This window comes from Platalea leucorodia (assembly GCF_965183815.1).
Source record: "Platalea leucorodia genome assembly, chromosome: 1".
Lineage (NCBI taxonomy): Eukaryota > Metazoa > Chordata > Aves > Pelecaniformes > Threskiornithidae > Platalea > Platalea leucorodia.
The window spans coordinates 121,452,806-121,575,067 of record NC_138823.1 but is presented as its reverse complement, the minus strand read 5'-3'; the positions used below and the strand labels follow the sequence as shown (position 1 = coordinate 121,575,067).

The window sequence follows — 122,262 nt, the reverse complement described above, 5'->3', positions numbered from 1 at the left end:
TACTTAAGGAAGGCACCCTAGCTATCTGTTTGGGGCTAGAGCTGTTCTGTTTATTTTGTGAAGCGATAAATTGAACCTGGGTTTGCTTTTTACTACAATATGTGCAGTGCTTTTAATTCTGAAGTGTTTAATATCTAGATTTCCAAAATGCTGTTCTCTGTCTAGTAGCTGTTTCTTCACAGATGCTGCCAGTTGGCAGTAGTTTCTCTCCTCTTCCAAAATCAACACCTCCCTCCCCTTACGGCAGGTGTACATGAGAAGTGAGTTTGCCTTTTTTGGAGAACTAGGTTGTTTTTTACATGAGACTCACAGAAATTTTGTCTCTAAGGCAGGACAGCTTGGCAGTTTGATCTCCTGTTTTCTTTAGAACTGTAATGTTCTCATTCTGCTCAGATAAGTAAATAATTCTTTTGCTTGGAAGGGAGAAGTTAAAAATCAAACATCTCTGTTCTTGTAGCAGAAGCAATTTTTGATATCTCGGGTTCTCTTTGGCCTGAGAGACAGAGAGTCCCCTGATGTATCTCAGCTGCCTGCAATCCATCTCTTCCTTTCAGTTGGCTCTTGTTATCTGGGGCTAGTCTTGCTGCTGGCTCAAAATTCTTGTTTTTCAGTGAGGGAACAGTCCCACTGCGTGGGATCCTCTCTCTTTGATAAGGAGAAATTTATATGTCGGTGTGGACTGACCAGCTCGTGCTTTCTACACACACATCTTCGATCTCATTACCTCAGACAGGCTTGTTGATGATCCTCTTTCTGGAGCGATGCAGGATAAGACCAAACAGTGCCCCCCCGCCTTGAAGAATGACTCTCAAAGACTCCTAATCTGTTTTTCCTTCTTCTTTCATCCCTGGCATAAATCCCCTGGGCTGTTTTCCAAAGGGAGGAATATGCTGTCTACCACAGGAATCTTAGGGGTCTATTGTCTAACCCCTCTCTCATCCTTCTGTTTGTGTCAAATGGTCCAGCAAGCAGCAGGCATTTTTTTTTATTTTTTTCCTTTTCAGACATATGGAATACTATAGGAATTCAAATCAGTTACACAAGATAACATATGAAAAGAATTATTTTGTGGGCAACTGACCCAACTTCTCTTACCGCTGCAGATGGTAAAATGTTTTCGTGAAATACTAAGTTCTAATGCCAGTGAAGTATTCTGGTGTTGCTGCTTCTAGGCACGTAACAGTCTTTTGAGGGAAATCTAGGTGCTGAATTTCATACGTTGTCTGAGTTGATACTGTATTTTTGGTGCTGTGGGTGCTTAAACTTCAGAACATTGGTCTAGGTAATGGAGTATCTAGCACCTACTTTTTTTGAATCCTTGGCGTTCTTTTGAATGGCTGTGGTGTAAACGAATGGTGGAAGTGGAAAAGGATCTCTAACATATGGTGTGGCACGTAGTGATCCCCTCAGGTCAGGGCATGCCCTTCCTCCCGTCCTGTCCCCCAGGTGCCTTTGTGCAGCTGTGCTTACGTAGCCTGTGCTACCATATGTCTTCTCCTGCAGCTGGCTCCAGTTTGAAAGCAGTTTAAACACTGTAGCTCAAGGCCTTTGTGCCAATGCTAATAAATCCTGCTTTTTAAAGACAAATCAGTTAATATAGGAATAGCTTTCCATTAACAGAGTAGAAACTGGGGTATGACTATTTGTACTGGTATATGACTGTCTGCCATGAGATAACGTCTCTCCTCTAACGAAAGCAGTCTTCTGAAGATGTACCCGCTGCTTAGTTGAGTAGATTAAGAGCAACCTCTCCCTGCTCAATCCCAAATTCCTCCCAAACTATAAAAGAAACATGAACATCTCAGAAGTAACAAGGAAGTGGCTTCTTCGTGGATGTTGTCAGAGGCTGTGTTTAGAGAGTCAAGCCACACACTTATAAATCTGTTTAGGAAGCAATTTAGTTTTGCCACAATAAACCTGTGTGTGATGTTTATGCTGGTAAGGGCCTTAGCTAAGATAATCTGTAGTTTAAAAAGTGCAAGAAGGTAGATCTACTAAACCTAATACTACTACTGTCATATGTCAACCCAAATGCACATATTCTCTCAAGTTTTGTAATCCAGAGTAGCTGAATTGTGAGGCCCAATCCTCTGAAAAGGAAGGTGATCAACAGAGAACAGATGTCCCTGGGACCAAAACACTGCCTATGAGTTCTGCTGAATGAAAGTGAGTAAATTTAATGCCCTTGCTTATTTGGTTATTTTTTGTTATAAGTGTTCTTATGATATGAAAATGCTCATCATCTAGTATTAATTTGTAAAAGGTTTCAGATTGCATCTTATATTAATTAGACCTAGTGATACATATCTTAATTTAATGTGGCCAGATTGTCTGTGAGAGAGAAAAAATCTGAAGCACATTTGAGGGAAAACATCCAGCTTTCTGGCTTTGTGTTATTTTTGTCGCTCCTATTGCAGAATTTGGCTGCATATCTGACAGGTGAATTGACTAGCTTTTCTAATAAGAAAGGAGCCCAGCTCATCCTAAAACATGTAAGGGGTAAATTTTCCCTTTTTTAACAAGGCTGGTACATGTCCTGGCCATAATTTGAACCCGGTGTGAATGGAATGTAAGTCTTATGTTCTTCCTTGAGACATGAGGTGAATGCCATCACGTCTTGGCAAGGTGCAATGCGTGTGCAGAATTTGAATAGGATTGGCAGTTATCAATGCGTAAGAAGTCAGTGTTGCTCTTTTCACTGACCCATAGAGCCTTGGTGCTTGGAGGGCTGCTAGTAGTGGCCTGGTGCTGTTTCCCAGCATGTGACAGGCCTTCAAGAATCCCAAGTCCTGGAGACCAGGGGGATAATCTGGAGCAAGGAGGAGCTACCTTTGGTGGAAGAGAATCAGGTCAGGGAATGCTTAAGCAAACCTGACATACCTAAGTCCATGGGCCCTGATGGGATGCACCCATGAGGCAGTTGAAAGATTTAATTGCGAGACCACTCTTGATAATCTTTGATCAATCATGGCGATTGGGAGAAGTACCCAAAGGCTGGAGGAAGGTAGCTGTCACTCCTGTCTTCAGGAAGGGCAAGAAGGAGGACCCAGGGAACTGCAGGCCAGTCAGCCTCACCTTGATCCCTGGGAAGGTGACGTAGCAGCTAATCCTGGAAACCACTCCAGGCACATGAAAGACAAGAAGGAGTAATCAGCATGGGTTGATGAAGGGGGAAGTCATGCTTGACCAACTCGACAAACTTCTAAGATGAAATGACTGGCCTGGTAGATGAGGAGAGAGCACTGGATATCGTCTACCTGACTTCAGTAAGGCCTTTGATGCTGTCTCCCATAAGATCCTCATAGACAAGCTATTGATGTGTGGGCTGGGTGAGCAGTGACGTGGATTGAAAACTGGCTGAATGGCTGGGCCCAGAGGATGGTAATCAGTGGTGCAAAGTCTAGTTGGAGGCCAGTAACTAGCAGTGTACCACAGGGGTCAATACTGGGTCCAGACCAGTTTAACATCTTCATTAATGATCTGCATGATGGGGCAGAGTGTACCCTCAGCAAGTCTGCAGATGACACAAAACTGGAAGAAGTGGCTGATATGCCAAGAGGTTGTGCTGCCACCCAGAGAGACCTGGACAGGTTGGAGAAATGGGCTAACAGGAACCTCATGAAATTCAACAAGAAGTGCAACTTGAGGAACTCCTTTCTCATTTTTCATCCAATGTTAGATCAATAAAGGGAAATGCAAAGTCCTGCACCTGGGGAGTAATAACTCCGCTGCACCAATATATGCTGGTGGCCACCCAGCCAGAAAGCAGCTTTGCAGAAAAAGACCTGGGGGTCCTGGTGGACACAGAGTTCAACCTGAGCCAGCAGTGTGTCTCTGTGGCAAAGGCTAATTGTATCCTGGGCTGCATTTGTTAAAGTATTGCCAGCAGATGGAGAGGGGTGATCTTTCCCTTCTACTCAGCACTGGTGAGGCCACACCTGGAGTACTGTGTCCTGTTCTGGGCTCCTCAGTACAAGAGCAACATGGACATACTGGAGAGAGACCAGCAACGGGCCACAAGGATCATGAGGGGACTGGAGCATCTCACATATGAGGAAAGGCTGAGAGAGCTGGCACTGTTCAGCCTGGAGAAGAGAAGGCTCAGGGGTGGATCTTATCAATATATATAAATATCTGAAGGGAGGGTGCAAAGAAGACAGAGCCAAGCTCTTTTCAGAGGTGCCCAGTGACAGGACAAGAGGCAGTGGGCACCAACTGAAACACAGGAGGTTGCCTCTGAACATCAGGAAACACTTTTTTCACTATGAGGGTGCCTGATCACTGGCACAGGCTGCCCAGAGAGGTGGTGGAATCTCCCTCCCTGGAGATATTCAGAAGTCATTTGAACACAGTCCTGGGCAGCTGGCTCCAGGTGGCCCTACTTGAGCAGGTGGGTTGGACCAGATGACTCTGGAGGTCCCTTTCAGCCTCAGCCCATGCTGTGATGCTGTGGTTCTGTGGCCCTGTAGCTACTGCTTCTGTGGGAGCTCTGCTAACTGCCAAAATATGCAGCAGCTTCTCTCTTGTTGAGACAGGGTGAAACCATTTTCCACGAGAGCAAACCGGCTATTGTGATTAGAAATGTTTGCACAGAAAATTGCACAAAACCATTAGCAGGGTTTTGTGCAGTTAATTGGACACAGAGCCTTTACCAGTTCATGGCAGTCAGGAAGCCCTTTTCTCTTTACCACAAGGGGTCTTAATATTTTCTCCTGCTTATGTCTTGTTTCTCTGTTCCCTTACCCCACTAGCCATTCCTGTTGCTACCTCTTTCACTGAGGCTTAAGCTAATATGTTTTATTTAATGACTAACTCCACATGTCCACAATGGAGCAAAATACCCTCATATGTCATTTGGGAACATTCAGGTAAAATTCTTCCGTAACATGTGCAAGTACATGGAATCATGGCTGAACAAGTTAGTGTCAGCCGAAGGCTGCTTGGAATGAACTGCTTAGACCTCTAAAGCAAACTGAGGGCTTGGAGGGAGCTGTGTTTGCTTTCAAAATTATTGTTACTTTGTTGTGCGAAGTAGGATGTGCAACACAACCATCCACCCTTGCTTTTTAACAGGTCATATACATACATATTATACTTGTACAAATGTATGTAAGCTCTGAATATTGACTTTCCTAGCGAACCCTGCTCTTGGTTGCTCCACAATAACTCTGCTGCCTGCAGTTGGGTTGCTTGAGTGAATCCAGCTGGAAAACATGCTTCCAGCAGCAATCATGTGTTCTGGTACCCAGACACTGCCATAAAAGATACACAGAAGTTTCTTATTGAATAAAAACTCTCAATTACAACCAGCAAAACACTTACATTACTTCCTTCCTCTTCACTCAAGAAGTAAGTGCTCTGCATATCTTGCCAAAAGCAACCAGTTTTAACAGGTTTTTCTGTAACTGAATAGGGCACAGCTGGACACATCATGCTTTATTGATGCATGACAAGCCAAACTCAGAGAGTCCAGTGGAGGGATATGACTGATTCCATACTGAGAACTCCTGCAAAGAAGGCAGATTTCCCCATGATTCATCTCTGTGCTTTGTAGCTTTGTCTTGCAGTGGAAGGGCTGTGGTGCCCTCAGCCAGCCCCACTGCCTGCTTCCACCTTTGCAATGGCAAGAGTAAAGCTTCCTTTACTATGAATAAATCGTTGCATAGTGCCTGGGGTCCCTTAACCTTTGTATTGCTCAGGGCCTGCCATTTGCACACCTGTGGGTAGCAGTACTAACTGGGAGGTCACTACATCTCCTTTGCTGTCTTTTCACCCTCTCAGATGTGCTGGTGTTAAGGCTCTCTAACCCACTTCTGACAAAATAATCCTGGGGAAAAACAAAAGTTTTGCAAGTCTCAGGGCTAAGCCTAAATGTTTTACCTGATAGGATCTGGGAGCTTTCCTGTAAGAAGTTTAGCTGGCAGATCTGTGGGGTGAGACGCTTCTCTGGAGTCGAAGGGAGACCCAGAGGCTGGTCTCTTCCTATAGTTTGTTGGTGGCCAAAAGAAAGTCTTTGTGACTTTAGCAGTGCAGTCTTTGCAGTCTGTATTTTTTGAGGGAATGCCACTAGCACCATGGTAAACCTTAGCTTTCCCTTAAGGCAGCAAGAATCCCTTGGGAATGTAGTGGGTTATTAGCTGTGCGGTGGCAGTGGCAGAAGTGATGAGTATTTAACTTGCACTGAGGCTGATTCCATTTTCATAACCACGTGCTGATAAACCTGATAACCTGGCACAGTAGAGCAGTGTTATACCAAGTGGTATGCCACTGAGGAAAAAAGGAGAAGAAATAAGAACAAACTAATAATAGGCATCTCCAAAAAGTAATTTAAGAACAGATTTGGTCTAAATTTGTTTTATTTTCAGGAATGAAAGCACTCTTCTTGGGAAAACTTGCTTTTGAAGTATAATGCCAAAAGGATTAGCAGTAGGCGTAACCTCATAGATTTACTAGAAATTACAAGAATAGATCTAGCAGCAGCTTTCTTTATGCTTCCTTGGGGAAAAAAAAAGATTAAACTGGAAGAAGAACTGTAAAAATTATACACAAAATGTTTCTTACTGAAGAAATAAAGTGAAATAATGACATATTCTATACACGAAGATGGCTGCCATTGAATACAGAACAATATGTGTCATGTCCCCTTAAAATAAAATTTAAAATTTCCCTTTAAAAATACAGGCTTTGCTCTATTCAAAGGAGCATCCGCACAATAGCAAGCCCTTCCTAGCAAGTTTTAATTCAAAAATTTTGTAACTAAGAAATTAGATTTTCTTTGCTGTTTCTAGACCAGAGATTCTCTGTGCCCTTTTTATAGCCTCCCATAAAACTGCACTTCTGGAGACGGAGTATGTTATAGTGGTCATCAGCCATTCTTTCCTGTCTCTCCTCTGCCCCTCAGCTAGGCAAAATCAAATCTCAGAGCAAAGCCTGTGTTACTGTGGAAAGCTGGTAGCAGGCTGTAATAGAGTTTTGTAAAGGCTCATAATTTCATGCTTAGATATTGTCATAGGCCACATCTTTTTCAGGTCTGTCAGGTGAAGGCACTGTCCCAGCCCCTGGAGATGGTGCTAATGTTGTATCAGGCTGTCTATCAATGACAAATCCAGGAGTTTTCATGAACTGAGAAGCTGATTTGACAGAGTAACACCGTGATGGAGTCTTTAGTCAAAGAAGGTTTCTCTGCAGATGCAAATTCACCCAGGTGCCACCTTCTGCTCATTGGTATCACTTCTGTTTGTGCAAGGTCAATGTCAGCTAACTGTCTGTTTTGTCTTCCCAGACTGATCTTTGTGCCCTTTCCTATGTGGTATGCGCTCTGCTCTTGGAACTTGCTCTTTCTCATGAAATGAAAGAAGAGAGAAGGAAGTGTCCAGACAGTCTCCGAACCTCTGTAGCAAGTTTCTTGGCAGCCCCATAACAGTGCTTCTCTCCAACAACTCTGCAGGTCAGTCTCTTAGCAGGTATACATCACTGTCTCTCTCACTTGAAGCCAAAGGAAAGATCCCAATGACTTTAGAGGCAGCTAGCATAAGTCCAACTCACATCAAACCTGAATGCACCTGCTGGACAATAGATGCCTTTGCAATGTACATCCCCTGTTTTCTGGAGTCAATTAGTATTGTGAAGCATCTTCTCTGACCCATTTCTTCCCAGACTGCTTGCTTTCTGGGCGAGTGCATGTTTCATGTTCCAGGGATGTCTGTCAGCAGTTTTCAAGACCTTAGGAAAAATGGAGGATTACTTACTTCCAAATCCCATCCCCCCTTTTTGGGGAAAAAAAAATAAAGATCTTATTGTCTAATGGGAGACCTTATCGCTCTCTACAACTACCTGAAAGGAGGTTGTAGCGAGGTGGGGGTCGGTCTCTTCTCCCTAGTAACAAGCGATAGGATGAGAGGAAACGGCCTCAAGCTGCGCCGGGGGAAGTTTAGGTTGGATATTAGGAAAAACTTCTTCACCAAAAGGGCAGTCAGGCACTGGAACAGGCTGCCCAGGGAAGTGGTTGAGTCTCCATCCCTGGAGGTATTTAAAAGATGGGTAGACGTGGTGCTTGAGGACACGGTTTAGTGGTGGACTTGGCGGTGATAGGTTAATGGTTGGACTCAATGATCTTAAGGGTCTTTTCCAATCTTAACGATTCTATGATTCTATGGAAGATCATCTCCATTTCATTTGAAAAATACGGTGTTTGATTGTGAAAACCAGGGACTGTTTGATGTCTTTATCAAATTAAAATATCAGTTAGGTAGAAGCTGTGTATTACATCTGCCCAGCTTATACTGAAGTGAGGCATAGAAGAGTGCAAATTGCTCATTCTCATAAAGAGGTTTTACAAAGATATTTGACAAATAGTGCTAAATTGTATTAGCACTATTTTACAGATGGAGAAGCTGCAACACAGAGAGTAGAAGTGGCTTCTCCAGCATCACCAAGCAGGACAACAACAGGGCCAGGAGTAGAAATGAGCTTGGGTTTTGTCCAAATTCTGACAGGCTCCGCATTCCCCTGCACTCTGCACCAGTGGGATGCGACTCTGCTGCAGTCTGTGCCCCCCTTGCTGGGTGTGCCTGCAGAGGCAGAACCGACACTACCGACCTCCGAGCCAGCTTGCACCAGTCTGCATTGGGTTGCATAGAAGTATCCTGTATTTCCAGCACACAATATTCCCTTTTAAAGCTCCTCTTGGGCACAGCGTGGGCCTACGCTAGCTCAGGTACTGCCGTGCGGCTCGGATACTGATTTGATGCTATTATTACTACGTCATTCTCAGGAGGACTGTTAAGATTTGATAATGCACGGTGATACTGCTGGAGGAAAACAGCATTTCATCTTTTAATTGCTCCAGCCACGATATTACATCTAAAAGCAGAAATTGTGTTGAAGAAAATAATCTGCTGCAGCATGAAGAAGAACGTAATTTAAAAACCACAGGCTATAGCAGGTAGCATAACTACAGTAATAAGAAGGTCATTTACCTAGCACTCACGAAGGGAGAAGATTACCAACTCACTGTTCCAGCCAAATTCAGCATAGGACAAAAATTCCATTATCGTTTCCTATACAGAACTGGTATCAGAAACATTTGGGCATGGAACACACCACGTACTGAGGGACGTTGAGCCATAGTGGGAAGAGGATAGGGAGGAAGAAAAAAACCAAAGCAAACCAAAGGAGAGCAGTATTGAAATCGGAACAAAAAAAGAGGAGAAAGTTTTAAATCAATAGGTGTGATGAAATTATTTGGCAGCTCAGTGCAAAGCAGTGGAGGAACTGGTGGGAGTGAAGTTAGGAAGAGAAAAGAAGGTCAGAGAAGGGACAAGGAAGAAAATTAATCTGCAGTGCTGAAGCTGCAAGATAATTAGAATTATGAAGGGTCAGAGAAGGATAACACTAGTGCGCGCTCTCTCAGCTCGGTTCTAGGACTTCAGAGACTTTAACTCTCTGCTCTCCACAGGCTTCCTAGGCTTAGCATTTCTATGCCATGCTGCTCCACCTGCAGAACGGGAGGAGAACTTAGGTAGATGGCAAGGGCACGTATGCATCGTAGGAGAAATGTCGGTGTTACGGGGTGCATACCTTAGAGCGTATAGAAACTAGGAAGCCCTAGTTTGCTTAGACTCAGTACGGCCGATCAGAGAGATGTGATATTTGAAACTGAGCTCGTGATGGCCAAATAATATCTGGTGGTTTTAATTAAGAACATCTGCCAGAGCTATGAATGGTGACATGTTTAGTCGCAGAGTCATTAGTGGAGAGAAACAAACTGCAGAAGCAGCAGCTGGTCAGCAATCAGTTGCACTTTAGATAGCTAAATTAAAAGGGGACCTAGCCCATCCCGCCCATGCAATAACAAACTAAAGCTCCAGTTCAGTAAACAGCTGACTCTCGAGGTAGGATTTAACCCCTGTGAAGGGAACACGCAGCCCGGAATGTTTGGTTGAGTGGAGCCTCATAGTACAAAGGCAAAGCAGTTCACAGCTTATGAGATGTCTGCTAGGTCAGCTGGACAAATGACCACCACCATTCTGCCTGTCTAGTAACAGTAGCATAGGAGTAGGCAGTACTCACCATCCCAGCAAGCTAAAGAAAGAGAAAAAGAAAGTTCAATTGAAAAATTTTGCATCGGAAGAGTTTTAAAAATAAAAGCTGAAATCACTGGTGGAACATACCCTGAATTTAGTTTCCATAGTTCTACAGGTTTTAAGACTTTCAGTGACTTATGATGCATGCATTATTGTCTTCCACTGCTCTGCCTGGTTGCACAACTCTCTTTGGTTTTACTGGAGAATGGAGTAAAAGGACAAGCAGGACCTGGCCCTGCTCTAGACCAAATACTTTCCTTGAGGGGTTTCCACCAGACTTTAGAGAGAGAAGTATACCATTAGTTGTAGAAACTCCCACTATTTGGCAGGGTCACTTTCTAAGGAATTAGGATAGATAGCAGAGGAAAAAATAATGCAAACTTACTGCATGGTAACTGGACCCACTGGATACCAAGACATGTAACATTTCTAAGAAATTACATTACAGTAACTTTGGCAACAGAAATTATTCTAAGCAACCAAAAAAAAGTTTTGCATTCTGAGCCCTAACTTCATTTTTCAAGCACCTGCCTGCTAAGACCATAAATTCACAGCACGCTGAACACAGAACTGATGTGGTATTAACAAGACAGGGAAGAAAGCAAGTGGCAATACTCGGGCTTACAATATCAAAACAAGATTGAATGCTTACGGCTGTAAGCCCCTAAAAAAAAAAAAAAAATTACAGTAATGTTTTCTTCATCTCAGCTAGTCACTTGGATATTTTGCTAATCAGAGGGGGGAAAAAAAGGCAACCAAAGACAAGGGCTGATTGCATTACACATTTTTATATATTTTATTTAATGTCTACCAGGATTTGGGAATCCTGAAGGTCTACACTAGAACTGAAAGTTTCTACTACCTGTTAGCTGCGTACATTTTTATTTCAGTAAGGGTGAGGAAAGATCAGTATTTTTGTTTGCAAGGACAGACCTTTAGTACTTTGAGGAATTTTTGTACATGGCTGCTGCAACTAATTCCAGCTATGGTCCTCTTTTGAAGCTTGAAGAAATTCACAGTATATCATTTCATATCTGACAAAGATGTACAGAGAAACTATCAGCTTAGCACGAGCTGCAGAGTTCTTCACAGCGGTAACAATTAATGAGAGAAAAACGAAGCCAATCTCTCTTTTATACCGTATTGAATTTGCAAAGCCTAAAGTCGAAGAGGAAATACATATTTCTAAAGTGAGCCTCTTTCATTTGAGACTTAAGATACACACCACTGAACTCCCACAATGGTACTTCTGTAGGGAATCAGAAATGCGTAGCACCTGATCGCCAAGTCCCAGAGACTCTAGTATTTGTCAGGCTCACTCATTCAGCAGAGGTGGAACAGAGACAACTTTCTTTGCATCTCATGAGACTGGTATAGCTATCCCTCACCAAAAAAAAAAAAAAAAAGGCCCAAAATACTCCTGTGATTTTGAAGGGAGCTGGAGTAGGCCCAGTGAAGGTGAAACAGAGCTATGGGAGAACATACATCTCCTCCATAAGTATCTTGGAGAATATTTCCATGCTTTTCCCTTTGTGAGGTGAGGTCTGTGGGTGAACGTGATGCGGCCTGTTTACTTGTACCCTGGCTGCCCCTGGATCAGGAAGGCATTTCAGGATTTTGGTAAATCAAGGCTTTAATCTACTATTAAGTTCTTATCATGATGAAATTTCCTTTGAAATCAGTGGAGATAAGTAATGCTGTCAGGCTCATCACTCTGGGATTATCTTAAAAAAGATTTCCTATGTCCTACCATATCATCCACCAACAACCTGAAGTGGAAATAAATGTGAGAACAACAAATTGCATTAAAAAAAAATTCCAGTTGCCTACGAGTACTCTACAACTCTACAAATATTTTCAGATAGCCTCAAAGGCTCCAGATAGATTTATAAGGCTTTATATAGATTTTCTTCTTACAGCACCTAATTTTAGGCTTAAAATCAACAGGTTTCTGTATGTTACATAGACACAGCGCAACTGCAGCTTTTGGCTAACTGTTCATCATCTACACATGAAATCTCTTTTTTAAATTCTAAGAAGTCACTGTGATATTACAGATATATTGAATTTTGACAAGTGAACCAATGGAAGTGCAGTCCAAGAGTGCAGGATAGCAAGGCCAGAAATACCATGGTGTTAATGAGACATTCAGAGCCAGTGAATCTCTGTAGCAGCTCATTTATTTTCCCTGATAAATTCCAATGAGACTGTGCCAATGCCCCATCCCCAACCAGTTTGGTCAAGACTTGAAAAACGGTGACTGGGAGTGTCAAGATGTTAGTCCCAACTAGGGAAGAGAGCACCAGCAACCTTGAAGACCCTGAAGGAGCTGCTGGCTCACTGCTATGGATGTAGAGGGCTGAGAGATGCCGTGGGTGACTGCACTGCCAAAATCCCAGAAGAGGGATGTCGTGGAGGAGCCAGATGTGAATTCCAGAACTGCTGCTCCTGATGTCTGAAGCAGCTCAGCCCTGGAGGTCAGCTTGGCCCTTGGTCCTGAGAAAAAGGAGTGGGAAGTGAAGAAGGGAACAGGGAAAGAATAGGAGGGGAAGACAACAAATATGTATTTTTTAGAGGCTTCCAAACCACCAGAATGTATCTAATACCATTGTGGGAGGATTTTCCATGGCCAATCAATTGAAACTCTATAAAAGGGTATCAGTCTCCATAAGCCATTTAGGGATCCTGATAGTCTGAAATGTTCCATTCAGACACCTTTCCCTTTAAGGTAAGTGTAATAAACTGTCTCTTCTGCTCATTAGAAAAGGTTTTCTTTAAAAAAACAGCAACAACAAAAAATTTCTCCTTGTGAGAAATTTGTCTCTTTGTATTCATTTGCTAATATGTGACTCTGCAAAAGCTTTGATTTGAGTTTCTGAAATGCTACTGATTTTCCCTAAAAGCTATTGGATTTATTGGTTTGGTTTTGTTTTTTTTTTTCTCTCTTTCTCCCTCTGCACTATGCATATATATTCATGTTTAATTGTGAACACATACACATGCAGGCTAACACTGTGCACTCAGGATTTTGCAAGGGTGGTGACTTAAGGAAAGTAAATTAAGTTTTTCAGATTATATCTATTATACACACTAATGTAGTTATGTGTGAAGATAAAATCTTACAGAGCTCCAACACTTAATAAAAGCAGTGTTATTATAGGAGATGAATGATATCCACTGGTATTAATCATGTTTTCTGTAACGGCCTAGCCATGAGGACAATGCTGGGTGATCCTTTTCTTGAAAATTTAAATATTTAAAATGTAACTGACAGCTAATTCAATGGGATTTGATAAATAGAAAATATATAATTCTGTGAGTGGATGTCCTGGTTTCAGCTGGGATAGAGTTAATTTTCTTCCTAGTAGCTGGTACAGTATGTTTTAGGTTTAGTATGAGAATAATGTTGATAACCCACTGATGTTATAGTTGTTGCTGAGTGGTGCTGACACTAGTCAAGGACTTTTCAGCTTCCCCTGCCGTGCCAGGTGCATGAGAAGCTGGGAGGGGGCACAGCCAGGGCAGCTGACCCAGACTGGCCAAAGGGCTATGCCATACCGTATGACGTTATGCCCAGTATATAAACTGGGGGGAGTTGGCTGGGAGGGGGGCAACGCTGCTCGGGGACAGGCTGGGCATCGGTCAGCGGGTGGTGAGCAGTTGCATCACTTGGTTTTCCTGGGTTTTGTTCCTCTCTTTGTTGTTGTTACTTTCCTTTTCACATTATTATTATTATTATTATTATTATTATTATTATTATTATTATTAAATTTTATTTTAATTCTTAAACTGTTATCTCAACCCACAAGTTTTCTCACTTTTACTCTTCTGATTTTCTCCCCCATCCCACTGTGGGGGGAGTGAGCGAGCGGCTGTGTGGTGCTTAGTTGCCGGCTGGGGTTAAATCACGACAATGGGAGAAACAAGGAATAGTCTATGTAATGACAATGCATGGAAATCAGTAGTGAGTATCACTTACCAGGACACCTGACTGAAAAAATAGAAAAGAACAAATATAAATGCAGCAATGAACTCACAAGTCTTACTCTATTATATAGGGAGAATCCGGAAAAAAAGTGCACGTCCAAGTGCACTTCCAAGTCTGAACCTCACAATTTCTAAATCTTGGGAGCACGTGTGTGCCTTCACCCTTCTGTTTCTTTGGGCTTACTCTTCTTAAGAGTAACCCTTAAGAAACAAACCTCCCTTTCTTCATGCAGATTTGCTTTATACCTAAAATCATTGCTCAGTAATACGAAATTTCTTCTTCAAGAAGCTTTTAAAAGAGCAGTAGAATTAACACTATTTCTGTGTCTATTCAGAGAGACAGTCATCCCTAAATTAATTACACTTTTTAGCCATTTATGCAAAATTATTTTGAAGTTTTACAGTGGCATCATTTATTGAGTACTTTGATCATTACCTTAGTTCACAGAGGATAAAAAATTGAAGGTATTTCTAATAATCCTGCATTTGCTCTGCTATGCTTGAGAGCAGAATTTCAATTCAGATATTTAATAAGTAAGCTTATTATTTTTTATGAAATAGATGGAGCATTTATAACTTGTCAGATAAAATGAAAACAAATGAAAACAAGCACAGTTTATGCTCATTATTTCAGCTATTACTTCAGTTTCATTGATTCTAAAACATTCTTAGAGCAAGCATGTGCCAAACAATATTCTCAGTTATACTGTAAATCAAGAGCAGATCTATGGAGGATGATGGAGAATCACTAGAATTTTGCCACATATATGAAATAGCAATAAAAGGCAAGAATAACAAGTTATACAAACACAATATCCCATTTCAGCTCTCTGAAGTGACAGCAAAGATTTCCTGCAGAGCCACTTGCCAAAACTTTCAGCACCTTGCACCCGAAGATGCCCATTTTCCTTTGGTACTGGGCAAGGATTTCTCCCACTGATGTTAGAGATTTATCCATATCAGGTTTTTCAGTGGTCCTTCTTAGAAGACAGGAATTGAGAGCTAGCTCTCCTATACTGTCCTGCAAGAGACTGTGCTTTATCAATGCTGTCAGAAAAAGGAGGAAATGTGGCTTTCCAGGAATGTTTAGGGGAAAGTATCAAATTACTTAGAGCAGCACCACAAGTCCCTGGTGATGAGGCTAGTCCAAGGCTGAGCTGGGCAGTCGTGTCCTGGGCTGGGGTCCGGGTAAGGAAGGAGCCGGGCTGTTGCATGCCTGCAGCGTAGTACAGGGATGGACTGAGGGTGAGGGACCAACCTGCAGTGCAATGCCCAGAGACAAAGGGCAGAGGATCCAGGTGGGGCTTCTCCAGGACCTTTCTTACTCAGCTCTTCCTCGCAGGTGAGTGGTTTTCCCAGGAGCCTGACCCAGCCTACAGAGCTGCTGGCACCAGCTCTGGCTCCGAGTGCAGGCAGCTGTGGGTGCAGTATTTCCATAGGGCAGGGTGTTTACAGGTATGGACAAATCATAGCCTGAGGTTGGGGGTATACTTACAGGATAACTTACCTGTGAAAGACTGGAAATTATTTCTGTGAATTATTTTTGCTTTTAAAAGCCTGCCAGCTGGCAACCGAACTGGCATGCAGAGGGCTTCACCTTATAGGGAGGGTCAGGAGTGTCTGATCACTCACAGATATGTTTAGAGTGCCGTTTTTCATGCAGGGCTGGAAACACAACACAGCCCAAACCGAAATATCCTTTATCGGGCACAGGTTTATTCCTGCAGCTCTTCAAATTTAGTGCAGTGCGAATAGAAAAGCTCAGTGTTAAATGGGACTTTTCCTGCTCCTTTCATGCTGGCTATCAAGAGCAGGAGCAACAGTCAGGAGACCAATGGCTCCTTTGGTTGTTAGTACTATTTCCATAAACTTTCAGCATCTGAATGCTGTCACCCGATGGATGCTGAATATCAGCTAAAATAAGCTCACACAAATCGAGCTTCAGAGTGCAGTCTTGCCCCCACTAAAATCAGCAGAAGTTGGATCATCTGTCAATATTGTGTAAAAAGCTTCTCACTCACGTCTTTCTTACTTTAAAAAAAAGAAAATGAAAACCTTTCATGGAAAATAATAGTATTTCAATATAATATACCCAGCCTTCCTGAAGTCACAGACATGGCCATTCATTCATAGCTGTTCAAAAGACACTTTTTTTGTAGTAATTTTTGTAATAATAATTACCATTTGATTAACAGGTGGCTAGTTAAGTGCGTTCCACTTTCCCCCGAATTTAAAAAAATTACAAAGCAGGATGCATCTGGACCTCAATAGAGCTGGCTTTTCCTGATCCACATGCATGGTTAAAAGACCAGTTTCTTCAACTTTCTGACTGTGGCCATTCTTTTCACCTCTCTCAGACAGGATGCTCAGAGGACTCTGCCTCGAGATGAAGATGCTGCTGGCTTTTTTCTTCATCCTTTTCATCCACACGTCTGTTCCCCAGAACACTGGTATTTATTATCTCTTTTTTTAAAGCAATTCTTAATGGAAAAAAAATCTTTGCTTGCTATTTTTGCACTAAATGCTGACCAGAAGCTTGAGAGGTTAAAGAAACTTCTATGCACAGTAGCTGAAGCTGACTTTGGATGGCAACAGGTGAAGTTTGAGGTGTAAGAGATGATGTGTGAGGTAACAAGAGAGGTGTGAGGTGAGGTTTGAGGTGAGATGAAGTTTGAGGTGAGGAGTGAGGTGTAAGGCAAGATTTGAGGGGTGAGGTGAGGTTTGAAGGGTGAGTTGCAGTGTGAAGTGAGGTGTGAGCTGAGATTTTGGGGGCAAAGTGAAATTCGAGATATGAGCTGAAGTGTGAGGTGTGAAGTGAAGGCTGAGGCGTGAGCTGAAGCGTGAGGTGAGGTATGATGTGAGATGCTCAGGGGAGGGGAAGGGTAAGGGGTGAGCTGAGATGAGGGGAGACTGGCCATTTTTCAGAGCGCAGCCTTGGCTGGGAATGGGCTGCAGGACGTTGGTCCCTGCCATGACCCCACCTTGCAACTCCTGCCCACAGACATGCCAGGGCACAGTGTAGCTGCCAGTCGCCCCCATACAGGGCTCCTGGGCCTGTGTAAATATGGTTTGCTTGTGACCCTTTTTACTGAATTTCGCATGCTGGCAATCTACCTCCTAGCCTGTTCCTCCATGTTTTTCGTGAAACAGTGAACTCTCCCATTCTTGGAAAATTTTACCTGCATAACGATCTTGTGTGCAAGAGAAACCACCTAAGACTGCCTTAGGTGTAAGCAGGCAAAGCATCTTAGTCCTGCTCTCCTTCATTTGTATGTTGTTGTCTTGCTAAGTGAAACTACACTTGATGGAATATCTGTCTAATTTTGTCATAGTGGAGTTGACTAGAGATTTCCCTGTCTGCAGGCATGCATTTTTCTACGTGGTCACTAGCACACTTAACTGAGGTGTAGAATTTCTTTCAAAGCCTCATTTCTTGATAATTGCAATGTCTTCACTATGTTATAGCTCTAGAAGAGAAAGGCAAAGTAGCAAACTAAGTTTTCTGTGTTTCAGTCCCTACAGATATTTTCCTCTTAGTTGACAGCTCCGACACTATGAATCATAGAATAGAATCATAGAATTGTTTAGGTTGGAAAAGACCTTTAAGATCATCAAGCCCCATCAGGCCCCATAGACCCGTGTGTATCTAAGTAGTGTAGCAGGTCGCTAACCATTTCCCCTTGGATTATGGGGGCTTCATTCTGCTCCCCATCCCTGTCTTCCAGCTCAGGGGGCTGGGTACCCTGAGAACAACTGGTCTGACTGTTAAAGACTGAGGCAAAGAAGGCATTAAGTACCTCAGCCTTTTCCTCGTCCTCTGTCACTATGTTTCCCCCTGCATCCAATAAAGGACGGAGATTGTCCTTAGCCCTCCTTTTGTTGCTAATGTATTTGTAGAAACATTTTTTATTGTCTTTTACAGCAGCAGCCAGTTTAAATTCCATCTGGGCTTTGGTCCTTCTAATCCTCTCCCTGCACAGCCTCACGACATCCTTGTAGTCCTCCTGAGTTGCCTGCCCCTTCTTCCAAAGGTCATAAACTGTCCTTTTTTTCCTGAGTTCCAGCCAAAGCTCTCTGTTGCGCCAGGCCAGTCTTCCCCTGCCGGCTTGTCTTTCGGCACATGGGGATGGCCTGCTCCTGCACCTTTAAGATTTCCTTCTTGAAGAATGTCCAGCCTTCCTGGACTCCTTTGCCCTTCAGGACTGCCTCCCAAGGGACTCTGTCAACCAGGCTCCTGAACAGGTCAAAGTCTGCTCTATGAAAGTCCAAGGTAGCAGTTCTGCTGACCCCCCTCCTTACTTCTCCCAGAATCAAAAACTCATTTCACAATGGCTATGCCCTAGACGGCCTCCAACCACCACATCACCCATGAGGCCTTCTCTGTTCACAAACAGCAGGTCCAGCGGGGCACCTCCCCTGGTTGGCTCCCTCACCAGCTGTGTCAGGAAGTTATCTTCCACACACTCCAGGAGCCTCCTGGACTGTTTCCTCTCTGCTGTGTTGTATTTCCAGCAGACATTTGGTAAGTTTATGTCCCCCACAAGAACAAGGGCTAGCGATTGCGAAACTTCTCCCAGCTGCTATAGAATATTTTGTCCAGCTCTTCACCCTGTTTGGGGGGGTCTATAACAGACTCCCACCATGATACCTGCCTTGTTGGCCTTTCCCCTGATTCTTACCCATAAACACTCAACCCTATCATCACCATCATTAAGCTCTAGACAATCAAAACATTCCCTAACGTACAAGGCTACCCCACTGCCTCTCCTTCCTTGCCTATCCCTTCTGAAGAGTTTATAGCCATCCATTGCAGCACTCCAGTTGTGAGAGTCATCCCACCATGTTTCCTGTGGAACCTTCATCTCTCCCCTATGTGAAAAATATTTTGATCCGTATGATTGACAGCCTACCAATAGGACCTAAGCAGTTTCAGCTGGCACTTGCTCAGTACAGGGATGATTTGTCCACTGCATTTATGCTGGATACTTACAGAAGAAAGGGTCCTATGGTGAATCATATCAGGAATGACTTCACGCTTAATTGTGGGAGCTCAGTGCAAATTGGAAATGCCCTCAATGTGGCTTATGAAACCTGTTTCCAAAAGTCAGCAAATTAAAAAGAAAAACAACAAATCATTGTGATTTTGACATCAGCACCCTCCGAAGATTATGTTGGAGAAGCTGCCAGAAGTTTGCAGAGTCTTGGAATAAAGATAATACCTGTAGGGACAAAAGAAGCTCCATATGACAAACTTTTTGAGATGGCCACCCCACCATTTCATTACAAAAATCTGGTGACAGAGGAGCTGCCTAAATTCTCAGAATATATGCCACAGATCATTGATGATATTTTCCAAGTAAACATCACCAACTTAATAGGTATACCTGATTACAGTGACATAGATGTGCAAGAAGGTAAGCTGTGCTACTTCATGTCAGTCCCATAAAGCGTAATGATAATTTTCAGTATTCTAATGATAGTTATTTTTATATCATTAATATAAAACATTATCATTAATAATTATCATTATTCAGTATTCTAATGAAAAAATTAGAAAAATATTGTCATTGGAATTCTCTCCCCAGGGAAGTGGTTGACTCCGCTATGCTGAACATGTTTAAGACTCAGCTGGACATGGTGCTGGGCCATCTTGTCTAGATTGTGCTAGAAGGGTTGGACCAGATGATCCTTGAGGTCCCTTCCAACCTGGTATTCTATGATTCTATGATTACTCTGAGATTAGGGCATCTTTTATTACTTTCAAAATATTTGTCAGATAGGTTTTCCTAAACCATGCATTACTTGCATGGAGTAAGTATTATTTTCCTGGAGTTTTTCTGTCATCCAGAGGCACGTTAGGAAGGGAAAGAGGAGAAGAGTTATGATTTGTTACAGGAGAGAGAGAGCGATCACGCCAAGTGATCTCATGTCCCATTTCAGGCAACCTCTGTGCGGTTGTGCTGCTTGGGGGCAGTGCGACTTTTATTGCTTTGAGCATTTCTGGCTGGCAGTTGTTTCATCCAGCTGCCTAAACACTCCTTGGTAAGAGCTGCAAAGTAAAAAAAAAACATTAATTTTTAGCTGCATGCAAATTTCCTAAATCTGGATAAAACTTGTGGGATAAAGCTGTCTTCCCACCTTGTCTGAAAGGGCTACAGTAGACAAAGGATGTGTAGGGTTTCCTTTAAAAAAAACCACTAAACTTTTTCAGCAGGTCTCAAATAACTCTAAACATAGTTAGTGAAACTATGAATTCTCCTGTATTACACAAACATACACACAGAGAGAAAGTTAATGTTACCAAAACAATCACTGCAAAGGTAGGAAAGCATAAACTGAATGTTTCCTGAGCAATGTTAAATAGTACTTCCTCTTGCATGTTAACTACAGGCATGTCTTTAATGACTTTCTAATTTTTCCCATGGGAACTCTCTGTCATGCAGAAACAGGGTGTACAGATGGCAAAATTGGTGCTGGTAAGCAGTTCTGAACCCGCCAACTTCCAAATGATGGATTTTGCAGCTTTATTTTGTGTTTTATTTCATTCTTTGAAAAATATGTCTCCATTTCCATAACAACTGGTATTAAAGGGCCTGTGAAGAATTAGTTAGTTGGAGCAGAACTCCTGTGCTGGGTTTCAACATATGAAATATTTCAAAATGTGAAATATTTTGAAATATGAACTGAATCCAGGCCTTTGATATTTGTAACAGAAAGAAGGTACAGGAAAGAAATTGCTTTCAAGAATTCAAATTCTGAAAGAAACTGAGTACTTGAAAGCATTTTCTTTACTAGGAGTAATGTAAAGAATTAATTTCCTTAATAAGAAATGTAAGATCTCAGCATTGTCTCAAAATGAAGTTACAGTCTGATCTTGAGGAATCACAGATGTGGCAGCCTCTGTTAAAGTTAGCAAGAATTTCAGATGTTGGGCAAGTCAGCATTTGTCTAGAACTCTGTTAGTTAAATGTTATAACAGTGAAAAGGCTTTTAAAAAAGTAAAAACTATGTAGACCAGCTTCTAGGTATAGAAACTGTTTAAGCTTTTCTATTTCTGTTCCTGGACTGTTGCTGAGTGAGCACTATATCACTTCATTGCCTCAACATTGTGTTCTCTGTGCCTGGAGTCTTAGTTAAAAACTGTTAATGCTATGTTTTTGTGTGGCCTCTGCAGTTAGTACAGATATTGTCCTGTTGCTTTCTGGCCAACAGGACACGGGAAATTACACATTTCCTTACATGAAAGACTTTACTAGCAAATTGATATACAATCTGCCACTGGAATCTAACCAATACCGTCTTGCACTTGCCCAGTACAATGATGATGTTCATGAAGAGTATGAACTGGACACATGTAAAACAAAGCAGATGTTGATGCAGGTGCAAGACATGCAAGCATTGCAAGGTGGGCCGCTAAATACTGGCAATGCACTCTGTTATATTTCTGAAAGGTATTTCGAAGAACTGGTTAATGGAGCAGATAGAAATCAGGTTATAGTGGTCCTGTCTTCTTTGCCTTCTGAAGATGATGTGGAAGTGTCAGCGAAAATGTTACAAGACAATGGAATAAAAGTGATAGCCTTTGGGATACATGAAGCTGTGGTGCAACAACTGAGCTTGATGGCTACGCAGTCATTCTTTATTTTCCTAAGAAAAGGGACCTCCCTATGTTTTCTTAAAATGTCTCCAATATTATTGCAGAGTTCCAAATGGATAGCATTAAAGAATGCTATATGTAGGATCACTACACTAGAAAATATAGGCAGGAGTTGAAGTTACAAGAAAATGCCTCATATAAAAACCATAAACACTTCTGCTATTGTATCTCCTAGCTTTTCTGATCTTTTGGTCGTTTATTTTAACTTACAATGAGGTTTTATCAGTTTGTCTTTCAGTAGCTTGTCATCTTTGGCTAAAAACCATTTTTACAAACTTGTTTTACTTTAAAATAAAGCAGAAAACCTTGTCTTAGGAAAAAAAACCCCAACAGTCCATAGTTAATTAGTGATAGAAATAGCATGGAAGATGGCCACTAACACTGCTTTATTCTCATCTTTTTTCCTCTGCAGTATGTGATGGAGACTCAGTTGCTGACATTGTGTTTATAGTTGATCGTGGTACTTCAAAGTCAAACTTCGAAGAATTAAAAAAATTCCTGCAAAGCCTAACATCCTCATTTGATGTGAAGGAGAAATGCATAAGAATTGGCCTGGTGATGTACACTGATGGACAAGAAGTGATGTCTCATCTGAACACAGACACAAACAAAGCTGAAATTCTGCAGGTAATACAGAACCTTTCTGCTGGGTCAGGAAAAGCCAACACTGGTGCAGCTATTAATGTCACAAGGCTAAAGCTCTTTAGTGAAAGTGCTGGGAGCAGAAAGAAGCAAGGGGTAGAGCAAATAGCTGTTCTGGTTACCCACAGACTTTCTCAAGACAATGTGAGTGATGTTGCTACTCTTCTGCGGAGAAGTGGCGTGACAGTGTTTGCCATAGGCGTTGAAGATGCTTCTGATCAACAGCTGGTCCAGATAGCCTCTTATCCTCAAGAGCAGTATGTTACCAGACTCAAGGTGTTTTCTGATCTGCAAAGGGAAAATACGATTTTTCGAAAGAAGCTCTTGAATCAAGTACAAAACGAGCTCTATGTCCGCTCTGAAAGAAAAGAGATTCTCAAAACAGGTAAAGCTTTTCAAATAACTTTGGTTCTTTCCAGGTTAAGGGGTTTTAACTGAAGACTGTCCTGAACCGTGATAGAGGTTTTGAGAACTTTCTCACGTTCTGAAACTGAACTTTTCATTTTGAACCTTTGAGGAGAGGAATTTATATTTAAAATTGAACATGGATTCATATTTTACTCATTAGCGTACTGCTAAAGTTCAGTAGTATTAAAAGCCTGTTTATTTGTACCATTATTTAATAGGAAGATCTAATACTGGCAGAAACATCAACTGCTCCTGTTAGAGAGTAAGTTAAAAACCTACTAAGGCACCATTAGAACTTGATCTGTTGGAAGATGCTGCATCTGAATGAGATTTCCCTAGGAATGTTAACCTTCCAGTCAGTCTACCCTTTATTTTGATCAAACCTAGAAAATAGACGAGAATGTTTATGTCATGTTTTTTTTGGCAGATCTTAAGCTATCAGGGTGTATGTCCTGGCAAAATGAAGTGGCTGAGGTTTTCAGACTGGTCTAGAAGTAGTAATAACAATAGAGTAGCCTTAAATATTTTATTAAAAATTACCAGTGGATTTATGCCTAAGACCACTAAAAGTTAGTGGTTTCCTGCTGTAGACTATCAGAACGTTAAGTGGACTGCTGCTGGTCCATGGAACCTTATTCAACAGTAAAACCAGTCATACTGGTTAAGTGTTTAACATGGCTATGTAATGATGCATGATGAATCCTGATGGTTGATATAAGTTGTACTCAGAAGTCTGGGAATTTCTCGAGGTAGTTGCTTAAAAGCATTTCAAATGTGTTTGAAAACTCCAGTCTATCAATCAGTTTTGTTTTCTGTGGGGAAAGCGGTCATATAACCACGGATAAATAGTGTTTTGTTTCTTGCTGCCACAACTAGCAGATTAAGTTTGCCAACTTTTTTGTTACCAGATAGAGAGTTTATCCATGTATTAGTTTATTATGTATTACAAAAGGAGTGGAGGTAGGTAATCTGTCCATGCGCACAACAGTGATGTAACGCAGACTTTATCATTCCACATAGGATGCCAGGACACAGAAGAAGCTGATATTTATTTCCTCATGGATGGTTCATCGAGTCTTGACTACTCTGATTTTGTGGATATGAAGAATTTTTTGAAGGAAATGATTAGGATGTTTTACATAGGAATGAATAGAGTTCGATTTGGACTCGTGCAGTTCTCACATTTCAATGAACTGGAGTTTGAACTTAATGACTACACTTCAGCAAGTGATTTGATAAAAGGGATTGAAAATGTTCGGCAAATAGGTGGAAATACCAGTACAGGGGGAGCTCTAGCTTACGTGAAGCCATTGTTTGAAAAGGCCAGGAGGCAGCGAGGAGTTACAGTGCCTTGCCATCTAGTTGTTCTCACAGACGGAGAGTCACAGGACAGTGTGAAGGAACCAGCCATGAAACTCAGGGAAGACCAGGTTAACATTTATGCCATTGGTGTGAGGGAAGCTAATGAAACTCAGCTTTATGAGATTGCAGGAGTGAAAAACAGAGTACACTTTGTACATGATTTTGACTTGCTGAAAGACATTAAAAATGAAGTTGTCCGAGAGATCTGTACCATAGAAGGTAAGACCATGCTTTCACTTTGTTCTGGTTTTGATTTGATAGAGAAATTATTTCATAAATAATGTAAGATACCTTTTTTCTAGCTTGAACAATTTCACTGTTGGTCAGTTGAAGTTTTCAGAGGGTGATGGTGATTTTTGTGTAGCTTAAATGTTGACCAATATCATGAAAAGGTCTTCTTTCCAAAAAACACCAAGCATCTCTTGCCTGTATATTACAGACTTTATCCCTGGTTGCCCAGAGAAGTTGCAGATGCCTGATCTTTGGAAGTGTTCAAGGTCAGGTTGCTTGGGACTTTGAGCAACCTGATGTAGTGAAAGATGTCCCTGCCCATGGCAGGGGTTTGGACTAGAGGATCTTTAGAGGTCCCTTCCAACCCAAACCATTCTATGATTCCATGATTCTATGGAATTGAGCTACCGGTGTCAAAGGCACCCAAAATCACGTATCACTGTAGAACAACTAGGTCTGTGAATGTATCTAATTTTGAACGTATCTTCCTTAAAGCTTGCTGTTGAGCCTGCTGTTTTCCTTATCTCAAAAAAGCCAGTCTCTTTTATCAGGTGTAGATAGGCACAGGATATCCCTTAAATAGGATTCCAGAATTGAGATGTGCGGCCGTCAAAGTAAGACAGTTTTACAATTTAAAGTAATGTAATGATGTAGAAATAAGTATTCCCTTAACAGTAGCTTTTTGGCCAGGATTCACCAGGAAACAAGCAAAGGTTGTGTTGCACTAAGGCCTCCATCCCTGGTTTATTTCTTACAACCCTATAAAACATTAATGAAAAAATGTGCTTAAATGTGACCCACCAGTGTGCAGGCTGTCCATTTGTACCTATCTATCATTTGATGCACCTCTTTCTGTAAAACAAGTTGCTGTTTCCTACCTCACTGAAATGAAGAGAAAATTTTCAGATTTCTCAGGCTCCAAAACTTGACGAGCAACACGCTTTAGATTTTAATTTTAGAATTTCCTTGCTGATCTTAAGACGCTGCTTCAGTTGCTTGGCTGTTATTTAATGCTGACTGATCGAATTGCAGCTGATGAAGTTAATAATGCCCTTGTTCAGATCTGAGCGGGTATTGTAGTTGCAGTCATAGCTTATCAATGAACTAATAAAATCTAGAGTTTGAAAAGGCTTATGCTGAATTTTTTTCTTTCTTTTCTGTTTCTGAGGTTATTCTGTTTAACCTGTTTATGTTTTTTCTCAAAAAAATGTAAATAACCCTAAGGTTAAAAATCTTTTTTTCCTTGACAGTCTGCAAAGAAATGAAAGCTGATATCATGTTTCTAGTGGAGAGTTCTGAAAATATTGGAGATGAGAATTTTCGGAAAATTAAGAACTTCATGATAGAGCTGGTGAACATAACAGATGTTGGTGCAGACAGAGTGCAGGTTGGTGTTGTCCAATTCAGCAACAAACCAAAGGAAGAGTTCAAGCTCAACACCTACGCCACCAAAAGAGATATCTTCAGTGCTATTGATAGGATATCTCCCCTTCAATCCACCACACTGACAGGAGAAGCACTGAAGTTCATGCTTAAATACTTTCAAGCCAGTAGTGGTTCACGTCACACAGTTAAAAAAGTTCTCATCCTGATCACAGATGCGGAATCACAAGATGAAGTTAAAGCCCCTGCCACATTACTCCGAGATAAAGGCATTATCATCTACTCTGTTGGAGTTTTTAATGCAAACAAAACTCAGCTTGAAGAGATAAGTGGGAAGAGTGAGATGGTATTCTATGTTGAAAATTTTGATGCTCTAATCAAGTTAAAAAGGGACCTCATTTTTTACATTTGCAGTAGTTCTCCTGATGATCGTAAGTATGGTAACTTTCAGTGATTTATTAATGCATGAGCAATCATGGGGTTTTTGTTCTGAACTTGCTATGATGAAGTGTCACAGTCACAGAGCTGGCTACCTCTCTGTCCTAGTGTTAGTTTGTTCCATGCAAACTCTCTGCTTCTCACTGCTCTGTCTCTGAGGGGGGCACTTCACATGTCTCTTAGGGTACCACGCTGGGTCACAGGGCTCTTGACCACTCTGTTCACACCCTGGAGGTCTAGCTGAGCATGGGTGCCTCTGATTCTTTCCCTCGGGTGTGTGAGATTAGACACCTGTGTGGAAAAGTATGGCTCTTTACACAGGGTGAATAAAGCTTACAGAGAAAAGGCTTCACTCACGTCTTCCTTTGAAGTCTAACTGCCATCTCATTATGCCTGCCTTTCAGCTGCTATTTCTGTGGACTCCACACAGAGGCAAGAAAGGGAGCTTCTGATGGTTCAGTTTTTTTCTGAGTAGCAGTGTTGGAAGCGCCCACACTGTCACTGAATGCAGTTCTCTGGGGCCAGAGGCAACTAGAGTTCAATCAGTGTCTTTGGCAAGAGTACATTTGTAATCCCACTTGAAATTTCTTATTCTTCTATGTTCCCAGATGTTGCCCTTTCTAGACAAAACCAATTAAGAATTCAAACCATTCTCTTCTTTATTTTTTTTTTCCCTTATGCAGATTAAATAAATGTAGTCAGATTAAACCACACTGGCTGGCAAGCTTGCATACAGTATTTGTAATCTTTATAGACCTGGCCAACTAAGTGCACTGGATTGTTGTTTTTCTTGGGACGATACCTTTAGCTAGGGGTGTCAATGGGGAAAGCAGTTAGGCTGCAAAAAGAAGCAGATGGGGTGTCCTGCTGCTGTGGGCTCTCATGGATGTCAGCCATGCTTGCAAACATGAGATAGATAGGATTTTAAAAAACAGTTGAGTAGCAGCTGTGCATTGTCTGACTCAGTTGCACTAAGGCGTACTCTATTGTTGTGACAGTGCAAAAGACTTTAAAGGGTGTGTACTGTTTGATCTCTCTCTGCTGTATAAACATAGAACATAGAGTAGCTTGCTAAAACTTGGATTCAAAGTTGCCGCTTCAGTCATGGAAATTGCACTTACTTAAAAGAGGTGGGGTTAACTGTTGAGTTCAGTGCTGAGCCTGCCCAGCATCCAGTTTCTGAGCTTTCAAAACTCCCTTTCTTCACCTAGGGGTGAGGCAGTGGAGGTTGAGGGGAGAGTGGGGACAAGAGCAAAGCATAAGGCATGCAAGGGTGATGTATTCAAAGTCCTAAGAGGTCCAAACAGTCGATGTTCAAGGCATGTGGCTATGTCTTTGTGCTACTGCAATACAGAACTTGTAACTAAGGAGAGTTTTTAAGTACTACTGCAATTAGCCAAGATGCTAAGCATCGTTTTTTCTTCTCAGCAGTTTTGGAAAAGGCATCGGTAGCTTATGCAGTGAGAAAGATCAGGTGTAAACAGGGAAGCTTGAAATATAATGAGTCACCAGCTATCATCTGTGCTGCTCTGTATGTCTGCAACTGGGAGAACACTGCCCTTCAGAGGGACCAGGCCGTTCTCCCACCAGGGAGTAAGCTGGAGGAAGGGTGTTAGCCCACCTCCTCAAAGCAATAATTTACAACACAGAGACTGTAGGAGGCAAACCCACTGCTATGTTTAATTCAGCTATGAAATAAACTTGGATTTTTTCTGCTAGATGTTAAGTATGAAGTGACAAAATGTGCTGTATGAAAGGGGGTGGAAAGTTTCAGTTAATATTCACATCCTGTGGAAGGAGAGCTTTAGATATTGTAAGCTAATAGAAATATTTCCACAATATCAACTGAAATATGACAATTTCTGTTTGCTCTATAAACCCTGTACTGTGGTGTCCAGAGCAAAAGGATAGCATTTTTGATAACTAAGACAACATTGTTTAGTCTAACTCTGCTCTGACTACTGGAATCATGAAGTTCACCCTGAACAGTCTCAGAAGCAACAAGATTCTGTCGTATGTGCAGCTTAATGATAGTAGCAAGACAGTTATTTGTGCAAACACCATTCAGTTAGCAAAGTTATACAGATATTTCATAGAACTCTGAGAAATGGACTTGAGTTATTATAATCAGTAAGATTCTGCATAATTTTACACATGAAATCTTCACTTTTCTCAATTTGTGTTTACAGAATGCAGAAGAGTGGAACGTTTAGACATTGTGTTTGTTATAGACAGCTCTGGAAGCATAGGCTTACAGTACCAGGCCATGAAAGACTTCATGATTGCCCTGGTGAAACAATCTGATGTCGGCCCAGATGGAGTTCAGTTTGGAGCACTAAAATATTCTGATGAACCAGTAGTGCTCTTCTACCTCAATGACTATACTACAAAACTAGAGATTACTGAGGCTATCCAGAGAGATGAACTTCTAGGACAAGCAACTTACACAGCAAAGGCACTGGGCCGTTCAGAAATGTTCTTCACTGAACGCCATGGCAGCCGCAAGAGCAAAGGAGTTCCCCAAGTGCTGATAGTGATAACTGATGGGGAATCCCATGATAAAGCCATGCTGGATGATGTGTCCCAGAGATTAAGGGACAAAGGAATTACCATCTACGCAATTGGAGTAAGAGAAGCAAATCGAAATGAGCTTCTGACAATGGCTGGGTCAGAGAACAAATGTTTCTATGTGGATACCTTTGAAGGACTTGAGAGCTTAACTGCAAATATAACAAATAATATATGTAATATTTCAGTACCAGGTAAGTGTATACTCACTATTGGCTTTTGTATTCAGCTTCCTCTTCCCCTACAACTGTGGTTGAAGGACAGTCTTGCAAAGGCATCTATAAGATCGGTACAGATAACATCATCTGTTCTGATTAACGTGATGTAAATTGCAGTCATCTCTGTTTCCTGCTTGTTTGGTTCGGCTCTTGTAGTGGCTACTCTTTCCTACCTTCTCCTTCTGCCATCTTTCTGAATGGAAGTAGCTATGGCTCCTGTGCTTTATTTGGAAGTTGGTCCTTTTGGGCTATGGTAAGCACGCTGAGAGCAATTTGGTTCTCAAACAGGGGGGACACCTCATCTATGAATCCTGAAGAGTCTCAGTTTTGTATATACACATAGGATGGGATTTATCTTGCTTAGCTTTAGCTGTCTATAGCTGTCATGTCTAGTCACTGTAGTTTCCCATTCTAAACAGCATGGAGAGAAATAGGCATTTTTAGTGTGTGAGTCACCTGACCTCTTTAGGCATTTGCATGAGGCTGAGATGAAACGTGCCCTTGCCCCATGGACATTTGATTAGGCCAATGTAACTTTGTTTGCTCAGTAGGTAAGAGGGAAATGTACCTATGGTTGCTCTGCAACATATGTGCTTACAGGAGTATGTTTTGTGTTCTGGGACTAGATGTCTGAATTTCCATGTACATTACATTTTATGTGCTTAACTTTCTTTTTGTAGTCCTATTTGTTGAGGGTTTTTTTGTCAATATGACTAGTAGGATGTGGGAGGTAGAGACAGGACTACTAATGATATACATAGAATTGTGTACTTTATTAATAATATATTTTCCTTTATCTTCTGCAGACTGTCCAAAGAAAGCAGATGTTATTTTCCTAGTGGACGGTTCCAGAAACATAGATGAAGAAAACTTCAGGATAATGATGGACTTTGTGACAAGTATAATCAATCCAGCTGTTATTGCTCAAAATACCAAAATCGGCTTTGCACTGTACAGTAGTGTCTATAAAGAAGAGTTCAACCTAGGCATTTTTCCAAACAGATCAGAACTAGAATTTCAAATTCAAAACATCAAACAAATTGAAGGACAGCAAAGTAATATTGAAAATGCACTTGAGAAAGTGAAACTCAGCTTCCAACCAGAAAAGGGTAGCAGAATACATGAAAATACTCAACAGATTTTACTGGTAATCATTGCTGGACGAACAACCACTAGAGCTGTAAGAGCAGCAGAAAGCCTGAGGAAGAAAGGTGTTGATATATATGCCATAGGCGTGGGAAATGTCGATCAGTCCCAGCTAACACAGATAACTGGATCATCAAGTAGGAAATATGCCGTTGATGACTTTTCTAAGTTGAAGACCCTAAAAAAAAGACTGATTGATGTTATTTGTGAGGATGACAATAGAAAAGGTAAACAGAACCAAACTGTTCTAAGACCTCCATGTGCTGCTTTAAGTGTGCTTCCCAGTTAGAATGGTTCTTCGAATACATTTGGTTGATCTTCTGCCATACTCTGAAAACAGAATAGAAAAATTCTTCTCACTCACGTGAAGATAATGATCTGCGTGGAATAAATTAGCTACATCCAGTCTCTCTAAAATTGCCGAAATAAATGACCCAGATGTTTTCGCTTTGCTCCCTCCATAGAAAAAAGGATATGAGCTGACAAACAAATAACCACTCATGTCAGTTTGCATTGTGTTAGCTTCTCACTTGCTGCCGATGCAAATACTCTCCTTCCCTCGTACATAAGTTAGTTCCCATTTTCTCCCCTTCAGGAAGGGTAAAAAGACACACGTGAACAGTTACAGTGAATTTAGTAAGTTTTCTGCAAGTTCACACCCTGGTGTACACCTCATTAACTTATCCATGTACTTATGTTCTCATTTCTGCAAATTTGAACTGATTGATTGAGATCACACAACCCAGGCTTGAAGATTTTAGTTTTAATTGTTTAAACATCTGTCCGAGCTTTAGAGTGTATAATTTTCATCCACTTCCTTACTCAAAGTACAGCTTTAGCACTTTCAAATAGGTTTTGCTTCTGGGTGAACAGCAACTGTCATGCCATATCATCCAAACACTAATTTGAGAAAGTTAGAAGCAGTTACAACCATTGCAGAGCAGAAATAAATTACTACTAGCAATAGGTGTAATTCTTAAAAATCTGTATTTTCTCCTCTCCTGAGTTGCAGACAGAAATAATATGAGAAAGACATTAATCTCATAGAATAGCCATGCAGTGACTCAGTCATACTACAGATCAGAGTGACCTTACATCTAATTAAACAAGGGACATGGTGGCAGTACTTCTTGTTAACGGTTGGACTTGATCTTAAAGGTCTTTTCCAGCCTAAACAATTCTATGATTCTATGATTTTGTGGCATATGCTTTCATTTCACTTCTGGTTTTCCCATCACCCTACATGCAGTGAGAAATTACGCTAAAATGCATATTGAGAGTTGGGACCACCTGCTCTGTCTGTTAACTGCAGAGCTGTGCATGCCACAATGAATGTGCAAGCACAGGTAAAAAGCATGATGAGGAGCAAAGAAGGGAACCCAAACCTTAAACATTAGGCATAGCATTACTTTTAAAGTAATGAGAATACTAGAGCAGTTATGTGTTAAATCTCCAGCACAACATGTTAAAAACAGCCCTCTGATCTTCTAAATTATACCTGCTCAATTGCCTGTAGCTGGGAAATAAGGGGAAAAAAGGGACAAAATCAACTGAACTGAAAAGTATCTCCAGTGAAATAATTTCTGAAGCTGATACAGGTGTTGCTATTAAGAAGGATGGGCTCTCAGATTTGTTATATAAGGATAATTACAGAAGACATTTTCAGTTAAAGGCATTTGACAGCTTTATCTGTCCAATATGCTTTTCATTTCCACAATTTTTCTCTAGAAATTAAAAATTCAGCTGAGTAAGTTTAAGATGAACATGTCTCTAAATGAATTAGAGACCTAAAGATTCATTTTAGGTAATCTACCTGAGGCTTGCAGATGACAGATTCCAGAGGCTCCTGCCTACATAGCTGATGTGCATTTGTCTCCCCTTGTTGTGTTTTTTTCTCTTCTGTTTTTCTTTACCTGAAATGAAAATTGTTTGATGCATTTATTTATGATTTCCCCAACAGTAGCTTGCTTTGTGGATATCACTGTGGGATTTGACATCTCATCACAGAGGGAAGGCCACCACTTATTTCATGGACAGACCAAACTGGAAAAGCGTTTCCCTGACATTTTGCAAGCCCTCCTGTCTCTAAGGGACGTGAGCTGCAATCTTGGGTCCAAGGCACAGAGCAGTGTGGCTGTTCAAGTGAAGAATACTGTTACTCCAATATCCACAAAGTTCTACATCGACAAGGATTCTGTCCTGCGTAACCTGTCAGATGCTGTGATCAAGAGACCATCCCAACTTAATGTTGAATTCTTGCAGTCACTCTGGGAAACATTTCAGAACAAGGATGAGACCCGGCAAAAGGTAACGTGATGACTTAGGCAAAAGCCTTTCATCAAAATTGTGTAAGAAAGATTGAAATACAATTGTTCTTTGCTTCTGTGTGATTTAAATTCTCTCTTTTATGTCTTTGTAGGTATTACTTGTGTTTTCAGATGGTATGGATGATGACTTAGAAGCACTCGAACAAAAATCTGAAGAACTTAAAAAGAAAGGTACCTGTTTTAGAAAAGTCAGAATGTTTCATTTCTTAGGTGGCCTAGCAATGGGGTGAGAAGAGGTATTGAATTTTTTCTGCAGAAAGAGCAGAGGGAGATTAGCAGCAAATAAAAGGAGTTATAGTCTCAGAGCCCCAGTCAATGTAAATCAGAATAGCTCTATTGAAGTGAGATTGACAATGCCGGCTAAGACTGTCTTCCTAGCTTGGCTCTTATCTTTGTCTGTGGCCAGTAGCAGATGTTTCAGAAAACACCTAGTAACAGGGCTAAGTAAACAGTAATGCTTCTTTGGGATGACTTCCCCATTTAGAGATTTTATGATCTGAATCAATCTTTCTTACAATGTTTAACTAACTTTCCTACAACCACACATCTGTTACGTTTCATCAATCAATCTGCCTTGTCTTCACTATCTGTTATCACCCAGAAACCTAGCAGAGTGGGGAGAAGTTAGACCGAGTAGTTATCTTCTCCCCTGCCCTGTAGGCTCCAGTATCTGCATCAGCACCTGATTTCAGAGCCCAGGGTCAGAGAGGTAGGGCAGGAGGCATGGAGAAGCTGCCACAGGCTAAGCCTTTCTGATGTGTGCAGGAGACTGTCATGCAAGAAACAATGAAAAACAGAACTGGAGATGAAAGGGCTAGATTTGCTAAAGGGGGATGCAAGGGGCTTCTCAATTGGTACTGGTCCCTTTGGTGTGTGCTTGTCCCTCCCTCATCCCACACAGACATCTCTTGTCTCATGTCTATTGTCTCTCTCTTTTCCCAACAACAACCTTGCAAAGAATTCCCTGTTCTGAACAGCAGGCAAGTGTCAAGAAGAGCTATAGTGGAGTACAAGGGTGACAAGCTGTCGTGGTTTAACCCCAGCCAGCAACTAAGCACCACGCAGCCGCTCGCTCACTCCCCCCCAGTGGGATGGGGGAGAGAATCAGAAGGGTAAAAGGGAGAAAACTCGTGGGTTGAGATAAGAACAGTTTAATAATTGAAGTAAAATAAATTACAACAGTTAAATAGGCAAAGCAAAAAAACCGTGCACGCAAACAAAACAGAACAAGGAATTCATTCACTACTTCCCATCGGCAGGCAGGCGTTCAGCCATCCCCAGGAAAACAGGGCTCCATCACGCGTAATGGTTACTTGGGAAGACAAACGCCATCACGCCCAATGTCCCCCCTTCCTTCTTCTTCCCCCAGCTTATATACTGAGCATGATGTCATACGGTATGGAATAGCCCTTGGGCCAGTCTGGGTCAGCACTCCCCCCGGCTGTGCCCCCTCCCAGCTTCTTGTGCACCCGGCAGAGCATGGGCAGTTGAAAAGTCCTTTACCACTGTGAGCGCCACTTAGCAACTACTTAGCAAGAACAAAACGTCAGTGTATCCTCGACATTGTTCTCATCCTAAACCCAAAACACAGCCCCATACCGGCTACCAAGAAGAAAATTAACTCTATCCCAGCTGAAACCAGGACACAAGCGCAGACAGGAAAATGAAGCATAACAGTCCTTTTAGCAAAGATGCTGTTATCTGCAGAGCAGTAATAATGGGGAGATCATGAGGCTTCTTTTGAACCTATGGCAGCCACATAGGAAAGATGAGAAGACAGACAGATATGCCTAACAGCTCGCTCAGCTGTACCAAGGACTGTTTTCCTTGGCGTGTTTTCTATTGTTGGTCAGTTGTCCTGCGTCAATAAGCAGATTGGGTGTAGAAGTGTGATTTGGGATTGAGTTTTAAAATATATTTTAAAATAAATTTTAAAATAGCTTTGGTCTTAAGTTTGGGTGGTTTTTGTTTGTTTCTGTTGTTTTTTATTTTCATTTGCTGGAGCTGTGCAGCATCATTCAGCTAGAGACTGCTCTCATCTCTGTTCAAGTGAGTCAGGAGTCTGTCTGCTAGATTCAAGGAACTTAAATCAGAGTAAATTCAGTTTGTTTGGGTTTGAAACTGCTGATATTGCCAGCTGCGTTGTACAACTGTATAAAAGGGACTCAGGACCAAGCCAGAAACCTGGAAAAGTCCTGCTTGTTGCTGTTGCTGTGAGCAGCATACTCCTCTGTGCATTTGGCTCCTTCCCTAAGTCTCACCCTGGAATCCCAATATAGCTGCATTTTCAACTGAATTGTTGCCTCACTGTGCTTTTTTCCCTTGTACAAGGAAATAGACTTTTCCCTGTTGTTTCTCTGAATGATCTGAGTTCAAGGGGAGTACTTCAGGACATTACTGCACAGGATATCTCTTTGCCTCTTGCGTTGCAACCTAAGGAAGTGTCTTGTGGCCACAGGCTTACTCTAATTTCACACGGGTGTCATTCTAGATCAGTGTAAAGACATGCATTCTTACAGCAAAACTCGGTTGGAGAAACAGAATTCAGATCTGTAATTTCTCTGATGTCTACCTCAGCTTTAGATCTGCTGTTGTAGCAGATGGAATGATGACTTGGAGCCACCAATATTTATTATTATTTTAATGTAAAAAGAAGTGCAGCCCACAGCTTCTGTTTTTCCTAAGAGCTAAATGATTAAGTGAATATTTATGTTGACACCCAAATCAACCATATGGTCTTGAATCATTAATCATTATTCAAATAGGAATATTTTTATCTTGAGCCTTTTATTGGCTCTTCATTGTCACTAGCACCTCATTTGAATCACTTACAGAATTGTGTACCATCAAAAGTGTGGCTTTTACAGATGGCATTTCTAATAGATATCATTCACCTTCTTAATAATGCATGTATATACAAGGTACAGAAACTGTTTTTCAGTGGAACCAATATTTATATTCATATTTATTATAATTAGGTTTGGCTGGTCTTATAACTGTTGCTCTGGAAGGAGCCTCCGATTTTCAAAACCTCCGATCCATTGAGTTTGGAAAAGGATTTGAATATGGAACTCACTTAGATATTGGCATGACAGATATCACTAGCAAGCTATCCAAGTTCTTGGTAAGTTATTTGATAAAGAACCAACGTACACATTAAGATCTTGGGTAAAAAACCTGCACAATCAGACCATAAGTATTAAGTCTGGTAAATATGAGTAACAAAGGAGTCATGCTATTAATAGAGAATAAAATCCAGTTGTATTCTTATGGTGAGTGCTTCCAGTAAGAGCAGGAGCAGAGCCATGAGGAAATTTTTGGAAAATACATTTTCATCTGCAGTAACTTCTTCTTTTTAAGAACAATATTGCTGAGAGGACCTGCTGCTGTTTGTCTTGCAAATGTACTGGGGAAGAAGGTGAAATGGGAGCTATGGGAAGACGAGGGATAAAGGTAAGAATACATTCTAGCTTTGTATTGCTAAGTTTGAGTTGTAAATAATGATGGGCTGCATGTGGAAAAAAATCACACCTTGGGGTCCCCACCTGCAGGTGGTACTTACTGCCTTTGCCACAGCTACTGATGAGTGTGATGCACAAAAACTATTCTGCAACTGAATGCAGTGCTGCTGGTGAGTGTAACCAGTATTCAGTGATGTCTTTTACCTCTGGGAAGGCCTCTTGTCCAGCCTGATGCTATTACCTTGCAGGTCAGCAAGAGGAGCTGTGGGTAATTAAAGCAGGTTTTTCTTTTGTGAGCTTCTCTTATGCTGCAGATAGATTTCCAACAGTCCCCTTGAGCTGGACTGAGTGATTTAGGTGAGAACTAAACTGTCTTTTTGAGGCTACTGGTCACTGAGATACAAGAAAATGATAAATGCAAAGGAAAAATCTTGTCTTAAAACCAAAACATCTAGCTCCTTTACTTGTGGTGCTAATTTTAAAATCTAAACCTGTTGATTTTTTCGCTGTTAGCTGTCTTCTATTGACTGCTTTGGAAAAAGGCAAGAGGATGAAGATGTTTATCTACCTATGTTTTATGGCATGATTTTTGTATATCTTCCAAAATCACAATATACCCTCTGTCTAACAATGCAGGAGGAGAAATCAGTCATCAGTTATGAGTAGTATGGAGGTTGGGGAACATTGCATAACTGATGAGCTCATCTAAAGATTCTAATACTGGTTTTGGTTAGCAATTTGCCTGCTTTTCCCTAGAATGCGTGTCGTTCAGAGGTCTCTATTCAGAGCCATCAGGAAGTTCCTAACGACTGCTTGTGTTCCTAATGACTGCATTTTTTAACAGTCTTGGAACAACTTATGGTAGGAATTGGTTGTTTCTGCAGAAGTTCCAGAAAGAATCAAAATCTCATGAGGACATTGCATTTCATTTCAATAGTAAAGATTTCCGTTGAAGTCAATGGAAAAATGCCAGTGAAATGCTACAAGCTAGGGAATTAAAAGTTAACCCATACAAACAAGTAAAAAATATGTTAAACAAAATTATTTGTCTTTTGATTTTTTTTTTTACTAACTAGATGTCCAGTTAAGGAATGCAACAGACCCCTCCTAAACCTCAGACATTTGTGACTTTTCTTGTATTCTTTTCCTTTGATGTAGTTAAGAAATAGTGGAAAATTCTGTACTGTAGTTCAGTAGTGTAACATTTAATTCCATTTTTACGTAACTTATTTTGACAGCTTCCATAATAATTGAGAGTTCTGTCAAATGTATGCATTAATTCTAAATAAAAACATGCTCTATCATCTGGGTATTTGAAGAATACACTTTTTCAAAACATCATGAGTGCAAATATGGTAGAAGAATGTCCCCTGTATAAATGAAACGTTACTTTCTATACAGTCCCAATTGCCCCTGTTTTGCTGATTAGATCTCTCCTAAAACAGTTCTCATCAATCATACACATTTTAAGATACTATCTCCACAACTTACTTATTTACTAGTATCCCTCTTTCCTCCTGGGTTCCTAACGAGGGGAACAGTGCACTCTCAACTCTTATGTAAAGATATGTTACATGAACTTCTTCAAAAATTATTGGACTAGAATAAAAAATAATATGAAAGAACAATGTTAAATCAGAAACATCAAGAAATTTTGTACATTTTGTGTTATAAAGAATATAGTCTGAAAAGAGATTGATTTCTAAAATTCTGATTGGACTACACAAGGAAGGACTCTACACAGAAGCTCTAAAATCTTTGCCATATCTGTTCAGAAGTATTTCTTGGCTAACATCTATTTGGGACTTATTTTTTAAAGCACGCTCCTTTCTTAGAAGGACAGGCACCAGACTATCTCAGGTCAAATCCTTAGTGTGGCTTATGTCAAAAGTAATCACTTGGAGAAGGCATGTTTTATCCTGTGGGTGGCAATTGCTTTTTGGTCATCCTCAACATACTTTCTTGCTCATCCAGACTGACAAATGTGGAGCCGTTAAAGCAATCAGTCTCATGCCAGTGTGGAGAAGCTCCAATCATACAATCATAGAATGGTTTGGCTTGGAAGGGACCTTTGAAGATCATCTAGTCCAACCCCTCTCACCAGCAAAGACAGAAGAGCAATTGATTGACTACTATTGATACAAAAGGCATTCAAGAAGAAACTATTTGAAGCAGAAGTAGCCAATGACACTGGTTTTCTATCCAAACCAATGAAACATTCTTCATAAAAATGCAAAATAAGCATTTATGTATGACAGATTATGAATCCTGTGGAAGATTTTCTTTTTTTCCCTATCAATCAGCTTTTAAAAATTCAGTAATAAAGGTGTATCTCAATGTTGTCTTGAAATGTATAATTAGTTGCTGGAGACACTTTAAAACTTTGAAAGAGCTTTTCCTGGTGCCTGCAGTGAAAGAAAATTGTTTCTCCCTGGAGCATCTAATAAAAACATTGGGCCACCTTCAAATTTAAATGTGGGACAAATAATGCATTAGTGATGAATTAAATACTGTTAGTAACATTAGGGGACACATTAGGAGAAAAATGATCAGGAAAGAAGTTGTTTGTTATTCAACAGTGTTTGAAGCCGAGAGTAAGCGGAGGGACAAAATAAGCAAAGAACAATATAATGGCCCGTTGAGTTTTTCCAGAGTTCCCCAATAGTTTCTGAAGGTCAACCAAGTATTATAACAGTATCTCTCATCTTTTAACTTCAGGGACCCAAGGGTGTTAAAGGCAACCTGGGATATCTTGGCGATGAAGGAGAACCAGTAAGTTATAACACTGTGTTTGTGAAAACCAAAACTTTTGAGCATGGAAAAAAAAAAAGAGCATCTAAACTAGCTGGATAGTGAATTTACAAAGCTCTATTATCTTTCCAAGATGAGAACTCCCTCACATCATTTGCATAAAACAGAGACAAGATCATAAAAAATTGAGTAACATTTCTTGGGATATAATGGACATACATTACAACAACCTGATTAGCTCATGTATGGGTGGGTGCCTACTTAGCAAAACTATTTGGGAATTTATTTTTATTCCTGTAGAAGACTTCTACAAAAAGTAGTTTTTTGTTTTCCTCTTTTTTTTTCATGTTCTCCTAAGTTATTATTGAAAAATCAAAAAGTTTTGTATGGGGAAACTAAAAGTAAACAAATGGAGACAAACCTAGTCATTTTCTGCAGAGGGAACTGGCCAGTTTGGGCCAGTCAAGACCCAGGCATCCATTTGGGTCAAGATCTAGGCATCCATTTTTAGATATTTTTGGTTGTATCCAAATTAGATGTGTTTTTTGAAAACCATCCAAACCATATCCTCTTGATTTGACTCAAGTGTTGTATTTTTTGATGCTGGTAGGTTGCTGAAACCAAAAACATGAAAGGGAAAGAGCCTGGGAAGTGTACTGCAAGACCACCTCTTGGTGGATATGTTTGTTTGCTCCCAAAAGAGCAGAGTTTTCATCTATATAGCTTTTGTTTCAAATTAAAACAAACAAACAAACAAAAACCAACCTAGTAAATGAGCAAAGACCCATCAGTGGAAACTAAAAACAACTACGGCTTTCCAGGACTACAGGATCAGATACCTCTAACAGATAAATTAGCTGCCAGCTTGTGTAAACATCACATAAATTTAAACAATTGGATTCTTCTTCTCTCTTTCAGGGCCCAAGAGGACCACCTGGACCAGGAGGAAGAAGAGGCAGCATGGGGTGTCCAGGCAAAAGAGGTTTAAAGGTTAAACAACAATTCTGAAAATACCATTTCATTGTGATTTAGAATAATCCTTGAATGTTTTTGTTACATGTTATTCTAACTTTTGCCATCTTTTTTCTTTTCAGGGGTTTCGAGGATTGTCTGGAAAAAAGGTACAGTATGACTCTAGACAGTCTGAGTTTGTGAATGCAATATTCTTTAGGGCTTTGTCCTGCACTAAGTGAAGATTTTGAAAGTTTTGCAGAGATGTCAGTGAGTGTTAAGTCAATGTTACTTTTTTTTAGGCTGCTTTGCAGATGCCTGCTGCAATGCTCAGTATATGGTTGTGCCTAGGGAACATACAAGAAATGAAACTTCAAGCATTAATTACTGTGTTTAGTTTTTCTTCTGTTTTTTTTTCTTCTGTTTTTTGTTTGTTTGTTTTTTTGTTTTTTCCTTAAATCTTGGTCTATGTCACCCTGTTCTTGCCGGAGTTTGTACATGTGCACATGTTGTTTATGTGAAAAATTCATGCACATTTGTATTATTTCAGGGTGACAATGGGGAAGATGGGAGTGATGGAATTAGAGGAGAAGAGGTACATTATTTTCTTTCTTTTGCTTTCTTGACCTCAGAGTAACTGAGTGATAAAAATGAATTAATATGTCATATTTTTTCTTTAAGGGATCTCCTGGGGTTCCTGGAAAGAAAGGAGAAAAGGGTGACATTGGATATCCGGTAACATTTTGTTATCTTTTATTGTTCAGGGTTTGGATTTAAGAACAATAGTATGGCTATTTCATGAAACTATCCCTGTGAGAAATATCTTTAATAAACCCTCAAGCACAAGGAGTAGACATTGTACCACAAAGTTATTTGCACATTTTTTGTTTGAACTCCTATCAGGAGAGTTATTATAGGACTTCCAGCATCTGAAGAAGAGCAAACTACTGATGAATAGCCAGCCGGTATTTTTGTAAATAGGGTGTGTACCCAGAAAATAATTGCTCTGTAGGATGTTTCTATTTGAAAGAGAATTTGAAGAATAATTAGATCTGTACCTTACAGTCTTCTAGGTGGGCATTTTCTCATATTTTTTAAGGGATCAAATAATTTCTGCACTTGACTAATTTGTAATACAGAGGCCTCCTACCTCTGTAGTACCTTGGCAGATTCACATACACGAGACGAGGTTTTTTTATTATCTGTTTGCCAACGTTAGATAGCTTGTTTTTCATGAAGCATGGAGCAGCCTTGTTGCCTTTCCAGTTACCTTGCAGTCTGAAACAAGGTGTGACTTACGACTCCAAATGGCAAAAAGAGATACTGCCTTGTGGCAGCTTCAGTAGACAGTTGGAGAATTGACCATTTGTCTTTTCGCTGATGAGACCCCATTTATAGAATGGCTAACTGAAGCAAAAAACCCAGCCTGGTAGACACTGAACATTTTGGCTTGGTCCATGTAGTAAAAATGATCCTCAGTGGGAACCAAGGTGATAATTCAGGTCATCGGTTGCAGTTTAGCCTCCACAATTCAATGCCTGCTATTAGGGATGGCAGGCTGGTGGGTGGCCACCATGCAGGTCTGTGCATGAACAATTTGAACTTGCAGGAGCAGCAACTGGATACCTGTTTCACGTGTCGAAAACAATACTTTCAAATAACTGCTTGGTACCTTACTTCCAGAAGAAACTGTCTTACCCTTTTTGCACTTATACATGTGCCCAAGGAGGCACAGGGCTGATTGCTACTCGGAAGACTCTGGTTATTCACAGATGAGCACCATTACATTCAAAACATGAAATGTACGTTAGCATATGCCTTTCAAAGTTGTAGTCTACAAATAAAGTTCTTTGATATTTGGAATAATTTCTGTTTTGTTGCAATAAGTATTTTGAATTTATTCTTTAGTTACAAAACCCCCCAAAAAACCAATGAAACAAAATGTAGAGCACAGTGCCTGTTTCTATATTGCTCCTGTCCAAGAACCCCCAGTTTTCTGTTTTTTTGGGAGTGGAATTGGGGAAGAAACTGTGGGTGAGACTATTTAAAAATGAAGGTTGAAAGGATGGAACTTGGACCTCTCTCTTGGCAATTCCTGCATGAAAGTAGTGCTTCAGGTTCTTACTGAGATATGTTCTGCTTTCAGGGAAGTCCAGGGCCAAGAGGACCCCCTGGTGATCGTGGCCAGAAGGGCTTTCGAGGAGATCCTGTATGTTTTTTCAAGTGCATCATTATTTTCTAGATGCAGACTGTCTTTGTGTATGTACTCATAAGACTTTACATAGTCTCCTGTGCACCAGGGCAAAAACAAGATGTTCTTCCAGTGTGTTCACATGACTGCAGCATGTCTAATACATAGGCTTTTTATTAACCCTTCATATAGGTAAATCTCCCTATTGTTTTGCTAAAGAAGAACGTTTACAATTTTTAAGTAGTTAGTACTACCAAATCCTTGATCTGTTCTCTCTAAACAGAACTCCTTCTAATGTTGACAGTAATCATATGCATTGACTAAGGACTGACTTGTTTATTTAACATCTCAGATTTTGTAAGAATAAGCATTCTTACTGGGAGGTGTTTCTTTTTTTCAGGGTAACCCTGGACTGAACAGTACAATAGTAGGAAAAAGAGGCTTTGCAGGAGAAGAGGGGGAAGAGGTAATTGTTTAGAAATATGTGGCATTTCTGTAAGATATCTGCTTACCAGTTACACGGTTTCCTCCTCCTATCTGCACTATTTGAAATGTATCTTTGCTAAGGATATGGGAACTCATCACTTATCAAATGTGATGCTAACAAAGGTCTGAAAGGTCTTTGAACAGAAATACCACTGAAGAGGAATGAGTACCACTGTCAGCATCAAACCCACAAGGCAATGACAAACACCTGATCTGATTCCAATGTGCAAATAATTTAAATCTTCCAATTTTAAGAAAAGATGTTATGATGGCCACTGCATCCCATGGACTCTGGGACCTGGGAACTCCTCCTTCCCAACCACTGAAGCCCAGTCAAGTGCACATTAAGACCTAGGCGGTCTTTCTGTTCCAGTCCAATGGATGCCACTGCTGCTGCTCCTGTTTGCAGGTTTGGCCAGTAGTGAGGGTTCAGCCTGTATTCCAGAGCAATATATACACACACAGAGGTCACCAGTGCCATCAGACACACAGACTACCACAGACAGAACACTGCCTTTAGCAGCATCCACAAATAACACTACCGGAACTCATGTGAAACATATGTAGAGATAGCAAAGTCCTGTTCCTCCTCTGTGGAGGAGGAACATATGTCCTAACTGTTCAGATTCACAAGCGCAACCATATTCACAGATCCCTTGGATATCAGCATAGCTTCTAAATCCATCCAAGATTAATGTCTGGACCATTGGCAACGGAACTGAGTACTCTCCTTTTCTTTTCCTGAAATCAGCTGGGGGGGAAGCTCAGCTACCTCCAGGGAAGAGCAACAGCCCCACTTGTACTTAGAGTGAAATGAAAACAGATTTTGTCATCCAGACGAGAGACCTGAGAAAATGCTCTGGTGTAAATCCCTCACTGCTTTCAGGGAGAGTTAAAAGACTGGGTGAGCCTTTTTTCCTATGATACAATGGTACCAATGCTTGCCTCTTGTGCAATACTTTCCAGCAAGAGAATGCCTTCCCAAGCGGTCTGTGTTATTATCCTCAGTGCAACAAAGGAAAGTGAGGCACAGAACGAGGAAGTAACTTGCCCAATATCAAAGAGCAGGCTAGAAGCAGAGCCGGGGTCTGCCAACTCTCTAACCCCCAGCCCTGTGCTCTTAACAAGGGCCTGCAGGAATCTTTCTGAGAAGAGCTGTAACGGTATTTGCCAGTTCTTAGATAGTGCTACAAGCCAGGCCCATTCAGAGATGTGTGACTGGTTGTTTTTGGTGGTCAGTGCTATTTACTGAAAGACTTTGACAGAGAATGTCGTTGTGGGGAAGTCCCACAAGAGAGTTTTTGACAGTCTTAAAAATTTGGCATGCAAAAATAGACAAAAGAAGAAATGAGAAATTGCAATGATGCTAAAGAAATTAAATTTTCCATGTACAGGGTGAGAGAGGACAAAAAGGCTTGCGTGGCTCATCAGGAGGCATAGGCATCCCGGTAAGTTCCTTTAACAGAGGAAGCTTGTACACAGTGAAAATGAAAAATAGCTCTTAACTTGCTTGGGCTTGATTTAATGGGAGAATGCTTTTTAGCCTCTGCCTTGCGTGCAGTTCTGATTGATAACAATATTTAATTTGGTGAGTAGCAATAACCTCATTGTTAAATAAAAATACATTTTCCTAAGCAACATTCAGAATGGCACTGGAGGCCAAAACTGGACTACTGTTTTTGTAAGTATATTATTTTTGTAAAAAAGCGTAAATTTTGCATTTGTTTATCTTTCAGCTGAAGTTTTATTGAAGTAATTGCAACAAGTTATCCACTTTTAAAAGCCTTCAGATGATATTGGCCTCACAGCCTTTTTTTTTTTTTTACCTTGTCTTAGGGAATACCAGGGCAAAGGGGACAACAGGGACCAGAGGTAAGAACTATGCTTTTCTTATATCTGCCCTTTTCCACAGAGGAGCTTAATCAAGAATTTTGAAAAAAAGAATTCAAAGTAGTTGCAATAGGTATGTTTGAGAAACATTTTTTGTAATTGATCGGGAACCTCATCTGGACTTTTATGTGTATGCTTCATGCTATTACACTAAAAGACTTGCAGGAGTATGTTCCAAATATTGCACAGATAAAACTGCAAATTTTAGGTATTTATAGCTTGCATGTAAGTATAGTTAGATGCATAAAACTTCTTTTCTCCTTTGTTTGTATCAATTTTCAACATTAGGCTCTGGAAAGCAGAAGCTGCTGCTTTTAGCGCTCAGCAAGTCTTTCCTGGTGACTACAGTATTAAATGATTTTTAGTGCCTTGCATATCGTCCACACACAAGATATTATTTCAAGAACATTATCACTGTGTGGTTTCAGGAGTGCTGTCTTTGGATTGTTTTTGCTGTGTTGATTACTAGTTCATTCTGGGTCTGCAGTGTTCAACATGTTGAAATCAGACTGGTTAGATAGGTCCTCTGGAATTTTTCTTGACATCTGTAAATGCAAGAAAATTCGTTATCCATAGCAGGAAGATGTAAAGAAAAAAAAGACCTTTTTAATACAATACATCCCAACATGTCACTGTCCATTAGATCACATGAGAAAACCTTAACAAGACAAAGATTTGTTGTCATTTTAAAACAGGGTAATCGTGGACAGCCTGGTCAGTATGGCTTGCAAGGAAAACAAGGATACAGAGGACCTCAGGTAAACATTATTGTTATTTACAAAAGGGAAAAACCCAACACTAATGTTTTTTTTTTTTTACATTATTTACATACATTATGTATGTATGTACATTATGTACATTATTTACAAAAGGAAAAAACCCAACACTAATGAACTCTTTTGTGCACTTTGGTTTTTAGGGACAAAAAGGCAGTAATGGTCAAAAAGGACAGAAAGGGAGACCAGGACCTAAGGGTCCTCCAGTAAGTAATATACTGAAAGCATGCCATGTTGTTTAATTGTAAGGTACTGGGTGTGTAACCAAATGAGGATTGCGATCTGAATGTTTTTTCATTACATCATTGATTTTTTCAGGTTTCTTTTTAGTACATGGTATTGACCAGAAAAGGAGATAGATATTGCTAGGAGACAAAAGCAATAAAAAAATTCCATAAAACTTAATTATTACTGATAAAATACTAGCTTTCTAATAATGCCACCTTCCTAGCAATAATGGAGAAAAAAGTGATAGTGTAAGGCACTTCTCTTGCATCAATATTTTTTCCAAGCTGTGATAAATTCTGCAATTATACCTAATACGTTTTTGTAGCTATCTACAACAAGCTACTAACAAAGGACTTTACAGTTTTATTATAGTGAGCTAAGACAGAAAAAGAGAAGAAAGGTCACAGATTTGGTCATGCAGAAACTATAAAGTATGAATTAATGTGCTTAATCTAACAATTATCATAATTTTAGTTCATACGAATTCTAGTTCTTTCATTAGCAAAAATCTGTCTTAGGTTTTCTGCCTTTGCTCCTTACTCTCCTTTCTGGGTGTAAATCTTGTTCCAAGTGCTGCAGCACAGTTGGGTTTTTTTGGTTTTTTTTTTTGTTTTTTTCTAAGGGCTTGCTTTCAAGAGCAGTGATGGTATGGATGTTTAGTTATGAGTGTATTAACCTTTTTGCTGTCCATGCTCTGACTTCCTACAACCTCCTGTGCATTGCCAACTAATCTGTATAATTGTAGTTGAATACTTCTTTAATCCAAAAGCCAAGTAAACAGACCGATTTTCACAATCCAGTGGAATAATTTGCCCAGACAGGCTAAAAGTTGGTGGTTAAACACATTAAGTGATATGTATGAACTAATACCTCCAAGTGTGTGTTCCCGCAAGCCCTCTTACTGGCTTCCTGGTGATAGGCTTCCCAGTAACACGCAAATCCCAGGAGGGTCCCTCGCTCACTCACTTCTTTCACCGAAACTACCATTCTCTCTTCTGTCAGCTGCCAAACATTTCCCACCTCCCACACAGCTGTGTGTTTTCATGAGCTCCCTTCCCTTGTACTTTGGACATTTTTAGGGGGATATGGAGGAAGAGAAGTATAGCTGCTGCCTTTTGTACTGAGCAGATCAATGGTCATGAAACCAGCTCGACCTCCTGCTTTCTGGTCTGATTGCCCTTGCTCTGAACTCACCGGCAGGGCTACTGGGTGGAAAGCAGTAGAGAGGTGAAGGATGTTACTCTCTCAGGCATTTTTTCACCCAGCTCATTTGTACAGTGTAGCCCCCACCCACAGAAATTTTCCCCTTTCCTGATCAGTAGCTGTCTGGTACACTAAGGAGACGATGCTGAGGTCCTACCTGTGGCAGCCTTCCCAGATCTCCCTCTGTCCCTCACTTTGCTATTTCCTGTTGTCCTTTTGAAAGTAAATACTGGCAGGATTCAAGCAAATTGTTGCTTCTCAGTAACAAAGTGAAAATACTAGTTGTTCTGTATGAGGCAGTACAAGCTAAATTGCTTATGTGGCTCCAATTTGTTGGAATGCCAGTTGATTAGTGGCTTATAGGAGATGAGTCTTGTTTTCATTGTAACATTGTTCCCTGAGACTTTGGTGTTGAAAACATAATTACATATATGAAAGGGAGGGGTTGTATTGATGAGAGCAGAGGGCTGCTCTCTCTCTAATATCTCTGTGCTTTCTACAAAATTAAGACCTGATTTTTTTAGAAGCTCACCCTGTAGAATTTGAAGCTACATTTTAGCTGGGGACAACCTTGGTGCTGCAAAGTCATGGTCTCTGCAAACCTTTTTTAGAATCAAATTTAATACACTGGGACTATCGTGACCCACCCTGCTTCTGATGTCACCACCAACTTTGCAACAGACTATTTTTGAATTGTAAGTGTCCTGTAGATCACTCACATATGTCCTTTTTGCTATTCTGGTGCCAAATTCCAAGATTGTTATGGAAAAGCAAAACTGTTTTCACTTGTTTTTTTTTCGGAGGCCACTCAATATGCAAGTCTAGATAATATTTTTTCTGTTGTGTGCTTATCCATAAAAATGCTGTCTTTTTGTCTTGAGAACAAGATTCCTAAAGCAATATTTTCTGCAGGCATGGAATGCTTGCTATTATTTTGGAAAGTCATCTTGAATGCTTCCTTGATGTGGCAGCTAATTAATTTTCTATATGCAGTCTTATTTAAAGATACATTTCCCAGCAAACAATTTCCTGTGGGAACCAACTGCTTATCTTTATCTTCCTCTGCCAATAGTGAGCTGAGGAGGCTTTGGTTTGACGTATGAAGCATGTCTCTTGCTTGAATTTCACTCATTTTTGTCAGTTCTATCCAAAAGGTGTCCAGTTTTCTCAGCGTCTTCAGTGTTTTGCCACACGTCCTAGGCATTTTGATTGAACATGCTGTGTAGATGTTAATGTTGTGTTTATTTGCAAGTGTGGTGTTGGGTGACCAAAACAGGAATTGATTTCCTGTCTTCCAGTTAGCACTCAAATTGTCATGCTGTGTGAGGTGGGTCATAGCCACCAACTAGTAACTAGGAATCATGTCTGACCATTTTTTTTTCCTTGCCCAGTATTTGAGAACCTTTTCTTAAAGAAATCTTGTATCAGAATATTTTTATACAATACATTGTGTGTTGGCATATGACACCCAGGACTGCTATTGTGTTCTTAATAATGTCCCTAGTGACTCCTCTCTTCCCCCTAGCAGAAGTGCCATTATTCTAGGAAGTGGAGTCACACCCTGTTAGAAAAAACATCAGACATCCAAATAGTTAGTTCTGGGCTGATTGGCAGTGGAGGAAGGAGAGGCAGAAGCAGAGAGCCAGGGGCAGACTTTCCCAGGAACACAGAGCAGGTCACAGAACCACTTTAAGAGCAAAGGTCAAATTGCTTAATCCATTAGACTTTGTTTTGTCCCACTTTCTTTCCTGCTGTAGTTCACCACAAGGAAACTGCCTCTTGTTCTGGTAATATCTTTTTTCCCCAGGAATGAATGCCATGTGGTTACGCAGTTCCTTATATCTACAAAGCTCTTTGTTGTAAATAATACTTTTGTTATCTGACCATATCAACTTACTTTTGTTTGGAAATAAGCTATTCAATTTCCTTATACTCTAAAATAGTCCATGCTAGGTACACTGTCATTTGAAGCATTTCAGTCAAAAATATAATCCTGTACTAGAGAAAGACATTTTATTCTTCTATTTTCATGGCATTATTATCTGGAATTATTCTAGTCTGTGGTCATTTGATCTTTTCACTCAAGTTAACTGTTCCAGTTTTCACTTCTGTATCGCATCTTATGTGATACGCTGGTCTGGGCACTGGAGAAAGCATTGCCCTTTCTGATGTCCTTTCCCCTAACAACTCAGTGATCTGCAAGGTATGGAGAATTTTTAATATTTCTACTCAGTGTTTTAGAATACAAATATTTAATTCACACCAGATAGAAATCTCCGTGTGTCTGTCCTGTATAGAGAAAAATGTGCTTGTCACTTGCATCCATTGTAAAGAGAACCCAGAAGAGTACTTTTCCTCTTCATTACCCTATAATGAGACTTGTTCATTTAAAAAGGTGCTAAAGAAATGGAGAGGGCTCTGTCTTCCTGTCTGTGCATTTTCTACACCTGTTCAAAAAAATGAAAAAATGCATGTGCTTCTTTAGGAACACATTAGTTTTGGTCTTTGAGATCTGTTACATACAAAGGCCCATGGTCACATTCAGTAACAGAAGCCATTAATCACAGCTTCCAGAAGCCAGCTGTGAAGGGCTGGGAGGGTAGATCTGCCTTTGCTTTGATGTATCATCCAAATCCCTGCATCTGTTGATTTGCTTCAGAAAAATATTTGGAATAGTGTGGCTTTCTTTAGGATAGTGTGGCAGCTGCTCTTTGGCTACAAATTTGAGGCCCATGTGCTAACCTGGCTTGCTCAAGCTAAGTTTAATTTACATTGGCTGACTAATCCCTGCCAAATGCCTGGAGGAAAGCATTTAATTGGTACTATATGAGTTGGTTATTGTCATTCTGCAGCCAGATATTTCAGAGAGAGGATACTAAAAGATGTGGCAAAGTTTGGTTAAGCCAAACTCTTGTTATATCAAAAATACATACGTTGGATTAAAGTCCTGGAGAAAATAGGATCATGTTCTCTGACCCACTTTCAAGACAAATTCTATCAATATCCTTAATTTTAACTTACAAGTAACAGAATAGCACCTACAGTTTTCTTCCATTTAGTTTCCTCCTTCTTAGGCATTCTGTCCAACTGTGGATTGCAGATGAGTCCCAGAATCAAACAGGAAGCTTGCAGTGGAGGTAGAAGCTGATCTTATTGATACGTCGTCTTGTGTGTTGTCTGGAAGATCAACCCTTTTCCTGGAACCTTGACGGCTCCTTTCTAGGGCAGGGCTTTAAGGAGGCGTAGATAGTGGTTATGTAGCCTACAAATGTTATGGCATTAGTCAATTTTTATAAAATGTAAGTCCAACCTGAGAAAGAGTCTGGGTGTTTTCTCTGTTTTCTTATTTCACATCATAGTATTTGTCTCTTTTTGTTTATTTCAGAATGAACCAGGACCTGTGGGTCTGGCAGGGTCTCCCGGAGCTCCTGGGAAAACAGGAATTAAAGTAAGGTTCCCTTAGTTAAATTGCTGTATTAATTTTGTTTGTTTAATTCCCTTCCTTAATGTTGTTTAAAAATGTTTAAAAATGGCTTGCCTATTCTGTTCTTGGAATCCATATCTGGAACTATTTCCCAGGCAATGGTCCAGGGGATGTTTGCAGGATCAGTCTCTTGATCTGAGTAGCAATTGTGTGTTGAAGTTTAAGTAACGTTTATCATGTTTCTTTTTAGATTGCAGTTTGTATGGTACTTAAATTCTTTTGGAAAAAAAACAAGCAAGCACAGCCAGCACAGTATGCATGTTAGTAATGGCTCTGGCCACAGCTGCACAGAGCTTTTCAAGAGTGTAAGCTTTTTAGATCTGGACTTTCTCTTATTTGAAAAGCCTCTTTCTGCCAAAGTGTGGACTAGAAAGTTCAGGGAAGCAGAGTTTTAAATTAATTCTGTTTCATCTATTAAACCTTTAGATGTAACTTTTACCCTCTGGATAATTTGTTAATTCTGTAAATTGATAACGTGTTTGTAAGCACTTTTAAGACTGGTATCATTTGCATGATAAACCATGTCGTGTTGTGCAGTTCTTCCATTAAGACCTAACAGTTCATGTTTATTTGATTTGCTCTTCCCAGAAGAAATTGTAAGCTCTGTGCCAGTCTAAAATAGCTATTAAAGGGGATGGGGGAAAGCTTCACATAATCAGAGGTCAGAAGAAGTGATTCCAATAAAAGTATTATAATAGAGTTTCAGTGTTCCCTTTTAACTCAAACTTTCAGAATCATGACAAGCTGAGTATCCAGAAGACAAATGCCTGACAAAATTAAGAGTAACAATCTTAATGGTGAAAGTGTAAGAAATTTGAAATGCTTTATTTATGCATTTTAGGATGTGTAGGATATCTCAAAAGTAATTAATCATAATTTTCATAGGCATAAATTCAGGTGTCTCAGGATATACACAACTTCTTTTGGGTAAGATCACTCAGTCTAGCATTTGCACATCTAAATAAAGGAGAAATGCAAAGTGGCTTTTAACATAAAAGTTGGGTTTAAGGTACTTTTTTGCCTGAAATCCTGAGGCTGCTTATCTGATTTTATAAATTGTAAGAAAGTAGCTTGAAGGTAATAGTGTTTTTGTATCTTCTTTCAGATTAGTCAAATTCCTTGGTATTTGTGGATGAGTGTGTGAGGTTTGTCAGCTGGTATAGTCAGATAGTTATTCCACAGGATGAAGGAAATTCTTCCATGCCTTTTGAAACTGGACTGGGAGACTGTAAGATGACATTCTGGAGCCAGTGATTTTACCCCTTTAATACTCATAATTTCTCATCCTTTAATAGAGGCTGTTTGACCTGACACTAGAAATGTTTTCCTCTTTGATTTGGAAATCATATATTCTTTGAAAAAGCTAGTCTGTCCATATTATGAAAATCTTCCTTTCAGTCTGTATTGAGAGAGCTGAAGAAGGACCTTCAATACAATATTTTAGATTTCCTTTGCAGAACCTCATCTTGAAATTCACAGTATCCCTTCAACCAAGCATGACTCAAATGAGTATGGAAATGGTTTACTTAATTGGTTTTTTTAATAGGGACAACCTGGTGATCTAGGACCAAAAGGAAAAAGAGGTCCATATGGTATGCGTGGAAGGCAGGTTTGTACTTTTATTTTTATCCCTATGCTGCTTTTTTTGTCTACACCAGACCTAAAGCAGGAGGCCTGTCCTGTCCTAAAAGACATATAACTCAAGATGAATTTCAGTTTGGTCAGTTAAGACCTGATATTAAGTGTAATAACAGAGAGAATATAGATTTTTTTTTATTTCAGACTAACTGAGAGAATATAAATTTTAAACTACTTTTTGCTCTGAGTCTCCTAACAGTTATATTATTCTGAATGAATACAGGTGTGAATTGCAAGTGCAGACGTGACCCCAAACCTTTGGTACATTCTATTGTAATATTACAATATTTCTATTAATAGTATTGGGAAGAAATATCATTTGAGTTAGTAAATAGAGAATGACCAGGTGCTTTAGGTTTTTAGTTTGAAACTTTCTGTCCCTGATATTTTGGAATATGGTTCTAATTGTGCAGGTTGTGAAGAGAGCATGAACAAGAGTGATTGGTTTCTAGTAGTAGTATAAAAATGCAGTTTCTTTTGGGGCTAGATTTTCTAAAGATTTGCTTTGAGGTGCAGTTAGAGACAATGCAGTATTATTTTCAGAGTAATCAATGACTGCAGGAGGATTTTTTTTTTGTGCACTTGGCTTTCTCCTCTATGTGGAATACCTTCCCTTCTGTTAGACTGGGTCAGCTTTGGAGACAGTGTTGTACATGTTCCCGCCATCCCTCCTGTCTTTGCGGGTCAAGCCAGGACCAACTTCCACCTTTGTGTTCGCTTTTAAGGTTTTACTTCCCATAGACTGCAGAGATTTTGCTTCTCTTTGAACTGGTTCAGGGGCACAGTGTGCATATTCATGAGGTGAAATGGAGTGGAAGGCATCTTGCTCCTCCCTAATGTATTGCAATTCTTTACATCAGACTTCCTGTGATTCTGTACTGCGAGGCACTTGAATTAACACCTGGTTAGTAAAATAAGGTGCAGATAGACACAAGAAGAGTACAAATGCGAATACTTAAATAAAAATGGTCTGTTTATAGGGGGAAGATGGTGCTTTTGGATATGGCCTACCTGGAGAAAAAGGAGTAAAGGTAAAACTGAACAAGGAATCATAAGGACGTTATTATTTTCTCCATTATTTTAGAAATAATTTACAGTAAGAGGGAAAGCTAGGGGAAATGCAAACAACAGGCACCATTTATAGCTATTTGAATTTCATCCCAAGGCATATGGGATAGAACTCTAACCTACACAACTACTGATTTTATTTCTAATTATCACTCACTATGATTAATTCACTAGCTGTTCTATGTGAGCACATACCTAAGACTAAACAATGAGTTGCTAAAATCAGTGTGGTTCACAGTGGATTCTGCACCCTTAACCTTGGACTGTAAGGTCCCTGTGGCCAAGAGCCATCATCTGTCATGTCGATGAAGCTAGTTCATATTGCGATTCTGGAATATATTTCTGGTAGTGGTTGTAGGATGCAGGAGGCTTCAGTAGATTTTTAGATAAATCTTGATGCTGTCAGAAGCAGGATTATATGATGTTTTGGCAGAAACACCATGCAAATCACATAGCAAGTTTCCTTATAGTTTTACATGCCTACAATGTATAAGAGCTGGTGGCTGCAAAAATGTCTTTTATCCAGAATATGTCTAAAGGAGCCATTAAGCTCCTTTATGCAAACAACTGAAACGCAAGTAATGCTATTCAGAAAGTCATTAGCAAGGTCCTGGTGAGAAGTGAGCAATGTGGCCTTGGCGGTTTCCTTGGAAAGAGCCAGAGACTGTGGCAATTGTTAGTGAAATTGTGAGCAAGGAATGTGCAGGACGGAGAAGACAAGCTGGAGATTCTCATCCCACAGACTGACAGAAGTATTATTGGCTTGGTCCTGAAATACTAGAGAGAGATTTTGGATCCAGCAATGGCTAACTGAGCCATGAGCCTGTCCCTTGAATTCAAAAAAGTAAGAGGTTTTTATCATCCTTAAATATTGCTTGTATGGCACGTTGTGTCCCTACAAGACAATGTCTCCTGGCCAACACCAAGCTATTGCTAGTATGTTTTTTGGAAATGAAAAATACAGCTTGGCATATCACCACCAACAAATACCAACCTCTGCCCTACATCTGATTTACCAGAAACATACCTCAAGAATTTTTGTGTACTAAGATTGGTCCCATTCAGCTGCCAGTGTAATGACAATTTCAGTCTTTATTCACGACTGGGACAAGTTAAAGCTATAAGTATATCCTCATTGGCAGTATTTTTTATATATGTGTGTGTGTGTGTGTGTGTATCTTTCCATATATTTTACATATGCAGTGTATATATTATACATATAATGTAAGTATTCATACATATACATAAAAACCAGCATATTACTTTCAAATACCAGTTAAAAAACAAAACTGGGATGATACTGTGAATTTCATTATCTCTGCTCTCTATGTTATAGGGAAATAGAGGAATTCCTGGAGATTTTGGACAAAAGGTACATGTTTGTTTTTTACCTCAACAGTTCTCTGGCTTTCATGTATGTTAGCTTAAATAATCTGTTCTTTACTTCATTGTGGTTATATGTGTGTAATTCAGATGTAGCTCATAGAATTACGTTGTTCCAAAAATGGCAGATACTATTGCCAATATTTCTTTTTAAAAATGAGAATAGTTTTTGTAGATAACTTTCTGTACACTGAGTGAATTTTCCTGGCATTTTGTGAAAAGAAGTAGGATTCACTTTTGTTAAAGGAGCAGGAGGGGTAACCTGTGTAAGTGGTAAAAGACCAAAAGCTTTCATCTACCATTCTCTCCTCTCCAGCCAGTGAGCACTAAATAAAAATGGAGCAGGTGTTTTGCTGGGAAGAACAATCTGATGCTGGCTGCTATAAAATGAAGTAACTTTCACGAAGACATGGAAAGGGAAGGCCCAAGTGTCCTGAATGACCCCTAACTTTGAGGGAAACAGCCTATATTGAAATGATTTTTGGAAAGCCCACCTATTGTTTGCCTTTGTCCCTCTTATAGTTTACTCAGTAAAGTTGCTCCGTGTGCAGTCTTTTCAGCAAGGTTTGAGTTTATTGCATCACTTTAATTGTTTAAGCAAAGATAGTGTTTGTAGGCAGAGGTTTCTTCTGACCTCCAAGGATCCAGAGGCTGCCACACAAGTGAGACTAGCGGTGGTTCTTCCTACTCCTGAAGCTTCAGACCAGCTTACTTATAGACAGTAAAAGTAGATGGACATGGGAGGTCTTGCTCTGCTGCATTGTTTAACCATGTCAGAGTGAATTTATTCAGGCTAGCTCTGTTGTACTAATATATGGACAAAGGAGAAAAGGAATTTTGGAGAGAAATAAATTGGAAATTTACCAGCAGAAGTCCTGACCTTCCTTTACTTTCAAGTGCCTAATTTTGCAAGTCCAACAGTCTGTTGACATCATGGTTTATATGGCAAGAGTTTAAAAAAGAAATCTAAACCACAGAAACAATAACTTTCTGAACATAAAAAAAAATAGTTGGTAATTTATAAAGTAAGATAACAAGCTAGCTTGTTGTGCATTTCTAATTCATTCTGGCAGTCTTTATTTAATAAGCTTGTGTTTGATATATGCCAACCATTAATACCCCTATGGGCTTGTTATGAATTTTAGGTTTCTTGTATTGAAATGCCAAAATACATTTAGCTGGGAAAAAAAAAATCTTTTGTCCCTCCACTGTTTTGCAAAGCAAAAGTGGTGTTTATAGGAGTTTTTGATAGGACCTCTTTTCCTAATAGAAAATCCATGATTGCTCAAAAAATTACAAGTGGAGGATTTCCTTCAGTTAATTTATTAAGTAATACAATAATGACAACTGAGTGAAACAATAGTTTTCTATCCCATGGAAAAACGCAATGCTGCTTTTTTCTTTTTTTTTTTCTTTTTTCCCCAACTCAGGATCACAAATTTAAAAATCAGACTTTCCAGAAAGATTGAAACCTTTTTTCAAGGTGAATGTGAAGTATAGAGCCTCAACCAGTTTTAAAAACAATGAAAACGCTGGCTGATCAGATTGCATGAACAAGACTGAGCTGTGAAGTTGGTGTTACACATTAGACTTCAGCTAATAAGGCTGTTCAACATCTGTACTCTCTGTGGATGCAGAACTATGGCCACAGCAAAAGCAGAGTCATTCTGCTGAACATCATGGCCTGGGGACAATGTGGGCAAGTTGTGTGCCAGATATCTGACCCAAACCTTCCTGGTAAATGGCCATTTGTGTATGGAGTAAAGAAGAGTAAGGACTGCATCATGTTCTGACAGTTTGGTGACTGATTTACATTCCCCCATAGATGTAGAAAATCTGACAGCGGCTTGTTCTTGTTGATATCACCGGACATTTTCAATGTTCTGTGCACAGAAATTGCTGGTTAATATTTTCTCCAATATTTTTACTTGCGTAGTAATTAGGGAGCGATTAGGCCTTTTGTTAAATAAATTGAACTGCCAGCTCTTCACTGTTCTCATGGGAAATCTGTGTGTGCTTTAATAAACAAGTAGATAAATCACATTTTGGAAGCAGCACACTTCTGCCATAGAAGGTATTATTTGGAGAGAATACACTGCAGTCAACAGTATGGTTTTGACAGATTAGAGGGAGAAGTGCTTTCAGTTGTGTGAAATAAGATATTGCATATCTTTTGTTATCGTAGGATACTTCATTAAAGTAACAGCTGCATCTCATTTTCTTTTTCCCTGGTAAAAAGTCATTGGCTGGTCATTGTGTAGGTTTGGTTTGGTACTTTTACATGAATCCATGACTGATTTTTTGTGTGCAATCTTTCATATCCCTGTTTTTCAGTGGGAAAATGATGTCATAATTTCTTGAGAAGTTTGCATTTTTATCAGGAGAGCCTGTTTCCACATTCTACTTACATTTTTTTCCAATTAACTAGGGTGAAGCCGGGGACAAGGGAATTGCAGGGGAACCTGGACCAAAAGGATATAGAGGCAGAATGGCAAGTACCTTATCGTTGTTGTTCTTTAATGTTTTTTTTTTAAATAGGCTTCTCCTTGATGTGCTGATTGCACACTTGTATTAATTTTTAGATGTTATGTCTGTAATTTTCAAAGGCTGCTAATGCCGGCCATGCTCTGTCCCTGTGCGCGTTACGCTAAACAGAAGCAATGAGCATTTCTGAATGTCCTACCTGCTGTTCCAGTTCACTTTCCTTTTGTGCCTTTTAGATAAAAAAATGCTGTAGAAGAAATTTGCTGGTTTAAGAGCAGTGTGATGATCCCATTTATTCCTCATTAACTTCTTTGTCCTGATTTTTCTGGATTATTGTGTGTTTCTTTCTCCCTTTTTCCCCCAAGCTTTTCCACGGCTGAATATTAACTTCAGATCTCCTCTGCTGTGACAGAGGGTAAGGAGGGCTGGCTGCTCCCAAGAGAAAGGAGAGCTGGGAGCTGCAGGTAGTAACAAACCAGGAGGAGTTCAGTCCCACTGAACTGTTTTTTACTCAGCACTGCTTTTGCAAAAAAGGCTAGGAATTAAACAAGGCTCTTTCCACCAAAAGCAAAGATGTGCATGTGCTAATTTTATTTTGAAGATTTTATTTCTAAATGGGCTTTGAACATGTTGGATGAATAATACACTTAACAAAAATGAGCTCAACTACTAGAAGAAAATTGGTGCTTTGATGCTATCCAGGTTGTTTATCTCGTAAAAGTGAAAATTATGTCAGACCTGATGCTCTTCTTTCTTACTCCTCGTTTACGCTTAAGTCAGTGGAACTTAAGCATGTAGCAAATAAAGGAAGAAGGAAGGAAATCTGTTGATTTTCAATAGAAAATGTAAGTTTTTTGTCACCTGTGTTATGTTCTTCGAATACCACATATGTACATGCTTCTGTTCATAGGGTATTCCAGGACCTGCTGGTCTGAAAGGCAGTCCAGGAGACTGGGGATCTCCAGGACACAGGGTAAGACTTAGACTCCATATATTCTGCTGGTACTGGAAAATGCATTTGTTCTTTTTAATTTTGAAGGGAAACTAAGGAATGAAACAAAACATTTTCTTCCTCTTATGGTGGTCTGCAGTGGTAATATGTGCAATGTTCTGATGGTTCTGATGACTGCCGTTGATGTGTTGTGCATATATTGTAAATTGCATGATTGTATTACACTGTGAACTTCAATATTTTATTAAATAAAAAAGATTGTGAATTCATCTGTATGTAAGCACAAATCAGGTACTTCTGAATGCAAATGGCTAATTGTATACCTATAAATGTAATTTTCATAAGTCACAATCTAAAGGCCTAGCTTGTGCATGTTTGAAAAGTGTACCTGACTTGTACTTTGAGCCTCTCCTTGTAACTAATGCAAAGGACAATGCTTGCTGTATTTTTTGGGCTGTCACTAGCACAGTAAATTTTGCAATGATGTATTTCTAACAGACCTGTTAGAAGTACCATTGTGGGAGTTCAGTGGTGTGTATCTTAAGTCTCAAATGAAAGAGGCTCACTTTAGAAACATTTATTTCCTCTTCGACTTTAAGCTTTGCAAATTCACTACGGTATAAAAGAGAGATTGGCTTCGTTTTTCTCTCATTAATTGTTACCACTGTGAAGAACTCTGCAGCTCGTGCTAAGCTGATAGTTTCTCTGTACATCTTTGTCAGATATGAAATGATATACTGTGAATTTCTTCAAGCTTCAAAAGAGGACCATAGCTGGAATTAGTTGCAGCAGCCATGTACAAAAATTCCTCAAAGTACTAAAGGTCTGTCCTTGCAAACAAAAATACTGATCTTTCCTCACCCTTACTGAAATAAAAATGTACGCAGCTAACAGGTAGTAGAAACTTTCAGTTCTAGTGTAGACTTTCAATATTCCCAAATCCTGGTAGACATTAAATAAAATATATAAAAATGTGTAATGCAATCAGCCCTTGGCTGATTAGTAAAATATCTGAGCAATTACATGAGATGAAGATGTCATTACTGTAATCTTTATTCTTCTCTCTTTTTTTTTTTTTTAGGGACGTAAAGGACTGAACGGACAAGCCTTATTTTCTGTACGTAGCTCTAGCGCACTCCATGTTACAAACACACACAGTGCACCACCTCATTGAGTAGTCATGTGCTCATGCATGTCTTTTTTGTTCTTGTCCACAGCCATGTGAACTCATTGACTACGTCCGCCAACACAGCCGTAAGCATTCAATCTTGTTTTGATATTGTAAGCCCGAGTATTGCCACTTGCTTTCTTCCCTGTCTTGTTAATACCACATCAGTTCTGTGTTCAGCGTGCTGTGAATTTATGGTCTTAGCAGGCAGGTGCTTGAAAAATGAAGTTAGGGCTCAGAATGCAAAACTTTTTTTTGGTTGCTTAGAATAATTTCTGTTGCCAAAGTTACTGTAATGTAATTTCTTAGAAATGTTACATGTCTTGGTATCCAGTGGGTCCAGTTACCATGCAGTAAGTTTGCATTATTTTTTCCTCTGCTATCTATCCTAATTCCTTAGAAAGTGACCCTGCCAAATAGTGGGAGTTTCTACAACTAATGGTATACTTCTCTCTCTAAAGTCTGGTGGAAACCCCTCAAGGAAAGTATTTGGTCTAGAGCAGGGCCAGGTCCTGCTTGTCCTTTTACTCCATTCTCCAGTAAAACCAAAGAGAGTTGTGCAACCAGGCAGAGCAGTGGAAGACAATAATGCATGCATCATAAGTCACTGAAAGTCTTAAAACCTGTAGAACTATGGAAACTAAATTCAGGGTATGTTCCACCAGTGATTTCAGCTTTTATTTTTAAAACTCTTCCGATGCAAAATTTTTCAATTGAACTTTCTTTTTCTCTTTCTTTAGCTTGCTGGGATGGTGAGTACTGCCTACTCCTATGCTACTGTTACTAGACAGGCAGAATGGTGGTGGTCATTTGTCCAGCTGACCTAGCAGACATCTCATAAGCTGTGAACTGCTTTGCCTTTGTACTATGAGGCTCCACTCAACCAAACATTCCGGGCTGCGCGTTCCCTTCACAGGGGTTAAATCCTACCTCGAGAGTCAGCTGTTTACTGAACTGGAGCTTTAGTTTGTTATTGCATGGGCGGGATGGGCTAGGTCCCCTTTTAATTTAGCTATCTAAAGTGCAACTGATTGCTGACCAGCTGCTGCTTCTGCAGTTTGTTTCTCTCCACTAATGACTCTGTGACTAAACATGTCACCATTCATAGCTCTGGCAGATGTTCTTAATTAAAACCACCAGATATTATTTGGCCATCACGAGCTCAGTTTCAAATATCACATCTCTCTGATCGGCCGTACTGAGTCTAAGCAAACTAGGGCTTCCTAGTTTCTATATGCTCTAAGGTATGCACCCCGTAACACCGACATTTCTCCTACGATGCATACGTGCCCTTGCCATCTACCTAAGTTCTCCTTCCGTTCTGCAGGTGGAGCAGCATGGCATAGAAATGCTAAGCCTAGGAAGCCTGTGGAGAGCAGAGAGTTAAAGTCTCTGAAGTCCTAGAACCGATCTGAGAGAGCGCGCACTAGTGTTATCCTTCTCTGACCCTTCATAATTCTAATTATCTTGCAGCTTCAGCACTGCAGATTAATTTTCTTCCTTGTCCCTTCTCTGACCTTCTTTTCTCTTCCTAACTTCACTCCCACCAGTTCCTCCACTGCTTTGCACTGAGCTGCCAAATAATTTCATCACACCTATTGATTTAAAACTTTCTCCTCTTTTTTTGTTCCGATTTCAATACTGCTCTCCTTTGGTTTGCTTTGGTTTTTTTCTTCCTCCCTATCCTCTTCCCACTATGGCTCAACGTCCCTCAGTACGTGGTGTGTTCCATGCCCAAATGTTTCTGATACCAGTTCTGTATAGGAAACGATAATGGAATTTTTGTCCTATGCTGAATTTGGCTGGAACAGTGAGTTGGTAATCTTCTCCCTTCGTGAGTGCTAGGTAAATGATCTTCTTATTACTGTAGTTATGCTACCTGCTATAGCCTGTGGTTTTTAAATTACGTTCTTCTTCATGCTGCAGCAGATTATTTTCTTCAACACAATTTCTGCTTTTAGATGTAATATCGTGGCTGGAGTAATTACAAGATGAAATGCTGTTTTCCTCCAGCAGTATCACCGTGCATTATCAAATCTTAACAGTCCTCCTGAGAATGACGTAGTAATAATAGCATCAAATCAGTATCCGAGCCGCACGGCAGTACCTGAGCTAGCGTAGGCCCACGCTGTGCCCAAGAGGAGCTTTAAAAGGGAATATTGTGTGCTGGAAATACAGGATACTTCTATGCAACCCAATGCAGACTGGTGCAAGCTGGCTCGGAGGTCGGTAGTGTCGGTTCTGCCTCTGCAGGCACACCCAGCAAGGGGGGCACAGACTGCAGCAGAGTCGCATCCCACTGGTGCAGAGTGCAGGGGAATGCGGAGCCTGTCAGAATTTGGACAAAACCCAAGCTCATTTCTACTCCTGGCCCTGTTGTTGTCCTGCTTGGTGATGCTGGAGAAGCCACTTCTACTCTCTGTGTTGCAGCTTCTCCATCTGTAAAATAGTGCTAATACAATTTAGCACTATTTGTCAAATATCTTTGTAAAACCTCTTTATGAGAATGAGCAATTTGCACTCTTCTATGCCTCACTTCAGTATAAGCTGGGCAGATCTTTGTCTGGCTCCCTCTTTTTCTTTATGCATGTATCAAATGCAGGATGTAGTTTAGCATTATATCATTTTATGTATGGCTTTTAAGTGCATTACTCTCCATGTCCAAGATGCAAGGGAACAAAATAATTTGGGGTGGTTTTGTTTTTTTTTTTTCCCTAGGAAAACTGAAATGCCCAGTATATCCAACAGAACTGGTGTTTGCCTTGGACATCTCTAGGACACTCACTCCTGAGACTTTTGAACTAATGAGAGAGATTATGATAGCAATAGTGAATGATGCCATAATCAGAGACAGCAACTGCCCAGTGGGAACCAGAGTTGCTGTTGTTTCCTACAACTCAGTTACCCACTACCTGATCCACTTCTCAGAGTTTCACAACAAGAACAAGCTACTTAACGCACTAAGAAATATTTCTTATCAGAGATCCTCCAGTGAACGGGACACTGGAAGTGCAATGAGATTCATTGCCAGGAACATTTTCAAGAGAACTCTACAAGGTCCTAACGTGAGAAAAATAGCTGTGGTTTTCAGCCATGGACCAGCCACAAATGCATCTTCTGTTAAACAAGCCGTCCTGGAGATGAGTGCAGTAGAAGTCATTCCAGTAGTTATTGCTTTTGAAAACACACCCCATATCTCCCAAGCTTTCCTGGTAAGAAATTTACTAAACTTTTCTTCTTTATGCTCAATAATGTTAGCTTAAAACAAGAAACCTTAAATGTATTAGGTCATGCTTATCCCACATGTAATGCTCTTGAGCATAGCGACTCACTTTTGTCAAACTTTGATCCAAGTTCTGCACACCAGTAGCCGTCAGTGAATCTTTAGTGATGCTAATGAAAGGTGTGGGAATCCTGGAGATTTTATAAAAATACCTTAGCAGACCACAACAAAGATAATGTGTGCAGACCATAAAATACATGGGTAACTTTATAGAGGAGAGATTTTGTAGTCAATAACTTCCTGATTAAAGCGTCTGTTACAACTCTCACACTTTGGAACTATTCCCGTCTACTTATAATCCTATGAAGCAGATCATGGAACAGCAGGTTCTCAGCTCCCTAGATGGTTCACTCTAAAATAGTGAAGAGAAAAACTGTAAAATGCCTCTGCTGGCCTGTTCTGGTGCAGAGCAATCTTCTCATAAGTAGATGTGTCTGTCCTACTTCTACCTATATGTGAATGCACGTTTACTTTACCAAATAAGTTCTCAGGAATGTGAGTAGCACTTTGCCACCTGACGTGCTTTCCTCTTGTGATCTTATTGCCCTTTCTCTGACACTTTTCTAAAGAAAGGCCAATAACTGGTCTTCTGCCATCTTGCCTTAGGAGCACAGTGCAGGGAAGGGACACTGGGAAAAGGCATATTGTGAGGCAGTGCATCTGACACAATTCGTGCACCATTTTCACAAAGGAGAAATTGTGAAACAGCTTAAGTGCGGGAAGTCTTTGGAGCTGGAAGACATAGTTCAGCTGAGCGGCCTGGCTATTTAGTTGGATGTTGTGACCCACATTGTGAACCTCTCCCATCCATTGTTGCAAAATCAATTATTAGAGTTACATTATTAAGGTAGAATGCCCTTATCACTGATGACTTCAAAATCCTCAATCCAACAAACTGTTTCTCTTGCAAAGTATGAGGTGAATCAATGGTGCCCATAGAGCAGCTAATGAAAATTCAAAACCCATTCTGAGGTGGTTTCTGCCTTTTTCTTATATTTTAAGTAATAAAGCTCAAAATTATTAGTAGTCACATTGCTCTTAATAGGGCATTTTGTACAAGTACTGCAGGTAGACTTTATCCTCTAAAATAAATTGCTATATACTGCAAGTTCACTAAAGTATGGATTAATTTTTATTATTCTGCTCTTTAGTTTCTGAAAGGATGTTATACTCTGGTCACTTGCTGTAAAGAAAAAAATATTAGAAACTATTTCATAACTGTAGCACTTCATTTAATACTGCCAAGTCGTCCTACAGGGAAATGTGATTTCTGTATTATAAATGTCCTAGGAAATCATGTAATTTCATTTTAGACAGAAAGGTCCAAATTCAATGACATAAACTTAGCATTAAAGACTATGTTGTGGAGTGAGGGTGTATTTCTATGGAATAATGTAAAAAAGATTGTGCAATAACTATAAGTTTTGTTTTGGGAGATTATTTTTCTGTCTGATAAGGAATGAGAGAAAGGATATATGACGAAAGAATTGTGAGCAAGACATGGAAGATTTTTACATTAAGAAAATGGAGCTATTGATTTAGATTGTGTTAATGTTCACCAAAAGTAATACATGACCTTGCAGAAATTATAATACTGCTACATAGGAAGGATTTTATGAATTTAAAGGATGCATTTCTTCCTTTCTTCTCTATTTTATAAAGTAAAACTGTTGTTCTAAAATTGATTAGGTCATGTTTCTCTAACATGCAGTTGAAACTCATGGAGCAATGTCCAAGAATATTTTAGCCTATTGGGTTTTTATTCTGACTTGCATAATTAATAATGTTATCTGGGAAAAGGACTTCCACATCATGCATAGTCTATTAAGAGACTGTATTAGGTACAGTGGGACTTGGGTGGAAAACGACGAAGGGGGACTGTGTTTCTCATTAAGACTGAATTATTTAGTCCCATTCCTGTGGTTTCTGTTGCAGATGAGTTATTTGAAATGGAAACCTCTTCCTTTTCTTCAAGTGTTATGCTCAGCTTAGAGGTTTACAGCTCATAGAATCATAGAATGGTTTGGGTTGGAAGGGACCTTTAGAGGTCATCTAGTCCAAGCCCCCTGCAATGAGCAGGGACATCTTCAACTAGGTCAGGTTGCTCAGAGCCCCATCCAACCTGACCTTGAACATTTCTGGGGATGGGACATCTACCACCTCTCTAGGCAACTTGTTGCAGTGTTTCACCACCCTCACTGTAAAAAATTTCTTTCTTATATCTAGTCTGAATGAGAGTCTAGATGAGAAACTGAAGCTTATTGAATATCTCTGTTCTTGTGCATATGCCTCAGGCCTCGTCATGAGAGCAAGCCCAGCAGAATCTCACCTGCCATTTCTTTCAAATTCACTAGATTTTACTTATTTCCTAAAGCATTAATTGTTTTCATCCAGAAAGGTGTCACTTCTTTCTAAAACCAACAAATTAGAAAATTAACTTTAAAATGTCGCTATAAAAGATTATGTAGTGTGGTTAAATATATGTACTCCGGGATTCAGCACAGATTTAAACTTTGTTCACCTTGCAAAATCACTGCAAGGTGCCAGTGATAACTGCTGCAGCTTCCTCTGTGTGAGAAGAGTCACATCCTAGGCAGATAGGAAGTTTACTGTCTTTCTTCCTGCTGTAAATGTGAGGAAGTTCATATCAAGTTGCATTTTTTAGAGTAGAGTGAGTGGTGCGAGAGGGCAGACACAGGTAGGGCACAGGCAAAACCAAAGAATTAGTTTTTCTGTTTCAGATCTTTCTGTAAGGAAAAACAACAGTTGTCCGGAGACAAAGTTCACAAGTGAGGATGAAAGTGATCCTAAAAGCTGGTACCCAATGACCTGGAAGCCTCCCAGGAGTTTTGGCCCAGATAGATGGAATTGTGTCCTTACATTCCCTATATTTATGATAGTGAACTCAAAAATCCTCCCTTTGTTTATTCTGAAGAGAGGACTTGTTGGAGAAACTCCTGGAAGGTGAACTGTAATGGCAGATACTGGGGAAGGAAGGAAGGAGATTAGTTGCTTCCCCCAAAGTAACCATAGCTCTTGAAAGTCTTATTGGTGTGGATAAAGCTAACTGTTCGTTATCACTGTCCTTCCCTTTAAGCTGTGAGAGAACCCAGGCAGACATACCCATTGAGGGGTTTGTGCCTTGGGGATCTGTCAACTGAGGATCTATCATAGACACAGATAGATACGAAGTCTTTTGCTTGTTTCACAATAGTGCTAGAAAAATGGTTTTGTCTCATTTTAGGCCTTAATTAGGAAGAAGTCTATATGAGATTATGACAACTGGGATATGTGCACTAATTGTCTGCAGTGTATCCCTCCCCTTCGCCCCTCCCCCCCTCCCCCCCAGTGGGTCTTCTGGGCCAAGTTTGTGCACTAAATTTACACTTCGTCAACAGCAAGAAATCATAGAGCACTTACTCAGCAGTACTTACCTGCTGTCTTTATTTTTTGTTTCTAGATGGATGATTCTGGATTGTTTCAGGTGCTAAATGTTCGTGGTGGACAATATAATGAAACGTTAAAAAGATTTCTGCTCTGCACTTTGTGCTATGGTAAGACCAATAGAGTATTTTGAATTGTCATTGAAAGAGAAATACAGTATTATGTAGAGTTGCCTAGTGAAGAGCAGTGAGATAAGCAAAAGGGCTGAGGCATTCCTCTGGCCTTACATAATCCTAGCAAAATTATTTGGCCGTGTTTCTTATTGATGTGTTGAATTCCTAAAGTAGAATCTGTTTCCAGTGAACATTATTTACGGCAACCTATCACCTGCATTGTCTTGACTGCTCAATCCATTTCAAAGGAAAATACTTAAATTGGAAGAACATGTTTGTCCCCCTTAAGCTTCATCAAATGTGGTGTTAAACATCTAGAGCCTTTTCCTTATTCCTGTCTTTCTGGGACCTTCTACCTAGGATAAGCACACGCTTTTCTTTCAGAGTATTTGAATCCTTGTCTGACCAGAATGCCTGGTTGAAAAGAATGCATTTACTTGAATTGCGTCCTAAAAGCAAGTGTTAATTAAATGTAACGGAGCAAGGCTACCAGTGTCCTTCAGCTTTAAAACCCTGCATGACAAAGTTTACTAACCTTTAAGAAGCTGTAGCAGTGATAATCAATGCCGCCTTCTGTGAAACCGGTATCTTCCCAGATGGGTGAAGACAGGTAATAGGGCTAGAGCCTACATCCTTTTCTCCTTCCTCCTCCTGATTCTTCAGAAGATTGTTTCTGGTCTTTCCATCACTATGTAAAGCTGGAGAGTACCCCCATGTATTCCTACTGGGACACACAGTGGTCAGAAAGACAGATGAAGTATTAACAAGGAATATCTCATTTTGTGACTCAGCTGATGGTCTGACATTCATGGCATGTGAGGTCCCCTGACTTCTTTATGATGATTCTGTGCAGTGCAGCAGCTATTAGCACACCTAACAGCTTGGGAGAAAGACTTGTTATTCTGCTGGAATCTGGACAATCTACTTGTATGTTCTGAGTCTGAGTTGGATTTATGTTTCATAGAAAGTAGTTTGAAAGATTAGCAAATGTTTTAAAAGTCTTCACTGTAGTCATTTTGCAATTTTTGGAACATTGATCAACTTTGACTCCTGATCAGAGTCCTCAACAATTTGGTGAATGTCACCAATATCACAAAGATTCTCTTCTGTGAAGAACATCATTGTGAAGATTGACCCTTGTCTGCAGTACTGGGAAAAATTGCAGTTCTGAAAATGCCATTTTCTTTTCTTGACCCAAAGTTCCTTTTCCAAAAGCATTGATTTCTCCTCTTAGTGCCATAATATTTTAGGTTTCCTCAAAAAGCTTACAGCACTTGTATTAGTTAGGAATAAAACTTCTATCTATCTAAATAGCCTCATAAATACATTCTGACATGTTGTACAAACGATAAAAAGTTGTGACAGTTGGTGTGTGTAGTGATCCCTGTCATCACAAAAAAATTAAATACCTTATCAAATACATACTGAAGTAAACAGGAGAGTTTTTAGTTTTTATTGATTTTAATGGGGTTTTTCTAAATTTTCAAAATCTTGGGTTTTTTTTTAAACCTATACAAAAATAAACAATTATAATATAATTAACTCTATTCCTATGATCTTTTTGTGTTTCCATGGGAAATAGAGCACCAATTGTCTTGCAGAACCTGGTGCATAATTATGAGTTTTGAGTCAGCCTTTATTTTCCTAACATGCATTGAGGTCTTTATAGTGGTTTTGTTCTTTTTTTTCCCCTTTTTTTCTTTTAAATTGGCCACTCTGACACTTTAGATCTGTGATCACATTCATTGTTACATATTTGCTTTTTGATTTATCTAAAAAAGTGCTAATTAATTTTACGTTCTTTTGCAGACAAATGTAAACCAGATGCTTTTTGTGAACGTCCCAGGCCCCGTTTACCGAGGGCATATGTGGATGCTGCATTCATTCTGGATAGTTCACAGAAGATGAGTGGTGCTGAATTTGAGCAAGTGAAAGACTTCATGAGCAAAGCACTCACTGCATTCAACATTTCCTCAGCTCCAAAAACATCTGTTGTAGGGGATAGAATAGCTGTGGTGAGCCATGCCCTACCAGGTTTCAAAGCTGGCACAGGGAAGAGGCCAGTAAAGAAAGAATTTGACTTTGTTACCTATGGCACTAAAGACCGAATAAGAAGATATATTAAAGAATCTCTTCAACAGCTGAATGGAGAGGCTGCCGTTGGCTATGCCATACAATGGACAATTGCTAACATTTTCTCACAGGCTCCCAATCCAAGGCCACTCAAAGTTATCATCATTATATCTGCTGGAAAAACGAGCCAATGGGACAAAGGAATATTTAAAAAAATGTCACTGCAAGCTAAGTGCCAAGGCTATGCACTGCTTGTGATTTCACTAGGAAAGTCCTATGACAGAAATGAACTGGAAGAGCTCGCAAGCACTCCTCTGGAACAGCATTTGGTTCAGCTTGGCAGAATCCACAAGTCTGAACTTGACTACGTAGTGAGGTTTCTGAAGCCATTGATACATTTCCTCAGGAGTAAGTTATCACATCACAGGTGGTGGGGTTTTTTTTTTATTTCCCTGTGAATTTTCAGTGTTCTGCAAAAGCACTGAATGGATAAGATTGGGGTGTATTCATGGATGTGCATTGCTGGGCAGGTTATATTCAGTCTTCCTTCACAGAGGTCCTCAGCCTCGTTCTTTGGGTAAAATCAGGGATTATATCCATCCTCCTTCATTCCAGGAGTCTTTATTTTGGTAGCTGACATCTATAGGGCCTGTTGTTTGCCATCAGTTTCACAAAGAGTTTAGCCAGGAACAACTGATGGAATGGATATGGCTTTGATGCTGAAAGAAGCGCTGCTAAGATTGCCATTGCTATGGAGCACAGCTGCCTTTTCTCTGCCTAGAAATATCCCTGATTTTGAGAAACAAATATTTGGTTATAAAAACGTTCCTTTCAAAAGCACAAACACCACCAACTTTCTCATGCAGAGCACCCTCACCATCAGATAGTTAAGGTTTTCCATTGCCTTTAGATTCTAACATCACTGAGACCTGTGGCTTCCAATAGGATAGAAACTCCTCAGTGCAGTTCTTTGGGCGACTTTGTCCTGATCATATATTGTATATTAAGCAAGGCAAATGCATAGCTAGAGAAGAAAATTGGCCATCATCAGGGTTGTTTAAATACAGGTCAATGGAGAATGCAAATGGGAACTGAGTTCAGAATTCATTTTATACTGTGTATATGGAAATCCTGCTACACTGCTGGGAGTTGGAAGAAAAAATTGACTGTGGGGCTAAATGCTCTATATTGGCATAAAATATTGACAAGTGTCCTGCTCCCATTAAGGATCAATGCCAGCTGACCTTCAGTGCGATCTAGGTACTTCTGCCTCATCAGTCAGCTTTGGAAGTCCAAGACCTAACTTTTCTGCTACTGTAAAAATATAAAATCTGTCTGTCAAATGAAAATGAGAACAGACTAATGATTGCCTGTATCCTCTACAGAGTGTGTTAAAATGTGAATATAGACCACATAAAAAGACAGCAGACGTTATGTTATTCATAGACTTTGTTAGTGGCTTTTAGCTAAAAAGTCAGAACAACTTACTAAGGAAATAAATAAATAAATAAAATAGTATAAATGTAATCCTCAGGTTCATCTAAAGTTTATTTAGGTCCTTCGTTTTTTCATTCAAGTTAATTGCACTTTTTCCTATTGATGGGTGCAGAATCAGGCCACCATAGCATTCATCTGTCTCTATATAGTGTTTGTGATATGTGTATAAAATTAATGAAGTCACTTGATTTGCAGCTCTTTTTGGATAAAAGGCTAAGCTTTGCCAAAATCTTCTGAATCCCACAAAACTAATGAATTTTGTTACTGTCTTCTGAACAGATGAGTACAACTACCCACCAGAAGAGCTCAAGCCAAAGTGTAGCACACTCCGCTTTCAGAGCCAAGGACCTGTGTAAGTCCATTATATAATTATTTGAATATTGGGAGGTTAATAGTGAGTAAGATTTACTTTTGGAGCACTCTCCTTACTGGGTGTTTTCAACAAGTTTTTTGTTTGATTGGCTAGAAGTCTGCTTGATTAGCAAAGATAAAGAGTGGAACTGGACTGTAATAAACACATTAGAAATTGACAGCATACCATGTTATGTTTTAAAACAAGTCTAAAATTGTTGTACAAAATTAATGTCATCCCTTGTATTATTTTTGTGTTTTAAACCTACCTTTGTAGTCACCCAAAACTATACATCACGCCCTTCTGAAAATTTCCAAGTGCCATAATATATTTTAATATTAAAATGCTACTTTTTTGTTATATGAAGGCTTAAATATAATGAGAAAAGAGAAATCAAAATGAGGAAATCAGTCACTGATGGCAGCCAGTTTTGTGATTCCTCCTGCCAAAGGCATTGGTGGGTTCTGAAACTGAATCAAAGTGCAGAGGGCTCACTTTCACTGCAGAGATTCCCTAGGGAGCTGCCCAGTAGGACACACACCGGAAAAGTGCTGCAAAAAGGCTGCGAGGCCAGCGTTGAGGTCAGCAAAGGAAACATGAAGGCAATATGAAACACGAAGACTCCAAGCCATTGTCTTCAGGGTTACTCCCCTGAAGCACAACTAAGAACAATGTGAAATTTTCCTGATTTACATCACTACTGTATAGACCATAAGAATCTCTGTTATGTAGGCAGGCACATTGTCAGCTTATATTTACTTGTTAGGGCAGCTCTAGCATGAGCCTGGGGAAGAACCTGAATTCTTGGATTAGGAAAAAATGGTGATAATAATGAGCAAAATCAAAGCTTTTGAAATCCTTTCTTCCTACTCTTGGAGGAAAATAGCTAGAGCAGCTGGTTGAGAGTTCTTGTTTCTGTTTTCTTACGTTTAGAAACACCATCTCTTATTTGCAGTCACCCTGTTCTAGGTTTTCTCTAGCAGAAGTTCACATATACATTACTTTGGATCATGGCTGATAATAGCGGTGTCGTTGACTTGTAACAATCAGTCAACTTTGTTTCTTACTCTCACTAAAGTCTATGTTTTCTTGAGAGCTATGTATACATTCTGCTGCACTTCTGTGCACAGTGCAAAAGCATTTCTAACCTTCACTCATATTTTTTTTCACTATATATAGATCAGTTTTTAAGACTTAGTTTTTCAAGAGAAGTGACTGCAAACAGTCAGGAAAGAGAACAGTTTGTTGATACCAAGAGAAAATATGTATTTTCTTGTTCTGTGTATAAAGAGGTTGCAGTTCTCTTAAATGGCATCTTTGGGGGGGGGGGAGGGGCAGGAAGAACACCACACCAGCTGAAAATTTATTCTTTTTTTCAGCCTATTAAATTGTATTTTCAGCTTCTTTGTATTTATGTTATAATTAGGCATTCAGTTCTGTCAACAGGCTTGAGCAATTTTGTCTAGAAATTCACTTCCCTTCTGATTTAGAAGGAGCTACCTGTGAATGTTTTATCGCCACACATCCTGATTGTGTCCTGTGTTTATCTTTAGCTTTTAAACTGGAGAGATGGCTGCAGACCATGTCACCGTAGAGGCTACTTCATTCACTCCTCCCTGGTACTCAAGAGGATTGTTGCAGGCTGATAGAAAACATACTCATTTAAGAACAAGAGTTTTCACCGAGAAGAAACAAAACTGGAGTAACTAGAAATCTAAGACACAATTTTCAGAAACGTGAAGCCCTTCAGCCCAGCTGAAGACAGTGGGGGCTGCGGGTGAAAGTAGAATCTGTGTTTGAAAGAAACAAGCAAGAAGGGAAAATAGTAACATCATTACACCAACTAGCCCTAGATGGATCCTAATGCATCCTTACGATACCAAGTGGAAGGAGGGGATCTCTTCTCCAACCTTGCCCCTGCTTCAAGCTGATCTTTTCATTACTTTTCTTCTTCTCTATTTGCAAGTGAATGATTCGTGCAAAACTGTCCATTTTCTGACAGAACCCTCTCTGAGGGGGATGGAAAGCCTGATGCTTTCTCTACTCACCTGCTGTCTCTTCCCAGCTAGCCTTTTAAAGCACAGATTTGCGTTTTGGTTTCTTTCAGCTCCGTGCTGTTTCCAAGATTTAAGTGAATGCAAACTGAACTGCAGAGCAGGTATCAGAATAGTCAGTAGGTGCTTAGCTAAAAGGAGCAGACCTTGTTCTGGAAAAAGTCCTGCAAATCATTCTTAACTTTTTCTTGAATTGAGTTTCCTGAGAATGTGTTTTGAGTTTTTGCAATCAAATGTTAAATCATGTTTCATAACTTTTTCCTGAATTGTTTCTAGCTTTCATGCCCTTCCTGAGGTATGAATACCAACCACAGATACCACGTTGTAAGAAGAAAATCGTCGGTACCATGAAGAGACGAAATGGCTTTCCCATGCAATTTTCTGCTATTCATTGTCCTTTAAGAATGCATTAGCAATGTTTGCTGAAATCATGATCTGATGATGGCTCTTTTGAAAGCTGGTAGATGAGAAGTTATTTTTAGCAGTATCTGCCACAAAAAATGATGATGATGAATGCAGAGAGACACTTGGTCAGTGGGAGGCAGGTATTTCAGGTCCTTCAGAGAGAGATGTAGAGAGAGTATACCAGACTATATCAGATTAATTGCAGATGGAGTTCATGGATTCTCCACTGTCCGTATCCTTAGCGTTTTCATTTTTCCTTTTCTCCTGCATCCTTAAGAGAGGAAAGTGGGTTGTGTTTCATTGTTAGGGACTACAACACTCTGCAGTGATGAGAGATGTTTTATTCCCATCTATTTCCATCACAGGGTCCTACAGGAGCACTCATTAACTTTGGGCTCAGTCAAGCACATGAGTTGGGAAGAGATTTCCTCAATGAAATACTCGCTATCTTAAATGCAAAGAGCATGCAGAAGGTGGGGAGAAATAACTGAAGAAATAAATTTCTGTCTTTATAAGGAGATGTTTTAGTTTGCTTTGCTTCTCAGATGTTTGAAAAAGGGAAAAAGAATGTGCTCTCCTTAAAGGCACACAGTAACCTGAAGACAGACAGAAGCAGTTCATGATTCTACTTTGGAAGTACACTGCATTCCAGAGATGCTTGTTTCTCTTCAGTGTTTCAGAGAACAAGATCACTAGAAAAAGATACTTGTTTTGAAATTACGGTACCTGTCTCTCATGCCTCAGAATTAACAAATCTCCATTGCTTTCAGAAACCTGAAAATGTACTTGAGGTCTGATGTTAATATGCAGCCTGTGTACTACACAGATGAGTGTTGGGTTCATCTGGGCTCTTTACTGGTGCTAACTGATTTGCAAGCTGCCATGAACTTTGTGTTTTATTTTTTCTGTTGCTGTTATTAAGCTACATCGCGGGATTTCCATTTATCTTGATTGCTCTGCTATAACATGTATATACTTCCTTATTAAATGAGAGTAGAGTGCAAGAAAAAAATTTTCTTTATCTTCCAAGCATCCTTGCGAGGAGCTGCGCCATAATGGAGTTCTGATACAGAAAACCAGAAGAGATTTGTAAAGAGAGAACACATTTGTTGCATTTCAGTTATGTAATTTCAAGTCATCATAAAAATGAAAAACCTGATGACTGCTCAAAGGCTGCACATTTCATGAAGCTTCAGATGATGTTTTTAATAAATTAACAGCTAGAAATGAGCATGTGCCATAGCTCTTTATAGCTTCTTAATTATAATATGTCCAACACAGAATATCAGCTGCTTCTTTATCAGCTAAAACTCTCAGGAAAATATGGAGTCCATTCTGATGTCACTAAAATTAACAACTACTTCACACATTACATTCTTTAATTTGGAATTGTGCTGTACCCAACATGGCGTGGAAGAATGGTTTTAAAATTGTGCTCCAAAACAAAACATATTTTAACTATATCAGAATTGCCAGTAGAAATACCTTAGATATGTCATGTGTCTATAATAATGGGTTTCTTGATGATCTAAACTTCTCTTAAAAATAAGTTACTGGACCTATTTTACAAAAGGAGTCTAACATTAATTTTATAGAAGATATTCTTTTTCATGGTATTTCTGTAGAAGAAGAATTGGATCTGGGTATTCATAAAGGACTGGTTACTGTTTATTAAGGAATAAGGAAACAGTACTCTATCCATTCTACTGCTCAAGAGGTCTTTTCTAAAGAAGATGGGATAAAGAAGGAACACCACAACATTTGGAAAAAATGCTTTCTCCTGTGCAAAGTTCCTTGGTTTTGTTCTTTGTTCATTTAAAGGGGGGGGGGGAGGGAATTAATATTCTAATTGAAAACAGTTGCATCCTTGGCCAGGCTGGGAGGGTAAGCAGGAAAAGGCTGGAAAGTGGGGTTCTCCCATCCTGCTCTCTGCCATCACCCCAGCTGTTGTGCTTCTGCCCATAAGTGTTTTCCCAGCATCCTTTCCTCTTCTCGCTCCTCACTCTTTCACAGCATGGTGGAACACAGAAATCCATTTAATTTATAGTTCTACCAGTACTTGTTCTTTCAAACCCTTCTCTTTGCTGTACCACAGTCAAAGAAAATAATTCAAAAAATGACTGATCATTTATAATAAGAAATTTGCATCTATTTTAACTATTTCACTAAACCCAAAACCAACCAAACAAAAACTCAACGAAGTACTTTGAGACTTACTAATTCTGTGCCACAGCTGAAGTTAAGTTGTTTGATCCTGCTGCTCCTATCTTTGTGAAGCTCCCCATTGATTCTTGCTTCACATGTCTTAACATGCCTAGCATAGAAGCACTTGGACTTTCTTGGCAATAATTGCACTGTAAAACCTAAGGAATCTCTAAAATAAAATGGATGCATATAATCATCCATTGCCATGGCTGGGTGTATGTGATGTGTCTCACAGCCCACTCTTCCTCTCAATGGGGCATTAAATTTGTCTCTAGCCTCTGTACTGCTGGTCATCTTTGTAAAGTCTGCAGGAACTTCACAGCTCTGAGACCTCTACCTGTCTGTCACATTTAGTTGAAATTGGCCAACATGTTCAAAATTCTACTGTTCCAAGATAGACAGACAGACACTGTAACAATATTAACCGTATTTTCATTGGAAAGAAGGCTAAAAAGAACTGTAGAAAAACAGGATCAGTGCACTCCACCCTCCCTTCTCAAAATGGCCACATTTTCATTGTACATATGGAAAACTTTCTTTTTAAAACTAACCCAGATTCTGAAGAATTTTACAGGATGTCATATTTTTAAACTAAAAATGAAACCTGGATTGAAGCAGGAAAGGGATTTCCAGCTAATTTTCTCTGACTAAACTGTCCAATAAAAGCTGGCTCAGAAATTTATTTCACAATTTATGTCATACATTACTAAACTTGTGGTTCTGGATCTTTGCTGCACTTCTCCGGTGGGAGCAGTGTCAAGCAGCTCAGTGCTGTCTTCTGTGTTGGTTACCTCATTACTTTAGCAGAAAAAGAATTCGTGATAAGAAGCCTGGGAAGACATTCATGCAGATAAAAGAACAATGTAGCACACCATTTTAATTAAAAAAAAAAAAAAAATTGTCATTGTCTTTCTGACCAGCTCACAAGACATCATTACATCTGTGGGTTGTACATATATCTAATACCGTTCATGCTTTAAGCTCTGAATTTCCTGAGTCCTTCATGCTTGCTGTGAAGGTAACCACAGCACTCCTTGTGATTACGTGATTTCCTGTGGTTGGTTTGTACTGACTGACTCACTCTAGCATAATTTTTGAGAACACGTTCACAAAATGCAATACAGCATAAAATGCTCATTTTCTCCAAATGATTTAGAAAAACCAATAGGTCTCCCAGCATAGTCTTTCTTGTACTGTGATATACTGATATCCATGGAGTCTTGTGGCACATGTTACTTTTCAGTATGAGGAGTGAAGTGGACTTGTGTATGATGGAAAAGTGTCATTGAATGCCAGGGTTTTTTTCTTTCACTCAGTCTTTTTATGGCTTAAGACATAATGGCCTTTTCCTGCTTCAATCTTAGATTAAAATTTTGGCTTGTGCTAGTTAATACAAAGCTATACATTTATGCACTTACCTTTTTATTGTAAAATAACAATTCGCAAATTTTAAAAGTCAAGTGTTCTGTCTCCCTAGGCAATCCCCTTTTCATTCTGCCTTGTATATTTCACTCAGCTGACGTTTAGAAATAGATTATTTTCAAAATTTACTTTTACAAACCATCCAGGAGAGTTTTCTCAATTTACACATTATCTTTATTTCTGTTTTCACTTCTGCTACTCTGTTTTTTTCCTTGGTTTTATTTAATTTTCAGATACTAAGGCACTCTTGCAATTTTTGGATGAGAAATCATTCTTTTAAAACCATGCACAAGCAAGATATCAAAAAGAAGGATTTTAAAATGTTGTTTGAAATAGATGTCTTTTTGCTCATGTACCCCAAAATTGCAAGAAGTAGTAATAAAAATGGGTATGATGTCCAAACCTGGTTAGTAATGAACTCAAGGGAGTGAAGAAGAGGAGACTGAACTGCATTCTGGCAGCTGCTGCTGGCAATAAACCAAATGGTTAGGGCCTGACTTCCATTTCTGACCTTTTTCTAAGCGTTCTGCCCTCTTTGGCACAAGCACAGCTTTCACTGCGATCATATAAACCATGCCAGAAATGGACCCTCTATACTGCATCTCGCTGGCAGATCTGAAATTTACACAGAACTGCCAAGGTAACTCTCATCTTGAAGAGATTAGTGGGAAGCCCAAGCTTATATTTTTAATAAAAAAATTTGACATTCTGAAAATAATAGAAGACAATTGGATCCTTGCCATCACCACTCCTGGATACAGTAAGTTCTACAATTTACTGTAACTCATGTTGATCTGTGTCTTTATGAATTCATTTCAGATTCAATGGTCAGTATTTTAATGAGGTAAATAACTAAATGTGTTTGTTCTTGCAATGCCACCTTTTCACACAGTGTGTACATGGATGAGGTTCATTTTATTTGCAGTTTAGCCCATCTGACCCAGCTGCCTTCAAAGGTGGAATATTCTCCTCATGATCATCTGCAACAGTAACATCAACCATCCTTGATTTGGGGCTTGAGAGCAAAGTTGTGTAACTCAGCTTGCTTGCATAATTCTCAGTTCTTTGTCTCCCCTGTGATTTTTAGCCATACTCTTCTTGTCCTCTTCTTTCTTTCCATAAATCCTTGAAAGACTGCTTTCTTTAGCAGTCCCTTTCTTTTCTGTGTACCTAAGAATATTAACTTCTTTCTTCTTAATTACACTAGCAAAGTCTCTTGTGTTACAGTCTCTTCCCAAGAGACCATACTTTGTCTCTCTTACCAAATTGTTTCTAGGTAATACCCATGGAATATATTGCAATAATATTCCATTTCAATTTCTTCTAGTCTCTGATTCTGTCCTTCAAACCCCAGTTTTTACAAATATATGTATGTAGATGATGGTTTTATGCGTAATTATCTCCTCTGAAGCTGACTCTTTGAAGAAATCAATGATCAATGGAAATCATAAGGTGAGAAAACAGGTTTCATTGCAGTCATTACCCCTACCCTGCAATCTAGAGCATGACTGCCAAAATGGTGTCAGCTGGAATAGAAGAGTCTCTTGGAGACTTCAGCCAGCACAGCACAACCTCATCACAGTGGAGGATGAAAACCAGTGATTTTTAACACTTTACTTTTCCCTCTCCTTGGTGGAGAAGAAGATCTCGACCATTATTTCCACAGGTAGAAACAGAACTTTTGCTTGTGCTTTCAGAGCTGTTGCCAGCTTTACTCGCAACAGCTTTCCTCCACTTGGAAAATGGATCTATTCCTAATCTCCCTTACTGTATTTTAACTACTACTGTATTTAACAATGTTGATCTGTGAGATTTTATATCAGGTGACAATTATTTTTGGAAGGCTTTCATTGGGGAACTTGTCAAAATCCTTATGGAAATCCAGGGCAATCAGGCAGACCTGTATTGTTAACGTGGCTAGTGATTCTTTCAAAGATACATTTATAATAAAAGACTTCACCTTACATGTTGACTCTTCCTCGATAGAGCACATTTATCGATGTCTCTACCAACTCTGCTCCTTTTTATAAGAAGTCATACTAGTTTGCCTACTGCATACATTATGCTTGTCTATAAACTCCCCAGAACTTTTCTGTAAGACCTGATTCTGCCAATTTTCATCCTTCTCGTACTAGAGCAGTTTTAAGCAAGAGGCTGCAAACCATAGTTAGCAGTTCAACTCTTTCATTCCTGATGCCCTTTAAAACATCTCACCCTTTAGATGAGTATTTTCTGCTCTTGGCAATTTACTACTGCTTGAAACCTCTCCTACCAGCTTGGCAGATGTTTCAGGCAGGCAGATCCTCTGGCACATCACCTACATGTGCAGAAAAGGGGCAGGAGTCTAGCATAGGAACCTCCTTGAACTCCTTCATGGTGAACCCGGATGCAAAGTACCCATTTAATTATCTGCCATGGCCTTGCTTGAAATCTTCTTTTACACCTTCGTCAATTATTGGCCATACAGACTCTGTTAGATTCTCATTCCTGTTATATTTGAAAAAGGGTTTATTATTTGTTTTTATGTCTTTCTTACAGACTTTTTTCCCTGAGAATATATTTTGCCTTGCTTTATTGTATTTTTACATATGGTTTCCAAAGTTTCTTTTTCTCTGTTTTCCATTTTACTGTAATTTATGTCTTTTGAAAGGTTTATTTTATCTCACAGTAGCCTTTCTTATGCTGGTGTGAATGTGTTATCTAAAAATGTTATCTTTGTTTAAATGTCACACGGCAGTAGGATGTCATCATCATGGCAGTTAAATGGAGTCTTTCATTGTTGGGCTTTCCACCTTTGCAGCCTCTGTAATTTCCTTTAACACACTGCAGATGGCATCGCCATTCTGGTAACAGAGTCTGTGCTCTCTTTTGATGGGATTCTGTCTCTTCAGCCTCCCTTTTGAGTTTTGCCAACTTCTGCCCCAGGCTTAATCTGAGGATACAAAGCTTTTATTGACATCAACCCAGAGGAAACATCACTGCAAATATCATACTCTTTCACATCCATTCTCCAGTCCCCTAGTCTTTCCTTTAAATATTCTGCCAAAACCTTTTTAATTTTTACTGTCAGCAATGTGCTATCATTTTAGTTTAAATGAAGACCGTCTTTCCTGAACAAGCTACAAAAGTTTCCCCCAGTACTCACTGAATCTCAGTTCTTCCTCCTTACACTGTTTTCCCATCAATACATCATCTCTTTCTGGCAGTATGCATGATTCTGGAAAAGAATTTTGGAAAATATTACTGTGCCAGTCCTGGCCCTTTACCTCCTTTTTAAAAGCCCAAATTTTGACTCCAGAACATGTTTGCTATTGTTTAATCTGTCATAGCTGTCAACACAATGATTCAACCACCGAGCCCTCTCCAGTTTTCCTAAGAGTCCATTTGGACACCTTGTATTATGTTTGCACAGTGACCAGACAAGCCATCCTTCATTCTTCTTCGACATTACAAACCTGGCTATCACCTACCAAATGCTGTCAGCTGGGGTCCCTATCCCACACTGCTTCATTTGGTTTTGTTTGGTTTTGCTGCCCAGGCCCGTCTGACTTCTCTTGTTTTGACTTAAGTCTGCTCTTCAGGTTGGAGAGAATGCCAGCTTCTTGCCCCTGCAGTTAAACTGCCCTTTACTTGTTGGCTCACTGTATGCCGTACCTGAACCATGGGAATTTTCTGGCTTGCACATTTAAATATGTGGCAGGACTTCTATGCCAAAGCTAACCTAACAAGGCTGCTTTCCTTGATTACTTGTTAGTGCTTCCATTTGATTAAGGATGATTAATTGACTGTCACAATGTCCTATATCTTTGTGCAAAATTCCTAAGCCAGTTTTGTACTTCAGGGTTTGGGATTAGTTTAGCCAGCTGCTTGAAATGTGTAGATGTGTTTTGAACCGTGAGTGAAACACCAAGTTCCTGGGCTCTAAGAAGCTTGTGATGAAATATTGATGAAATCCGCTGAGTTGTATCTGCTATTTCTCTAGGCTTGGAAAGGAGAACAGGGACTGAATCAATGTTGCTACTGTGAGAACACAGATTAAAGTTAGAGACAGATCCTGAATTATATGGGTAAATCAGCACTTCCAGTTTAGCCAGAAGCCTCCCTGTTACAGGGAACACTATGAGTTAGTAGGCGGAAAATCTATGTTATTAACAGAGTACTATTCTTTAAAGAGGTAAGAGTTTGGATAAATATTATTGAGTAACACCGGTTTGTTTTCCTTTTTTGGTTAGCTTGTTGGAAAACTGAGTATCACTAATGACAGTTCAAAGTTGATTTATTCACATTGTAACATGTTTTAAGCAGAGCTAAACATGCTAAATCCCACTAGCTAAATTGCACTTTTGTCTAAACTGGCACCTGGGTTTCACCAGCTCCTGACAGCTCCACTACAGCTAGTCTGTGGGAGGCAGAGCTCAATAGCAGCAGTTGTGTAGGGGGATCGGTCATCATTCTCCTTGTCTGCCATCTCACCATTTGTTAATTTATTAAAGATTTTCTCTAAGAGCTAGAAACTTTTCCTGTGTTTCCTATTTCATGGCCTCTCTGTGAGCTTTCTTTGTTGCTACTGTAAATTTTAATGTGGCCATTGGCCTTGATTTACTTCTGTTAACGAGGTCGTCTTTTAAATACATACGTTGTCTGCTTCTGTCATCTTTTGCATTCAGGCTGCTTAGGCAAATGCAGATGAACGATTTGTTTTCTTCCACCCTCTGACCCCGTCTTCCTCTCAGCCTTTTACAGTTCCCTGCAATCATCATGACCTGACATTAACAAAATGAAATGTAAAGGAGACAAACACAAGGCACCACTCTTAACAGGGAGGAATTGTGTGAATGAAGATGAATAGCAGCAGCAACAATATAGAAGGAATTGGCTGCTTCAGCCATCAGGAAGCAAATCTGTCTCAACAGCGCAATGTGATGAAAGCCCCAGATCTCTCCCTGCAGTGCATGGACCAAACTGTTCTATATTAGACACAGAAATGAATGAGCTTTGTGTACCTGGAGCACGGCAGCAGCTTGTTAGGTGCCACACACCACAGAAAATGTAGACAGACAGCACTGAGCCCAGGGAAGAGGAACAAAAGTGACATAAGGAAGGGCTGAATAATTTGAGTTCACTTAGCGAGCCTAAAGATGAAGGAGATGATAGGAAGGAATAGCAGCAGGCATGATAACAGTCTTAGTGGTATCTTGAAGTAGAAAAGTGAAGTGCAAAGCAAGACGAAATCTGCATAATTTACAGCAGAAGATGTAAATCAGGCATGAAAGGGAAGTGGCAAGGGTCATCAAGAGTAGAGCAAATCAATGCTTGCTGGGGAGGCTGTGGGCTTTCCTTTTCTGGCAGGCTCATGAGAACATACTATACAAATGTCTCTCAGGGACAGTATAGGTACACTGATCCTGCTTCAGGCAAAGGGACTCACTGGATGAGCTCTTTCCTTTTTTCTTTAACAATTCCTGATCTCCCTGTATTTACTTAAGCTGCCTTATTCCCTGCTTCTGACTGTCCTGCCTTTCCTACTAAATTAGCCAGTCATTAATGCTATCCCAGTTCTTTCTTGGAGAATGCTGTAACTGCAGTCATTGAAAACACTGACATGGATTTGGGCAAGTAAATGAGCTATACACCTTGCAAGCTTCTTTGCTAGGAACCGTGCAAGTGTTATAAGCTGATAAGCAGTGAAGAATGTTACCATTTAAGAAGATATTGTGTCTCCAGAAAATTGTCCTTCCCTGAACCCTCAGAAATGAAGTGCTGCAGACTTTTCCCCTTGCACCTGTCTACAGCGCAGCAGTACAGCATGGTTGTCTTTTCCTTACCCTGATCTGAAGGCATTCCTGAGCTCAAATAAGCCAGCTCTGATTTTAAAAGTTCAGGACTACAAGTAAACCTAGGCAACAGCGGAGAAGACCCCACTGTCTTCCTGAAGCGTGGCCCAGCACACAGCAACATTTTCCATGTGAGGAGACCTCACTGCAGTTTATTCTGGGTCTGTGGAGCAAAATGGTATTAAACATGTGAGAGCAATGCCTACTTTTATTAATCCTTGTGATTTGTCTCTCTGTTCTTGCATTTCAGGTATGCCAGCATGCCCTGTGCCTCCACCTGACTTGGTGTTTGCCTCAGGCTTTCGCACAGAAGTTATACCTCAAATATTTGAAAGAATGAGAGAAATTATAACTGTAATGGTCAATGTCACCAAAATCAGAGACAATGACTTCTCTGCAGGAACCAGGGTCACTGTTGTCTCCTACTCCTTGGCTGTCCACAACCTAGTCTGCTTCTGAGAGTCCTGCAACAAGAATAAACACCTCAGAGGTAGTAAAAATCTGAAATATCAGAGATCCTCAAGTGGATGTAATATTGGCAATGCACTGAGGTTGCTGCCAGAAACTTTTTCAAGTGAATTATCCAAGGTCCTAACAGAAGAAAGAGCTGCATATTTCAGCCAGATCCCACCACAAATATGTCTTCTATTAAACACTGCAGTCCTGAAGTAGAGTGAATTGGATATTTTTCCTGTCGTTTTTGCTTTTAACGATATCCCCAGCAACGAGAAAGTGTTTGAGGTAATAAATTTGCTATTTTTTTTTTCAGTCAATAAAAAGACCTACACAGGCTAAGAAAGATGTAGAAGAGGACAGCTTGACAGTTTAGCAAGGCAATGTGGAAGGGAGAAGGGAGAGATTACAAGCAGGACTGCAGGTTTCTGTTCAGAATTAGTTTCATCGCATCACAAGAATCAAAACTCTTGAATCTGGAAATCGGTAATTAAGAAAACTTAAGGCACGTAATGAGTCTGGTAAAGAACAGTCTGAATCTGGCTGCCTCCTTATGGTTAGTTGAGAGCATAAATCCATAACAAAGCTTTTAATTGTAACAAAAAAAAAAATCATGGTTTTCCCACTACTTCCTTTCATGCTTGCCTGCCTTCCTCTCTCTCTCCACACCTAATCAATTTTGGTGTGTTTTAGTGGGTTAACAAGAGTATTTATAAGGTTTTTTGCAAGCCATGCCTTTAACAACTTCCTGCCAATTCTTACAGGGTCGTGTTAAACCCCTGTGTCCTCTGACGTCGTCTCATAACTCGGAGTAGTCCCTTGAACTGGTGGCTGTGCTGAGTGCTGCAGGGATTCATGGCTGCTCACCAGGTGAGTGTATTTCTGACTTTTCCTACATTTGTTTCACTTTCAACCTTGAGCTCTGCCCCCATGGAGTAATTCCACATTACTGCTTTTTTTTTTCATTTTTGCTATCAATGTAAACTCCTGTGAAAGGCTGACTAATATCTGGTGAGAATGCTTTATTTTAAAATCTTCACTTATAAACTTTCTGGACCATATTCATCCTAGGTGTGACTGGTGTAACAAAGGGTTTACTTAAAGATGAAATAGGTGCATAGTGTGTGGTTTTTGGATCAGAAATTGTTAGGTAAAAAATTGTACACAATAGAAAAACAAATACATGACTCATAGAGATTACCAAGTTAGGTTGAACCTGAACAGAATACTGTATTAGAATATGTATTGCACACATTATTTTCCTGTAAAGACATGCAGAAATAGTAGATTTTTCTCCAGAAAAACTGAACTGTTTCAAGATGCTATCTTCTGTGGCAGCTCTATTAGCTCACTCAGTTACAGAAATTCAATTACTTCTTAATCTCACTTCAATTACTTTTTAATTATTTCTCAATCATCTGAGTATAGATTATTGAAGACTTCATCCATCACAACTCACTTCAGTGCTGATTTAGTCCTAGCTGTGAAAGCCAAAACAAGTTTATTGACAGGGAATTTTAGTATCAGCATCTGCACCTAAAGGAAAGGTGATAAAGAGTTTGCTTCAGTGTCAGCAGTGTGATGTGATTACACAGAAGTGATTATCTGAAGGTGTTAAATGCACTGACAGAGCAAGGATAATTTTAGAGATGTAAGATACCTACCATACCAGACTGCTCATATCAGCACATCTGACTCATTCCACAACCACTGCACATGCTCAACTTTTAGTGAAGCTGATGTGGTTTCCATGCAAGGAGACATCATCAAATTAATGGGCCCCATCACTTTGTAAAGAGCATTCATTTTTGTGGAGATTTTGGCTGAGCATTTCCTTTGCAAGTAGAAACTTCAGACAATATCTCTGTGGGGAGCAAAAAAAGAGCTCAGCATAGATCAGGACTCGATCTTGTCTTCTCCTACCTGTCTAAACATGAAGTATATACTTGTATACTCTCCATCTATAGTCAGCACAGATTTATCACTGACTCAAGAACCCTCCATTAACTACAGACTCTCAGCCTAGACCCATAACTTTTGTGTTGCTGAAGTTGAAAGACGAGACCTATTCAGTCCTCAGTGCTACTTCGTGCTACTAAATATGCCATTTCCCAGCTAACAAGCCTGTGAACACAACTGATTCCAAAACTGCAGTAGGTTGATTCTGAGCCATTCTGATTACAGTGGATTCTGAGCCATTCCTGAGATGATCCTCTGTGCTGCAGTAAGGGTAGCCGTTAGAGCACCATGCGGTACTTCTATTAATTGCAATGCCTTACTGTTTAATTGCCCATCCAGTGTTCCCTACCTCAGAGTTTTCTACATTAATTTCAGTGGATGTAGCTTCTGGCCCTCAGTCAGCATTAAGGGAGGTGTAGCCCAGAATGTAGCTAAGGTGCAGGGGTGGATCTGAATGTCATGAAACCTTGTCAGAAACGAAGCATGTGCAAGATGCATATTATTCATTGTTTTATTTTAATGTACTTTAACTTTTGTTATACAGAGAAGCGCTAATTAATTTATGTTCTTTTACAGACAAATGCAACCCTGGTCTCGATCCTTGTAAACATCACAGGTGTTGTCCACCCCAGGAACATGTGAATGCTGCTGTCATCTTGGGTAGTTCATGGAAAATTATCAGCAATGAACTCCAAAAAGTTGGAGACCTCCTGAACAAAACACTTGATGCTCTGGTGATCTCCCGTCAGCGTAGTGGAGATAGAGTAGATATGGTGAGCCATCATGGTCTTCCAGGAGCAAAGAGAAACCAAGTGGAATTAGAAATTTGATCTTGTAAGCTACAATGCTAAAGAATTAATGAGAGTGCATGTTACAGAATCCCTTCAACAGCTGAATGGAGAGGCTGCTGTTGGCTTTGCTATAAAATGGACAATTAAAAATATTTTCCCAAAAGCTACCAGTCAGAGATGGAGAAAATCAGTAATGAAGTGAGGAGGAGGAGATGGAACTGGATCGGTCATGTCTTGCGGAAAAAACCAACAGAAGACTGCGCTGTGGCCCTTGGGACTCCAGAGCACGCAGCCGCAGACTGATCGAAGTGGAAGAACGATGTTCGCGCCTTGTGTGCCTCCTGGCACTGAGAGAATTCAGATTCAGATACCAGTCAGAGAACCCACAAAGTCATCATTGTTGTATCATCTGCTGGAAAATCCAGTGAAATCCAGTTAACAGTGCAATTTTTTTTCCATTGCCATTTTCCTGGGGCACCTGTTCGTATTTTGCTTCGGTATTTGTTTTTAATTAATGAACAGAAACTACTGACCCTGTAATGTGTCCATAAAAAGATCCCAGCAAAGGCTTCTCATGGCACAAGCCACAAAGAGGTGTGAAGGGTGTATAAATGGGAGACAGACAGACTCTTTTCTTTAGTCCTTAACTGCTCAGGAGATTTTTGATAAAATAGGTTCAGAGGAAATAACATACTGTAACTGACCTGACACCTTGGCTTTCCACTATGGCCAGCAAATGGATATAGAAAAGAAAGAATTTTTTGCTTTTAAAAAAAAAAGTTTTACTCTCTAGGCAAACATTAAAAATTTAACTGCAGCTCTGCTAACCATTGCTTCCCACGGGTGTAAATGATTTGTTTTAGGAATGCTGTGTATGCCGATAAAAAAGATGCTTTTAAATCTATCAATCAGGAAGATAACTTTGAGAAAGAGAGCAATATGGGCAATGTAATAACAAATAGTGGAGAAACGCACCCTTGTTATTGCTCAAGGTTAAGTGTATCAATGTTATGAACAGTAGAAAATCAAAACCTTTGAAAGTGAGTTCAAATTCTGATGATACATTTGATGGTAAACTTGATTTCTTTGTTCTGCTTCCTTGACAGGCTCTTTCAACAGTCACCAACCAGAAAATCTTCATCAGAGGCACAGGACACACAGCCTCCAGCGAAATGACCTCTAGCCAACAGACCCAAGGCTTTTGTGAGTCCAGACATTCATCTCTTTGATTTGACATAAGCAGGCAGAGCGGAGATGGTGCACCAGGCTGCTTGCTTCGAAGAAAATTTTGATGCTGCAAGCATCAATGTGGGTTGCTCATGCGCATGTGCACTAGCACGTGTGTACTTGTGCGTGTACACACACACTTTATCTTTCATATTGGTGTTGTTCCTTTTACACTGGGGCCTTTTATGGTGAGCTGCGTAGAAAATGGAACAGGAAACCTAAAGCCCCATTAAGACTGTGGGCAAAGTGGGCAGTTGCCTGTGGCAGGAAATCGCTGTCGTGTGCCAAGCAGCCCCATTGCCCATGGCAGAGGAGACAGGCTCCATTGTGTTAGCACCAACTGCTGACTTGTCCCTGCTTTAGCCACTGCCAGGAAGGGGCCAGGGTGTCTGGAGCAGCTTTTAACCCTGTTGAGGCCACCTCTCCCAGCAGCAGCTGATGGCATCTTCAGCCCCTTTTTGGCAGCAGGCATAGGAAGCCATGCTCCTCTCCTTTCCCTCTCTGCCCCCACAACATCAGCAAGCCTTCATCCTTCCCCTCTCCCCTCCTCCCTGCCAGCATCCCAGGAGCTGCAAGACTCTTGCTAATGCTGGGGAGAAGGGAGGAGAGGCAGATTCTGGGTCACAGGAATGGAGGTGGGCTGGAGAGGAGGTCCCACCAGGGCACAGCCTTAAGGGAGAGGAAGAGGAGGGGGAAGAGGCCTGACGTGGTGAGGGAGAGAGAAAGAGATGCCCGTAACTTGCATAACACTACCCACAGGCCCCAAAACACCTCTGCATAGTTGACATTTTCCCACACTGTTGAAAAACCTTGAGTTGCCTCTGGCCAGAGACATGACTTTCTGCTATATGAAAGATGGTTTGCAAGCATTTGAATCTTCGTTATGAATTGTCCCACAACTGCGTGCTTTCTCTTTTCCGTTAAGGATGATTGGAAATTCAGCAAAGTGACTCAGGGTGGCTGAAATAAAGGCTTAAGGTGGCACTCTGTTTGCACATTCAACAAAAGGAAAGTACTGTGGGTGTGAGCTTTCCTTTCCTTCTTCTCTGTTTGGTATAATACAGTGAATACACTAAGTTGTGTTTTTAAATATATACATCTAGATGTAGCCATAAGTAAGCTCTTTTGATGTCAGTGGATGAAGAAAGCACTCTATAATTTACAGTGTCAAACACGTATGAGTTTTTGTTCTTGAAACATAGTTTGATAGTCTTAAGACATCATGGGAGTTCTCATGTACATAACTTTATGGGGCTTCTAGTCAGTTGGATTTTTGTATGTAGTCTTTTATTGAAATAGCTTAGTGAATTTTTATACACATACACCCCTCTCTAGTAAGACAAAGACTCCGAGTTCAAGTAGTTAAAAAATTATGCAATATATTTTGGTAAACCTACCGAAAAAGGGAAGATGAAAATATTTCTATATAACAGTTTGCTGAACTGAACAAGACAAGATGCTGCAAATGGATAGGACATAATAAAAATTCCTTTCTCACTTCATTGCATAGGTGATGAAGTCACCAAAAGTTTCTAGACTGTCCTTTCCAAGAGACAGAATTTCTTCCCTTACATGTATTTGTGCTCTACACAGAAAGTGTTGAAAGATTACCACAAAATCACTAGGGATAAAACCTATCACCTTCAGAAGACACAGGCTTTAAGTGCATTGACCCAGTTTTCCAAATACTTGTGACCGGCTATAATGTTATGAATTGGTTTACTGGAGCCAACAGGCTAGTTCATGATGGCAGAGCATGCCTATCGTCAGGTATTCAAATCAACAATGTCTACATTCACTGAGAATATAAAAAAACCCTTCATATTTGATCTAGGTATTATTAACAGCCTGCCATCTCTTAAACAAAATAAAAGTAAAAATCAAAAATCTACAAAAGACATGTTATAGCATCTCAGAAACTACTGAAACTGTAACCATTGCGCTGCCTGACAATACTGACATTTCCAAAGGCTCGGCCAAAGCTCATTTCCCTACAAGTGGTGCCATTGAAGTCCAACAAGATTTCTTATGAGAATGGACATAATGATTTTTTCCTTCCACAACATTACTATATACAGGTAAAAGCCACACTCAGATATACAGTTTACTGGTTATGAAGCTTCATTGCTTGCCCCAGTTTATAACTTTTTAATGATCTCTAGAAAATATTTTAACATCGTAGAGGTAAGATTATAATGCAAATTCATTTTATGCTATAGCCAATGGCTATACATGCCAAATGGATACAGTACCACGAACTTGACTTACCACCCTTTTCCTTGCTATACAAGTGGACTGAGAAAACCTACCTTGTTCCTGAGTTCATACAACATAAAGAGGCAAAATATTTAATCTCAGATGCAGTATCAGCTCCTCTATACAAGCAAAGGAAAAACGTTGTATAGCACAACAGAAAGCAGAAATCATGAGGTGGTCTGCACAGAAACATCGTGCTGTTCTTGAGCTCACTTCTTCTTTTGAACACGTTAAATTTAGGGTAACGTCTACCTGCTGCACTAAATTATCCGAGTAATGCAGTCTCTAATGAAAAGCAGGTAGAGACTCTAAAAGCAGTTATCCTTAGTCAAGCTGCTCTTTCCAGTGAATTCCGAGACTCTTTTTAAAGAAGTCACATATTTCTTGCACTGCCTTTTCAAAGAACCCAATTCACAAGTTAAGAGCATTCCCTGCTTCCAGCAGACACTCTGCCCAGCGGTAGGCTTTCATTTTTTTCCAGCCATGCTCAAAAAACGTATGTCAAATTAGTGCTGTTTGTTGTCAGTGACCTTCTGAGTCCATCCATGGAGAAGGGGCAAAGCACCTGTTTTAGGGGTAAATAACCTTCTGTCCCTCTAAAGCAGAACCTGGAAATGCAGGTAAAGAATGAGTTACTTCACAGGATAAAGCCTAAAACAGGGAGATTGGAAAGGATGTGGAAGCCTGAAAATCTGGATCAGACACTGGAAGAGAGGTGAGAAAGTTTACTGCCCGTCTGACTTCCAGAACTGCCTCTCACATGAACATTGCATGATGAAAAAAATGCTTCCTGCTGAAACCTTGTATTATTTTGGCTATTTCTGATATCCATACTGAACGACACAGAACACTATCCTGGCGGTGCTGTTCTAGGTTCCCAGGACAGCAGAGCTTAGCATTAGACTCAAGTCAAGAGCAAGCTGGATGCAAGGCACAAAGTACAGTACACAAGGGTAAGCTGATCTCAAACTACAATCAACAGCCCAATGGCTCTGGCAGCTGAAACTACAGAATCACTGCAGAGGAACAAAGGGTATAGAGAGACCCAAGTACCAAACAGGGAAGCTCAAGTGGACTTTATTATAGTTATTAGAATGTACAGGGACATTAGTGCACTGGTCCTTATTTCGTTTCTCAAATTCAACGTAGGAGCAGTCAGACGCTGAAGTACTTGTACCAGCTCTTTGCTTTTTGCACATTTAGAATGTGTAATGTGGGACATCTTTAAATAATTTTCTGAAATATCCTTGAAGAACAATGTAGTCAAAACCAGGCTAAACAATTTCTTCATAGACTGCTTGGTATTTCAAGGAAATGCTATAGATACCAAATATCTTTAATAAAAGAAGTGATTAAGAGGTGCTAACAGGGTGGTAGGATACAGATAACCAATTTTATCACCGCCTTTACAGTCTTTAAAGTCCATTCTATTCCATGATCTGGAAACAGTCCTTGAAAACTTCATTATAACACAATTTCTTTATTACAAATATTTACATACTATATATTAGTACAAGATTTATTTCCACACTTTAACGATTCCATCCCTTGATGCAGTTACTATAAATCCTTGCGTGGTCTGGAAAGTTGCAATATCCGTGATAATATCATGATGTCCGACGGGGAGAGACTCCGGACTCTTCCGAGGGGTCTCATCAGTGGGACCCAGTTTTTGCTTGTTTTGAATTTCCTGTACAAAAACAAAGTGAGAAATGTTATTTACAGAAAGGTAAGCACTTGCAAAGGGGAATTATCACACATATTAGGTTGTAAAAAGACCAAAGAAGTCTTTAAACAAACAAAATCCCCCAGAATCTCCAACCCTTTGACCGTTTACTTGGGATTACTCCTTGGTTCATTTCCTTTCATCACACACAACCTAAGTCTTAATCTATACTGACATTACAGCTCTCTGATTAGGGAAAGAATGTTTTTTTTCTCATATTTATTTCAATGACACTAAGATGTGATAGTCCTACAGGGGGGCAGGAAAAAGCTACAGCGACACATACATCTTAGCTTCCCAAGGGTTTTATAAAAACTGGTTCAATAGCATGAATATAATTTAGAACTTCACTTCTTCCTAACTGCCTGAAAATGCAATACTGACACCATCCATAAAAGGGAAGAGTGAGACAGTTATAATTAAACCCATCATGCAATTAATATAAGCCACAACGCCATCCAAAAGACAAGCAGAATAGGTATCTATCAAATAAAGCAAAATACCTGAACCACCTCTGTGCCCTCAATTATCTTCCTGTAGTAGGAAACAGATGGGCAATTAGAACTTCCAGCAACAACATATGATCTCTCAGGGTAGGCTAGATCCCAAAACCTAAATGCAAAGAAACAAAATCAAGTTGAGATGTTAAATTTTATCAGCTTAATACAGCTGTTTAAAAGCTGTCTTGCTTTTACGATGAAAATGAGTGGGCGCAAATGCTATATGCTTTCCACACTTAGTGGAAGACAGTCATGCAGAGAAATCAACATTCATATCAAGCTTACACGTGAGTTACTGTTTTGTTCCTCGCAGCTTATGAAGAACGTTACAGAAGGGTACACACTGTGTTTCAGAGAAGCACCGAGTTTTGCACTACTTCTGATGAGAACAATTCTCTCGGCTCACTGATGCTTACCAATGAACACATCTTCACCATTATCGTTTTGACTTCTTGGAGCTTATGTGTATGCAAGGCTTGGCAAAATTTAGTACACTGGCAGGGGTGGAGGGGAAGGTATCAAACAACAATGTTGTTGGTTTTATTACCTTATTTTCATGTCTGAGCCTGCTGTCAGTAATATGGGATTACCGGATGCTGGACTACAGTATATTCCGTGGATGCTGTAAGGAGAAGGCTAGTAGGGAAAACGGACATATAAAAATAAGTTATCGCCAATAGCTGTTGCCATGCTCCACAAAGGGAATGCATTTTTCACCACATTCATCCATCCATCCAATTTCCAAATGTTTCTCACAAATGTCAAGTTACTTTGTTAACAGGCCACATCTTAATATATTAAGGTAAATTGCTTCCTTTTATTCCTTATGTTTCACAGGGCAATGCAACAGATTTAATTCTGCATAATGCTTTTATGCAATCTTGGAAATTACATTTTCAATGATGGCAAATGAAAAAGATTGTTTCTAACAGAATCAGGCAGGCGAATCATGCTGAAAAGCACACGGATGCTCAAATTTTTATGCTATGAAGGCATTAAGGGACAGACATGTAACAGAAAACTAGCTTGAATCACAAGTTCCCTGTGTGCAAAGTGCATCGAGTAATGAACTCAACCTGCAATCTTTGTAGCACGTACAACTTCAAGTTTAGGCAGATTCCAGATCTGCATTTACAACATTGATAGAAACAGCTGTGGTTATTTTTATGTATGTACTTGTGTTTTAGGAAAGATATCCCAGTTTGCTCCTTCCCTAATTAACTCCTTGAAGAAGAGCAACTTCATGCTTTAAACTAGCAGTTCAGTGTAGTAGTGGCATTATATTACAGAAAGAATGTGCAAAAGAGCAGATGCTTACAGAAATATGCACAGTCCCAGAAACAGCAAGTAAAAATAAGTACAAGACGCCACCCCATGAATTTTGGCTTTGCCATAATCTTTACAGGCTTGACCGGCTCATGGGTTTTCTAAGAACATGACTGGATATAGCGAGTGTTACAACTACATTCCACGGATAGCGGAAGAGACCAATGAAGATTCAGGTTACACTGCTGTTTTACAAAGGGGGAGTTAGTTTCGACAGCAAAACAATCATGGTGCCAAAATAAATCCCAGGGCAAGTTCCTGGTGCCAAACTGGCAAAGCCATGGAGAGAGGTAACTGTACTGATGCACAGCATGGAGTCTGAGGTTGTTCTAGCCCCGGCTACAGAACAGAAACAGGGAAAGAAAAAGACCAGACCTGCAGTTCTGAAAGAGGAGGCGCGCTGCTGGCCCACAAAGTGAAGCGTCGATCGCCAGTTTCCATATCCCACATGGAGACTTCATTATTGCCTTGAACAGCTACAGGAAAGATAGCGCCAATGCAAAAAACATAAAACAGGTCGGTTGGCTCTCGTACCTGTGTTCTGCTGACATGATACAGAGGGTAGGACACAGAGACACTCTCCGCTTGCTCTCTGCGGCATTTGTGTTAGTCTTGCTTTAGCAGTAAAGCCATGCATGTGTTCTGTTGGTTTTACTGCTTAGTAGAAGCTTCACTAAAGTGCCTCATTTGAGAGAGTTTAAATGAAACCTGCTTTAATCTCCGACCCTTTTTAAAAGGTATTAGAACCTCAGTTTCCTCCCTAGGTAACTTCTCATCCTTCTTTGAGAAGAGAAGGGACTTCGGAGGTGACTCCTGGGCAGGTAAGACAGCAACCCAAAGTTACAGAGTTCAGAAGCTACAGTGATGTTCCACACCCGTGTTTAGTGTGGACAGGCAAAGAATTCTGTTCAAGGGATTGTTTACATGCCTGGCAGCAACCTAGTAGGCAAGGCCTTTTTAATAATATTCTAAAATGATTAACTTTGTCACTCATTTATTTTTTAGCAGGGAGGAAACAAACTAGAAAGCACAGAGAAGCTTGTTTTATTCGTATGTTTTTTCAAGAAATTTATTTTATTTCCCAGGGTGGTTAATAACTAAAATAAGAAGTGAAGCCTAAGAAGCAAGTAAAATATGAAACTCAAATTACTCTCATTTTACAGCAAATTTATCAATTTTGTTATTGTAGGATTAGTTTAAGCTACTTGGCCATTTCAGAATGTGTTCCTGACACAAACACTTAATGTAAATACGAGAGCGCTACACGCAGTGAGGATGAAGCAGCTGTGAGCATACCAGATGAGGCATCTTGGGAGATTTTCAAAAGCTCTAACCCATGATACAGCTGGGTTAGGTTCAAGTGGGAACTGGAATGGAACAACCTTTCAGTCTCTGCTCTACAGAGGCACTGAGGCAGTGGCAGAATTCCCATCAACTTCAATGTATGTCACAATTTTGGGTTTTGTCTTTTATAACATTTTGTCCTTGAAAAGTGATGTGGCAGACAGCACACAGGGAAGGTCCCTCGTGAGAGCTGTAACGCTCAGAAGATGAGAATTGTAAAGGCCGTCTGTCATTTTCATAATGGCTTAACACCACTTCCCCCCCCATCTCTCTCTTTTTTAATTTCAAAAAGCCAGGAAGAGCACAGTGGCAGAACACAAGTATGAACACTCTTTTTTTCCTCTCCCCAAGCAAAGCACAAGAAAAACTACAAGGAAGAAAACAAAACAAAACAACTCCCCCCAGGGCTTGAAGCAGAAGCTGAAACAGAAGCTGCTTTAATCGCAACCTCTGGCAACTGTGAGGTAAGTTTAAGACATCTTTTACCTGCAATTACCCAGGACTGATAGACAGGATGCATGAGCAGGCGTCTGATTCGGGCCTTGGAAGGGTGAGAATGGCTGGAGATAGGTAACTGAAACCTCATGTCCCAGCATGCCATGGTACCATTGCTGGTTCCTGGTGAGAGAAAGCTCCCCATAGTCAGAGGGATAAATATACTGGGTTTTGCCCATATCCTTGTGCTCTGTTCCTAGGGAGATGGCCTTCAGCCTCAAGTACTTAGAGGGCAGAATACTTCCCACAAATAGATCAGGAGGTATTTCTCTCCTCTGGTTTGAAAAAAGCATATTCTAGTCAAATCAGATCAAGCAAAAGCTTGAGCTGTAGTTATTGTAAAAGAAAACCAGAAGGGGTGGAGGGAGGCGGAGAGAGAGAGAGAGGGCAGCAAGAAATACAGGCTTACCAATACACAGCCAGCATTGGTGTATGTCCACAGCAAATGAAGTTATGAGGCCTAACTTCAAATCATGTTTCAGTGTCCAAGCGTTGCTGCTAGACCGCAAATCCCATCCAACCAGAGATCCATTAACTGTACCATAAGCCAGTACTGACTGGGCTCCTGAATTAAAGTGATGCATATCCACCACACAGCCATCATCCTTCAGATCTAAGGACCTGGGTTAAAAGAATAAACTCATTTAGAAACAGATATGACTCCCTCCAAGTTTAAGACTCCTTCCGACAGGTAATGCTGAGCAGCATTTTCCTCCACTTCTCAAGGCATCTGCCAGAAACAACTTTCCAATTTTAGTACAACAGATGCTTATGTTCTCTCAAATCTCTCTGCTGATAGGACCTGCAAGCCTTCTGCAGGCTAGTAAAATGCTGTCAGCAGCTCTTTGCAAACATAAACATAGCTCTCTGCTCTGGGTCTCTCAGTGTGTTTGATAGTTCTCTCCCATTCATGCTCCACATTTATCAGATATTCATCTACCCAGAGTTTACAGGCAGGAACACCCCTCTCCGTGTTATACTGCCAGCACTGTCATCAATCACCTTCTGTGTGTGCAAACTGACACCTTCTTCATGCACAAATGCAGTGTATACCAAAAGGGAAAATCTGGTTTGTAGTTTCCATCTCCATTAGATTTGGTTTACTTAATTTCTGAACTTAATCCCAAATAAGAGAGGACATTTGAGACAGATACCTTACTTTTACTTTGGACAAAAAAGAGGTCTCTGAGATGGTTGCTAGATTTGCTGGAGCCTGGATACGTCCCTCAATCAAGCTGGAAGATTAAGCTGTTGAATGCCAAATGTTCAAAAACTGCTTATATGGAGAGAGGTAAGAAAGAGCTAAACCATCCCCAAAGACTTCCCTAAATAGTATCCCATCCCCTCTATCTTTGCCACCTTACTCAAATTAAAAGCCTGGGACAAAAAATGGCAGGCCTGAGGGCAAACCACATGTTGTACATTTCACAGAATCATAGAATTGTTAAGGTTGGGAAAGACCTTTAAGATCATCGAGTCCAACCGTTAACCTAGCACTGCCAAGTCCACCACTACACCATGTCCCTAAGCACCACATCTACCCGTCTTTTAAATACCTCCAGGGATGGAGACTCAACCACTTCCCTGGGCAGCCTGTTCCAGTGCCTGACTACCCTGTCGGTGAAGAAACTTTTCTTAATATCCAACCCCCACCTCGCTACAACCTCCTTTCAGGTAGTTGTGGAGAGCAATAAGGTCTCCCCTCAGCCTCCCCTTCTCCAGACTAAACAACCCCAGCTCCCTCAGCCGCTCCTCATAAGACTTGTGCTCTAGACCCTTCACCAACTTCGTTGCCCTTCTCTGGACACGTTCCAGTACGTCACTGTCCTCCTTGTAGTGAGGGGCCCAAAACTGAACACGGTACTCGAGGTGCAGCCTCACCAGTGTAAACGTTTATCTAATGACCTGTAAAAGAATCTCCAAAATTACTTTACAAGTATCAACATCGTAACAGGGGAGGTAAGAAACTACCAATCCCAGTGCATAAATAAAAGAATTGAGAACTATTCAGCCTGACTGTTTCAAGCTCATAACGAGTTCAGTGACACAGGAGGCACCAATAACCTAGAGCTATGAATTCTCAGCCCTGCATGGCTGCCTTTCAACCCTTCTTTATGAAGCAGGATAAGATCATGGATTACAGCCTTCCAGTACAGTGTGGGCTCAGCCAGCAGGAAGCCTAGAGCAAATCAAGGGATCTAATCAAGGAATATACTAACAGCTTGAGCTCTGCAGTGAGATTTAACTGCTCTAAGTACATACCTGCTTTGTATTGGATGAATTTTAGGAGATTTAGGGAGTTTTGAAGCTTCAATACCAAGAAGCTGGATGGCACCGTTATCTGAAGCTATAGCCAAATAATGCGAGCCTTGGCAGAATGTAAGTGTCTTTACATGTCCTCCAATCCGAGAGTATGTCAAAATGGATCTAAACAGTAGAGAGAAAGAGAGGGAGAGAAAAAGAGAGGAAATTTTTTTGTGGCACTTTAAAAAAAAAAAATTACTTCTCTCAAACACCTACTTAAAACCAATGGCTCAAGAGAGAGTGCTCTGAAAATAACATTTTCTAAATGTTCCAAAATCAGAAAGCAACAAAGCCTGTGTTGTCTCTGCAAGCTTAACTCTCCATCTTTGGGCCTCTAGGCTATGACAACCTCTGACTGCAGAAGCAGACATCTGTCTACCAGTAAAATAAAAGTCTAACCTAGATCTGTATCAAAGTAGCATACCGTACCACCTGTGTTTCAACCAGCAATACAGCTTTCCTGCATCAAATATCAGTGGATAAGATAATTAAGCATAAAGCTAATTTGTTCCAAAAACCTCAGATGGCTTTAAACAGCAGCACTAGAATATATTTATGCATGTCTAGAAATGAAATGAAAAAGCCTGTAATTACTACAACTGCGAAGCAGTCCCTTTGCATTTGCTAGTGATTTTTTTTTTCTTTTATTAACTAACTGAAACAGCAACCTACTATTTTATAGCTGCATGCCAAGAGGAACACCAGTATATTTCATTATTGATATCTCCAGCACACCCACATGTGATTCATATTTTGCTCCCTGCCCTACTTTATTTCGCACTCTAAAACAGCAGCCCCAAAATCCCACGAGTTTTAAAGCTACCTGGTTGTAGTGGTTTTTCCTTCCATTTTTTGGCTGTTCCAGATTTTCACTGTGCCATCATTTGAGCAAGTGGCAAAAATAGAGTGTTCATCAGAGACCCGAATGCGGTTCACAGCAGACTTGTGTTCATGAAGGTGAGCTACTAACAATCCTTTGGGACGCCATCCTACAGGGAAAAACAAAACCATAAAGTTTGGTGGTGATTTCATAACCTAATTAGGAACATGAAAATCTCCCTGATCGCATCCACCAACAGCTATATCGGGATATAGTCATTACAGCTGAAAAACACAGAAGGCACTCAAAACACGCAGCTAAGGCATTTTAAATATTAAAGGCAAAAGCCTATTTGCTCAGTTCTAAACTAAACCTTATTGGCAGATCTGGGTGAGAGTTTTCTTTTAGACGGGTTCCATGTACATTCAGTGACATTACAAAGAGCCAGAGCCCTTCCTCGTAGACTTTGTAGAGATACTAGTGCACAGTCCTCCTGCTATCAGCATGCAGATTGCTGTGCTGCAAATAGCAATCCCATAAATGCCCCAAATGCACATAATGAGCAACACATGTGAACAGACTTAAGTTCCTGGATTGTCTGTAGAGGGCTCGAACTGACAGGCTCAGTGTTGCATGACATGCTACATTGTCAGCCTTACGTACCTAGTGAAGTGAAATAACAGCTCTTCTAAATCTCATAGAAAATTTACTCCAGTCCTTCAAAAGGGAATTGAGTTGAGCTGCCACGAAATAACTCTTGCCAAGAAATTGCCAACATTTGTGTGATGTTTCCTCCTCTGAAATAAGCAATGCAGAAGTACCTGTCTGCACTTCTAACAGGCATCTACTTTAGAGAAGGATTAACAGCAGATGAAGATGATGAAGGACAGACCACATCAGATTTCAGATAAGACAAACTTTAAATATGAACATTTTTCCGGCACTCACTCGTGTGGCAGAGCAGGTCAGCTGCTTGTATTGGGATGTGTTATGTCATAGGTTGTAAAACTCTCTTCAGAAGACAAACGCATGGCTTAGCCAAGCTCAGTCAAGGTTAGCTATGTTCAAACACTATCTGGTTGGATCATTTTCCTGATGATTTTCTACTACTTCCCTTAAATTGACATGGTAGCTGTATATGCCCAGGTGTGTACATTTAATGCTAGATTTACCAAAAGACTTTAGCATCACTGTGTTGATTACTGCAAGCCTAGCTGGTACAGACTCTGCTCTCAACACCTGGAGGTTAAGCACATGAATTCCCATTAGTAGAGGCCAGTCAGAAATCTCCATATGGGACACCCAGCAACAAGCACATTGAGTGGAGGAATACCAGCAGAAAATGCTGAGGACTAATCTGAGTAAATCCCAATCTCAATTTGGAGCTTCAGAATTTAAGCTGTGGCCATAGGAAGATGGCTGTGATTTAAAATTGCATGTTTTCTCCCAGAGTGGCTGCCAGAGCCCTAATCGGCAAAACCTGGGTGTCGCGACCAGGGAGGAACAAGAAGGAACAAGGGGTAAAAATGTCTCTCCCTCCGAAAGCAACAATGCAGTATGAGAATACATGTCCTCTCTTTGTGGCTGGGCACTGCTCACTGTCACCACTGCTGATGGGGACAGGCGCCTTTGTAAACAAGGGCAGTTCAAACAGCCAACCGCAGTATGCATGCCACTGGGTAAGAAAACCTGGCCAAGAGGTTATAACACTCAAAGAATGGCTGAAGGTCTGGAGCCACCCCAGGCAAAATCCGTTTCTCGCCTCCCAGCGCAGCGTTTCTCCCCTTGCCCAAACCAAGCTACAAGCTGTTACAGGATGGCAAGTTATCTTCCCTATACCTGGTTACAAACATCTCGCTTCAGAAAACTCACTGGAATGGAGCGCACAACCTGGGCTTCAGACCAGCGGTGTGAGTCCATTACTGCAAAGGTAAAGATCTAGGTTCCAGACCCTCTTTCATAGGTCATGAGTGTATTTTGCCAAATAGGTGCCAAATAGGCACATTTCCTAAAGTAATAATTTCCTCTTTTCCCCATCTTCTGCATTTTTTCCTTGAGATGATGATGTTTTCATTCAAATTATATATATAGATATGTTTTTGTATAATAACCTCAGTGGCCTGTGATTTACCTGGAGGTGGGGGCTTGCTCTCCCACTCAGCATTCTCCATCATCTGTTTGGCAAGCCTCTCTGCATTACACTGTTCTCGCTTCTGCTGGATCAGCTGCTGAAGTTCAGTTTTGCAAGTGGTGATGCGCAACTGGTGTGCGGATGGGGACGCTGTACTGCTCAGTACCTGTATGGTTGGTTTCCTGGGTTGAACAACTGTTCCATCAGATGCCTGTAAGAGATAAGCACTTAAAAATATATGCCTTACATTCTACACACAGATAAATCCTGCTCTTAAGATTACTGGGTCACATTGAAGGTAAGTGGAAAAATCTTTTTTATTGAATCAATTAGCAAGGAATTAACATTAAAAAAAAAACTTAATGTTTGCATGAAAGCAATTAAAAATAGTGAAAATTATTATTTATAGAAAAGCTTAACCATTCACTTATTCTACCCTGTTTGCCTAGTCTGTTCTGTATTCTATTTGTAGAAACTGTAATGTGCCGTGCACACCTCTTAACGTGATTATTACAGAAGCAGTTGTTGATCTCAAGACTGACAGAATTACAGGTTAGCTCTCAAATGATTATTTGTTTATATTGGGCTTTAAAAATAAAAGTGTGAAGTGTTTCCCTCTTAGTTCAGAGTAGACATTCATTTAAAGCTAGCAGAAGTTAATCCCCAACTAGAAACAGAACAGAAAGAAGTGTTCAATGTCAAGAGGTCCCTCCACAGCCTGCAGGGCTCCCAGCCTATCCTTCTGTAGCCAGTACTAAGTACGACAGGTACGGGATGTCTGAATGCAGCTATGATGTGATACACCAGTTCCAAGTTAAAATCATGACATCTCTTCTCTTCCTCACAACACATATCAGGGCATGCAATTTGAGGAAAAGTCTTCCCTGCCAGAACAGCTTACCTAATAATTGGCTAATCCACAAAGCCTCATCTCTTCACACAAAGCATCTATTTGCTAGTGAAGCTCTTCTGTTCAAGTGACTAAACTTACTTCCATCCTCTCTCAATCCCTATTTTAAAAATAAGAACTTGAAAGTCAGCTACTCTGCTGGAGAAGACGCCAGGGAATAGCACCAGTGTAAAATAACCTCCAAAGAAAACAAGAACGCCACATCCCTGTAGTCCCACTTGGCTTTAAAACAATTGAATCATTTCAGTTTAAGATGCGAAGATAGTCTTTTTCAGCAATACCTGTGGGGAGGATGACAAAGTGGCACAAATGCCAGCTGAGGACTCCGAACGAAGTGGTTTCCCAGCCTGGATGGCTTCAGGATCAGTAGTTTGCCCATGTCCTTTGGGTATTGGCTGGGAGATGTTAGTTGGTTCCAGGGACCCAAACATGCTTTTCCATTCTTCATTTACATTTGAATCCTGCTTTATGTGTTTTCTGGCTATAAGCCAAGAGGGAGAGAGAAAAAAAAATAAAACATGGAATCACGACAGCATTCACTCAGGCTGATCATTACTTTCAGACATTTCAGTGCAATGTTTACATGCCAATTCATTATTTATATAGTTAATAGAGAAAAAGGTACTGCTAGGTTGTTTAAGCCAGCTGACAGGGATTTGTGAGGCAAACAAAACACATGTGGCAAGCGCTCTTTTTACACCTTCTTAATCCTATGGTTGACTCATGCAATAAATCATTCCAGTATAGGGAAATTCTGTGTCTAGAAGGCTGCAGGATTAGACTCCACGTGATAATTTTTTCTTATGACAGTTACCCCATTACTGCCATAAGACAGGGATAAACTTGCAATAGCCCAGTATGCAAATCACTGTCAGTGTCAAATACGATCAGTTTTCCATCACAATCGCAACATCACCTGTAGATTCAAGAATGTTATCTGTAAACAGGAAATTTATTTATTTTCAGCATTCCTCTGGAGTCACTTAAAACTGTAAAATATAGAAAGCGAAATGAAAACATGGGACAAATCCAATTTGGACAAAGTCAGTGAAGAAGTTAAAGGCGTGAAGACTGCAGGTGACAGTTTTGGGTGAAGCCAATCAGTTCAAATACAGACTTCATACACTAACTTTTAAATCCTGTTCACTCTTGACTCCACAGGATGCAAAAAAAATGAAGAATCCTGCACTTATGTACTTTCCTTTAAAATGATATGCAAAACATTTGCATACTAGCATCTTAATTCTGTAAATAAGATGGCAATAGCTACCTAGTTTGCAGATTTCTGCATTTTTACATCTGAAAACATCAGTGGTGTACAGAGGGCGGCCTTACAAGCTTGACAGAGCAAAGAGGAAGCTCATTGTCTAGAAGAGAAGAATTTTGAGGCTACAGAGAACTGGAATAGAGTTAGCAGCAAATGGATTTCAAAGCTGAACAAGGAAATATAAGAGGTTTTTCAAGCTGAAAGAGGAGCAGGAAACAAAGTAAAATGGGGGTGGATGAGCAGCTGAAGAACCCTAAGGTCAAAAAGCATGTACTTGGTGGGTGAGCAACAGCTGGCACTCCCCAGTGCCAGCATGTTTCAGCATCACACCTAGGCCTCAGTTTCCTCCAGGCTACCTCAAGAAATCATCCTGGATTTTCACAGTTAAAGAGCTCATCACTTCTTGAGAGGAAACAGAGATAGCAGAAATGTAGCCTTCATAATTTACAGTGTTACCATGGGTCGCTAGAGTCCTGTCTGTCACAATCAGCTAAACAACCTGTGCACATTACTACTGCAAATGCATTCAAACTAATTTAAATACTCTCAGGGGCAAAATATTCCCATCTTTCACTGATCCAGAGAGCATTCCAGCACCACACATTTCAAAGAGCAGCAGTGATTTTCTTATTACAAACTCAGCGAGGATGGTGATAGTTATGTAGGCTGAATTACTAAGAACACTTGCTGAGTAAATTAAAGACTTAGTTCTCTGACCCTGAAAGAAAGGCTGTACTTTATCTATACAGACCACAAACTATACCAACCACGTTTGTCATCGGGCTCCTGCTTTGTTTTAATAAGATCCACTTGTCTCCCAGTTATTCCCAGAGCTGACAAGTCAATCACCCCTTTCTGGCTGCTGTCATGCAGGTGGCTCTGATCCACTATATTGGCTTTAGCTTTGTTTGATTTTAACATAAAGTCTTTCAGTGCTAACAGTTTGTCTTCTTCCTCCTCAGTCATCCCCTACAGAATAAAAGAAAAGATATTATTATTTACTTTTGAACAAGAACATGCATCAAGGCATGAAGATGTAAGAAGCAGTAAGATTAATGACTGGCTCAGAAGTGGAAGGAGAGAGCACATCCCCAGAATTCAAGACATCAGTCTATCACTCATACAAGATTTTGGGGAAGCTGCTGTTGTATGAGAATATCTTTCCTCCTCAGGAACGGGGCTAGGAATAGTGAAAGGGCAGAATAGCATTTAATATTGGATCGCTGTCTGGTGCAATCTGCTCCGTTGCCACCTAGGCCATGCTTACAGCCCATAAGCCATAGGATAAAAAAAAAAAGGAGAAAAAAACCCCCAACCCCTAAAATCTCACACACACACACACACACACACACACACAGCTGCAGTTCTTCCTCTTCCCAGTTCTCACTACTTTGTGGGGGTGATTCTTAGCATTCTCCTCTTCACATATAAACCTCTTTCCAGCTCCCTTTGGCTTTTGCACTGTTACTTGCATGTCTGTCTCTTCAACAAATGCATACTCCTCTCCAACACAATACACAGCACATATTCTGTAACACTGATACCATCACAGATGTGTCAGAAATCTGAGACATACAACTGAAGTCTTTAAACAGAGGATGCATTTGGGAAATCCAAACGCAAGGTTGCCCTATTTCTGGCAGATCTTTTCAGAATCTTCCTTAACTTCTGAACCCTTTGTCCTACAAGCATATAGTGAAATCAATGAAGTCAATGGTTTGCAGGATAGAAGCTCAGACTGGGATTCCCTCAGAGCAGCAACTGCAAGGTTAGGGTCTGTGGAGACATATAGAGCTCAAGAATCTCAAGCCTGACTTTCAAAGCACAAATAAAAACCAATCACTTGTGAAAGTAGCTTCTTCAACAGCTGCGCAATGGCAGGGTCCTCTGGGGGCGGGCAGTCAGGGAGCACACCATTCCTCTTCTTCTGACGCATCTGAAGGTGTCGGAAGAGGCTTGTGATATCCTTTGATCTCAAGACATAATCAAATATGGAACGGCTGACAGGCTCTTTAAGTACACTTAGCAGGACTATTTCTTTATCTATCTGCAATTCAAAAAGAGAGACCAGTCAACACGGAGGAGGATGATATCCATATAAACATGGGGAAATCTAGCAATAAATGCTGTCATCTCACGTCTACAATGTTCGTGCTTTTTTTTCCTAGCCTCAAAGTCAGTAACTGGACAACTGCAAATATTAATATAAAAATCAATCTCTTCCACTGAAGGCATGTTCTAAAAACCAGTTTCCAGCTCAGTCCTGACGAAATGCTTTCAAACTTACAATAACAAAAAATCATGTAGGACTTAAAAATTATTGCACATGATTGTGCCAATAATCTAGATTCAACTTCTCTGCTTTCATGAAAATACTATCTTTCCCTGTGTTGGTCCTATCAGATTTTCTCCATTCTCTTCCCCTGTTCTCCCAGCAGTCTCAGTATGTTAACTTGGCATTGCTAGACGGGATTAAAAATTCTACTACTAATGGATGAAGTTTGAAATATCATTGTATCTTTGTCCTACATATACCCTGTAAAAATACCAACTAGACGGGCTCTTCCCCGTGTCAGTCAGATTACCAAGTTTCCTCCTACGTGTACAAGGGAATAAGGATGCACAAGCATGTAATTAACTAATATTTAAAGGCATATTGGGACATTAGTAAACAGTCATAAGAAACTGATGAGTTAAGGCATAATTTAGAATCATTAACTGGGGCAGTCCTTATACAGATTGTTCATTACTATTAAAACAGAAAAAAACAAACAAGTTTCTGTTCTTCCAGGTGGCAATTCAATGTCTGTTTGTGTCCAGAGAACGTGTCTGAACAAAAAGTCTTGTATGCAATCCAGATTACTTGCAGCCCCAACATTCCTTTCAGTTTATACTTTTATTTTAGTACTTGATATTTGCTGTTTCAAGAGTAGGTCTTAAGATGGCGGGGGTGAGGGCAAGCCATATTCATGAAATAGGCCCCCAGTTACAGTCCCACAGTTAAATGGCCAAACCTAATTCGGCCCAAAATTATGACATAAATGCTTGTATAAAAGTTAGAATACTCAAAATAATTAATGGGAAATGTAAGTACTGCAGCTGTTTCTTATCTATTTAAATACCTGAGAGATACGTTCTACAGGTCCTAAAGTTATATGCAAAGAAGCCTATATGATCACATTACCAGCATCATGCAGGTCATTCCTAGACATGTGCTCTTATGAAATGACTTAACTCATTCATACTGAGCACTCTGCCCTTACCCTTCGCAAAGCACTGAAACACAGGAGTAGCACTGCTGAAATCCCAAGCATGGCAGTCGCTACCTAACAGACTGCTCATGTTTTCAGAGGGTCAGGCCCACAGTCAAATGTCTTGGCAGGGCTGGAATACTTGGTCTTGTAGATGAAAGCACAGAACACAGAAACACTTGTTTCGCAGCCAACTTACCATGCCTTTTAGACTCCTATAAACTGGCACGATATTGCAAGAGTTTGATTGTAAACACGACAAAAAAGGGCTTGAACCAAAGACATACCTGTTAATTTTAGGCTTTGTAAAATGTTCTGCAATATGCAACAAATTTGAGAGAACAGTCTTTCAAACATGGAAGGCAATGGCCATTCTGTCCATGTCAGACAGCAGAGATCAAAAAACTATATCGCCTCTAACCTTAATTGAAAAAAAAAAAAAAAAAAAAATCTAATATTCTTATAGCCAGGACCATGGCCAAGACAGATTTAAGAATTACCACTAGTCAAGATATATTCACATTAATATTATTTTTATTATTACCTGTATTATTGGTTGTGTGATAAAAGGATGGAGGTATGGCATTAGCTTGCAGTAGACGTCAGCAATATTCAAATACTGTGCTACCACAGTGATAAATCCGACTGCACCGTAACGTATCCAAAGATTAGGATGACACAGGAAAGGTGCTGAAAGAAAATCAGGCTGTTAAAATATATCATTCATATTAAAGAGAGGGGATCATCCTGTATATGGCAGCCTGTGATGTCATTTCCTTCCCCTAGAATTACTCCCAAACTGAGGCAACCTTGGTGCTCTGCAGGAGGGAAAAACACACTCATACTGAGAAAATTATTTCATGGATTTCACTGTGCCTGTGCTGCTCAGCTTCCTTGCTGTTGCCAAAAAGCAGTTTTCCTGTTTCTTCATTTCAATCCCTAATTGTCAACTCTAGATTTGCAAAGGAGACTAATCCAAAAATAAATCTCAACATTATTCTGGACAATTACGGAGAATCCTAATACCAGTGATTTATTTTTTTCTTTGTAAGTAAATACTTTGTTCCTTCCTTCTTCCCCTCTCTTCCTTGAATACTCACTACTTATATTGTAAGATTATCAGACTCGGAAGTCCACCTCAATTACGTGGGTGTTAACAAGTTGTAATCAAGGGGCCATATCTAATCATGAGATATAATCACAGATCACCTGCCCCAAATTCTGAATGCATTTGAAAAGCCATAACCTTAGGAAGAAGCAGACTACATCTCAAAAAAATCAGTTAGTATTTTCTTTTCCATAAATAGCTGGTAAATCTTGGGCCTGTCTAAATTAAACTGCTAAGCCTGATAAGGAAGGAGAGACCAACTCTGTATTCGAGGTTCTATTGAGTTAAACGGGGTTTTATAGTGTTAGAAATAGGACGAGAAAGGATCATGTATTGTCTGAAGGACTGGATTCTCCCCTTCTTCAAAGGCTGATGGGCAAAAGTTTGCAAGTTATGTGCCTGATCAACTTCCAGAAGTAACCAGGAATTTTTCTTTGTAGGAGGTTGGCATAAAGAACAAGGAAAGATCTTAAAGCAGAAAGTTTTTTGACTAGTTGTTCATTTGCTGCTGTTCTATATAAAATCAGAGAATATGCTTCCAATTTGTTCCACCAAAATTATTATTGTAGAGTTCTGAGCACTAACATGGTCCAACTAGCAACAGTTCCTTAACACAATTTTGTGTAGATTCCAAAACAGTATTATAGGTTTGCATATTGGACAGCTAAGCTGACGGTGAAGCTTTATGTAGTACTAAGATTTCTTTCCTTAACTAGAAAACAAGGTATTCTCCAGTATTCCAACTTACCGATATCACAAGCAAACTCATAAATGTGGGGCTTTTGCAAGAGCCCCAACTGGCACATACAAGTAAGAGCATTGAGGGCTTTATAAATGACAAATTCTTCAGCATCACTGAGGCCTTGCTGAAGCAGAGGTTTCAGTATTGATGAGCTTTGCCAGCCAACGTAAGCAGCAACACCTGAAACATAAAAAGAACACATAAAAATCCAAAGTAGCACTTCCTTGCCTTTCCTCACCAAAGTTTAAAATTGCTATGCCACACAGACATCTCAAAACAGATTATTAGTCATTAGAAAAAAAGGAAGCTGCTTTCCATTCAAAGTTAGACCAATATTCTGAAAACTGTTTGATAAAAGCAGACCCCTGTGCCTGCAGAGGTCCTTCCAGATGCCAGGCACAGATGTCAGCACAGAGCTGGCCAGCAGAAGTCTGAAACAGCAAGGCAAAACCAGCAGTGCTCCTAAGGGGTGGGGATGCAGTGCCTGTATTTGTACATGGGAAGGACGCGTGAGCAACAATGAAAGGTTCTGTTAGCAGAATTTTGCCTTTTAACTTAGCAGTGATTGTAATTTGAGTATCATTCAGACTCCTGAAAAGACTGAACTGGATACTGGACTAATTATTGGCAAGGAAAATCTATAATATACATTCACTTAGTGATTCTTTCTTTTGTGGCTAAGAGTCAAAAAGGAACTTTTAGAACAATCTTCTAAAACTCTTCCAGCCTGAAACGGCCACAAGACTTGCTGTTTAGTTAACTAGTCTCAAATTATTTGCCATCATGAGGCCACCTTGACTCTAGTTTCAAAAATAAATCCAATTTAAAAATATATTTCAAATTCTTAGAAAGAAGCCAAGATGAAAAGCAAAATGAAAGTAATTCCTTTGAAGCTGCTGGACAAAAATATATCAACTGCATCACAGTAAAAGAAACTCCTTTCCTATTCTTCTTCCTTTCCTATGTGAAAACCAGCCACTAGCTACATGAAACCATCATCTGGAATTGCTTGTTTGGATTAGATAACCCATCTACAATAATTAATCTCTGGCAACGGTCAGGGAGATGGACCTTGTTGGATTTCTGATCTTTCCTTAGCTTTACATCCATCAAGCTAACATTGTTTCCCAAAAACAACTGGGCAAGTCCTCTGATTGTTCTCAAGAGAAAAAAATTAGTTTTTCATTGAATGGCTCAGGCTTATTGTTGCTATTGTCATATGTGGTACACTGCATAGACCATACCTGCCTCTGCTTCTAACCCAGTTATTTGGGATGGATAAATACCAGAAAATTCAATGTCCTCCCATCAGAACTGAGATGAAACATAAAATATCACTTTCACTCTAATAAGGGAATAATCAATATACTTGCTCATGTATTAATGCTGGGCTTTGCAATCAGTCGCTAAAAAGAAGAGAGGAAGAAGGGAGAAATAGCACAGGTAAGTGAAATCTCCTCAGTGCCACTGTTACAGAAGGGCATCTGCCCACAGCCGCAGGCAGCAGTGCCTGCACATACTTAAACACAAGTTAGAGAGCTCAGTTTTAAAGATGTGCAAAAGCCTTAGGCAAAACAGTGTTAAACAAAAATACAAATTTTGAATTCTTCTGTGGAGGTTTTGAACAGATACTGGGAGAGGAGGAGGAGGAGTTAAAAATATAGGTTACATGTCTTAATTGCCTCACATCTCTCTACATGTCTTTTGCAAGAAGCCGGGGCACTGTGATCTGTGCTTTGGCTACCCCATTGCTCCTTCTAAACAAATTCTGACAAGTTATCAGCACCACATCTTGACAGGGTTTGCCAGCACAGCATTTTGTGGCTTCCAGTCCTAATGGAACACGTGCCTACCACAATGGCCCTGCTGGAAGTTTGATCATGCTTGTTTTTCTTGCCGTGCACCTGAGGTACCATTTTTCCTCCCCCAGGTACTGCAATGGGAAAGTTTTCTTGACTCGCAAATCCTGAGCACTGACTCTCAGCAATACTCATATGGAATAATTTCCAACATACATGGAACACCAGATATACTTAACAGCTGAAGTTGTCACTGGTAAGATTTTTAAAATTGTTATTAAGTTTTCTGAGCTGACAGGAATCTTTAAGTGAGATTTTAAGGCACTAAAAAAATTTTTCAAATTATAATTTTAGCCTATACCTATGCATAATTTTCATTATATGAACCGTCTACTGAAGTTAATGGGACCATGCATAGATGCGAAGTGAGGCAGCTACCAGACAGCTTGCAGAAATCTTAGTATTTACCTGTCATAATTTAGCTTTTTGAGTTAGTGGCTTTAGCAAAGACTCAAAAAAAAAAAATAGCATTTGGAGTTTATTTTTTATGTTAATCTAACATACACCTAAATGCCTCAGTCTCATTTGTATTAAATATTTGTACTAAAAGAAAAATATGTTTGTATTTACGTTGTTTCATCTTCACTCCCTAAAGAAACATTTACACCAAGTAATTCAGCAAAGTCCTTTCCTATAAATTATAGAAATCTTTATAAGAAAGGACTTTTATATGACTGTTAACAGTTTCCAGGATATTTATAAATTTATTTACATTATTCTCTCTCTGGTCTGTTTGGCTGAAACCAAACACTTACCAACAATGCTGTCAAAGAAAGCTCCTCGAAGATGCCAGTCATTCTTATCATTTAAGAAAGTGATCATATGAGACAGAAGAACATCATTGGCTTTCTGACGTCCAAAAAAGACACAGAGACGTGTTATTCCATTCTCCATCAGTGTTTGTTTCACAATATTCTCCGGGTCACTTAGCAAAGTCACAACTTTCTGCTGGACCATTTCATGCAAGGCTTGCAACTCTGCAAGAGACAGGATGAACATTTGGGTTGGTGAGAAACAATATGTGCACGTGTACTACCTGCTGCTGAAGGAGTTACACTGACAGGTCATCCTGAAGAACACCCGACTCAGTACGGCGGGCAACGCAACAGAACCTCAACAATTCCGACGACTGCCTTACCAAAGACTTCAGACTAAGCACGAGGTGGTGGCAAAGCCAAAGAGTATAGAAATGCAAGACATTCTTACCAGATCGATATATTCTAAACTTGTCGTAACTTCAACTAAGATGGTCCAGCTCATTATACATATAGGTGAAATGCAGATGTGAAGAAGCATCAGAATGAGTCAGCAGCAAAGTTACAATAGTAAACAAAATTCTTCAAGGCAATTCTGCTTTGATATGTTTATTTGACTATCAGTTTCAAAATTTGTGAACTGACAACAGATCAGGAGTATATTTTTAGTTAGGTAGATAGATTGGCTTCACTAAGGATACAGAGAGGAATAAACGATACTTGAAAAAGTGAGTACTTCCAATTTCATTAAACATCAGCAGTTACCCTAATGACACTGATGAAAAATTTGAAGATGACCTTGCCCGTGGCTTCTACTCCATGATGCAACTAAAAAAGTATTTCTATTAAACGGAAATAATAGAATTGTTAATGCACTTGCTATTATTGAAAGCTGTATGGGCGAGGGTCTCAAACAAGCAGCACAAAAATTTCAGCTATTGCTGTCCCAGCTTTGCAGGAGTGATTACCATTTGCCTGCAGTCAGAAGACCAGCTAATTTGCTTTCTATTGTGACTCTGTCTTTCAGTCACATGAAAAAGTTGCCTTCTGCGTTCAAATTTCTCATGCTTGGTTTCTAAAAGGGTAAAAAGAATAGAACTATTCAAACTTCTTTCTTCCTTGCGTTACTTCTTTCAGCTCCAAGCTATTTTGAGGGATAGGGGACAGTATTTCTCAGAGATACAGCCTCTACGATGGAGCTTCCTCTCTCACTTCTCAGCATTTCTGAGCTCCTCATGCTTTATGTGAAGGAACTTGAAGGGGATTTTTTATGTTTGGTTTTGGTAGATTTTTTTTTTTTTTAAAGTATCATCCTGCAACTAGTTAAGAGGTAATTGAAACATGCCTTTTTCCATACCAAATGGAGTATGTGTGGGATGTTTACCAGTTATGATTAGTCACAGATTGATCTACTTAGCCCAGAAATGACAGTTTTTAACCACGAACCCTTCCCAGCTTAGAGGACTTGCCCAGCGTGTTCTGGAAATCTATGCATCACTAAAAGGCACTGGAGCTGGCACACAGGTCACTTATCACCACCCTCCTTTCCAAGGGAAATAAAAAGAAAAGCCATCCTTAGGATTTTAACTCATTCTCTGTGTTACAGTTAAAATAGCACAGAGAGCAGTGTTACTGCCCAATGGCAGCCATATATTCAGCACCTTCAGGCAAAAAGACAGACAAGAATTGCCAGGCATAGGAACAGAAAAGGAAGAACAACTGAAAAATACAGTACTATAACTATGCTAGAATTTGACAGCGTTTTCAAAGCTAACGCTACTTGCCGCTTCACTGGAAGCGGTACTTGGAATACAGCCATGTTTTCGCAGCTGACTTGTTTACAGAACTATGAGTGAAGCTGGATATGCAACCAGGCAGCTAGCATCACAGTCAAATACCTTGAGACCTTTTGGAGAAGAAAAGTGTGTTCGTTTATATACTTTTTTGTCTTTCATAATGTTCAGAACAGAGATGTCTGTTTCTGTGTGAAGCTGTAACACACATGCTTTGATAGTGATTGAGGTATTCTTCCCATTTAATAGGAAGGCTAAGCTTTAAGAGATGAGGAAGATCAGAGTTAACTAAGAGCTTTGGCCCACGATTTGCTATTATAAGCAGGCAAGGTAAGTAGAAGTAACATTACCTGTGTCATAGTTATCACTAGGGTGAGATGTTTCATCCATTTCTTCACCATTTGGTTCATTTTCCATATTGAGATTTTTCAGCTGTACTAACTCCAGAAATCTCAGAGCTGTTTCTGCCAACAATGCTATGTTTTCTGCAAAGGAAAACGTTTTGGTTAAGAATTGTCCTACTTTGCCAGTTTACATCAGTCTGATGATCCCCCTGATGAGAGATTATAACCACTGACAATACCAGTCAGGATGGGCAAATGGGATTGAAATTGCACAACATGCTCTGGTCAACCCACTTCTGTTGACCCTGACCCCAGCGAAGCTACCAAGTATATCAAATCACGTGGTACTTTTGTCATGTAAACAAGTGGAAAAATTGTACGGATATCAAGTGTAAGAAGGACTAGTTTCAGTCTTCTACAACTAGCCCTAAATGCCACCTAATCTCAGGCTAATGACTAACTTGATAGAACTTAAAGGCCAATTAACCTGAATTAACTAACATGCCCACGTGGTAGACTGCAACAAAACAACGACGACAAACCACCACGCCAGGATATGTATCCTAGGGAATAACAACAGGGTTACCCTTGAGGGCTGCATTCCACTTTTAGAACCTTTGTCCCCATATCCATCCACACGATTTGGCACTGTTCTGCACTGTTTGGAAGCTGCTGAAGCAACTCAGGCTATACTATATGGGTCAGGCCACTGCTGGCACAGGAATAATCCCATCGAGGCAGAAGTCCCACTTAAGCAGCCGTTCTGAGTGCCGTCCAAGAAAACAGCAGCATGCCAACGGAGCCTGTCCACAGCCCCGATCAAATCCTCTAAGTCACCAGTCTGACCACTTCCAAAAAGCATGCTATAGCAACACAAGTTAACTCAGGTATTAGACTACCTTTAAAAAAAAAAAAAAAAAAAAAATTTATTTGAAATTTAAATTGCTTTCTTAAAAGAAAAGCTATTTGAAATTAAGGCAACTTAATCAGACTTAACCATCTACAGTTCAAAGAACCTTTTCAAATTCAGAAAATATTGTAGCTGTACTCAGTTTGAAAATAAAGACAAACCGCTGGACACAGAGAGAACCTCTGTGTAAGCAAATTCAACCAGAGTCTATGGGTACCGAGACCTGTAGCCTTTCTGCACTTGCACAAAAGGAGACTGCATTTTGTTTCCTCAGCTTATTTAACAAGTTCAGCTTTATATTAGTTTATTTAAAAACTAATTATGAATAGACTATAATTTTACAAGACTTGGGTATTTTTTCCTAAGCTACAAATAAAAGTGAGGCATGAAAAAATGGTTCTTCCATAAGGCCCTAAATGTGGAAGATCAAGGTGACCAAAAGCAACTGGTTCTATTAATTAACTATACATTGTCTTCAATAATTAGTTTTAGCAGCTTACTTAGTACACGAAAGAAAAACATCACCTGGGACATTTTCAACTGAATTCTGCATTTATAACTTAAAAAAACAAAAACAAAACCCCAAACAACACACTTAAAAATATGCAGGTCATCACAAATATGGGAACATGGTAAATAGCAAATATGGGCATGACTACAAAGCTTCTTCCTGAACCAGGCAGAACTCATATATCTGAATAACATACAAAGAAAACATCTGCTATGGTATAGGCCAGTCTATTACATAGCAAATAATGTAATTTCAGCCCCTGAACATAAAATTTCATTTTGTGGGAAAATAACTTTGAAGCATAGCAACACACTGATGCTGTAAGTTAGTTTCATATTTATTCAGTTCAATCAGGCCACTCTAAGCAAACAGTCTGAGCTAATGAAATGTCAATTAAGATAAATTAATAAAAGCAGCAAAGGGTGGGCAAGCTCAGAAAGCCCTGTTCACATATTTAGCTACACAAAGACCAGTTGGACAAGTACTTTTCTTTGTTACGCTCTTGCTTATCCAGGGAATAAAACCAGGGCTGCTTCCCTGAGCATGAGGCTCTAAACTCTGACCCCTTACCTTAGCTGCGGGCAGAGCTGCTGTGTGCTACATCCAGGCCCTAGCCCAAAGCACATGTACACATTCTGCAAGTTGCTTTTACATGCAGAACTACAGAGAAGAATAAATGTTAATTTAAAAAAAAAAAAAGTTAATTCATCTAGCAGAGAGCAAACACATTTTGTCAACTATTTAAAATGTAATTATTTACTCTGGGTACAGATCTACACTGGAAACTCATCTGTTAGTATAAGTCAACTCAATAATTATTAAGTTGCTGCCACCACCTGCACCAGCTAGCTTAAGTGAATACAGGTGTCTTTACCTGCAGTCATTTCTGAGACTTCTGGGGAGATTTACTGAAATAGAAACAGCAAGCTATGTGATGATTTTGAGCAGAGGAGAAAACAGTTAAGGAAATACAGAAAAGCCCAAGATTTAGAGTTTTTGACTGGATTTCCTCTTACCAGCATATGCAAGTCTGACGATGGTGGCTTCATCCTGGGCCAAGTGTGCAATGCCTGGCAGAATGTATTCTGGGTAAATGTTAATATCATTGCGTGGCACCTCTTTGACGAGAGCAAGAACTTTAGTTAGTGTCCTCACAGATTCTGCCCTCACCCTGGGCACAGAGTCGTTGCTGAAATGTAACAGATAAGGAGTAATACGATCCAGAAGAATCTCTACACTTAATCTTGGTGCTAAATGAAGAATCAGTTCCAAAGCAGCCAGTTTTGAATCACAGTATTTGAGAGTCTGTAAACAGGAGGTTATCACAGACACTAGAATAACCAGCCCATTCTCTTTTGTCTCTCCCTCGGCTTTCTCTGTGCGATCATGCCCACAGAGATTGTGAATGATGTTGTCCAGATCTTTACGTATGACCAATATACGCTCATCTGCCGATACAAACGTTTCCTTGGCAAACTGGGCCATGTAAGGCTGCAGGAAAGTGTAAAATATTTCAGGAAATGCATTGTTACGTTGCTGTTTCAAATAATCTTCAGCTGCTAAACGTTTATCTGGCTCGCGATGGACCATCTGAGTGACCTTGAGAAAGGCAGAAGTAGGAGGGAGTGGGAGAGAAAGATTAAAGGTTTAGACATTTGTAATACAAAAAAAAAAAACCAACCCAAACAATAAGCAATTTGTCACCAAAGCAGGTGAAATAAACTACAAACAGACCACACAAATGGTTCTAATGCTGTAGTCCATCCTTACCAGTTCTCTGATACTGCAGTCTTCAATTTTGTTTAGGACTTGATCAGGGGAAAAGAGGCCATTTCTGTAAGCCAAAAGCTGGGATAAATCAAACAAGGGTACACCTTCTGTGAAGAGCTCTGCTATTACACAGCCTGGGGAACAACAACAACAAGTCAAAGATGTCAGAGGATTATAACACACTTTAACTTTGCTTTCTATATGCAGACTAGAACAAACCCTATGCGACTCTTAGCTCAATTAAAAATAAGGCAAATGAGTTGCCAAATTAACTTGCAGAAAGGAGACAGCATCTCAAGCTCCAAAAACTGGCTTTTACACTTGATCCCTGAAATATCTCCCTAGTATTTTATTTCAAACACACCAGCAGCAGAGGAGTTTGCAATTAGGAAACATGAGGCAGTGACTTCAGCCACCTGCCAGCTGGAAAATACATCACCAGAAAGGAAACCCACATCACTGTCACGTGGAAGAAGAGTGCTAGTAAGTCAGCACGGATCGGGCAGTAGGTCAAAACTAAGCAGCCCTTTTGCAGAAGGTAAAGAAGTAAGCTCTGCTTCCACAGTGAGGCTGGGAGACGGCATATATTCACTCACACAAGCTCATAAGCACCGTGAGAAATAACGATTGCCAAACACAGCCCCCCCTGTTGTATACATGACACACATTCTCTTCAAAAGTCCCACTCCTGCAGTTTGCTCCCAATGGTCAGCATCTTGCTTTATCAGTGGAGTGTCCTGGAAGTTTGGTTGTAAGAGCAGCTTGTAAAATGAAGTAACCATTACCTTTAAATTCAGATTTTTCAACCTCTTTAAGGAAAAACAAACAAACAAACAAACAAACAAACCCCTCCAAACTTACGGCTTTTAAACTGCCCAAGACAAGCCCAAGACTCAAGACAGGCTCCCCCAGTTGGACTCTATCAAGTATTTGTGAGTGGGACTATGACAGGAGCTTACTTAGTTATCCAGCTTCCTGCCTGTGAGGAAAATGAAATGAGAAGGGGCTTTTAAAGCCAATATTGCCAAATTGCCTGAAAGTTGGCTCAGTCCCCAGGCAACTGGACCTTAGGTGAACCACTGACTGGTTCCTCCTCTTGGGTCCCATGAGGCATATGCTATGCATCCCCTGAACCTCAGCCACGAGAAGATGAGGGTCTGTGGCTTGCGGAACCATCCCTTTCCCAGGGCAGAGTTGAGCCACAACACAACAGTCTGATTCCCTCCTCAGATAACATGGTGATGCACTTAAGTTACGTAGTTTACTGCACTGTGTCTGTACTTTTTCTGTGAATGAAAGGTTTGGGTCTTACGCCTAAAATAAGCAAGTTTTTCCACATGCTGTTCTCTAAGCCCACTGTAAGAAAAAAAAAGAACCAAAAAAACCCCAAAACCCAAATAAGCTTTTCTGCACCCCGACACGCAATCAGAAACAACGCATTGGTCTCTCCTGATGGCTCCAAGTACCTGCGGAAAAGATATCCATTGCACGTTTTAACTCCCCTCTTGTTCGCTGATTGCTATTTGCCAAGTCTACCAAAGGAGTTGAAGGGTCCCGCATGTTTTCCAACTCCGTAGCAAACATACTGCCATCGACAAAGCGCTCGGGAGCGATGTAACACGTTCTCCTCCGTGACGTGTCAAAGAAATAATTGAAGTCAGCGGGATTGTCTTCAGGAAGATAAGTTGGTTTAAAACTGGCAAAGTCAGTCAGAAGAACCCAGTTCCAGCTGGTCACCATGATGTTCTCTGTTTTAATGTCCCCGTGGCGGACTCCAGATTTGTGCGCCTGGTCCACCGCAGTAAGGATCTGGAAAGCGATCCACCTTTTTTCAATGTTGTTCAGGAACGGCCTGGTGCTAATTCGATCATAAAGATTGTCCCGTACGTACTGTCTGAAAAGCATCGCGGCCTTCTCGGACAGGGTCGCTTTCTGGAAGGGCAGGCAGTTCTGCGCCGAGTGTAACCTTATCTTCAGCTCCTCCAGCTCTTGCTTGTAGCTCGTCAGGGGTAAGGTCGGATCCTGGATGGCAAACACCTTCACGACCACCAGCCCCTCCCGGTGCTTGGCTCGGGCCACCTTGAAGAAGCGGGTGCTCCCCAGGCTCTTGTCGTATTCGAAGTCGTGGATGTCCGAGAAGTAGCTGTCCACCGAGAGGATCTGCGAGGGGGCGATGCCAGCCAGCTGGTTCCCCATGGCGGCACCTCCTCCGGGGCGCAGGCACCGCACGGCCGCTCTCCCCCGTCAGCCTGGGGAAACACGCAATATTCATTTCACGCCGCCCGCAGCCACGGGTTCGCTCCGCTCCCCCTCAGCCCCGCCGCGGCGCAGCCCCCGCTCCCCCGGCCCCCCGCCCCGAGCGGGCCCTGCCGCCGCCGCTCCCGCCCTTCCCCAGGCCCCGCCGCCGGGGCAGCGCTGCGCGGGGCCGGGCCCAGAGGGGCCGGGCGCCGCGGTGGCGGCTCCCCCTCCGCGGCACTCACCGGCGCGGCCCGCCCGGCCCAGGCAGCGCCGGGACGCCCCAGCCCCGGCGGCGGGATGGAGCCCGGCGGGACTCAGGGCGGCGGAACCGGCACCATGAGGCGGGCGGGGGAAGGGGCGGCGCCGTGAGCTCACATCCTGCGCCGCCGCCCGCCCCGGGAGCGGCCCGCGGTGCGGCCTGCCGGCTGCCCCCCGCGGCTTGCCAAAAACAGAGGTGCTTGGGCTAATACCTGCCGCAGTGCCGTAATTCCGGCTTTTACTGTGGTCCGGGCTGGTTCATCTTCTGATGAACTTTATTTTCTTTTTGCTGGTTATATTCCCCGGAAGGGTGTCTTCTTGTTTTGTGCTTTGTCGTGGGGCGGTAGCAGTAACAGTGATGTGTTCGGGCAGTTTGTACGCTGCTTTCCTCCCTCTGTTTAGCCGTGTCCGGGAAGAGCTGAGGGGGTACAGTAGCGTACCTCCATCTGCCAGCCTGGAGCCGCAGCCGCGCCAGCCGCGCCGATCCGACAGCGCGGGGAGGAGGCCGGGTGTGTTGGCGGGACGGGCCGCAGGTGCATCCATCGGGGCCTCTCGGCCGAGCAAACGGGACAGAACCGTAGGACACCAGGTCGGAAGGGACCTCAAGGATCAGCTGGTCCAACCTTCCGAGGCAAGAACAGCTGCCAGACTGCCTGCTCCTGATGCTTAGCGTTAGGCGCCGATGGGGAGAAGGTTTTTTTAGATGACTTCTAGGCCTGTCCTGACAGGGTTTCATGTATCTGAAATAAGAGAAAAAGGCTTTTCATAGCAAACTCGGAGTGAAACAAAAAGGGGGCCTTTCTTATTGTTTGCTCTGAAAGTGCTTGAGAGCAAGGAGAAGCCCAGGGCAGAGTTTGCTCATCCTTCTCTTTGCTTTTTGCCTTTGCCATGTAGTTTCTTTGCTACCTGTAACGCATTATTAAAGAAGTGATGTTTGGGTCCCCTGCACCAGTGCCTGTACGATCGAAACTTACCCAAATGTATGATTTCCACCAGCTATGCATGAGGTCGCTTCATCACATTGTCTCCAAAGTGGTTGGGCTAGCGAGGGATTCCTGTAGCAAGGGATTCCTGCCAGCAAGATGCTCTCACCAGCAATCGACACATGGAGGTTCAGCATGTCCCAGGGCAGAAATCTTAGCCCAGGCCTAGGGTTACGGTTAGGGCTAGGACTAGGGTGAGGAGAGTGAGAAGTAGGAAACCTATAGGCATTAGATTGGTGCCTAGGCATGGTTCCTTCTAGAGTCGTAACTTGCTGTTGTGCCCTTTTTTTGCCCTTGGGATGCCATGATCTGGACATAACTGTTCCACTCTGTCGTGGTTTAACCCCAGCCAGCAACTAAGCACCACACAGCCACTCACTCACTCCCCGCCCGGTGGGATGGGGGAGAGAATCGGAAGAGTAAAAGTGAGAAAACTCATGGGTTGAGATAAAGACAGTTTAATGGGTACAGCAAAAGCCGCGCTTGCAAGCAAAGCAAAGCAAGGAATTCATTCCCTACTTCCCATGGGCAGGCAGGTGGTCAGCCATCCTCAGGAAAGCAGGGCTCCATCACGCGTAACGGTTACTTGGGAAGACAAACGCCATCACGCCCAATGTCCCCCCCTTCCTTCTTCTTCCCCCAGCTTATATACTGAGCATGACGTCATATGGTATGGAATAGCCCTTGGGCCAGTCTGGGTCAGCTGTCCTGGCTGTGCCCCCTCCCAGCTTCTTATGCACCTGGCAGAGCACGAGAAGCTGAAAAGTCCTTGACCAGTGTAAACTCTGCTCAGCAAGAACCAAAACATCAGTGTGTTATCAACATTATTCTCATCCTAAATCCAAAATACAGCACTCTTCCAGCTACTAAGAAGAAAACTAACTCTATCTCAGCTGAAACCAGGACACACTCACAAGACCTTTACCTGGATGCCAGGCAGGGTATGCATCAAGTGCTGCCAAAGGGTATCTGGAAGTGAAGGAAAATAGAGTAAATATTCTGCTATGCTTGTGGCTTGGCAGGTCGGCTTCATGCTGTAACACTGATGCTCTTGACCCCCACTGTTTAGCTCCTGTCATAGTGGGTAGAGAAGGGAATGTGGAGTTGTGTCTCCTGTGCTCCCTTTTTGACTTTGAAACAGACAGTAAGCTAATGGTACCCTGTTCTGATCACTTCTAATCACCTAAAACTTCAACCCCTCCTTCTAGGGCATAACATGGGTGGAGACAGCTGTGTGAGGAGGGAACGGACTGACTGCTGAAAGTCTATGGCTAAGTTGGACATTGATTGTCTTGTAAGTCAGTAAGTGGGTAATCAGAAAATCTCCCCTGGCTTGTCTGCAAAACAATTATATGGGGGTTGCGCTCTCTAATCGAAAAAGTTAATGGCTTTAAAGCAGAAAGATTTTCTCAGTTGAATCAGACACATGGAGTACAAGTTCAGAAGAAAGTATCTGAGGCTGTTTAGTAAGCATAAATCCCATGAAAGTGACTTTAATTATGCTCTGGCTGTGTGTTCAATGAAGAACAGAACCTGTGTTCGTGCTGCAACTTACTTCCTGCTCAAAGTATTGAACTATGACTGGAGCCACAGCAGCCCCTAGTTAAGGTTTTGAAACTGTCAGGGTTTGGTGAGAAGGCGGCCAGCCCTCCCTGGTGATGTGCCTCCCGTGCTCTTTCAACAGGAAACACATTACGGCCAACAACGTGAGAGCCTACACCTCCCAAAACAGGGTGCACGAGTGCTTATGTTTACCCTGTGACTGAGCGCCCATCTCAGTTGCGAACAGATGCCAGAGACAGCCTAGTCAAGCTCCAGACTCGGCTGGAGAGGAGCATCTCTCAGCCCCTGCGGCTTAGCTGTGCTCTCCTCCCTTTGCTCATAGGAGGTAAGTTCTGTTTTCAAAGGTAAGAGGGTAAGGCTTTTTAATACTGAGGGCTTTTTGTAACTCCTGTAGGCAGACTTTGCTCCCACCTAAGCCATTAGTTACTGTCTCCTAGCTAAGACGTATTGTCTGTGCACACAGTCACGCTGGGCTAGAGTCACAGTTCAAGCCAGTTTTCCAACCACTTGTCTTAATGGTGAGAGCCCCTGCAGAACTGCCAAGCATAGAGCATGAGTGGGGAGAGGTGCTGAGACAAAAATAGTGCCACATTTTCATGCACTGTAACTGAAGTTTATTCTAGTTAAGCGAAACTGGCCACAACAAATGGAGAGGATGCGTTTAGGGCTTCATAGCAATAAAATAGAAAAAAGAGCGACTTGTGTGTATGGTCTCTTCCTACCATTCTTCCCCTTCCTAAGTTATATACTGTTCAGCTGCTCCTCCAAATCAACAACTAATAGAAGGGAAACCCTATCATTTCAGTGTTGCATCTTTGGTCTGCATTTATTCAGATGTATACAAGAAGTCAAAAGAGACACTTAGCGGTGGCTGTTGACCATGCTGAAGTTAATGGAAATTAAATAAGCTGCCAAATACATTGCCATCTTTTTTCCCTGTTGCCCAAATCTAATTCCCTTCTAAAGCAAACATCCATGGGTACCTACTCAAACTGTTTTGCCTTTCATCGTGTCTTGAAAATGTCAGAACTCTGCTGCTTCTACAGAGCTGAGCTTAGATACAGAAAAGCAAAAACATTATGGTACCAGTAATCTCATTTAAATCATGGATGGGGATTGGAAAGATCCTGGAAACTCACTGTGCTCAGTCCTGTGTCCTATGGATCTCCTGCCCCAGTACCAAGAATTTACCCCATATGTAAAAATGAGTGGGAAGCAGTCAATATGCACATTCTTTAAAAATAGTGGGTTGTCTGTAACAGCAGGAAGAATTATGTCTGTGAACCACAAAAAGTGCTAGTGCGAGATTAGGCCATGAAGGAAAAGATACTGAAAAAAACAGTGGGGCTGTTGTTTGGCAAGCTTAACATCTTCATCATTGTGGAGCGTAGAACTGACCAAGAATGTCTAATGCAGTGCTTATTAGCCTACTCTCCTATAGATAGAAGGCTCAAATGAATCACTCTCAGCCAGATTGTTTGTGCTTTGGGGTGTTTGTGTATGTGTCCCTTCCAACTCTTGAACCTCCTAGCTGATTTCTGCCAAAGTCGAGACAGATGCAGCTTCTAAAAATCGAATTTCTTAAAATGGGGAGGAAAGCAAAAAAACCCCTGCTCTGACTTCCCAGGTTTTCGCTGGCAGAGAATCCACAGGGCACACGGATCTTTTCCATCTCTCAGCTGTGGGAAGAACTTCAAGGAAGCATGAGCTCTTGTTGGACACCAGAGTTGATCAACCAGGAGAGACAACTCTGTAGGAAACCCCATTTCACTAATTCCAGGTATTCATGTTGTCTGAAACCAAAACTGCTTTGGAAGAAAAAAATAGATTTAATGAATCTCCACTCTAAAGCATCTTGGAATAAGAACAAAGCTTTTGAAACTCTCAGATTCCTATGTTTTGCTGAAAAGGGCTTGGGAGGTTTTCATTTAAATGATTCCTTATGGCGGTGTTTTGGATAATTTTTTGTTTTTAAAAAGGTTTATTAATATATCAGTTGACTTCATCTGAATGACGCTTTTTCTGTTACTAATTTGTAAAGGGATTCAAGATTTGTGCATCTCACTCCAGGTTAGTACGTGTAAACATTTTAAAACCTTCTGCAGCACCATCCTGCTCTATTAAAGCTTCTGACAGTCTATCCTGCTGATTTAGCACGGCTTCATCGCATGTGATATGGCAGTGATCCCAGGGACTTAAACGGGTGAGAGAAACAGTTTATAGAATACTTTCTTTAAAAGCACCTAGAGCAGGAGAATTGCCCAAAGTTTAGTCTCCAGACTGACATACTGACAGATTTGTTCCCTGGTTGTCTGCTAATTGTCTTGGAATGAGAATCACTTGCTCCTGGATGCTTCTACCAAAGCAGCATGTACAAAATTAATTTCACAAAACTCAACAAGAGACCATATGGAAGGGGAAAGTGATATTTATTTTAAACAAAATTGATTTCAGTCACTAACACATTGTGTTATAGATGTCACTCCCTCGCACTCCCACACCATGTACTCGAAAGCATCAAGACGTGTGTGATACTTTCATATGCACTTTTCTGCTAATGTTTCATTCAGGGCAAGTTTAATATTTCTGATATAAATCTCTACAAGACACATAATAAGTTAAATTGTACTAGCATACCTTCCCGCTGTTAGGTTATAATAGTGCAATTTTCTTCTGCATCTGCGGCTACTTTTAACTTTGGGGATTAAAAAAGGAAAGCAGGAAATTGTAAAGCCAAGCTTAATTATACCTTAAACATACTTGTAAGCTGTTGATGGTGCTTACCAACCACCCCCTTGCAGCAAGAGTAGAGCAGGAAGAATGTTTTGCTTTTTGTTTTACAGAAATGTGGAAATTCACAGGGGAGAAATTTCATCCCATTTTGAGCTTCAAGTGAAAGTTTGGTAACTCTTTAACCTCAAGGGCTAACCTATGGAATTTTCCCCCTTCCTACATCTGATTCCTCTGCCTGAGACTCAGGAATGGCTCTTCTGTATTAGCCACAAGTCAGGTAGTGGCCCACTTTTCTTGGCCTAAGTCAGCTCCAATGCCCGCCAAACACCTTATGCTCTTTTTTTTATTATTTTTATTTTTTTTTAAAGACTATGACTCTTTAGTCTCCCTTAGAAATCCTGGGTACAAAACCAAAACGGTGCTTTTAGGCAGCGCCTCCCTGAATACGTATTTAACGTGTCCTTCCATAAAAATGCAAACACTCTGCTAAACGAGCTGATCTTAGCAAGACCTGACCCTGGAGGTTGAGCCTCGGAGAGAGCCGAGCCCAGGCGCTAAGCCCGGCCCAGGCGCTAAGCCCGGCCCAGGCTGCCGCTGGGTGGCAGCGCTCCCCCTCCGCCCTGCTCTCCCTGGGCGCGCCGCTGCTTCACAGCACCCCAGGGCCCAGGGGCTCCCGTCGAGCTGGGA

At 40.6% G+C, this 122,262-nt stretch overlaps 3 protein-coding genes across 3 annotated transcripts; 2 read left to right on the top strand and 1 right to left on the bottom strand.

Moving 5' to 3' along the window:
• Window positions 1–18,912: 18,912 nt before the first annotated feature.
• Window positions 18,913–59,393, top strand: LOC309598633 (collagen alpha-6(VI) chain-like; the record flags this gene model as incomplete). The annotated part of the gene is made up of 29 exons (XM_082329387.1): window positions 18,913–19,114; window positions 19,226–19,486; window positions 21,247–21,477; window positions 22,142–22,756; window positions 23,800–24,360; window positions 25,623–26,186; window positions 28,383–28,955; window positions 29,786–30,352; window positions 32,086–32,432; window positions 32,545–32,623; window positions 35,431–35,576; window positions 35,813–35,905; window positions 38,632–38,685; window positions 39,583–39,654; window positions 39,759–39,785; window positions 40,166–40,210; window positions 40,297–40,350; window positions 41,762–41,824; window positions 42,207–42,272; window positions 43,687–43,740; window positions 44,878–44,940; window positions 45,102–45,164; window positions 49,775–49,837; window positions 51,420–51,482; window positions 52,492–52,542; window positions 56,391–56,453; window positions 57,357–57,419; window positions 58,480–58,515; window positions 59,307–59,393. 29 exons carry the CDS (start codon window positions 18,913–18,915, stop codon window positions 59,391–59,393), a joined length of 5,226 nt encoding a protein of 1,741 aa, XP_082185513.1.
• Window positions 59,394–60,339: 946 nt separating this feature from the next.
• On the top strand, window positions 60,340–84,490 carry LOC309598625 (collagen alpha-6(VI) chain-like; the record flags this gene model as incomplete). Its single annotated transcript, XM_082329375.1, has 6 exons — window positions 60,340–60,376; window positions 61,285–61,778; window positions 65,310–65,403; window positions 67,216–67,887; window positions 69,256–69,328; window positions 84,205–84,490. The coding sequence occupies 6 exons, from the start codon at window positions 60,340–60,342 to the stop codon at window positions 84,488–84,490; spliced, it is 1,656 nt and encodes a 551-aa protein (XP_082185501.1).
• A 4,620-nt stretch (window positions 84,491–89,110) lies between these two features.
• On the bottom strand, window positions 89,111–116,326 carry PIK3R4 (phosphoinositide-3-kinase regulatory subunit 4). Its single transcript, XM_082309316.1, has 20 exons — window positions 116,281–116,326; window positions 115,267–116,049; window positions 113,801–113,934; window positions 113,047–113,629; window positions 110,616–110,750; window positions 108,473–108,694; window positions 105,865–106,038; window positions 104,553–104,698; window positions 102,601–102,804; window positions 101,525–101,726; window positions 99,772–99,971; window positions 98,581–98,791; window positions 96,453–96,618; window positions 95,588–95,752; window positions 93,735–93,946; window positions 93,317–93,448; window positions 91,862–91,962; window positions 90,708–90,796; window positions 90,164–90,272; window positions 89,111–89,624 (listed from the first exon to the last, which is right to left on the bottom strand). The coding sequence occupies exons 2-20, from the start codon at window positions 115,994–115,996 to the stop codon at window positions 89,454–89,456; spliced, it is 4,086 nt and encodes a 1,361-aa protein (XP_082165442.1). The 5' UTR covers window positions 115,997–116,049; window positions 116,281–116,326; the 3' UTR covers window positions 89,111–89,453.
• Window positions 116,327–122,262: the final 5,936 nt, after the last annotated feature.

Excerpts from the sequence above, each read along its gene's own strand:
- PIK3R4 (XM_082309316.1), bottom strand. The coding sequence starts at position 115,996 with ATGGGGAACCAGCTGGCTGGCATCGCCCCCTCGCAGATCCTCTCGGTG. Across the intron at positions 110,751-113,046 it reads CGTCAGACTTGCATATGCTG|AAAACATAGCATTGTTGGCA; the intron begins GTAAGAGGAAAT and ends TTTCCTTTGCAG. Across the intron at positions 91,963-93,316 it reads TCAGTCCTGGGTAATTGCAG|CTGTTCAAGGCAATAATGAA; the intron begins GTAAAAGATGTC and ends TCTTTCCTGTAG.